The sequence below is a fragment of the Malus domestica genome, chromosome 08 (assembly GCF_042453785.1).
Source record: "Malus domestica chromosome 08, GDT2T_hap1".
In the NCBI taxonomy this organism is placed as follows: Eukaryota; Viridiplantae; Streptophyta; class Magnoliopsida; order Rosales; family Rosaceae; genus Malus; species Malus domestica.
The window spans coordinates 10,940,557-11,083,016 of NC_091668.1; the positions used below are offsets into that span (position 1 = coordinate 10,940,557).

The window sequence follows — 142,460 nt, forward strand, 5'->3', positions numbered from 1 at the left end:
TTTAATTAAATTAGGGTTAAATAAAAAATCCTAATTTAGTTGAAATAATATCGTAATAAGTTACTTATTATGAAATTAAAGTAAAACAACAAACTTAACCCTGCCAAAACCAGCTCGAGACAATTAGTACAACTTTCTTGGTTTTAGTCGTCCAGTGGTTGGGAATTCTCTCCAAATCAAAAAAATGGTTCACTAGAGATCATATACCCACTTGTTGTACTTGATTGTTCTCAGTAATGATTGTTGTACTTGATTGTTCTCAGTAATGAAACATTATATCGCTTCTGTCAAAAAGCTCACAACCTTCCGGCTAACAAACACAGCTTTCTTGTAAACACAGCTTGTTGAGCTACTTGATGAACTTCACGTCCAAAAGTTCAAAACAAATAAAATATAAACTCAATAGCTACCAATGAATCACTTTTTAAAATAAAAATCCTTTCTTAATTGTAATTTTACACGACTAAAAGTCTAAAAATCTCGACATGCATCACTTCTTAGGGAACTCCACAAGTTTGCGGAAATCTCACTTGATTTGTGGTTCCATTTATGAGATTATAGAGATTTTAATCAAGACTTACAGAAGCATCTCAGCCTCTTCGTGGTCATCCCTTGTGTGATTCATCAGTATCAAAAATTAAACTAAACAATTACTATATAAGATACGAGCCTGGAATTTATTTTCAACCGCTTGATGACAACCCTGTGTTGGTTAAAAAGAATTTCTTGTTTTGATTCTTAGGTTTTTGACGATTACACATGAAGTCATTCTAGCTAGCTAGTAGCCTAGCCTAGCCTACCGTATATACTAATCATCTGTCAGTACAAAAAGAACTGATGAGTGATTGAAGAGGAAATGACAAGAGCAAGATGGGAGGATAAATGACTCATTGGAAAGATCCGATATGTTTGTCCCATAATGCGGGATTATGCAAAGCTATTCGGATATTCTCATCCTTTGTTTTTCAACTATTCTATTTTAACTATTTCCTGTATTTGTCGTAAATTAGGTTAAATTACATGCAGCTTTAATATCATCAGTGTATATAATTTAGTAGTCATGTAGTTGAGCTAGATATATGTAATATATAGGCTATCTGTCGTATTGATATGTACTTAACCGTCAAGTTTTTCCTATTTATTACATATAATTAGCGGACTCTGATCCCATCCGGATCTTTTTATGCGGAGCCAGCGGTCAACATCATATGCGGCCGTTGATTCAAAACAGATGCAATCGTGCGGTCTCAATTTTTAAATTTATTTCTTGACAAAAGCGGCGCCGCCTCTTCCTTCTTCCCTTCCTGCTGGTTTATTTCCTACTCCTCTCTCCCCAAAACTCAGATACCCAACAACCCTTGCAAGCTTGCCCTAGAGACTAGCAGCCCTCGCGACCAAGTAATCCTCAGCAGAGGTTTGGGGATGAGGGAAAAGGCTCAGCGGGAACCTCGTAACCCTCGCCCTCGCTAGCAGCAGCTCGTCTTCATCTCCCTGCCACCGGCGAGGATCAGATCAGTCACCGGCGGAGGGATCGAAGGGGAAAATGAAAAGGACCAATGATATGCCTATCAGACCGATTTGCTTCTTCCTCTATATCCGTTTGTTCAAAGTCAGAGCGATGGTGGTGTGTGAGACTCAGAGTTCTCCATCTTCAATTTCTAAAACCATCTCCAACAGAACGAGGTAGCCCTTATTTGCCTTTAGCTTCAACCGAGGGCCAAATAGCTTGTTTTAGCCCTATCATACAAAATCGTCTCCCATAGAGAATCAAAGGGTCATAGGGTCAAATATAATTTTTATGTTGGTTAATGTTATTTAATGTTGTTTCATATTGTTTAATGTTGTTTCATGTTACTTAATTTAATTTAATGTTATATAATGGCTTAGGAAGTTATAGAAAAAAAATTCAAAAATAACGAGTAGCTGACGTCAGCTAGCATTGTATTTGAAATTTTGGCCTATCATTCTTGTCAGATATAAATGACAGGAATAAGTACAATGTTATCGGATATAACTAACAGGAATAATGAAAATTCTGCCCCGGCCCAGGGCTGGCTGAGTTGGGCCAGCTGGTTGGTTCTTTGGCCCTTTTTTGTCTAGTGGGGCCCATGAGCCATTTGGCCTAACCCTTGGTTGGAAACAGTTTTTGGACTATTTTCAATCTTTTGGCCCCCTGGACCCTTCGATTGAAGATAGTCTAAGAATTCAAAATTCTTCATCATCCATGGAGTTTGCCCTTGAAAATTTTCCCAACTCCATTTCCGTCTTGTTTTTCCCTATTCTTGCTTGAAAGCACTGCAGCCAATAAATATTTTATTTGTGGTTTTTTGGAAAATTGATGGATTAATTCTTGAGTATGAGAAGTCTTTTGCACTTCTGGTTAATTTTATGGGTTGATCTTAATTTGGTTAATCCTTGGTTTTTGGAATGGGAAAGAAAAAAAAGAATGCATAGGTTAGAAGGCCAAAGAACGGAGAACGGCTGAAAAAAGGAAAATAATTTTAAATAATTTCAAGCCATAAGATGTCTGTTGAAGGGTCAATATAAATTGATTCTCACGGAATCCCCAGAGAATGATCCAGAGGATCCTGGTCCATAATTAGCAAAAACAATTAAATTTTGTGAGTTTTAACAAAACATTTTCGCTAATGTTAATTTTTAACGAAAAATGAAATTTTTAATTTTTTGTCTGGTACCATTCAATACACCTTTATTTATCATTTTTTCATTAAAACTAAAAAAAAAAAAAGTAGACCTTTCGTTATTTTTCTTTTAAATTTTAGCCATTTTTTATTTAAAGAATACAACTTTAGTTGAGTTTTGACAGCTACTCAAGCTGAACTTACCCCAACAAATAGTATTTGAAATCTTTCAAGTCGACAGTTTTTCTAAATTTGCACCTTTTTCAAAAGGTAATAAATGAGATCGATTGCATCAGCCTTAACCTTTACATTATTTAATTTCTTGATCAATTTATATGTTTCAAAAGGATCGATTAATTTATATGGCTATGTACTAGCCAAAACTGAAATGAATAACAATATGGAATTCATTAATACTTCATATCAAGGGGATCATCAAACTTCAAAGTTGACAATTCTTGGATTTAATTTCTACAATTTCTTCAGCATGATTGAACCATGCACGCACCAAACATCTTCACTTTGGAATATGCCGAATTCATACAAATTCATCCCTATTTTCATTACCAATATCCATTTTTCTCTTCTCAGTGCTACTACTAAACACAAAGTCCAAATTGTAAAGCACGGGAACCATTGTGACAGAACACAAAAACACCAAAACCGGTCCAAATATCCAAAGCACAAGAGGCAGTGCTGCATAAAACAACCTGTTCCCCGCAGTGTTTAACAAGTAACCCTTTTCTAAAAGCTCAGACACATACTCTGGAGTCACCAAGGACATGGGGTCTTGTGGACTGTTAATTAGGATGTTCACTTGGTTTATGAACCTGATTGAAAGCGAGTGACACATGAATGAGAAGAGGAAAATTGTGAGTAGGGAAACGTACTTTAAAGCAACCATGAATTCCCCGTGAGCTCCGTAAACAGTGTCATTGAGCGGTTTCTTCACACTGTATGTGCTGCTGATCACGGCTGCTAGGCCGGAGCATAAGAGGATTGATGTAGTGGCCATTAGGGTTGATCCCATGATCGTGTTACGAAGGGTTTGGACGGCCAGGATATTCTTCTTTTCATTGTCCTGTCAAAGATGAGGGAAAAAAAAAGATATCATTTTAGAGTAGTGATCGACAATTTAAAACTATTGACTGCTCATTATCTTACATGTTATATGTGCTAATATCGGTAATCAAGATTGACAATTGACGCAATTATATCAGAACGTTGGTAAAAGATCAACTTTATCAATAATCAAGTTGCAACCACATAATATATACATTTTCCGATGATTTTTTTATTTTTTTATACTAGCAATACTCTATGCTAAATTTATTTAAGCTACCGAAAGAGAGAACCCAACTTAAGTGCAGAAAAATACACTTTTCTTTTTTGAACAAATGATATTATCCACACTAAAGGGGTGAGGGAGTGGGCTAAACCTCACAATAGGCTAGCAATAATGTGTTTCAAATTCATCTTTGGCGAGAATCAAATCTAAGACCTCTTACTTACAAGTAAAGAGAAATACCAAGTAGCAAAAAATAAACTGTTTTAACCATCTTAACTAATATAAATCTGCTTCAATGATTAATGCTTAGCTTCTGACCGTTTCATGATGCCATAAATTGCCATGTGGATACAGCATTACTAATGTTGGAGCTGACGTGTGATGCAATATACAGAAGCTGAGTGGGTTCTTGAAGTGGAAGAAAGGATATATGTATGGTGGCATGCAATTAATCTCACTTATCCAATATATGTTGTTAGCCACTTTGATTTCCCTAATTACCATGTCATATACTTCCGGTACCATAAAATAAAAGTGAACCATGTGATGCTCGAGAAAGCACTTCTAAATGGTTTTTACTTTTTAACTTTTTACTTGTGGCTAAAAATGATAAACCAAAGATTAATCCCCACTAATAAGTCACCCTGGTGTATGCTCTGTTGGTTACATCTCACGTTGGATTAATGAAATGTGCAGGGATGTTCTTTACGTTAGAGAAAATTAAAATTCACCCCCTTCTCCACCATAATTTAGCATAGAATGCAAAATATTATTGCGTATCTTAGAATGCAAGATATAAATGCGTACCTTCATCATTGCCGAGACCCAGAATCGTCGTCCGCTGGTGTTTATGCCGATGATGGTAGATCGTGGGTCAGTCCGAACTTTATGCCATAACCAAGCATGATAAGAAACAGTTATGAGAAACCCTAGTGGTACAAGAATGACATCCAAGTAGCATTTTCTCCATTCCATCTCTTTCTTTCGTAGTTTCTCTCTCTCTCTCTCTCTCTGCGCCTTTGTTTGTTTAGGGCTTCGGCTGCTCCTTGCGATCTTATAATAATATTAACTTTCTCTCCACTTAGGTTCTTGAGCAGCTATATATATAATAAGTTTACAGAAGGAAATGAATGTGGACTTGATTAAATGCGTAATGCAGTGCACAAACCTGAAAAAAAATTCCATGGCCAACAAGGACAAAAACGAACAATATCAAAGTAGGGAAAGCAGACCCCCCACTTTATTGCTAAATTACAGGCATGAGCCTAGTGTGTATGTGCTTTATTTTCCAATCTGCAAACCTCCTTTTTCCCTTGTGTTTCTTTATTGGCTTTTTTCTTTTTAATTTTTGGCTTTCCTTTTCCAATGAATTTTTGTTAGAACCCGATACGCCAATTTGGTGGGATATATTGTCCATATACGTTTCTTTTATGGCTGATCATCAACTGCTGAGGTATGTCAATTATGATGGTATTAAGTTGGACGCAATTGAGTAATTGTTGCTTTAAAAAACAGAAATACATGTCACAAAGAAAACTAAATTGGTTCTGAAGTTGTAGTAGCAACATGGCCCAATTCCTTGCATATGCAACTGAATATGTAGTAGTAACATGGCTCAACTCCTTGCATGCTATCTTTGTATGTTTTGCGTTTTGAAGTAATAAGTTCCATTTGCTTAAAAGGCCTAAACAATGAGCACCAACTATTCTTGGCATGCATCCCAATAAAATATGAACTCAAATTAAGACTAATTATAATGTATCTAAAGAATTAAACAAAAGAGTGGTGTTATTCATACATCTCTTTTTAGTATTTAAGGCCATTAGATCGACTGAATTAAAGATGATTAAATGCCATAAATTAATAGGGGGCATGTGGTGCTATCCACACACCCCATGTTAATTTATGTCATTTGATAATCTTTAATTCATTTGACCTGATGATCAAAAATTAAAAAGTATGTGTGGAAAATAAAAAGAAGTGTGTAGATAACACCGCCTTAAATAACATTTGGGTTGTTATCATATTTCTAAGAAAACTAGGGCAACGCAACCGCTTATGATGATGAGACTGGATATTTTCGGATTTGTGTATACAATTCTCAAGTGGATTTTTCGTCACATTGTAAATTAATTTTCTGTACCACACAAAATTCGAAAGGTGTTAATGATATTTAGACCCAAATGCAGGGCTAACATAAAGAGTGGAGGGGCAGCATAAGATTGTGAGAGTCTGACAAGGCGCAGGAGAGAAAAGAAATGATAAATGGTGAAGTAACGAAGGAAGAAAGAGCACGCCTTCTTCATGAGTAGTGAAGAACTGTGCACGCACTGCCCATTAATTTCAGGGATAGATTAATGTTAATATATAGAGAGCCGTTTTCATTTCGGAGTAGGATTTTTTTTTCTCTAAATTTCTCTCCTTTTCAGTTTCCTCTTATTTGAACAAATTAAGACACGTTAACATCTGATTTTGACTTCTTTATAGAAAAAAAAATAAAAGAAAAATGTATGAGAGGAGGGAACAGGAGGGGAGGAATTTAGAGGGGACATATATCTACTACTCTTATTCCTTTCAACTTTGATACGTATGGTCTACTTTTTAACCATGATCATAACATATGCTAATTCACATCAAGGATCATCGTTAGTCATATATAACAAGCTAACAACTAATAGTAGGGGTGCAACTTGAACGGGTTGAAAGGTTAACCCAATCCTAACCCAACTTTTACAATTCGGGATCGGGTTGGGGTTGGGTTTTGATCAGGTTCGGGTTTACTTGGGTTAGGTTCGAGTTGTCCAACTTTTTCAAGTTTAATCGGGTTCATACAAAGTTTGAATTAAAATACAAGAAGTACCAAAAGCTAGTACCAAAAGAAAAAAAAAAAAAAAAAAGGAACACTTCATTGCCCAAAGCTAGTACCCAACTCAAGTCTTATCCTTCAAAGCTCCTGCAGAAAAACAAAGTTAGAACCCAACCGGCCATAGATTACAAGCCTCATTCGAGCAAAAATCAAAGTGTGGTTGCCAAAAAAACAATTGGTTTCTGCAACTCCATGCACTTTTTTATCATAATCCATCAAAAGTCACTAGTGAATCCTCCACGAAGGTGCAAAGATCATTGAGAAGCATTTTGCACAACTCAACCCAATCAAGTTTGGTTAATCGGGTTGGGTTGGGTAAATGATCAACCCAATAAATGAACGGGTTGAAATTGGGTAAGGTTCGGGCGGGATATAACTAAGAAAAAATACGCTTATTTGGATTTAAAGTCGGGTTGAACATGGACAGGTTCGAGTTGGCCCAACCCAAGTTGTGCCCCTAACTAATACTAATCTTTTTCTGTTGGATTGCTGAATGTTAATAGTTGTTGGCCCATTTTTTACCACTAGTAATCAATCAAAATAAAATAAAAAATTAGTCGCATGATCAATTAGTCTCATGATCAATGATATTAAATACAAATCTTATAGTGATATTGCACAGTGTAGAAAAACGTGAATGATACACTAAGAAAAGTAGTACTAAAGTATGATTAGGACATTCCCAATTGCATTATATTAGCTGGTCTAAAAGGAAAAGGCTAGGTTGAATTGTTTATGGATGTCCTATTTCATTTGGTGAACGAAGCTCTCACTCACTTTGTCCAAATGTGACTGTCTGTTTATCTTTTTTTCCAGTCATATTTAGTAGTGGGATATGAACATGATTGACTTAGGATAATAAAAAGATATTCAAAAAGCATCGCCTGCATGCATAGACACCGAAATAAAAACCTCCTAATCCTTGCTGCGCCAAAATTATGAAAGCTACATTACAAAAGAAAAAATTGAAATGAATTGCATCTATATATGGAATTCGTTTTCTGATGAAGACCAAAAAGATGTCAAATCAATGAAATATGTAATGGGGAGCGTTAAGTAGTGGGGGTGGCCAACAAGTATTGGTTATGTGGCTTCTGTCATCCACATAAGACCACTGCATATGTCCAAGTAGTGCTCTCAGGATACACAACATGGGAAGAAGCATTCAAATAAATCTGCAGGTTACTAGCACACTCTTGCACTGAAAAGAAACATAATCACATAGACCTTTTGTTAGTTTCTTCTCATAGTTATCTTTCAATTTTCATAGTTTATACATGTAGATAACCATTAATATATTTGGTGCTCCAATACATATTTACCTAACTCGGGATCATGGTTTTGTTGGCGTGAGTTTTTTGTATTTTATTGATTCGAACAGTGTCTGTCAGAAATTACATGCTCTATTTTTGTAATTAAGTTTCATTCATTACCTCTGTTAGTTAACCACCCAGTTACAATCTAGCAGTGTTTAGCTTCAAAGTTTGATAAGATTGACAGATGAGCACGTACCCATTTAAAAAGAATATGCCACTTGAAGATTCTTAAAATTCTTATTCATGTGTGGTAGTTAAATTTGTAGCTAGAAGTTTTATCAGAACTTTTTATGGGTTATATTCCAAAAGGGTTTGTAACTTGTAAAACCTGTCTTAGTTCTTGTTATCATAACATTTATATACATAAAAAAGTTAATAAGATATGCCCTATGAACAGCTACCTAAAATCCATAGCAGATGTTCTTAGGGATCAATCATGACCATGACAATGGCATTTTGCTGGTTATTCGGATTCTCTTATACTTTTAAACTTCATATTGGCTATATATGCATGAGGGATATAATCCAACTTTTTAATCGTACAATTGTCAATCGTGAGATTTAAATTTAGAATCTCTAATGGTTATTACTTGTTGAGCTAAATAGCATCTTCCACCGAAGATTCAAGTACGCATGTAAATTTGATTTGACTACTTATACTTGTCGCCAATTCATTACATGTGGCAAGCATTTATATATTGAATAGTTTATTTACTTTTTAAATACGTAACAAACATTTATTAGAAAAGTAGCGTCATAAAAATTATATCTTGGTTGCAAGAGAGAGAATCTCGTATGTAGGCACTGGTGGAACTAGCTAAAGCTTAGGAGGTCATACGAACCTTCTCACAATTCGAGGTGTTGTATTAATATATGCTAGAGATTGATGTAGTTTGGTTTTTATATTTATAGTTGACCCTCCTCACAAATGTAATTTGCTCATGGTTAAGGGTTTAACACCTAATTCATAATTTCATTCTTTGCCTCTTAATCAAATAAATGATATATAAGTTCATGTCCTCATACTCTTTCCAATTATTTTTATTCGAATTCACACCAAGGTGCATATAGGTATGATTGTTTTTCGTCATTGTTATAAAGCGTCATCTCCTATAATGTGATTAATTAAATCATAACGATATCAAGGTTGGAAATTTGGAACATTTTTTATGCTAAATAGGTTGATACTTATGATCATGTTTTAAGTAATTTTCATATATAAGCTTAATTATCATAATTTTATAGTCACTTAAAACTGACACTCCTTAACAGAACTTTTGATTCCGCCACTATACGTAGGATGCTCTATTAAAGTTAAACCCCACGCCATCTTCCACCGACAATTTGGCGAACTAAAATTTGTTACCTGCAGGACATGGTACGTGGGTTTATATATTCCAAAAGGGTTGTAGCTTGTAAAACAAGACATGCTAGAATAGAATCCTATATCTGAATTCTGAACCAACCCTTGTAATCCTATCTTAGTTCTTGTTAGTATAACATATATGTAAAGAAGTTAATAAGATATGCCAGATATGCCTTGTGATCAGCTACCCAAACTCCACGCCAGATGTTCTTAGGGATCAATCATGACTATGACAATGGCTTTTTGCTGGTTATTCAAATTCTCTGATGCCTTAAAATTTCATATTGGTTATTATGCAGGAGGGAGATGATTTTTTTTTTTATCTCACAATTGTAATCGTGAGATTTAAATTTAGAATCTCTTGGAACAAAATAGATGATTACTAGACTAAGGGCTGTTACTTGTTGGGCTAACGAGCATCTTCCACCCGAAGATTTAAGTATTCATGTCGATATGATTTGACTAGCCATGACACGTATCGCCAATTCACTACATGAGGCAATCACCTATTGAATAATTGGTTTACATTTTAAACACGTAGCAAACATTTATTGAATGAGTGACACCAGTAAAACTATATCTTAATTCCAAGAGAGAATCTCTCGTACATAGAATACCTTATTAGGAGGATTAAATCACGTACATTGTGCGACTTATTTTACTTGTATAGCCTTCATCATACTACTAATCATTCTAATGTCTTGTTTAGTTACAAAAATACTCTACTAGACTCGCCATCTTCCACCAACAATTTGGCAAACTAAAATTTTGTGACCTACATCCTATGGTACGTGGGTTTTGTCTAGTTTCCAGCCCAAAGTGTATTTTGGGCCGTACAAAGGTTTGATCTTAGTTTTCAGCCCATACTTCATTTTATTATTAGGGCTTTGATCTTTATAATTAGAGGAGGGCAAAGTGATTTATACGTTTGCCTTTTGGTTATAGAAAAAGAGGGCTGAGAGAAAGGAGAGAAAGGAGGCTGTTTTGAAATGGAGAGATAAAGAGGCTCTGGGCTCGAGGCTAGAGAGTGACTGGGATGGGTTTCAAGGTTTTGAATGAGGTGACAATAGGGTTTCAGTTTTTGGAGAAATGATGCAGGCGTGCACTTATGCCTCTGGGCTCGAGGGCATCCAAAGCTGAGAGAGAGAATGGGTGCAGCTGCTAGGGTTTTTTTTCAAATGACAAATGCCGCTGCTCCATCAGTTTATCTTGTAGTTGTTTTCGTGTTGGTCAGTGCCTCTTCTATGCTTCCGAGGGCACACGTTCAAACTCAGCGCCAGGCATATTTTCTTTCTTTTTATTGCGCCTTGTCTCCAGCTCCAGGTCCCGAGTCGACTCCCAGGTGTGTCCCTTTCTTTTTCTTTTCTCTTATTTTCTGTTTTCTTTGTTATTTTATATTTTCTTTTATTGTTTTTTTTTCTTTCTATTTTTTCTTTTTCTTAGGTTATTTTCTTTCTCTTTGATAGTAGTTTTACGTTTTATTTTAGGATTTCACATTTTTGTTTCTTTTCTTTTATTTATTTTCCACACTTTGAGAACAAAGTGTGAAATAAGTTTGAGGGTGGGAAATAAAATTTTAGAATTTTAATTTTTGTGTCAAGTTAAAAATTTTGCTGTCTTTTTAAGTTAATATCCATAAATTAATTTAAACGTTAGAACAAATGGACATGGTGAAGATTAATCTCATAGTAGAGTCTTTTCTATTTATCATTACTTAGACATTAATTCATGACTTATACTTTGACAATTTGCACAGTCACATCAACATGGTTTGTGGGGAGTGAGATTGGAACACTTGCTTTTTGACTAAGTTAATTGTTAATTTTTGTTCTAAATAAAGTAAAGTTAGTTATTATCCTATAAAAAAGTAATAATTGTTCCACCCGAGACTTTGCTTAGTAACCGGGCCAGTCTTGCCTCATCAGCAATGATTCTCGCGTCAAACAATAGAGTTTTGGCATGGGGCATGGTGGTTAGTTGGTTTTGTAACCTTTCCAGCTCGAGTTAGTAGTCCTTAGGGGTGTTCTACACCTAGTACCCTAAAGCCCTTGTGGTTTGAGAGTCATTGATCTAAAGTTCGCTACATGGGTTGAATTGAAAGCTTAAGTGAACCAACATTGCACAACCACTACTATTACTGAAAAACGAAAGAGAAAAAATAAAATAGTTATATTTGAATTTAGTATGTGTGAAATAAATGGACGAGAAGTAAGGGTTTTAGTCGAGTCTCCTTATCTATGTTGGTTCATTTTATACCAAAGGAAGTTAATGAATTCTTTTCTAATTGATTCTAAATGGCTTTGACTCTATGGTGGGATTAGTTGGAACTTTTGAAAAGATGTTCTAATTTTTAACATTTTCTATGGATTGTAACTTGGAGGTGAAATTTTGTGTCTTAGTTTTGTTTAAGTTTCTAGTATGTTAGTTTTTTTTTTTTAACGTTTTCTATGGATTGCAACTTGGAGGTGAGATTGGAACACTTGCTTTTCGACTAAGTTAATTGTTCATTTTTGTTCTAAATAAATAAAGTTAGTTATTATCCTATAAAAAAAGTAATAATTGTCCCCCCCAAGGCTTTGCTTAGTAACCAGACCAGTCCTGCTTAATCAGCAGTGATTCTCGCGTCAAACGGTAGAGTTTTGGCATGGGGCATGGTGGTTAGTTGGTTTTGTAACATTTCCAGCTCGAGTTAGTAGTCCTTAGGGGTGTTCTACCCCTAGTGCCCAAAGCCCTTGTTGTTTGGGAGTCATTGACCTAAAGTTCACTACATGGGTTGAATCGAAAGCTTAAGTGAACGGACATTGCACGACCACTACTATTACTGAAAAAGGAAAGAGAAAAAAAATAAAATAGTTATATTTGAATTTAGTATGTGTGAAATAAATGGTTTGGGGGTATTTTGATGAGTCGATTTCATATTATATATTTTACCTCATTCTTAGTATATTTTGGTAGAATTTTGATACTTTGCTTTATATTTTCAACATAGTGCATTCTACTTCTTCCGGAGTGAAACATACTCAAATGGACGAATTTTGGAGTGATTCAAATTGGAAGACATTTGTGTGTCGCTTCATGTGTTCGTGTCAAAATTTCAACAATTTCTACCAAGCAATTATCTTCTGGTGATGGAATAAAAAAAGTCATGCGCAGTGCTGGAAAATAACATTTTTGGGCTTAAATGCAATTTTTTTAGCCCAAGATGATCTCAGATGGGTTCATGGCATTCTGGAGAAGTGTTTAGAATAGTCCAAGCTGTAAATCTAGCATTTTGGGCCAGTTTTGGAGTTGATATGGGTCCAAAACGTGGCTATCAAGGATTTGGGCAAATTTCCAAGTTAATTTAGGATTATATTTCCTAATTTATTTCAATTTATTTGGTTTCCTAGCCTTATTCTAAGACCTTTTACTAGGAGGATTTAAATAGAGTAGTATAAATTAACCTGTTTGGCTAGCCCTAGGGTTTTTCTTTTTTATGCAATTTTTTTAGAGAAGATTTTGGGCAAAGCTTAGAGAATTCAAGACTTATACTTTCAAGGTGTTTTCATTATTTTTCTATTTCAATAAAGACTTCGTGATTTTTATTATGAATATGCGTAACTAATTCTCTTTGGTAGGGTGATGCTATGATCCTTAGCGAGAATATATAGTCTCTTTTTAAGTTGCTTATGAATTTATGCATGCAAGTTTGAATTGTTAATCACCGGTTTCAACTATCTATTTGTCTTAGTGATTTGCGACCATTAGGATATTTAGAAAAGTAATTTGATGCAATTTTGGCAGAGTGTTGTCCCAAAAATTGACTAAGGCTTCTTGTGATTAATATGTGTAGCTTTTTAGGATGGACGACACGTCTTAAGAATTATATGGTTCAAAAGGAAAACTAATGAAAAGAGCTTGAAAACTTTGAGTTTTAAAGATAAGGACAAAATAAAGGGTAAAATGAATAGTATCATGATTGACTTTTTAGTGTAAAAATGTGGTTTTTCGTTCAAGTGAACAGTACCGGGAGCTTTTCGTTAAAGTTCCCTTTTTCAAAAGGTTTTCACAAAACTTAATGAGTCTTGCATGTTCACATTCGATCTGGACATCACGAATGGGTTGGATGTTAGATATACGTTCTATGTTCGAGGTTCAAAGTAGGATATACTCTAGGAAAACCTAACTTCAAAATATGCATGTGTAATTTATAAGTAATTAGAAGAACTACAAAGGGTTGTTAGGGTGACGGCGGAATCCTAGTACTTTCTCACTTTGAATTCTAAAAATTGTTTCCTTTTTCCTACTTTAAAAATGCAGATCTTAGTTAACCTTTTTAATTAAATTCGTTTTTTCTTAATTTAGGTCATTAAATCACCCTTTTCAAAAACTTTGCTCTAATTATTTAGTTGAGAATTGATTTCACGTTAATCTATTTAAATTAATTCCTGTGTAAAACGACCTTACTTAAGCCAACTATACTACAACCTTGTTTCTCTTGCAAGTATTTTAGGTGTTTTTAACCCTTTTTTGCGCAGGTGGTAAAAATCCTATCATCTCCCATGCGCAGGGTGCTAGCTATCCTCAAGGGAGGTTTCTGTTGTTTGTTATATTAAAATTGATCAAACACTTAAAGCTGTCATACTTTCAATGAACTTCAAACCCTCTTTTACGGTGCATATGTTGACGGAGAATCAAATTTAAGACCTCAAGGGTGCAGAGAACTACACGCTCGATCATAACCACTTAAACTACAAGCCTATTTTCCTTCATCAGACATTTATTAGCAAAGATCCGCAGTGATTGCCAGTGTCGTTGAAGAACAAAGTTCCCAGAAGGCAGAAGAACAAGCGAAGGTACGGAGGGATGACCATGAGCTATCCAAGGTTGGTTTATCGTACAGTGGCACAAGTTGAACCAGCCAATATGTAAGTAAAACAATTAGATTGGTTAAAAAAGTATAAAAATAAAATGATGTGATTGGATTAATTAATGAGAAGCATGAAGCGCGGCCCATACGAGTGGGAGTAAAAAGATTAGCCTCATGTGCCTGGAAATTGGATGCATTGATTGAAACAGACTTCTGAATCAAAAATGGAAGCTACAGTTAATGATTGCTAAAGCCCTAAGTTAATTATTTGATTAAATTGCTTATCCATTGTCACCATAACAATAATAATCTAAAGTGTAAACGCAAATTCTGAAGGTTGATAGGGAGTGGGATCTTATTATTTTAAAGGGTTTACATTCTTGGTGCGGTATGAAAATAAATTATATATAAAAATAAAAATCAATATATTATGAGAAAGGGGGATTATATTACGCTAATTTGCAGATGCAGGTACATTCTAGGGTTCTAGAATATAGTAGCCAGCTAATTAGAAATAAATTATGGATCAAGCCAGCTAGTTAATTAACTACCTAGCTGGGTTAATTGGAATACTAATGCAAAGCTCTCTAAGAAAGGTCAAGAAGTTTTATAAATTAATTAAATTGTGCGCGTGGTAGGAAAATTATCAGACGTCGGTTTAATCATTGGATGCTATTATTCCTGGATTTATATGGTTTGAGGAGGGCTTTATATTTTGCATTCTCTCTAAAGTTGAATAACATAAAAGAAAAGAGATAACAGACGAATCTTTATTGAATTAAATTGTGAGAAATTGGTGAGTTCTTATTTGTTTAATTCACCATATCGTTTTGAGTACTAACCCTAAGCTGGCTTTTGAACTATGAGAAAGAATACAAGAGAGGAAATAAGTAGGTCTGCCAAACTTGGAAGGCACAAGGTTGACCACGCCAAATCAACTTTGTCATGCACTGAAAATCTGAGAGTACCACCATGTTAATTAGGAAGATAATTTAGATTATGTTTTGCGAGAAACTTTATGAGTTTCGCTAAGTAGTATTGTTTTTCTGTTCTTATGATCCCTTCTTGAATTTTGTAGAAGTCATTTCATAAACATTTCATTTTTAGTTATTAATTTTTTGTTTTCAGTTTTCACTTTTTTGAAAAAATGAAATCTTGTTATGTGACTACTTTCAGTTTTCATAAAAAATGAAAATTGAAAACTCAATGCCAAATTTTAAAAACTCTAGAAAGTAGTTTGAATTTTCATTTTCATAAAAAATGAAAATTGAAAAATGCCAAATTTTAAAAACTCTAGAAAGTAGTTTGAATTTTCATTTTTTTTTAACTGAAAGTAGTTATCAAACAAGATTTCAGTTTTCAGATTTCAAAAATATGAAAACAAAAACTAAAACTAAAAACAAAATGGTATCAAACGGCCCCTTAATTACTTGTATAAGAACTCATGGTAACTACAAGTCTGTTTGTTAATCTTCTTAGATCTAATTTTTTTTTGTTTAAAAAAAGAAGAAGATGAATATAACTAATTTTGTAGTCTCTTTCGAATAAAAAACAAAAGGTGGATCAAAGAAGGTTACCAAACAACTCCTAATACACACACACACACACACACACACACACACACACACACACACACACACACACACACACACACCTATAACACGAAACAAATATAACACTTGAGGTAAGAGAGATGGCTCGACCAGGGCTGTCTCTGAGATTTAGAAGGCCTTGTGCGAAATTTGTAAAAGGGGCCCCCTCCTTAAGATAGTTTTAAGTTTTTTAAGAAAAAGTATGGCAATGAATTGATACTAGAAAACATTCACTTATATCAAAACAAAGCTACTTAGTACTACAATCTAGTGATATTCATCTTCACTTGTAAGTGAAAGGTCTTATGTTCAATTCTCCCCAAAGGCAAATTTGAACCATATTATTGTTAACCCATTGTGAGGCTTAGCCTACTCCTCCACCCCCTTAGCATAGATAATATGGTTTGTTCAAAAAAAAAACAAACAAACTTCAGTACTTATTGATTGTTTACAAATGTCCTTAATGATAAGTAAAAAGAGTTACAAACACAACCTTCACTAAATAATCAAAAGTTGTTTTATCTTAAACAACCAAACATGAAAAAAAAACTTCAAAACTCTAATTTTAAAGTTTCACTTGAATATATAACGTTGTTATATAATAAGATTAAGAAAATGTTGTTTTTAGGGTGTTATTATTGACACTCAAAATATCTCATTATACTCCAAGTTTTTATATTTAGAAAGAAAAAAAATCTTATAAGGAGTGCACAACACGGTTTTAAAGTGCTAACAAAAGCAATTTTTTAAAGGGAGTTTTAACGAAAAGGGCCTAACACTATTCATTCTTAACCAAAATGACATTTTGTGTATGACAAGTCCATAATGGGCCAAGCTCTTTTCTTTATTTACTCTTATGCCATTATGTCATTATCGTAGCCGGGTCCACAATGATGTTGATATTTTTGTCTGGAAATACATTAATTTACATGATGCTATTCAACTTATGCTAATTTACTGCCAGCTCTTCATGCTTTCATCATGGTGTCGATGTTATGCAGCTTTTCTTTTGTCAAATTATTCCATTACAGTTCATCGCCTTCAATTAGTTCTGCATGTCTCTCTCTATCTTCTTCTACTTTGTAGTACATTTCTGCTGTTTCTTCTTTGAAATTTTAAGGCTTCCAGTATGACTGATGACGGGCTTTTAACTTGCTGTAAATATACATTTCTTCCTCTTCTGCTACTAATATCATATCATACCTAAAATCTACAAACTCATATAAGGCAAACATTTGGATCCTCCTAAATTTTAAAATATATTTGTATGAAGGAGTCCACCTATGTGGGGAGATAGATGATAGTCTAAAGGACTCTTCATTAATTATGGCTATATGCCTAACTTTCTCCTTATGCATATGTGAATACCAATCTGGAGAACTACTAATAAAATTTATGCAAATCTCCTTCCACTTTTCTAGATAATCTTCTGCTACTTTTATAAGCTTTTTAGGAAATAATTCTAGTTGACAAATATGGTTAATAAAGATTTTCTCAAGATAGCCAAACTCTAATAGTAAGGTCGAGGTAACTTCTACTACATTATGTTTTTTCTGATGCTCATAACTAAAATGCCATGGTCCAAAATCTTTCATATGAATCCTGGCTACAGCTATGCTAACCTCCGGTTTACAAATACAACTCTATGTACTATCACAAGGACATGATGGATACATCTTTGTAATAATATCTATCTCCGGGTTTGGATCAAAGATTGACTAATACAAAGCACATTGTAATTGTAATTGTAACTCTTTCATGAACTATGATGCTCTGCTCAGGATCTTATTTTGTATGTCTGGTGGCATTATCCTTAATTTTGCTTTTGAAATTTCTTCTAATAAAATATCATTTAATATTAAATCTAAAGATAAGTTCCTAAGATAACTTTCATATCTTTCTTATTTTTCTTTGTCACTCAGATGCTGATACTGCTCGTTATTTTGATGCTGCTCCATTTCAACGTCTTCTTCTAAGAGGTTAATCTTAATTTCTTTTATGGGCTCATTAGCCTCTTGTTCTATGGGTTCAATAACCTCATTTTCTTTATTCTTATGCTAATCAGTTTCCAAACCTATTTTTAATTAGCTGTTCATGTGGTCACTTGTCTTCTACTGCATTATAAGAGATTGAAGTTCTTGGTTCATTTTGGTAAACTTACTAAGTAATGACTCATGGTCCCTAGAGATGACTTAAAAGTTGTGCTCAAGAGAATGAATATCCTACTGGCTTTGATGGAAATTAAAATTAAAACTATCAAATTCTTGTTCTCAGGCTCTAATTAATTTTTCATGACCTAGCCTTATGCTTGGCTGTTTGATTTGGATATTCCAAAAATTATCTAGGAGAACATGCTGCCTATCAGAAAGTCCTGGTACTATTGGCCTATATCTCAGAGTTGGATTTCTGATTCCTTCAACAATATTGCCATTAAAGTTGAAAGTTGGTACTGATGGTGATGCTAGTCTACTTATGCTATTTTGGAATCCATTGAATAATGGAGGTCCATAGTACATCATTATGCTATTGAAAGATGCTCTTTTGCCTTGTGGTCTTGTGCTATTTGAAAATGATGGTCCAAGAAATTACATTCATGTTCAACAAATTAATCTTGATAAAATATCGGCTAATGTATTGTCATTACCTTTTATATGTTCAAAAATTGGTTTAAAACCATTTCCTGTAATTGAATCAACAAAATTAACCCATCTTCGGGCTGCCTGTTTATTAGCATGTATCTTTTTATAATGAGAAACTATATTTTGACAACCAGTTCTAATCGTAAATACTTCATTATGTAAAAATAAAGAGAATGCTTCAAGCGAGTTAATTATTCCTAAAATTTCTAAATCTGTTGATAGTAATCTTGACTGTACGTCACTAAATTTTCCTGATGAATATCTACAAACTTGTTTGTCAGACTTTGGAGACTCATTATGCTTTTTTTGGTATAGTATACATGCCCATCCTACTGATGAAGCGTCTATTTCGACTATTTTATAACTATCATCTAATGGTAATGTTAATGGCTTAAGTTTAGTAATTTCTTCTTTTATATTTTAAACTAATTTAATATCTTCACTATTAAAATATTTGTGTCCTGTTTTGCTAGTTTTACTATGTAATATTGCTATTTTTCTTCCTAAATTAGGGATAAAATTTCTTGCATAATTTAACAATCCTAAAAATGCTTGTAACTGTTTTTTATCTTCTAATTTATCTGGAAATTTTGAAACCTTTTTAGCTATATAATCTTGTAATTGTATTGTACATGACTTGATATACATTCCTAAAAATTCTATATCTTGCTTTTCTAATGCTGTTTTATTTTTGCTAATCACAATTCCATTATTGATAAATTCTTGTAAAACTATCTCTAAGTGCTTCCTATGTTCATTTCTATTTTTACTATGTACTAAAATATCATCTACATAAACACTACAAAACTTATCATATTTCTTGAAAATTTGATCAATCTTTCTTTGAAATATTGAATGAGCATTTTTTAAGTTCAAATGACATAACAAGCCACTCAAAATGTCCTTCTGAACAAGTAAAAGTTGTCCACTCAATTGATTTTTTTGCTAATCGTATTTGCCAAAATCCTAATTTACAATCAAATTTGCTAAAATATTTACTCTCTTGAATTTTATTTGTAAGCTCATCCTTATTTGGTAACTTATAACTATCTTCTATATGTATTATCATTTAATCTCTTGTAATTATAAACTATTTTAGCCTTACCTCTCTTTAATTCTGAATGTTTTCTCACAATAAGCTGATCTATGTATAGACTTAGAATGTCTAATTACTTTTAAATTTAACAACTCTTTAATTTGTTGTTCAAACTCTTGTTTATCTAATAAACTACAAGACATATCGGTTGTCTTAATGGTTAAATTTGGATTAATTATATCTAATTTTGCTAGTATTTTATTTTTACTCCAATGTAACTGTGGGTCTTCTCCTATAATTTTAGTTTGTTCTGCTAATTGTAATAATTCTTCTAAACTTCTTGGTTTACTTAACTGTAATATTTCTATACGGTTTCCTTCTTCTAAAATCGGATATTCATGTTCAAATATTTCTTCATCAAATTCTTCTATGTTATTATGCTCATCATTTTCTTTTGAGTTTTCTGTTGATGCACAAAATTAGTGAGGACTTTAGTACAAGAGAAAGTGTTAAGTTTGTGACCTTCGTTAGATTGCTCCGGTCACTAGTGTGGATAAGTATGCAAATGGATAGAGATAGGGAAGCAAACACAAGATGTATGTGGTTCACCCAGATTGACTACGTCCATGGAGTAGAGGAGTTCTCATTAATTGTGAAGGGTTTACACAAGTACATAGGTTCAAGCTCTCCTTTAGTGAGTACTAGTGAATGATTTAGTACCAATGACATTAAGAAATATTGTGGGAGAATGATCTCCTTTTATAGAAGAGAGTTTCTAGCTTTGTTTTGACATTGACACGTGTCGTGTTGTGATTGGCTTCTGATGTTGACACATGCCATGCTATGATTGGCTTCTGATGTCAACACATGTCGCGCTATGAATGGCCTCCTAGTTAGAGGGAAACTCTTCTGGGTCTTTGACGGTATAACGTTGATCGGTGCTCAATAGTTTCAGGATTGGTCAAGTATGGTACAAATAGTGCTCCCCTAAGTTCCCAAGTAAGGGAAGCTCCTCGGTTAGGGACTTGCAAGATCTAAGCCGCTGAGTAATCACGAAACTTCTAAGTACCGAAGTGTGGTATCGTCTTCACTTGCCTTATCTGTCTCATACGTAGATGTGGCATCTTCTTTAGAAGTACTTTTCCTCCATCCATCGGTGGTATCTTTAACCGGTGGAGATGCACAAGGTAATGTATCAATTTGACTTGAAGCTTACTTGTAGTTTCAGGTTTGGTCAAGCGTGATACAAACCATGTAGTAGGAGTCCCCTAAGTCGCCGAGCTAGGAGATTTATGATCACTCATATATTTCATGCATTTATACCATCCATTTCTAAAGGCTTTGTGATGTTTTTGTGTTAAAATTGTGGCATTTTACCTTACCTTGTGTTAATGTGCAGTTAAATTTGTTTTAGGATAAATTTCAAGCAAAAGTGGGGGAGACACTGAGCAACAGAAAATAAATGGGACGGAAAGGAAGACACTGAGCAGAAAACAGAAATAGAATAAAGAAAGACAGTGGGAGAGGGTCATGGCATAAACAAAAGAAGTGGATGGCACACTGAGTGGAATAATAAAAGAAAGAAAAGAAAATAAACTGCAAAGAAAGAGAGAGGAGTGCGGGACTGACGGGAAAAGCAAAAAGAAGAGAAGAGTGGGGGAGACAGAGAATAGTGGGGGAGAAAGAAGTGGACTGCAGAAAGAATAAAAAACAGAAGATAAATGAAGCAGAGTGGAGACACGGACTGGTGGCAAAAAGAAATGAAAGAAGAATAAAAAGGCAGACGGAAGGACGCAGCAGAGGGATAAACAAAGGACTGCGAAGAATTAATAGGGAGAGACTGAGCAGAAAATAAAGAGTGCGGAGGGAAAGAGGAAGTCAGGAGTGCAGTGCGCAAAACACAGCAGAAGGAGCAGCAGGCGCAGCAGGCGTAGCAGGCGCAGAGAGAGAGGGGAGCTAGGCAGAGACTGACGGACAAAAGCAGAAGGGTGCAGCAGGCGCGAAAAAGAAAACAAAGGAGACTGACGGCAGCAGAAGCAACATACAGCAGAGAAGAAGAAGCTTCACTCTATTTTTCTTGGTTTTATCTTCTCAAACCCATGTTTTACTTTTGGTTTAATTTGTGAATTATGTGCAACTAAATTTTAAGTAGTTAGGGGCTGTTTTGAAGCCCCGAATATGATTGTAAGTTTGTTGTGATATTTTGTTTGAATGACTTTTATGAAAGGATGAAAATTGTTTCACTACTTATGTCATTGATAAATTCTTTATGTGTTTCTATGGATGCATACATAGTGAGCATATCTAGGATTTTAATGCTATGAATATATGTTTACCTGCCCTTGTTGAATGAGGACCTACATATGTTCTAGAGTAGCACTTGTTAATTGTGGTTAACGTGTGAACCGATTTCTAGGATAAGTCAGACAACGCCAGTACTTACGATGCCTTGTGATGACTCAAACTCTTTTTATTCTTAATGATTTCTACTTGTTAAATCTATGAACACACCATTCTAGATTGCATGCTAGGGACTAAGTTAAGTTGAAAACGCCATTCTCTTAACATACTACGTAAGAAAGAGTAATAGGTTGAGTTCTAACAGTGAGCCAACTTGAGCATATTCATCCGGAAATAAAAGGGATTTGAATGAAACATAACATGCTTGCATGATTATTTGGTGGTGGATAGCATTTCCCCTAACTCGTTTTCTTAACTTGTGAATTAAAATCTATTGGTATTATTTAAAACTTGTTGAGGTCCCGTTTTGTCTGATTTAATTGAAATAGCTAATTAACTCCAAAAATCCCAAACATTTGTGTGAGCATAGCTTGGTGTGTCTAGTTTATGTGTATAAAATTTCGTTGCATTTGGATAAGTGTAAGTGAGTCTAATAATTATTGTTCGGTGGCTGGTCAGTGGAGACAGCCACCCCGTTTTTGTGACATTTTAAGTATTTGGATAAAACAATCTTCTGCGGGAAAGACCCTTATTTTCATATGCTACAATCGAAAAATTTTAGTGTTAATAAGGAAAATTAATAGGATTATTGTGGGCTACTTTGTGGTGTGCTTTTAATCCTACCAATTTACCGAAATAGGTGACAGACAAAGTAAGCAATCAGAGCTCCCAGCAATCAGCCCCAGATCAGAAGTTTGATTTTGAGTTCCGGCTGATTGTTCTCATTCTCCCTATCTTGCAGGCAGCAGGAAGGATAAAGAAAAGAAAAAGGAGAAGAGATAATATGAGATACTTTTGTTTTTGAAGAAGTAACTTTCCACAAGCTTATTCTTGAACTGGGCTGAAGGGTTTTCTGGTTTCCTCCAGAGTATAAGGTCGACTCAAGAATTTGAGGGTCAAAACAAGTCCATCAAATTAAGAGTGTGTTCGACCTTGATGATATGGGATACTTTTGCTATTGACAAAGTAATAGATGAATCGGCACGTGTTCTGTTGCGCTTGTCGCCACATGCTTCCTTGTATCCTTCTCACTTGCCCTATATGTTCCTCAGGCAGATGTGGTATCTTTTCAGGAAACATAAGATGTTGAAGATGAGTACTCGAGAGCAATGTCAGGTAAGTAATCAGGCAAGGAGTTCCAGGTAGTCAATTCTTGACTGGAAGCTTGATTTCAAGTGCTGACTGATTGCTCTTTTTCTCCTTGTCTTGCAGGTAAAAACAAGGCCAAAGGAAAAGACATGGAAAAAGCATGATATGAGATACTCTTGCTTTTAACCCTGATGATATGAGATACTCTTGTTTTGGTGTGGCTTGTTTGCAGAGGTATTATCGGGGGGAAAATAAGCTGAGTATTTTGAGAGACTGCTGAGAGTGCCCTCTCGAATGTGAAGAAAAGTTGAGCATTTTTTTTTATTTGCAGGTTTGCCTAGCTGTGGAGGATGAAGGTCTACATATATTGGAATTGTCCCAACAACAAGTAGTAATGTTGTTCCTTTACCCTTCTCGGTCATAGCAATGTAGTGGGAGCTGCAAGATTCACGTGTTTTAATTTTGTCAGAGCACTTTGAAAAAGTAGTCTGTGGTATCTAGAAAGCTGATGTTGAGTGTAAAGATTGCAGATAAGCTTTATCCAAGGCAATCTGGCTCTCGAAGTTTGGAGAGCGATGCCTCTTCGGTTTTCGAACAAACAATCCTCTTAGGGATCTGGTTCTCAAGATTCGGAGAATGATGCCTCTTCGATTTTTGAGAAAGCAATCCTGTTGGGAGTCAGGCTCTCGAGATTCGGAGAGCAGTGCCTCTTTGATTTTTGAGAAAGCAATCCTGTTAGGAGTCTGGCTCTCGAGATTCGGAAGGCGGTGCCTCTTCGATTTTTGAGCAAGTAATCCTGTTGAGAGTCTGGCTCTCGAGATTCGAAGAACGGTGCCTCTTAGATTGTTGGGAGTGTTTTCTCGAATGTGAGTAAAGGTTGGGCATTTTTGCCAATCTGCCTTGCCATGGAGCACGGAGGTTGACACACATAGGGACTTTCCAGTTATCAAGCAGTGGTGCTGTTCCTTTACCCTTAAGAGTAATAGTAGAGTAGTTGGACCTTCAAAATTTATGTGTCTAAACTTTGTCAGAGATCTTTGGCAAAGTTATCTGTGGTACCAGATGAGCTGATGTTGCATGTGGAAAGTGGTGCCTCTTCAAAATCCGAAGAGTGGTGCCTCTTCGATATTTGAACCAACGACCCTGTTGCCTTTTTTTTTATAAGGGCACCAAGTGTGTGCAAGAAGTACATTCAAAGATTTATTGCTTGTAGGAATTTTCCCCTTATTTTTGTACTTCAAAGATTTATTGGGCCTCATTTTTCCTTCATCATTTCTGAAAATGTCTGGCCCATTCGACCGTCGTTTTGACTTGAACTTTGGTGAAGAGGCAGCTATGTCTCCTCAAGACAACATATGGCACCCATCCTTCTTATCCCCTACTGGCCCTCTTACCATTGGGGACTCTGTGATGAAGAATGATATGACTACTGCGGTGGTGGCCAGGAACCTTCTCACTCCCAAAGATAACAGACTACTTTCCAAACGGTCTGATGAGTAAGTTGTTAAGGATTCTCTGGCTTTCAGTGTTCAATGTGCAAGTTTCTGTGTCTAATATGGCCCAACGCCTATTTGCTCGAACCCGCCAAGTCGAATCATTGGTAGCGAAGTGATAAGTCTCAAACAGGAGATTATAGGGCTCAAGCATGAAAATAAACAGTTGCACAGGCTCACACATGACTATGCTACAAACATGAAGAGGAAGCTTGACCAACTACAGGAATCAAATGGTCAGATTTTACTTGATCATCAGAGGTTTGTGGGTTTGTTCCAAAGGCATTTATTGCCTTCATCTTCTAGGGCTGTACCGCGTAATGAAGCTTCAAATGATCAACATTTGGTGCCTCCTCCTTCTGGGGTTCTGCCCAGTACTGAGGCTCCGAATGATCACCCTCCAGTGCCTACTCTTTTTGGGGCTCTGCTGACTGCTGAGACTTCTCCTGAACAACCTTTGTGAATGCTCCCTCTTGTTTGTTTATTTTGATTCATGTATATGTACATATTTGTAACTTATCGGAGATATCAATCAATAAGCTTTGCTTCATTTCAACGTATTGTGTTAAATACACCAAAGCCTTCTTCATTAAGTTCTTTGAATTTTTCTTTTGTTGAAGCTTGTATGTTGAAGCTTTGTGAGTGAAGCATGTACGTTGAGGTAGTGCTCCCTTAATTTCCCGAGTGAGGAAAACTTCTCGGTTGGAGACTTGAAAAAATCCAAGTCACTGAGTGGTCGTGAGACTTCCGAGTATCAAGGTGCAGTAGCATATGGTAGGAGTCCCCCAAGTCTCCAGTCGAGGGAGTTGACGAATTAGGTTTCTTGCTAGTTGCCAAGTTTCCAAAGTAACAAAACTTTACCATTTTCCTTTCTAAGTGGTAGCCCAAAACTCCTCCTTCATATATATTTGTTATGAAAGTTGTTAGGTCCAAAGAAGATGAGGTCTAGGCAAATTTTTTTTTTTTTTGAATTTTCGAATTTTCGAATTTTTGAATTTCTGAATTTTCGAATTTTTGAATTTTTGAATTTCCGAAAAAATATATATATATATATATATATATATATTTTAAGCTTTATAGGTGAAGCTTTGTTGGGTACCATGAATTGAAGTTCGTCCAACCAACAGGGTTGTGGAGCAGGACTAGTCCTTACGACCCCTGACAAAGTGGTGATATAGTATACTCTTCGTTTCAAATTCAAGGCGTCGAACAATGAGGCCGAATATGAAGCCCTCCTAGCAGGCTTACGTTTGGCCAAACACCTTGGGGTTAAACGAATTGATATCTTTAGTGATTCCCAATTGGTGGTTAACCAGGTCGCCAACAACTTTGACACTAAGGATAGCTCCATGGCAGCATATATGGCACAAACACAATTGTTGCTCAAGCACTTCCACTACCAGATCACCTAAATTTCTCGAGCAGTAAACAGTCATGCAAATGCTTTGGCTTGCCTCGCCTCAGTGGTGGAAGACAAGATTGGGAGAAAAATTCAGGTCGAATTGTTGACAGCACAAAGCACCATGGCTGCGGAAGTGTGCAACTTACAACAGGGGGATAGTTGGATTACCTCGATTTATAGATTCTTTACTCATGGCACTCTTCCAAATGACAAAGTCCAAGCTAAGCAGATTCGATACAAGGCTACCCGTTACTTGATCATTAATGACCAACTCTACAAGCGGGGTTTTAACCTACCATATATAAAATGCCTTACGCCCGCAGAGGCGGAAATTGTCCTTCGGGAAATACATGAAGGAGTCTGCAGAGATCATGCTAGATCTCGATCCCTAGCACACAAGGCTTTTAGCCAAGGATATTATTGGCCAACATTCTACCAAGATGCCCTCATAATATCTCGCTCATGTGATAAGTGTCAACGCTACATAACTATTCCTCATTCCCTTCCCGAGCTGCTTACTTTTATGATCAACCCAATGGGGACTTGATTTGATCAGCCCAATGTCTGCAGGGAAAGGTAAGGTCCGCGATGCAATCGTTGCAGTTGACTACTTCACAAAGTGGGCTGAAGTAGAAACCTTGGCAACCATTACTAAGGTAAAAATAGAAGACTTCGTATGGAATAACATCTTTTGTAGATTCGGCATTCCCAATGCGATAGTTACTGACAACGGACAACAGTTCGACAACAATAAGTTCAGGATGTTTTGCTCTAAGTTCAACATTAACTTATGTTTTGCCTCCCCAGCTCATCCTCAGTCTAATGGACAAGTCGAAGCCATCAACAAAATAATCAAGCGAACTTTGAAAACCAACTTGGACAAGGGTTAAGGTTGTTGGCCAGAATTTGTACCCCAAGTTCTTTGGTCATACCGCACTTCGTATCGGACATCAACAGGAGAAACCCCATTCTCACTTGCCTTTGGTACAGAGGCAGTTGTCCCAGTTGAGCTTGAGCAAGCAACGTTCCGAGTCCAGAACTATGTGCAAAGCGAAAATGACAAACAACTTACCCTCAACTTAGATCTAGTCGAGGAACACAGAAACCAGGCTCACTTGAGGAATGTCGCCTACAAGCAGCGCATCTCCAACTACTATGACTCAAGGGTTAAACCTCGTTCTTTTAAAGTGGGGGACTGGGTATTGAAGAAAAGATTACTCTACGACAGAGTCTCGAGTGAATGAACACTTGGTCCAAACTGAGATAGACCGTTTGAAGTTGTTGGCATCAGTGGCCCTGGATCCTACAAGCTTAAAAGCTCTGATGGCAAGACCCTTGGCTATCCATGAAACGGTGATCACTTGAAGTACTATTACAAGTAAACTCACATTGTACAAGTGTTAAGCTTTAGCCGTTCGGCATCCTAAGTGTTAAGCTTTAGCCGTTCGGCATCCTATGTAACGAAGACTATTTGGCATGAATTCAATAAAGAGGTGATTTAGACAACTTGGTCCTAGTCCTCTTATATTCCTAGCAATGAAACACTCGGGTTCAAAGCTTCAACATGAATGTTTCCAACATGAAACAAAGTCTAAGTATATGTCAACAAGACTATACAAATAAACGAACAACTTCATAGTATATTCGTTCAATCATACATTCCAACACATTCATACATAAGCCAATTGTGCTTCGAAAGGGTTCAACATACTTTGTGTCATTCGACACTTGCTACAATGTGCCTCGACACCTTGCCCTTATTCTCACCAACCAGGTGATGAAATGTACAACCCGTACTCTCATTTATGCCACCAACCAAGTGATGAAATGTACAACTCGTACTCTAATATCATTTGGCAACTTGCCATTCATGCCACTAACCAGGTGAAGAATGAACTCATCTTCGTAGCACCAACCAAGGGATGAAATGTGATGAAAGGTGATGATGGAACTCACATTCGTACCACCAACCAAGTGATGAAAGCAACTCACCATTCATTCCACCTACCAGAAGATGAGTGGTACAACTTGTAAATGTGAACTCTTAGCATTTACAAATAATCAAAAACCCACAAGCTTGACAACTCAACTAGGGGAGCACTTATGCCCAACAAGAGATATAGTCACCAACAAAGTCTTATTGCAAGCCAACAACAACTTCAGTGCATGGCATACGAAGATCAAACTATTCAGCCCTCTTGTATCTCCTTCAGACATTTCTCCTCTGTAAAAATGCAAACACTACAACTCGTAGAAAGCTTCACACACACTCTTGATCAAGACAGTGTGAAGCAAAACCAATTTATGGTGCCAATAAGAGCTTCATCAAATGAGTTCAACCATAATTCTCAAAAGCTTCACACACTTTTAATCAAGACAATGTGAAGCAAAACCAATTTATGGTCCCAACAAGACCTTCATCAAAGGATTTCAACCACAATTCTCAAAAGTTTCACACACTATTGATCAAGATAATGTGAAGCAAAAGCAATTTATGGTGCCAACAAGAGCTTCATCAATGGAGGGTAACCACAATTCTCAAAAGCTTCACACACTCTTAATCAAGACAGTGTGAAGCAAAACCAATTTATGGTGCCAACAAGAGCTTCATCAATGGAGGGCAAACATTGGGGTGAACCATGATACATCTTGTGTTCTTTACTTTCTTGCAGATTCACGGTCGGATTTACGTTGTTCCAAAACCCCTCCGATTTTGTGCATCAACATTTGGTGCCGTCCGTGGGAAACGATACGAAAAGTTGTGTCCGTTCTCTTTCAAATTTTTACCTCCGCCGTGAATCTGCAAAATCACAAAAACTCAGAAACCCAGTAACCTTTCTCTCTCTATCCCCTCAGTCGTAGTCAGTATTCATCGTTTCCAAGTCATAATCAGTACTCATCATTCAATTTCTAAGCTTCTGAAATCAGAAGCAGCAAAAAATGAAAGAAAGTTGCAGATTCATCTTTAAGTTCAGGCCCACCACCTTTCTTCTACTTTCTCTGCGTAAAGGGTGTGGTTTGAAAAGCACAACCCCCTTTTTCTTCCCTCTAACTTCCTCCACTTCCAGATCCACGCTTTAGAGAGAATTGAGACTTTCCTATTCACATCTGAATCCGTGAATGAGGGTCACCCCGACAAGCTGCGCAACCAGATCTCTTATGCAGTGCTAGATGCATGCCTTGCCTAAGACCCTAACAACAAGGTTGCCTGTGAGACTTGCACCAAGCTCATGGACGCCAAGCTCCAGTCCTTTGTTGCCGATCTCATCTCCATCCCGATACCCACCATCGTCGTCGTCTTAATCACGACGTCGATACGGGACTCTTATCCGCCGTACATCCAAACTTAGTTGATCGTGATGACGAAGTTATTGGGACTTGCGGTGAGATTTCGAGTCGTGTTCGAGTTGATTCAAAGAATGGAACAAGCGGAGTTGGAGATGGCCAAGGCAAGGGAGGCTTGGTGGCTGAAGGCGGAGAAGTAGCGGGTCCAGCTGGAGACCGAGTTGACACAAATGTTGCTGCAAACTCAGTTGCAGATCGCATCGTTGGTTTCTCAGCGGCAGAGTCGTCCGAGTCATAAAAGGAAGCAAGTCGAAGAAGACGAGCCGCCATCGAAATGAGCTTTGGGCTTGAGCCTCCTTCAATGCAATTTACTATTTTAGTCATTTCATTGGTGCTAATACAACTCTCGAATTGCAAAGGGCTGGCAATTACAGTCCGATGATAGAGTGGACGGAGTTGGAGATTGCCAAAGCGAGGGAGGCGTCATGGTTGAAAGCAAAGAAGCAGCGGGTTGAGCCGGATCGCAAGTTGCCTAAGCTTCAATTGAAGATTGCAAACGACTTGAACAAGATAAGTCATCCTTCATGTCTTATGGCCAGGCCGAGTTCTTTGCATTGGTTCAGTCAGTGACTTAGGAGATCAAGAAAAGCAAAAGATGACCTTGCAAAGCAACATGGGTGGACAAAGAAAGAGCAGGGAGATTAAGAAAAGAAAAAGATAAGCTTCATATTATTAATTCTATCATGATTCCTTTTGTCTGCCAAGTGGAAAGACAGAGAGAGGTGCGGTGGAAAAGAAAAGTAAAAGCAGAAAGCAAAAGCAAGGAATAGAGGAAGGAAAATAATGAAAAAGGAAAAGATGTCTGGAGATGGAGAAAAGCCGAGGAAGCATGGCACATCCATACCTATTGTCATTGATGAATATTTTATTAAGTTGTTTTCTGTAAACTGGAGCAATTATTGTATAATTATACTATGTGTAAAAAAAAAAAAGTACGTCCAGTACTCCAAAATTATTCGGCAGCCTGCCGCTGTTATCACCAACCAGGTGATCAAAAGTATGTCTAGTACTTCAAAATTATTCGGCAGCCTGTCGCTATTATCACCAACTACGTGATCAAAAATACGTCCAGTACTCCAAAATTATTCGGCAGCCTACCGCTATTATCACCAACCAGGTGATCAAAAGTACATCCAGTACTCCAAAATTATACATGAGCATCACTCATGTTAATCATACATAAACATTCATGAGCATCACTCATGTCAATCATACATAAACATTCATGAGCATCACTCATATCAACATCCATGAGCATCACTCATGTCAATTAGCTTCGAAAGTTTCATTTACAGAACTCTAGCTTCAAAAGCTTCATTTACAGAGCTCCAGCTTCAAAAGCTTCATATACAGAGCTCCAGCTTCGAAAGCTTCATTTACAAAGCTCCGACTTCAAAAGCTTCATTTAAAAAAGCTCCAGCTTCAAAGCTTCACCTACAAAGCTTCAGTGCATGGTATACAAAGACCGCCTCCAAACAACCGCCACTTCGGCCTATACAAGGATTAAATTTGAAGTTTCCAACCATATATTGGGCTTCACTATGTACCATATATTGGGCTTCACAACTGGGCCTCAAGAAAAATACTTGGGGGACTTAGCCCATCATTCATGTATAGATGAGCGAACCCTTATTCTATAAAAGGGATTCCCTCACCATCATTAGAGAGCATCACCGCCTGTTGAGCAGCCGCCTCGCCGCGAGCATCAACTTTAGCACATCACTTATGTATTAAGGAGCGAGCTCTTATTCTATAAAAGGAACTCCCTCACCATCATTAGAAAGCATCGCCGCCTGCTGAGTAACCGCCTTGCTGCGAGCATCAACTCTAGCCATCACTTATGTATTGAGGAGCGAGCCCTTATTCTATAAAAAAGACTCCCTCACCATCATTAGAGAGCATCGCCGCTTGCTGAGCAACCGCCTCACCGCGAGCATCAACTCTAGCCCATCATTTATGTATTGAGGAGCGAGCCCTTATTCTATAAAAGGGACTCCCTCACATTCATTGCCACAAGCCGAGCCAACCAAGGCAACATAAGCCACAAGCCGAGCAGCCTCACAACATGTGCTACTTTTAGTTGAGCATCATTTCACATTGAACACCGCCTCATATCGAGTATCAGTTCTAGACGACATCTAGTTACTTCAGCCCACACATGGACTGAATTTCAAGTCTCCAACCAAAAGACTTTCTTGACTGAAGACTTGGGGGACTACTGTTAGTACCATATTATATTGGGCCTCGTTACTTGGGCTTCCAGACATTGAGCCCATGATCTATGTAAAATGGAAGGAGCCCTTAGTCTATAAAAGGGACTCATCACCATCACAATCATCAAGCCTCACATCCCCAAACAGAGGCTCTCATATTCAGAGCAAAGCTCTCTCAAACTCTTTCTTTTTCTGGAGGACTCCCCCTCACACTTGTAATCCATACATACAGTTACAGAGAAATACAATCAACATCAGTGTGGACGTAGCCCAAACATTGGGGTGAACCACGATACATCTTGTGTTCTTTACTTTATTGTAGATTCACGGTCGGATTTACGTTGTTCCAAGACCCCTCCGGTTTTGTGCATCAACATTTTCCAAATAATAACTATCTTGACTCTAGATTCTTCTATACTTATACTTTTGTATGCTTTTACAGTATTACTTTGATCAGTTATTGTAATGCATCTTTTGAAAAATGTTATGTTAAGGTTCATAAATAAAAAACCTTGCAAACTTTTGAAAAAAATTAAAACTAAAATGAATGGGTATGATCCTACTGGTGAAATAAATGTTAATGATAAATTAAATTGTTGTTTTTCTACTTTAATAGACTCATTATTAATGCAGTATGTTAAGTAAACTGGTCTCTCATCAAATTGTGTTATTCTTACTGGTTTTGCTAATTTTTGTCTATATTTTTCTAGTACTAATTATTCTCTTATGACACTCTTTGTACCCCCTGTATCTATCATAGTTGTTGTTTGTATCTTATGTTATTCTGCTAATTCTATTTCACAATTTATGGTAATTAAAGAACTATTTTTTGACTTCTCCATACTATAAACAGTATTTCCTAATATTGTAGTACTTTCTTGTGAGTCTGCTGAATTAACTTCTAATAACCTATTACTATGACACTTTTCACATAATATTGAATATGTATTATAGTATTTATTTGCAACTAATTTACTACACTTATGACATTTTTTTGGCCAACCTAGATTAATGTATTTATATTCTTCTTCATGTTGCTCTTCTATGAATGCACACATATACTCTTCTAAATCACTATTTGTGCTACTTGAATATTCAGAATCTAAATCTATCATGTTAATACTCTTTATACTATAAATACTCTCATTATCACTTAAATCATCTAAACTGTATATTGACTGAATATCTTCATCTTCTTCTAACATAAACAACTCCATCAAATATACTTTTTATTTTGACTGTTTACCTAATTTTGGACATTTAGGTCTAATATGTCCAGCTTCTCCACATGAATAACATTTACAACTACTCTTATCTTTTGGTGCTTTATATTTTCTAATCCAAGGTCTACCACTTCTTTTGCTTTTTAGGAAATAATTATGGTTGGGAAATATGGTTAATAAAGATTTGATTCGTGAAGCAAGCCCAGTTAAATAGTCGGATGACCATTATAACAACTAGACATGAAACCTTGCACATATACCATATTCGTGAAGCAGGCCCAGTTAAATAGTCAGATGACCATTATAACAACTAGACATGAAACCTTGCACATGGAACTCAACATATTTCAGCATGACGGCCACTCACAATACAAGTATAAGGCCTTAACGGTTGAACTCAGAGGTATGAAGAACTCAGAGGTACCCTGGTTAATGTCCAGTTATTTGTATGACAAGCATTCAACTATAACAGAGTGCTCGAACAAAGTATGATCGTTAGTTTAACAGGTTAATAATATAACTACAATAGTGTTTCCCTGTTTTGGATTAGAAGTCTAATTAAACAAACACACTAAAGAAAGAAAAGAAAGCTTACTTAAGACTTGGAGATTGCTTGAATATGTACACTTGAACTTTTATTGATATATGAAATGTTTACAAAGATAATTGTTTACAAGAAAGTGTTTTCAAGGACGTGTTTACAAGGATGCTATAAAGGCTACGGATGTTTAAGAGTATGAAGATGGTGTGAGTATATGGTGAGAGTAGGGTGTTCAGCTGTTGGGATGTTAAAAGGTATATATTTACAATGAATAAAACTTCACTTACATAGACTGAATTAGGATACAATGTTATTAAAATTATTTATAAATAAATGGTGTGGACACCTCTTTGGTACTTGTCATTTGTCACTATCCTTCTACTGTTGTTGAAATTGTCAGCACTGTTTCTGAAACGTGGCCTGATTTTTTGTTTACATGTAAATTTGCTTGTCTCCTTTTGCATGTGAATTTGCTTCATGGTTTGTCTCCTGGTGCCCAACTTTTGCATGTGATATCCCTGAAATGCTCTTTCCCTTAAAATACTCTCTCTCTTGTCTTCTTTTACATGCCCATTTTGGGTATTATTGAATTATTTTGTCCTTATGATTAAAATGAAACATTTGAGGGTGTTTTGGTTAGTTTTCCATTTTTTAAATATAGAACATTATTACATGATGTTAGATTATAAAAATTTAGGAGCCCCTTCAAATTTGAGACCCTATACAATTGCACATTTCACTCCCTCTCAAAATCCCCTCTAGGCTCGACAAGCATTTGAGATCGACGCAAGTTGTTCTCGAGCTAAGCAAAATGTTTGAATACCTTAGGACAATTTAAATAAAATAAATAAAATAAAATAAAATAAAATAAAACCTCTTAAATTGTAGATTAGTGGTGCGGATCACGTTATACTTGCAATATTATTTTCCAATAATGATATGTACGTGCTTAATCTTACTATAATATACATTTGTCCTACTATAATATATGTTTGTACCTCTCAATGATCACGCTCCTTTGCTTCACCATGCGAATTACGCAAAGTTAACTAAGCTCAAGCACACTACGTAAGAAGAAAGTAGCTAGGAATATTCAAATGCTAACCAGCCGTTTGTCTAGTGTTATACTTCTTTTTTCGACACTCAAAATATTCGTAAGCACGTACTTAATTATTTCTCTAATATTAAAAGATTATTTCTCTAATGTTAAAAGAGGTCACAAGTAGTCATTTAGTACAATGGTCTAGTAGTATTTCTCTTTAGTTGTGAGTGAGAGATCTTAAGTTCAATTCTTGCCAAAGGCAAATTTGAACTACATTATTGGTAGCTCATTGTGAAGCTAAGCCCACCCCCCTCATCATTAATTTAGATAATATCGTTTGTTAAAAAAAAAAAGACCACATATTGGTCTTAGAGTAGTTGCATTTCAAAGAGGTCTCAAGTGTTTCGAGTCGAATTCTCCTTCTTTGTCAGTAAAGAGAAAAAGAAATTTAAAAAGGAAGCAGGAACGAATAATTGAGCATCTTTTAGGTTTAGACTCGTCACCTTTTTCATCATTCATTTGAAAAAAGTGGAGCACTTAACTTAACTACCTTCGCTTCAGATCACAGATCATGCCATTATGCCTTTCATTTTCCTTGAACATAAGAAAATAATTAATAAAAATAATCACATGAACTGATCTTCAAGTCTTGACGTCTGAAATATAACTTAATTTGAGACCACCGCAACTGTAAAATCCTAAAGAATTAAAGAAGTAAAAATATCTTGGCCAAAAAAGTAAGTTTAATGTTACGAGTTCCCGTGAGTATTGGTATTTGTCATGCTCGTTTCTCACACTCTGATAAATTGCTATTTTACTCCTCGTTTTCAGTTGAGTTCTTATATACATATATACCTAATTTTAAAACTCAAACATGTATTGGTGCGAAAATGTAAACCCTAAAAACTACAATCGGAGACAATGACAGAGATCAGTATTCACGTATTTAACTGATGCATAAAATATAGGAGCGATGTTCAAACTCTTTTCAAAAGAAAAATTACTTTATAGTATTCAAATACTATCACGTGTATAACAAATTACTTTATATGTTACAGTACAAGTAGACGGTTGGCAAGTTTATATTTTAGAGTATAATTTTAATAAAAAACCATACATATTTTTAGAACAAATAGGCTGATTTTATGATGAGGCAGAGTTTAAATTATGGTATTACAAATATGAACGATTACAAATATTACACATGTAAATCAACTTGAACTTGCTCACGAGAGAGAGTTTGAATAGTATTCCTATTGGTGCATACATAATTGCACGTTACGAGAATAGCCCATCTCAATCAGTCCCGAGACCTGAGCTTCTTTGTATGGACAAGGATTGTCCGCCCTCCTTGTTCCTGTGTTCTCTCATGCCCTTTTGTTTGTGTGGTTACGGTTAAACCACGTCAACATTTTATATTACTATTCATTTTTATCTTATTATCTCAATAAAAAATAATATAAAATATTAACGTGGCTTAACCGTGACCACACAGGAGGGCACGGAGGGCAGACAATCCTTGTCCTCTTTGTATATATGAAACTGTCAACCTTTTGATAGGTCTGTTACATAACTTTATATATATATATATATATATATATATATATATATATATATATATATATATATCGAATTAGTTTATATAGAAAAATGTATATTAAATATTAATCTTAAGGTCCTCAACCACTATAAATTGAAAGCACGGGCCATCTCAAATGGACAAATAGGAAGCAATTTCACAAAGCACTTTCACAAAAAGCTAGCTATCTACTTTGACAGTTTGGTTCAGTAACAATGAACACCACCATGGATTCAAAGAAATCTAACAAGATCAGAGACATTGTCAGGCTCCGACAGATTCTCAAGAAGTGGAGAAAGATTGCTAACTCATCAAATGCAATCTCCGGCACCACCGCCGCCACCACTGCAACTAGCAGCAGCAAGAGCATCAAGTTTTTGAAGAGGACACTTTCTCTGCCTGAAAAAACAACGACTTCATTTGAAGCATCAAACAATGCTGCTGTCCCCAAAGGCTACCTTGCTGTCTGTGTTGGGGAAGAGCTCAAGAGGTTTGTCATCCCAACTGACTACTTGGGTCGGCCGGCTTTTCACATTCTGTTGAGGGAGGCGGAGGAGGAGTTCGGGTTTCAGCAGACCGGCGTTCTGAGGATTCCATGTGAGGTTTCTGTGTTTGAAGGTATTCTGAAGATGGTGGAGGAAGACAAGGACATGTTCTTCAATAATATGGGAGCCTGCTCATCATCTGAAGGCCAGCTCAACTTTTCTCACCACCCAGAAAGCCCAATGTGCAGATAGGGTTTTGAACGTTTTTTTTTTCCTACCTTTTCTTTTACTCCTCAAGATCTTATCTTTCAGATAAGAAGGAGGTGAAAGAGATTTGAAGTTGAGTTATGTAAATTATCCTCTGATGCATTTTGTCAGGCATCCAATTCCAATTCAACATCTGATTTTCTGAGACATCTAATCTACTATTTTGGTAGCAGAACTGCATATAGTAATATACTTACAGATTATATACATAGTGTAGCGTTAATGAATTAGTAAGATAATATGACACTAATCGCTCGTCCGGGAACCCAATCCAAGCAGTCATAATCAATAATCTAAGATCTTGATATCAGAAGATGCATATACGAAAGTATGTAAAATCCCAACATTAAAAAGTAATAATGAAAAATGAAGAGTTGTTAGAAAGCTATGTCAATCAAGATTTGAAAAACTGATGAGGTTTCATAACCCTAAAATTTCCAAAAGCTCCCCACTAAATCAGATGACAAAGTCAATTAACGACATAAGCAGCTGGCCAATGTTTGCAAGAAATAACATCATCCATTAGTTTTAGAAATCAAAAGGTGTCCGATTAAAAAAATGAAATATGTTCAAAAAGAGAGTGCTTCATTCAAAAGAAAAAGAGGCTTGGTCAACATTTCTCCTGGTGACACCAATGAAAATGTTTAACCATGTCTGCCATGACAGTTTCATGAACTTTGAAAATGCCCGTAGTACTATTAAGTACTATTAACACCTAAAGTGTTGTCCTATTATAAGAGCCTCTAGATTTTCAATACTTTCATCTTTGTTGTCAGCTAACCGCTGGTCTGAATTTGCGATGCACCAATATACTAAATTATAAGAAAATGTTAACATCAATTGTATACGCATGTATAAAATATTTTTAATTAATAATTCATGTTTATGGAACTCACAAGGCAAACGGTCAAAATCAACCATACACTTACATGAGTGATTGGCCGTAGCATTTTAATAATCTGCAAGGAATGGTATCCTATGTCTTTGATGCAGAAAGTCAGAAACAAAGTGATTAGTTTAAAGACTTTTGATGCATAAAAATAATACTATATTGTAGGCATTTGCACTTACATCAAGTAATAAACACCGAAAATCTCACATTGACAGATTTTATTTCCACAGTTTGTTCACTGACCATCACATGCATTCTTCTGTTTCAAACTTGAGGAAGCAAAACCATGTGTCAATGGTGACTAATCAAGCAAAGGAAAATGTAAAAAAATGGTGCAATTTGGAGTTAAAAAATCCACAGTAAGATCTTGTAAAACGGATAGGATCACATGATGTCTGTAGTATTGAGTAAGTCTCTTTTGTCCAATTTGCACGTCTCAAAAGCCTAAATAAATCACGTGAAATGCGGCTTCAGTTTCATAGTTGTTGGCTCTAGGGGTCAGTATTTCAAGAAATTTTGTATTGTGACGGAAATATGAGTGGTACACTACGTGTTTTTATGTAAATGGTGTGAAATTTTATTTTTTAAGTTATTAACTTTTTAACACATATATCTCATCATTTATATATAGTGACACATAATGTACTACCTCGTGTGCCGATCATACTGAAAAATCTCTTCAGCATTTCATGAAAACCTGCGGCTAGAGTTGTAACTTCCAATAATGTCTTAGAAAACCCTGAATCCGAACCACGAAGAAAGACTTTTATGTCAAGTGTACATTGCTATTGTATCATGTCAATGATACGAAAATATGTGTAAATTTTTATTTATATAATTTTATATTATTAATGCAAAATGTAACGATAAAAGTATATTTGTTTTATATAAATTACTTTGCCAAATACTAATATTTCCTACAAGTTCCATTCCATGGAGATACACCAAACACCCATTTGACATTTGTACATGGAACCAGAATTTAACTGTGGAGCTAAAAATAATCACAAGGCGACATGTGGGTTTTTTGGATAAAAGAGGACAAAAATACCCTTGAGGCACATTGGGATTCCTACGCGCGAGCAGCGGGCAATCATCCCTCAACCAAGTCAAAAGTGCCCAAAATAGGTAACAATTTAAAATCTATTTCATCCATCCTCATCAAATCTTCCCCACAAGGTAACTCCCAAATTATTTCTTTCAAATTATGTTAATTAGTCAATTAATGGATTTATTACCTAATTAATCTATTAATGGCTAATTAACTACAAATTACACCTAAAAGATACCCCAAATGGCCGGTCCCTATTCTCCTAATAGTGCCGGCCATATCCCTATAAATAGCTCTCCATTCTCTCCAAAAAAACTACTTCCAAGTCTTTGTAGGTGCAATTTTGTCCAAGATCAAGGGGGAAGAAATTTGCATCCATAAATTGGTGCTTTCATTGAGAGAAGAGTCACACACTCGTAGAAGACTCTCGCATCAAAGATTTTTCTATTTTGTTGTCCATTTGTAGATTTTTTGTACGTTTCTATTATTAGAATTTTTTATTTGCAAAAATTCTTTGATAAAACATAAAAGAGAAGTGCAATGGCTAGAAACTTAGAAAATTCAACAAGTGAAAATTCCAATATTCAAGAGATGGGACCGTGGCGATCCATGAGGCTAAATGTGACAATAAGTGGAGCAGTACCACTACCACGAGGTTGGAACCACCGCGATGGCCATTATGGTGGCCACCAGCGACGAGGTCTATGGCACCATTACCACGGCCCGAGCCGTGCCACCAAAGCAAGCCCAAGCCGTGCCATCTAAGGCCCACGGCACCAAGGCCACAACCCAAGCCATGTCACTCCAAGCCCAATGCGAGCCCAATGCGTTGCCAAGCCGAGCCTAAGCCTCGCACTCGCGTACATCACGCACCGAGCAACCTACTCTAGTGGCCCAGCTTGCTCCCATGGCATTCCAAGAAGCCCAAATCGGTCGAAGATTAGTTCAACCGTCCCAACTTTAAATTTATGGGCCTACGATGGAACCAGGGGCATTTGCACCATGTTTCTCCATGGATTTGACATTTCCCAATTCAAATCTCGCGCCCGGAGCCTACCACACTTCCACTGCTCAAAGAGGCATATTCCTTCCAAGCTCTTCCAATCTAAATGGCGAACAACACTTGTCTCGACAAGTCATAAAGTCGATGTGCGTCCTTGCATAACAGACAAACTTAGTGAATCAACTCTTGCAATGCACTAAGATCCAACGTGCCCCAAACGAAGTGTCTCAAAATAGGACAAGGGCAGATAAACCTCTCCACCAGCGTCCCGGCAAGTAGCCCATCAACCAGCCACGATCAGAGCATTCTGGCAGTTTACGCTCCCGCCTAGGTCCTTGGGATAATGTATACTCTCGTCTTAGCGCAAAGAGGAGCGTGCATTCCCGATCAAGGCCATGGACGAGTATACGTTCATGGTTGAAGTCACACTCTGATTATCAACATGGATAACCTTCTAGGCGAAGTGTTCATTCACAACTAGGCTCACAAGGAGTATTCTCCACCTCACATTGGAGTAAGCAGCATAGTAGACGGAGAGAAGCAGTCACTCAATCCTAGTCAAGTTCAACCGGTACCCTGCGAGCAGCCTGTTCGCCTGCCAAAAACATGCCACATGCATTGCAGCCGCGACATAGACGAGTCGAGCATAAGGAAGAGCGGCCCAAACCCAGAGGTCACGACCAGGGCCAGCCGAAAGTTCCACTGCCCCAGCAAAGGCAAATTCAAGAAGAAGTTGAAAGGTTTCTAGCTGAACGATTGCGCAGTTTCCAACGTAACGAGCCTGCTGACGATGCGTTTCGATGAGACATGACCAACATAAGCATGTCACCATTCACGAATGAGATCGAGCGAACAGATCCACCTCGCGGGTTCACTATGCCTCATTTCACTCCGTACAAGGGAGGCGATAATCCTGATCGACATCTTAAGCACTACCGCAATACCATGATCCTCTACAGGAACAATGATGCGCTTATGTGAAATTTTTTTGCCACAACTCTACAAGGCGAGGCGTAAAACTGGTTTCACACTCTACTGCCGCAGTCGATCCGGAGTTTCAACGAACTTTCCTTTGTTTTCACTAAGGAGTACTCGTCTAATTGCTTAATCAAAATAACATCTGACCATCTCTTCAGCATCGTAAAAGACCCTTGGGAGACAATTCGCGATTATGTCAAGAAGTTCAAAGTGGAGAAGGCCAAGATTGTTGGCTGCAACGAGGACATAGCAACGACAGCATTCAGAAATGGGCTTCCCACCAAACTATCCTTTATTCAGAAAACTAATCATGGGAGAAGAACTAACCCTAGCAACTTCATATGCTTTGGCAGAAAAACATGCACTATAGGACGAGGCCAAGTAGTCTAACAAAAATGAGTTGGAAAAGAAGCACATGGAACATTCCCCGACCAAAGAAGACTCAACGCCTGAAACATTCACCAAGTTCACAGTTCCAATCAGCCAAATTCTCCATAAGTTGAAGAACGAACCTTGGTTTGAACTGCCGCCACCCATGAAAGGCGATCTTACCAGGCTGTATCATACAAAGTATTGCTTATTCCATCAAGGATCGGGCCACACTACCAACGATTGCCTGAAGTGGAAGCATTACCTTGAGAAGCTGACAAATGAAGGCCGATGCGATGAGTATCTTGGCAGGTCAACGAAACGGTCTACATAAGCAGGGGAAGTCTCCATCACCCCCTGAACCTCGTTTAGGTTTTTCCAAATAAGTTCGAATTCTCAAGTAGCTCGACGAACAAGGCTTCGCAAGCCGAAGATTATCCAGTTTGTTATGCAGTTTCTACCTTACAGCACAGTTGATTTATTTCTTTATTCTCAATGAAGATTGAAGAAGTTATTCATAAGCCTGGCTCAGCTGCTGTCCATAAAAACTGCTCAAAACTCTTTCTGCGTCTGCTCTCCAGTGCGAGAGGATAAACTAATTGCTCTCCAGTGCGAGAGGATAAACCAATTCCTAGACACTCGTATGAGTCTGCTCTCCAGTGTGAGAGGATAAATTAATTGCTCTCCAGTGCGAGAGGGTAATCCAATTCTCCGACACCCATATGGGTTTGCTCTCTAGTGCGAGAGGATAAACTAATTGCTCTCCAGTGCAAGAGGGTAAACCAATTCCTCGATACCCATATGGGTTTGCTATCCAATGCGAGAAGATAAACTAATTGCTCTCCAGTGCAAGAGGATAAACTAATTGCTCTCCAGTGCAAGAGGATAAACTAATTGCTCTCCAGTCCAAGAGGGTAAACTAATTCCCTGACACCCATCTGGGTAAGCTCTCCAGTGCGAAAAGGCCACATAGCTTAAAAGATCGAATGCTTGAAGATCAACTAGGTAGCAAATGGTCAGGGGGGCAGCAACCACTTTTGCACTTAACAGTTCACTCATCCGACACTTCATCTTCAATAGCTCCGATCTTAGCAGCTCTATCCTTGACTGCTCCATCAACGACCGCTGAGAAATTAAACTCAAGCAGTTTCCTCATTTTTTGCAAACAGCCCAGACATGGCAGCCCAAACCATTGGCCATGCCATGCCACTTCATCTGCCCATGCCGAGCCAATCCTTGGCTTTAATCAAGAGAGCAGCACAAACAATGGCCCCTGCCACACCATCTCATTGGCCCATGCCAAGCCGACTCCTGGCCCCTGCCAGCCGACTGCTGTCTCATGGCAGTACCTCCCAAGAAGAAGACAATGAGAATTAAGTTTTTCTTACATTGGTGTGGCGCAAAGAAGACAAAAAAAATCAACGGAAGACGGTTCTTTGCACAGGCAAGCAAAGAAGAATGCTAGGGGAGGGGGAACAAATATCCTCTAACTTTCTCTCTTTCTTGTAAGGATAAATAATTGCCCTCCGAAGTTGATTTAATCCCCTACTTAAGGTAGGTTTAAATAGGCTTTAGAGACGATTTATTTCCATTTCCTAGAAGAATCTATATCCAAGTCCAAGAGATAATCTGCATCAAAGTTGGAGATCTCTACACTTACTGCCCTTTCCTGCGAGCAGCCCAGCAGGTGTGCGGGCATTTGTGGAGCCAAAAATAATCACAAGGCGACACGTGGATTTTTTGGATAAAAGATGACAAAAATACCCTTGAGGCATATCGGGATTCTTACGCGTGAGCAGCGGGCAATCATCCCTCAACCAAATCAAAAGTGCCCAAAATAGGTAACAATTTAAAATCTATTTCATCCATCCTCATCAAATCTTTCCCATAAGGTAACTCCCAAATTATTTCTTTCAAATTATGTTAATTAGTCAATTAATGGATTTATTACCTAATTAATCTATTAATGGCTAATTAACTATAAATTACACCCAAAAGATACCCCAAATGGCCGGTCCCTATTCTCCTAATAGGGCCGGCCATATCCCTATAAATAGCTCTCCATTCTCTAAAAAAAACTACTTCCAAGTCTCTTGCTGAAATTCTCAAACACTTTCTCTCTAAATTCTAACTTTGGCATCGGAGGTTCTTCGGCCAAAGAACCCCCTGCTCCAATTCATAGTGGACGCGTGAGGCTCTTGGCCTTGACCAAATGTGTTAATTGTTTTGTAGGTGCAATTTTATCCAAGATCAAGGAGGAAGAAATTTGCATCCACATTAACCAATTACCAAGTGATTATATATTAATAGTCCTCAGAGATTATATAGTCCTGGTACTTGCAACTTAGGAAAATATATATATTTAAAACATTAGTAATATATGTGTGTCACTGAACAGAGATAGTACCGTTGCTAGTCTCACTGAAAATTGCACAAAGTAGATTGTTTAGTTAGGACTCGTTGGGTGCTTAAAATTAAATTAAATAATTTACATTATTTTAGATATGTTGAAGTAAAAAACGAAGAAATCTTAAAGTCTGATCTCTTATAATCCTTAAAAATAAAAAATTACATCTACCTCCCCATATGCCTTGATCCCATATTCTTTGAACTTATGAGCTATCTAATCTAATATTAGGTATCGAATAACTTTTTTGGATAATTTGAGTTTTCACTTCTCATTTCACTTTTTATGTTAGAATATATAGTTGTAGGTGTATGGTTTGTATTTCAATCAAAAAAATCAATCAAAGATTGAAAAATTCAGTAGCAAAAAAATGGAGAAGAGCGAGAGGAAGAAGATGGAGTCGTTGCTCCAACCCCTTGACTCACATATGATGAATTACATCACACAAGAGGAGTGCGGGTGCATAGCATAGTAGCCGTTGCAACCCTACTCACTCAGCTTAAATAGAGCGCGTGACGCGTGCAATGTACATGACTCACTTAAATTTCTATTTGATATGCCAGATGGCATTCATCTAGCATGTTAGCTAATTCTAATCACAGCCGTTCAGTTACAACTTAAGAACAGAAATGGAAACCTTGCAGAAGGATCAAACCCTTCTTCTTCAATCCTCAGTAGCAATGCTTGCAGTCCAACATTTTATCCATATATAATCCATTCATCTTTACATGGTTATAATTATCTTCGAGGAAAACTTTAACTTTAATCTGATTGCCATCTTGAGTGGTACTACAAGAATAAATTAATACATTCTTTAGTCCTCTATTACGTACATTTTCCTCAATTTCCACACATTTGGATCATCTCCAGAGCTCAGAAATCTGAGCTTCTTGACCAAATCATATGGACCGTTGGATTTTGATCTAACGGCTATATTTATACCATACTTGACCAATCTCGAAACTACTGAGCACCGGTCAACGTTATACCGTCAAGGACCCAGAAGAGTTTCCCTCCAACTAGGAGGCCAATCACAATGCGACGCATGTCGACATCAGAAGCCAATCACAACGCGACACGTGTCAATGTCAGAAGTCAATCACAACACGACATGTGTCAATGTCAGAACAAAGTTAGAAACTCTTCTATAAAAGGAGATCATTCTCCCACAATATTTCCTAATGTCATTTGTACTAAATCATTCACTAGTACTCACTATAGGAGAGCTTGAACCTATGTACTTGTGTAAACCCTTCACAATTAATGAGAACTCCTCTACTTTGTGGACGTAGCCAATTTAGGTGAATCACGTACATCTTATGTTTGTTTCCCTGTCCTTATCCATTTACATACTTATCCACACTAGTGACCGGAGCAATTTAGCGAAGGTCACAAACGTAACATTTTCTGTTGTACCAAAGTTCTCACTGATTTTGTGCATCAACATGCTACTATTATTATAACTTTCAGAGGGACTCCCTATTTGTAGCCGTTGCATCAAAATCCAACAGGCCGTGTAATTTAGTCAGAAGGCTCAGATTTCTGAGCTCAGGGAAGGATCCAAATCCAATTTCCACTACCTTAAAACTTTAACAGATTATTTCTTAAAAGTGGCACTGCTCAATATGCCTAAAAATATTGTGAACTCAGGCCTACTTAGGCATTCAGGTACATAATTTTTCAGTGGTGGATGGTAGGAATGTACTCAATTTATATGGACAAGAAAAACCTGGAAAATGGTTTTCTATTTCTCACTTGTAAATTGTTATATTGCTTCCTCTCAAACAAAACCACACACAAGGAAAAAAGATGAGAACCTGAATAATGAACATAAGCTGTTCAAACTCAAAGTTGGAGAAATCAATCACTCATATCACATTTATATATTAGCGAGCGGAGAAGAGAATTGAACTCGAGACTTCGGGTGCATGTTTGATACAAGAAATTGGAGGCTTAAAAAGACACCTCCTCACCATCATTGTAATTTGGGAATGTGACACATTTAAAAACCTTGCACTTTGAACACAACACCTGACCAATCTGCACCCCCAAAGAAAATATTGTTCATTATAAAGAAGAAAAAAAAAACCGACAACTCTAAGTTTTATACAAAAACACTTCGAGAATTGAATTAGAGAAAAACACCTTCATCTATCCACATATCATCTTAATGATTCTTAGTTGTAAAACCCTTTCTTCTTATTTTTTTTTTCTAGACAATTGCGTTTGAAGTGTTTTTCTGAAGTGTAAATTTTTTTTTCAGGGGTAAGTGAAAAGCCCTAAAAATTAAGCACCAAAAAGCAAATATTTTACTTAATCTCCATAAAAATCAAACCTCTTAACAACAAAATATTATTGGGCATTGGGAGGAGGAGTTGAAAACTCACAGCTCTGCAAGATGGGCATCGCCGGTAGATTCGACTGGTCTCGGATTTCACGTTCGTTTTCTGACCTTTGCAAAAGTCGCAGAGCAGCCACCCTCTCCCGTTGCAATCCTCGCACAGAATTGACACGTCAGCCTTGGAAAAAACAGGAACCGACTCAGTCGGAGCGTTCGAAAAGTCGGCAGTTGCAGACAAACGACTTGCAGTTTAAAACTTTCAGTGGCTTACCTCTTGTTGTTGCTGTTGTTGTTGGATGATGGGTGAGCAATTAGCGGGCTTGAAGAAACGACTTGTCGTTGGCGGAGGGGAGGGAGAAGTACGTAGAGAAGTGAGGTTCCAGGGGGCGAAGGACGTCATCGTCGCCGCCATTGGGATTGGATTGGTGGTGAGATTTTGTACAGACGGGGGAGAGTGAAGTGGCACGCTGCTAATCTGCTCGTTATCCGAATAGCAGAGGTGTAGTCTGACGTGTCTACCAAAATTACAAGATTGCCACTCCCCCAATGCAAACAAATTTTTAAATTGTTTTGTGACATAATTATAAACTGCTCTAATCTACTTAAGAAAACATTTAGAACATGACAAGGAGATGGATACACTACCTTAGCTACCACAACAGGTGGAACGCTCGCGTGTCTAAGTGATTTCATTTCTTATATAAGTGTCTCAGTGTATATGAAAGTCGTACACAAGAATTGTTTCTATAAAAAGAAATATTTCTCCTTCTTTTTTTTGTATATTAATAAAATAAGCTTCATATTTATCTTATCAAAATAAATTTGAATATTGTTTTTGGTTTGAGAGTAGGGAGACCTTCGAGAGAAGGGATTCCCCTTTTCACTATAAAAATGGGGACTAGTTGTGGAGCTCAAAATTCATCCTTGCAAAATATTAGTCAAATAGAAAATATTTGAGGTACCTAATTGAGTTTTAAGAAATTGACGAGCACTTTGTTCTAAGAAAAATATTAAAATTTCATCGTGATAATTAAATAGACAAATAGTTTCAGATTGAATTGAAATTTTACAAGGACAACCTATGAATCGAGACTTACAAAATATACGATTGAGATTGTTGAAATTCGATATGAAGTGAGTCACACAACGAATTCTCATTTTTTGAATAAAATGGAGGTCCATTCCTTTAGATGGTCTGTTGAAAGTAGTAATTCAAATTGTTTAACAATATCAATTTGGGCCTTGCCAATACATTGGGCTAGCATTGGCAGCATCGATCTGGGCCTTCTCCGTGTGTTATGGGCGGGAAGTGTTCTTATTAGTGAAGAAAGATATTGGAAGAAGGTTGAAGAAACACCCAGAAGAAACCACCCACCATGACCAAAACCAAATAAATAAACCCAAAACGAAGAAGCAGAAGGTGCGAAACACGGGAAGCTGACGGCGAGAGAGAGATTCAAATTAGGGTTTTTGAATTTGCAGAGATGAAGCGCAAGGACATTGTAGAATTAGACGACGACGACTTCTCTCCTTTCTCAAAATCCAGGAGATTGGTACGCTCTCTCCGCTCCCAATTTCTCTTTTTCGTTTCAGTTCCCAATCTCCCAGCAATTTAGGGTTTATTTCCTCGCCTTTTGCAATTCTCAACAATTCGTTACTAAAATTTGACGTTATGGTTATGGACTCTGTTACCCACTTTCTGTTTGAGAATTTGCTAGAGTTTTTTTAATGTAATTTTCGGTTTTTGTTGTGGAAATTTTGAAGGATGGTGGGTTATTTGCAACGGTAAATGAATACCAAAGTAGTGCAGCTCAGATGTTTGAAGAAATGCCGATACCAGAAACCAGTGTTGTGATGCAAACAGATGATTTGCCAACGGAACCTTTGCCTTCTGGGGATGAGAAAGCTCTTGTGCTCTATAACCCCGCGAATACGCGGTTTTTCAAAGCACCCGATTCGCGGGATTTCTCTGTCATTGTGAATTCGGACTTGATTCCGGGTTTAAGGGGTAAGGCTCTTGGATCTATGTATTGTTATTACTGTTTAACAACTTTGGTTTTGATATGTAGCAAATCATTGTGATCATATTATCTAATTTGAAGTTATTATTTCAACTTTGAATGGTTTTTGAGCTGCCCCGAAGCATTCGTCGTAGGACGAATGAATTGAAAAGTGATTAAATGTGCTTGTGATCTTTTTGCAATAGTATGTGTTTGTGATCTCTTTGCAATGTCTGTTCATATTATCAACAACCTTTTGATGGAGATGACTTGGTGGCAGCTATGTTTTGTTTAATTCCGTTTTGATGTAATCGTATATCAAAGTTCTCATATTTCGATTCAGATAAATTTGAAAATGGTGGCTTGTTTTCAGTTTAGAATGAATACTTTTAGTATCCGTCTGACGTTTACATGAAACTGGTCTGTTAATCGTGCGTTTTAGTAACCGAATTGTTTCTGGCAGATCATATTTATTCATGGGGATATTCAAAGTCACTGAAGCCGGTAGAGGATCGTGGGTCTGAAGAGGAAAACAAAGATGTTTCAAATGGGTGTATGGCTGTTGTTCCCTGGGTTGCACCCAACTTCCCACCAGCTTCACGAGATGAGACACAGATTGCAAGTCAGTCGGAGCCCATGGAAGTTGAAATGATGGACACAGATGATAACAGATTCAATGGGGCGGAAGTGTCTGGGTTCAGTGGAACGATGATGGAAGGATCGAGTGGGTTACACCACTGGCATCAGCAACAGCAACTACATTGGATGGAGCCACAACTCCTCCAGAACAGTTATACTCCCGTCACTTGGTAACTAACAAGTTCAACAACTTTGGTTGAGCCGTGCTTTCGTACTTTAGTTTTGTACATCGTAAGTCCCAGTTCTTACCAGACACCTAGTCCCAGTCTAGTATTTTGTTCAAACTGAATGACATCTGCGACTTCTGGGGAAATTTTATAAATTACCATGGAAACTCCGAGTTGATTTCGGTTCCATCCTTGCTTAGTTTGATCCCGCAGTTTAGAAATTTGTTTTGTTCCGTAACTTTCGAATTAATTGAATTTCACATAAATCATATAGTGTAGCTCAATTTTGTTCAATTTCTACACAAGTCTCCTTGTTTATGCCCTCAATTCTCCTAATAAATCCAAAGAATGAGCGCTGAAGGAAAAAAACGAGAGTGCGAAAATCACTTCCAATGCAACAACTCGAGATGTTGGAGAACTTAGAAAACAAGTTTAAGGAATGTACTGATGCCTACTAGACCAGCTTCAAAGATAGAAATCTCAGCAAATCTGAAGAGCAAAAGCAAATCGATATACGAGCAGTTAAACGCCTCCCAAGCTATCGTTATCGCAAGGGGGCTGCCTGAATTACCGCTCGAATCCAATACCAAAATCCTTAAATTCAAAAATAAATGAAACAAATTAAATTCAAGATAATATATGTATCAACCTCATCAGAAAAAATCGCCAGAATGCAAGAAAGACGTGGTGAAATTGGGTGAAAAGGTTGAGAGGTTGATGTAGGGAAGCTGCATTCATCTCTATGGCACTGTTGTAAATAAGCCAAAGAGCCAAACTCCAGCCCCATAAAAATCATAATTCGATTCGCCTTAATTCAAATTTCACAACATCCAATCTGGAAAAGGTAAACGCAGAAACCCTAACCCTAAAAAATAGAAAGAAAAAAAAAAATAAAAGGGAAAGAAAGAATCGAATTGCAATTAGGGAATCGGCGCATGTCGAAAACCATAAACCCTAGGTTGTGAAGGCTGAGGGAATTGTAGGGTTAAACGAGTGACCGATATATATACACAGAGGAGGAGACCCGCGGGGATTTGAAATTACAAATTTGTACATTGGCCCAAACCAATTTCTCCATTTTTCATGGGCTGGATTTGAATTTTATGAAAGACAAATGGACTTGACCCACAACTGCTTCGATAAAGAAAAAAACCCACAGCAAAGGGCAAATGTGTACTTGAAGACTGATTTTGTTGTTGTTGTTGTTGTTGTTGTTGTTGTTGAGGTTTTTACCGTAAATGGTCTATGATATTAATCAAACTCTTCGTTTCGATCTTTTATTTTTAAACTCGATCAATGTCGTTCATGAGATTTGACCTAGCACATCAATATAGTCCATGCCATATAATTCCTTTTTGGCGTTTGCTGGACCAGACGATATGATTTGGTATTTCGGATCGGTTAGGCTATTGGATAGGTTGTGCTTTTTATCTATTGCTTGTTGTAGAATAGCTTAAGCTTAAACATCGCAACCACAACTATGACCGACGATCGTTAACTGTGACACACCCACTCACAAATCGCAACCCACACACCATCATCCACAATGCTGCTCATGGGCCCGTGATTTCCACCAGCAATCAGAACTGAGATTATTCGAAAAAGGCGCGCAATTTCCACCTGCAACCAAACTCAAGGTGCTCCGTGTGAAGCTACTACGTCGACTTCTCGCAACAAACGATATTATTTATACTTTTAAACGGCTACAATGCGTTTGTTAAAATAACTACACACGAACACAATAAACACATTTTATTAGTTTATCAACACCAAAACAATTGTAATAGTATATATCCGTGTCATATAAATTATTTACGAATGTACACACCACTCCGATCATGGATGGTTGCTTTGAGATTCCCTCCCAACAAATTGGGCCGCAATTTGGAAACATTATTCTGAAAAAGCAAATTCGCACAAACTCCAGATTCTTGGGAATATGGAACTGTTTCGGATTATCTTACATTGGGGATGGCGAAGATCAGAGTCTGTTCAACTGACGTGGCATTGGCGTGTTTTACCCAACTCTAGCCGCAGAGCTGACGCGCGGAAGAGGATAAACATTAAAACGGCGAAATCCCGCTCTCAATCCATTCCTAACTAATCTGAAACGTCACCGTCTCGACTCTTGATCGTCTTATCCTAATTACGTCATTACCCAAACAACTTCCAAATCCTCTGCACTGCAATCAATCACACCGTTCTTCTTCCTCCTCTATAATTGGGATTCTCTCCTCCTCCTTCGCCACAGACACCAACTGCTATTTTCTAGAGAGAGAAAGAGAAGAGGAGAGAGAGAGAATGAGGATTGACGAAGAGGGCGAAGGAGTGTCGGCGTCCAGGAACCACCTGGTTTTTGCCTACTACGTCACCGGTCACGGCTTCGGCCACGCCACCCGAGTGGTCGAGGTCAACTTTTCTCACGCCGATCAATTTTTTTTTTTGGTTCAAGTTTGAATGTCGATTATCCGTTGGCTGCTGATCAGCGCCGCATGCTGTGAGTGTAGGTTGCGCGGCACCTGATTCTCGCCGGCCACGATGTCCACGTCGTCACCGGAGCTCCTGACTTCGTCTTCACTTCCGAGATACAATCGCCTCGCCTCTTCATCCGCAAGGTAAGACTTTTACTGTTTTACAGTCTCGCAATTTGCATGTCTGCCGATGATAATTCTTCATCAAAATTATAAGAGAAACTTATAGCAATCATCTTTTAATTAAAAATTCGTGATTATTGTTCCTTTTAACTTGTCGAAACGTAAAACTTACGTCAAAATTAGAATTTTCCTCAAATGAGAAAAATTGTAGCAGTCGTGCCTTAATTTTAGTCAAATTGGAGAAATAGTTCTTAATTTTAACCTAATTGGAGTAATGGTTCCGGAATTTTAATCCAATTTTAGTAATGGTCCTTCCATGATAATAACTCAATTCGATGGAATTCTGACGGAGTTGACGAAAATGACTATATTGCACATGTTGATGAGTTAATGGCCAATTGATCATGAATTTTTTGTTGAGGGACTATTGCTTCAATTGAGTTAAAGTTGAGGACCATGTTTACAATTTTTTCAAATCTTAAATTTATAGAATTATGTATGTTTTTTATTTTTTTAGCTTGAAATTATTACTGTAGCAGTAATGTTAGTAATGTATATCATTAATGGTAAACAAAATTATGATAATTTCTATGATTTTTGATAATTTTAGCTTGAAATTAGTAAAGTTGAAATTTTGGTAATTTATGGAATGTTGTGGATATTAGGTTCTTCTGGACTGTGGAGCTGTGCAAGCAGATGCTTTAACAGTCGATCGTCTTGCTTCCTTAGCTAAGGTAACGATTAATTTTTATTTTTTGTTTTTGTTGATTATATTTTTCTTATTTCGGCAATGAAGTTGTGTTGCTTTTCAATTTTGGTTTTCGGATTGTTACTAAATATTGGACAATTTCTTAATTTCATTGTGTTTACTTTCCATTTTCTTCGCTGTGTTAGTATTCCGAGACAGCTGTGGCGCCTCGGGCTTCAATCTTGAAAACAGAAGTGGAGTGGCTAACCTCCATCAAAGCTGACCTAGTGGTACTTAAATTGCTGCTTCTGTTGTTTTATTGCGATTCAGTTGAGATTGAATCAAAAGGAACTTCTGTGTTTATACTTTCTGTGAAGATCTTGGCTCTGATAGTTTGTTCTGCCTGTACAAGAACAGGTCTCAGATGTTGTTCCTGTTGCATGCCGTGCAGCCGCTGATGCTGGAATTCGCTCTGTTTGTGTCACTAACTTTAGGTATATTGTTATCGTTAGCATTCTTTTTTACTCAACCTCTCATAATTTTTAAATGTAAATACATATCTTGAAGTAATATGTCAAGTTATGAGTTTTGATGATTTTGAGTTGTCCAACTATTTAAACTCTTTGTAACTCCATGCTCATCCTTTCTCTATACAGTTGGGACTTCATCTATGCAGAATATGTCATGGCTGCTGGAAGTAATCATCGTTCAATCGTCTGGCAGGTGACCTTCCTGTGCTTCAGACGGAATTATTTACTTTAAAAGATTTAGTAATTTGCTCATTGCATCTCTTCTGCTCTCTCCATTTGATATGGTCCAGTCTGTGTCTCTATAATGTAGGATGTGAAACATACTGATAACTAGTTCTTATGGGTTCTTGATGTTTGCTGTGGTAAAATTTTCTGTGTTGAATATAGATAGCAGAAGATTATTCTCACTGCGAGTTCCTCATCCGCCTCCCAGGATACTGCCCAAGTATGTTGCTTTCTATCCCCGGACAGTGACTTCCTTGTCTTTAAATATTATCTTTCTCTCTTTGGTTCAGGGGATTGTTTACTAATTTGTCTGATATCATTTTTTATGACTTTGCAGTGCCTGCTTTCCGTGATGCAGTTGATGTACCTCTAGTTGTGAGGAGGTTTCGCAGATCCCGCAAAGAGGTTTTGGTTTAAAGATCCTTAGCAAATCACTTTCGTCGCTTGATTTGATTGATTGCATCAGTTGTTCATTATTTTCCTGGTTATAGGTGAGGGAGGAGCTTGGAATTGGAGATGATGTAAAACTAGTCATCCTCAACTTTGGTGGACAGGTAACATTGATATTTTAGTCTTGTTTTGATTGTAAAGAAACACCGCTTCAAATGTTTATTAAAATACCACTATTGCTAATTGTACCTATATTTTTTCTCTCTATCTGCAGCCAGCAGGCTGGAAGTTGAAGGAAGAGTTTTTGCCTCCTGGATGGCTGTGCCTGGTATTTTCATCGCATTGTTCCATGTTTTCTCTTGTCTGAAAGTGCTTAATGACGATCTTCATAGTGAAAAAGGTTTTTTTGTTTTTTGGTTCAGGTTTGTGGTGGTTCTGACACCCAGGAACTTCCATCAAATTTCATAAAACTGGCAAAAGATGCTTATACACCTGATTTTATGGCAGCATCTGACTGTATGCTTGGTAGGTTTGAAACTATTTTGGCGGGAAGCTTATATGTTGAATGGATAGAGATTGAAATTTTTTCGGTTCATTTTATTTCAGGAAAAATTGGATATGGCACTGTGAGTGAAGCTCTTTCATACAAGTTACCATTTGTCTTTGTACGCAGAGATTATTTCAATGAAGAACCTTTCTTGAGAAATATGCTTGAGGTACGAACGATCCACTTTCTTATAATAATTTTTACTTCGTTTGGTTAAACAGTATCATCTTCCTCTCGTACCTCCTTGAAATTTACTAGCAACGATGTACAGACACTACACATGTCGTTTCACAACGCATATGAGATAACTTCTCCAGCCTCTCTCTTCCCCTCAACTTCTGTAGTCAACTGATTTTTGTCTTCTATCTACTTTTGACTCAAAAAATTAGTGTCAATTATTAAAGAACATATTAAGTCATTTTTATTTTGTTGAAGTCTGTGACCCAAAGATGATCCTGATTTTCCGATAGCAAACATGATTAAAAATATGAAATGTGTTTACCATTTGTTATTTTTCTTCAACTTCTCCTTTCTCTCCTATATTCTTGTCAAGAATCTGATACTAGTTCGGTTTAAAATAATTTCTTATAACAGTATTATCAAGGTGGCGTTGAGATGATTAGGAGGGACTTGCTCACTGGTCATTGGAAACCTTACCTTGAGCGTGCAATCAGTTTGAAACCATGCTATGAAGGCGGCATCAATGGTGGTGAGGTATCTTCTTTGTTTCTAGAATCCTATGATTAGTTATACACTTGCATTTCGCATCTGTGTGGTAATGTACAATTTGAAAATTATAGGTGGCAGCTCACATCCTGCAAGAGACGGCTATTGGGAAAAACTACTCTTCAGATAAGGTAATTGAACTTTAACTGCTAATTTTATTTTTTTCTATTTTAAATCGACTTGTAGATTTCATAGAACTTCAATACCAAATAGTTTGTTAGCACTAGTCAGATACAAGTTCACAGGGTGTGGAAACTGATAAGCCAAACTGTGCAAAATCTACTATATTTCATTCATGTAAAAATCCCACTTTTCTCTTACTAACATGTAGCTAAGTGGGGCAAGAAGATTGCGTGATGCCATAATTCTTGGGTATCAACTTCAAAGGGCACCTGGACGAGATATGGCAATTCCTGAATGGTATGCAAATGCTGAAAGTGAACTTGGAATTGGATCACCTACTTGCGGAATGAGCGAAAATGGCTCCCTAATTTACTCGTGAGTTGTATCTTCTATTACTACTGTTGTTAAGAATTAATTGGATACTTCCTCTAACATCACTGCAAATCTACTTTTAGATGCACTGAAGATTTTGAGATTCTTCATGGAGATCTTCATGGTCTTTCAGATACAACGACTTTTTTGAAGAGCTTGGCGGAACTAGATTCTGTTTATGACTCTGAAAAAACTACTGAGAAGCGCCGGGAGCGCAAGGCTGCAGCTGGACTCTTCAACTGGGAGGTCTCACTTAGTTCAACTCAATCTCATAGCCTGTCTTAGGTTTTCAAGTTTTTCAACAATTCCACATGGTTGATGTAGATGACATATAAACTGATACATGTATAGTTACATCACAAGTCATAACTTGTTAGATATGCATTTGCATTGGTGATTTAAGATTAGCTAAACACCTTGCCAGCGTTGTATAGGAGTTTGGCTTAGGAAGAATTATAGATGTATTCATATTTTCGGAAGCTGAACTGTTTTTCCAATGATTTTACTGAGTAATTGTATTTGATTTTTGGGATACAGGAAGAAATTTTTGTAGCTAGAGCACCTGGACGGTTAGACGTAATGGGAGGGATTGCTGACTATTCAGGAAGCCTAGTCTTGCAGGTTTGTCTCTGTATTTCATGGATATTAGTTATTCCGTCTGCAAAGAGTACTATTGCCACTGGGCACAGTGTAACATGTATGCACACTCACTGGTGGACAGACACATACACTTCTGTGTACACATATTGTTGAAACAGAAGCCTAGTATTTAAACTGGACTCATGGGGCAAAAACCTTGTCTTTCCTCCTGACGGTTTCTTCTGATGTTCTCTCTCACAGATGCCCATAAAAGAAGCCTGCCATGTTGCTGTTCAACGGAATCATCCAAGTAAACATAGGCTCTGGAAACATGCCCTGGCCCGGCAGCAGGCCCAAGGACAAAACCCAACGCCTGTCCTGCAAATTGTAAGTGTAAGCATTATGAGTCAATATGCCGTTTTAAGTATTGGAAGTGGGGTTGTCTTCATCTTTGGGGTAGTGAGGAAAGGTTAGAATGTAGATATAGTTTCTCTATTGGCATGATATGAACTTTGGTTGCTATTTTTCAAAGTTATCCTGACAGCCTAATGAATGAAGCCTTTGTGGAAATACCTTCTCTCAGAAATAAAAATAAAAATAATTATCGTTACCATTTTCATAATTGGTTGTATCAGGTCTCATATGGTTCAGAGTTAAGCAACCGTAGCCCAACGTTTGACATGGATCTATCTGATTTTATGGATGGAGATAAGCCAATGTCATATGAGAATGCAAAGAAATACTTTTCACAAGATCCATCCCAAAAGTGGGTCAATCTTCCTTCTTTAATTTGTCTGTATCTGTAACTTTGTGAACTACTGACATGGTTTCAATTTTAGGTGGGCAGCATTTGTTGCAGGTGTCATTCTGGTTTTAATGACAGAACTAGGTGTACGTTTTGAGGATAGCATCAGTTTGCTGGTATGAGTTGGCATTTCGTTTAACATGTTGATTTAGTCCTATCAACTAGCTCAAAACTTTGTATTATAGTGCTTTGCTGTTCTATTCTTTATTATGCGCTGTTCAGTTGATATATATAGTTTACTCTTCGGTTGCTTAAATTAGCTGATTGTCTTATACTATGACCATAATGTTGACTTCCCCGCTTGCAATAACATACAGGTTTCCTCCGCCGTCCCAGAAGGCAAAGGTGTCTCTTCTTCTGCATCTGTGGAAGTCGCTACCATGTCTGCCATAGCTGCTGCCCATGGTACTTCCATTATTCAACTTAGGCTTTTTAGCCGTCTATTTGTACTTTCAAAATATGACAAAATGTCTAAAACCGACTCCTCTATTTTGTAGGATTAAGCATCAGTCCCAGAGATCTTGCTTTGCTTTGCCAAAAGGTTACCCCCTCAACAGTAATCAGCATACTACTGCTTTTCTTTTGAAATTACATTAATGTTGATTTTTCTAAGTGTATGTTAGGTGGAGAATCATATTGTTGGAGCCCCATGCGGTGTGATGGACCAGATGACATCTGCATGTGGCGAAGCAAACAAGCTTCTTGCAATGGTGTGCCAGGTATCCGCTGTTGATGTTGCAGAAAACAACTCAGCTGCTGCAATTTATGTATCAAAAAACTGTGTCAAGTGTTTTTTTTTTTTGTTTTGTTCTCCCTACAGCCTGCTGAGGTTCTTGGACTTGTAGAAATTCCTGGCCATGTCAGATTTTGGGGAATTGATTCAGGAATAAGACACAGGTAGAAGATCAACTGCTTATCGTCTTACATATTACCAAAATCATAAGTTTTTAAATGGCCTTAACGCTCAAATAAGGAATTTATTACCAAAATCATAAGTTTTTAAATGGCCTTAAGAATCCTCAAATAAGGAATTGTACTTAAGCCATGCGATTTTACTTCTTGGATAGTGTCGGAGGTGCAGATTATGGATCTGTTCGAATAGGTGCCTTTATGGGTCGGAAGATGATAAAGTGTGCAGCTTCTACGATTTTGTCCCGGTCATCATCAACTGCAAATGGGACAAACGGTGATGAGTTGGAGGATGATGGTTTTGAACTACTTGAAGCTGAAGCCTCATTAAATTACTTGTGCAACCTGTCACCTCACAGGTAATGTTTTCTATAGGACTTTTAAGTAACTTGTTAATAATTAACGTGCACTTATCGGCCGAAAGACAAAGGCGACGTTTTCAGCTAAATACTTTTACCTCTGTATTAATCCTGTAATAGTTTATCAATATATTTTCGTAACTTGAACTTCAGATATGAGGCTCTTTATGTTAAGGTGCTTCCTGAGACTATACTTGGTGAAACTTTTCTTGAGAAGTATGATGATCACAACGATCCAGTTACAGTAATTGATCCAAAATGTAACTACGTAGTAAGATCACCTGCTAGACATCCTATATATGAAAATTTCCGGGTTAAGGTTAGTGCCGGAATTTTATATGACTTTGCTTGTGTTTCTTGTTATTCTTATTATGGACTATGATTTGATCATCTAAGTTATTTTGGTATTTACTTGACTTGAAGACATTCAAAGCACTGCTAACATCTGCAAATTCAGATGATCAGCTTACAGCTCTTGGAGAATTACTGTATCAGGTATGTACAAATTTCTGAATTTGCATGATCGTTGAAGAAAACGTAAAGTTCAAACTCCACATACATACAACAACAAAGCCTTTTCCCACTAAGTGGGGTCGGCTAAAACTCCACAAACATAGAAAAGAGAAAATAGAATAAGTGTATTCATTCGAGTTTTAGTACGGGAATCGAGTTGAAAGATCATTTCTATTGACAGTAGTCTTGGTAGATTAACCAGACAACGATCCCAGCACACACTCGTGAAATAAAGAAAGAACGAGATGCGCACCCCTAAAATTTGAATCATGATATGATTATTTGCATATAGGTTAAGAAACATATTACTCATTGGTTCCATGTCACGGACAAATCTCTGGCTATTTGTTGGCAAGCCAGTACCTGAACATAATCTTCTTTTACAGTGCCACTACAGCTATAGTGCTTGCGGACTTGGCTCCGACGGAACAAACCGGCTTGTACGGTTGGTACAAGCGATGCAAAATGCTAAATCATTTAAATCCGACGATGGGACATTATACGGAGCCAAGATTACAGGCGGAGGTTCTGGCGGAACGGTTTGTGTAGTCGGAAGGAATTCTCTGCAGAGCAGCCAACAAATTTTGGAGGTAATTCTATCAGGAAAAAAGTATTTTGTCTTAAACGTTACTGAAGTAGCTAATAGATTTTCCCCTTTTATTCCTGTGGATTACTGGGGTGCTGTTGATTTTGATCTATGCAGATTCAGCAGAGGTACAAAGATGCAACAGGGTATCTGCCATTTATTTTCGAGGGCTCGTCGCCCGGTGCCGGAAAATTCGGGTATCTAAGAATACGCCGCCGCGTCTCCCTCGATCCCAATGAGTAATGTATTGGAGTATAAAATGTCTAGTGATTTGGGTTAAACTTAAGCCTTCTATTCAAGGATCACATTTGGTACAACTCTCCTGTGGATCTATTGGCAGTATAACAATATTATTTATTCCAAGCCCAAATAATATTATAAAATATTTGATTTCGACTCTAATGTTGATTATATTATATATACTAATAACTTTTTAAGTCTCATAAGGCTTCACCTCGCACCTCAACGCTTTCGCCTAAGAAGGGTTGCCTATAAAACGACTTGACTTCACCTTTTAAAATATTGTTGTATATTAAAAGCACGGATATGAAATTTTTTTTCTTTTGTTTCCAACCAGCAATGCATATAAGTTTGGTGCAACATTGCTTTGGAAACATATAATTCCGATCAGGCAAGGAAAAAAGTTGAATACTTCCAATATCATCCAATATCATCTAAACTCCATAAAACTTGTAGATGCTGGTAACAAATACTCGTCCTTGGTAAATGCTTCAAACAACTACAGAAAGTTACTTCAATTATTATGAAATACGCTGAATACGGATCATAGAATGATAGATACGGTTTATACAGATCGGTATCTACAAACTGAACCTAGAATTACGACACTGGTGGATTCTCGCAATCCTGTTGAAAGAACGACTCGTATGTTGCAACCCTCGGCTTTGCTTCAGGCAGCTCCAGCTCTTCCATAAAACCCGAAGTCATCTTGACGAAATCTTTCATGTGTAATTGTTTCCATTCCTTCCCATTTAAAGGGATCAAAGCAACCAAGAAAGTCAGACACAAGTGAATTAGGATTCTAACAAAAAACAATGTTGGTAGAGAGCTAACTTCTGATCTTCTACATAACGAAAAAACCATACGCATCCATATTATCGATACACAAACACATACGAGTCTTGTTCCGTTTTGTTCACTTAATTTTGTTTATGATTCTCCTAAGAAGTAGAACAGCGAAAGGTGAAAGAGTTTACCTCAAAATTCCAATCTCCATACAAGTTTGGATCATTTTTGTTGCTCCAAACATAAGCCTGAACTAGCAAACTCTCAGAACTATCCTGCAGAAAGAAAAATTGCCACCCTCCCATTAAATCCACAAATTTCTTGAGAAAAAAAGGCATACAACAACCTTTCTTAACAAAAGGCACCAAAGATCACACCAAGATATTTCCCAAAGTTGGTGAGAGAACTGATGAAAAATGGCTTGCTTCCGTCACGTAAAATGCATCAAAATTGCAAGTTTTTAGAGCTTCCCAATTCTACCCAGTACACCAATTGATAGCTTATAGCCAAAGCTTAAGCCCTTCCCAAACATTGTCTTCAATTTGACATTTCCACAGCATAATATGTAAGTAAACATCAGTACATTTTGATAAAGCGATATTCTAAACTAGTCTAATATGCGGAAAGATGATTCCGCCCTAGGTGCAAAGGGTTGGTTATTAGAATCAGAGTGCAAGGAATGCATGTGAGTGAAAGGGAATACCATCAAGGAGACCTCAACAGAGCTCCTCTCATACTCAACGTCCTCAAATTCATCTAAAATATGCAATTCAGGATCTGTGATTTCCACTAACACCTGCTTAAACAAAACTTGATCAATTATTATTTTTATTTAATAAAAAATAATTCACAATTTACGTGATTAATTATTATTATTATTCCATCTAAACTCGATTAAGAATTAGAACTTGCCTTGCCAGTAACTTTTTTATTCTCAACGGGAAGAATCGCCGGATAAACTCTTCCTTTGATGTTATACCTATCACTGATCATTAATAATTACCAAATCGTTCACAAATTTCAATTCTTTTGCAATTTTTTTTTATATAATTAACAATAAAAACAGATAATTACGTTGAGAGAGAGATAGAGAGAGAGAGACTGACTAGCCATTGAGAATGGCAGGGGATGATTGAGGGACACGATTTAAGAGGACTCGGCAGACATCCTCCGCCATGAGGCTGCCATACACGAACACCTTGTGAAGGCTCTGCGACTGACCACCACCGCTCGCCGCCACTGAGCTTATCGCACCACCACTCATCTCTCTCCCTCTGCGACTCTCTCTCTCTCTCTCTCTTGGAATATATTTTGTGTGGAATTCATTCCAAGTGTACGACGTGTAATTTTTTTTTTTTTTTTTTAATTTTTAAAGGGAATTTTAACGAAAAACTTCCGATATTGTTTACTTTAACGAAAAATCATATTTTTACACTAAAAAATCAATCTTGGTATTATTCACTTTACCCTTTATTTTGTCCTTATGATTAAAACTTATAATTTTCAAACCCTTTTTATTAGTTTTCCTATTTTTAAATGTCTTCCCGAATTTATACGATGAAATTATGTTTTACGCATGTTGCATTCCTTAGTAAAACGACTTCTTTAAGATCTGAGTCCCATAAACTCGGAGTACAGCAACTAAATGCTATTAACTACTTGAACCATGAGTCAATTGCGGAAAACACAACACACTAATGTGATACTTTCACGTTTCCAATACAGGCGTGTTACAGGGGACTTATACTGCGGATTCCATTGTCAATTGTAGTTGTTTCATAAAAACAGGAGAAACAATGTTTGTACTGTCGATCAGAAAATTGAAACGACAGAAATAACACAATGAAGACATTGCACGAGCTACAATAGTTACGGTTTAAGCATTTCTAGCTCCAAGTACTCCATGTTTTTTTCTTAAAATCTCTGTCCAAGTTGAACCAACATACAACTAAATCACAAAAGATGAGCAACTTTTCCAAGATGGAGCTGAACACAATGTTTCTCTGTGTAACAAAAGACTGATAAGTTCAAAGAAACTAAAAGAAAGTTGCCGGACTCCTGTCAGTTCGCAGCAACATCATCATATGTTCATTGGCTCGGGACTAGCAGTGTTCAATATGTCCAACAATGAGTTCTGAGGCTCCAACTCCTCATGCCACAGTGGAAGTTTGTCACCAGGATAGAAGTTTCTTGTCACTCCCTCAGAATTTATCTGCAAAACCGCACAAACGATAAGGAAAGAAAGGGACTTAGCCAATCTATGGTCTTGTATGTTGGAAACAAAAATAAAGATACGATTGCTTAGTCACAAATACAGTTGAGGGGAAAAAAGAACTTACAACTACAGTACGGACAACACCCCCACTGGCACCATCTCGTGCAATGGCGAGAGAAACAGCCTTGACCACCAATTGCTGCAACGATGCCACCAAAGATTCGTTAACAATAAGGCTCAAAGTCAAAGTTTACATAACAATAGCAATCTTTTATTTGTCACAGCAAATGCCTGAATGATATCATCACCAGCTACATATTATATATGTTGGAGCACTAAAACGAAAGTTTTAGTACTGATTTCCTTTCCAAGGGTCAAAGCTTGCTTGCGATATTGTGGCATTTAAGTTAATTATTGATACAAAATGGTGACCAGGTCAAGTGCCATGTAAACTTAGAACTTTTCATGACCAGTATGTTCGAAGTACTAAAATTTTCAATGTACAAACATTAAGAGATACATACCTCAGCTTCATCCTTCGTCATTCCTTCTTTCCATGCTTGATCGAAAAATCCATACAAGTAACTGGAGCCAGATCCTACAAAGCAAAATATTATGTTAAGCCAAACTCGTGGGCAAAACTATCAAACTGAACCTCTTCAGAAGGCAAAATCACATTTAAAACTTCCAAAACATGATGTGGAAACCAATTGCAATGACGTAGGGATAACAGGAATATGATATCTGAAAATAGCCCTTTTTGGGGCCAGTAAATATAAGTCGTTGGTCCCTCCAGTTATACTCATTAACCCTAAGATGAATTCTTGGCACGTACTTGAGGCACGTCCAGCATTACCAATTGATTGCATACATTACTAAACCCAACTTGATATTGTCCATAAAGTAAAACTTGAAACCAAGTCATATGTTACTAAAAATCCTATTTCAACCAAACAAATCCGATGACTTTCTTTGGTATAAGCAGCAAAATTTACATCCCACAAAACATACAGAAACATATAAAGCGCACGTCATTACCCAATTGCAAGCGGGAAACAGAAATTCGACTATGAAGTAAGAAATACTCCAGCATAGCATACCTCCAATGGCAAAGGGCAGCTCTAGCAGTGTGCCACCAAGAGGAATCCCATAAATCTTACCGCCTTCGTACTTGTCCCACCCGCCAACAATCAGTCCAGTTTCCAACATATTCTACCAAGTTCAAAACATCATGGTAAAAACACAAAAAACACAAAAACCACAAAACTACAAACAAACAAGAAACTACAACAGCAAACAAAAACCCAACCTTGTTACCATAGGACAGCAGCCTGACGAGGTTTGCACAAACTTTGACGGTCGCAGGTTGTCCAAGCTGAATTCTGTGCAAGCACAAACCCATCAGAAACAAAAATCAAAGGAGAATCGTAAAAAAGTAAAAGAATTGCAGGAAAAAAACCGAAGGAAACACTGACGTGTGCTGATGAAGGAAGTAACGAACGTAATCGGAAACAACCTGGGAATCGGCAGCCTGCGAATCCCAAAAGGGCAAAACGTTGGAATAATCGGAATTTTTATAAGAAATTGTAGGAAATTGAACAGAAAGGAGGGAAATTTGACGAGATGGGTACCGATCCAGAGCGGCAGACGTAGACATTGTCGGTGAGCTGGGTGATTTTGTCGGAGGCGCGATTGGCCACGTATACTCCTGCAAGAATCAAAAGGCGATTTGGATGAGTGTTGAAAGTGAAAAATCAGCTTAGGGTTTTGGTGGAGAAGAGAGAGCGAGAGAATGAGGAGATTTACCGGTGCTCGTACGAGAGTCGGCGCCAAGGACGACGCCTCCGTCGTAGGTGACGCCGATGATGGTGGTTCCCATGGAGTGAGGGGCGTTGAGATCCATGTCGGAAGAAGCCATAACGAATCAAAGGTTGGGTTTTTCAGAGGAAATTGAATTTGCAGGGAGATAGAGAGGAGGGGTTTTTGTTAAGCTGACCTACTGCACAAGTTCTTTGGATTTTCAATATCAATGGGATTTTGGGTCATTCGGCCCAAGAGAATGTTTCATTTGTGCTTCAAAATCTTCATCGAATCTCTCTACCTTTATTATCTCCAAGGATGTAAAAAAATTTAGGGCCCGTTTGGTAACGTTTTGTAAAACAGTTTTTTCGTTTTGCAAATATAAAAATAGTTGAAAAATGCGTTTTGTGAACCCAAGATCTATTTAGATAATATATAGTTATTTTTAGGACGAGTAGATGGACTTAGAGAGAGCCCACTAAAGAATGAGATTGGGCCTGCAAGCCAGCCCAATGAACCCAGATGACAGAGCGCCAGTACGAGAACGAAAAACAACAGTCACTCATAGCCCTGGATTGTCTATCGACAAGAAGAGACGAGTGCATAACTAAAAGTAGTTAACCGCTCAAGCCAGTTGGTAGACTTGACAACTTTCTAGCATAGAGTTCCAGAAATAGGTCTTTCCACGTATCAAAATCTACAAGAACAGGAGTCTATGAAAGTACATAAATATTGTTAGACCTCCCGGGTAAAATGCTTTTCCAACACTCTAACGATGCGCTCTAAGTTCTGTAAATGTCACTTCCTCTCTACGTGTCTGGTGAATAAAGGAGAAATAAACTAAAGGTCGCATCTATGTATTCGCGCCATTTAATGATACAATTCCGAAGAATCTTGTGGCCATATCTTCTTTAGGAGTTTTTAGACCCTAAGAGGCAATGGTTTTACTGCACTACCTGTGCTCAGTGGCACTTTCCAAGCTTCAAACGTTACAGTTGGATAATTGCACAAACCTTCAGGCAATCTCGGATTTACCAACAAATTTGAAAATCCTGGAAGCGGATGGGTGCATTGCTGTGGAAAGAATGCCAGATTTTTCGGAGATGTCTGAGAGTGAGAGAATTGCATCTGAATCACTCCCCCAAACTCATTGAGATTCCAGGCCTGGATAACTCTTCTCTCTCTTATGTATGCATACATGCATGTATTAGTTGCTCATACAAATCTTGCTCCTCATAGGATAGGGATGGAGTGCGAGCGGAAATGGTGACCTTTTTCCTTCTGGACTTTGGTGGTTTAGGGGTGTCGAACCTAAGGAAGAAATCGATGAATATACGGTTGACTGTGTTTCCAGGTCGTATTCAAGTGAAAGCAAGGAAGGCGGAAATCATAAGGCAGCAAAAGCAGTTGCTGACTCGTACGATGAGAATCGATTTCACAAAATAATCGATGTGTCGTCAACCGGAACCCATCGGAACTGCGAATTGGCACCGGTTGGACGTCCCACTTGAATGTTGTGATGTGTGGTTACGTTTCCTGGCAGGGGTTTGGTGTTGCACTCGCGCAGATGAAGCTTGAACCACAAAAGTAAGGTCCAACTCCACATTGTTTCGATCTACAAAACGAAATGTACGTACGTACATCCTCCGATCACGTCGCGGATTGAAGATTCAGACGGGAAGGAAATTGTTGGTGAGATGGCTGAGAAGCAGAGACATCACATAACATTGTAAAATAAAGGAAAATGCGTATTTAAGCTGGGAATTGGAAATAAAAGCATCACCGTCATTGTAACATTCCTTTCATTAAAGTAACCGTTACATCCCACATAGTTTGAAAGGGTAAAAAGTAAAAAATAGGGAAAGAACAGCGGTTAGTTTATCCTCATAATAATCCTGGACCATATTCCGAACCATGAATTTTGCCGCACTCAAACCTAAACTTTTCTAAGGCCTCTGAAAAATATGCTTAACCAAAATAAGAAACTCAGAAGAAAAAAATAGGCCGGAATAATAAGCCAAAAGGATCTTAAACTTAAACTAGGGAGATCGATATAATGGGGTTAGCACTCTGTAGCTTCATCTGTGTTCAAAGGTTACGAGTCCATGGCGATGGCTTCCGGGAGCGGATGCAGTTGGAGGGCCGGGATGTTGGACTTGAGCGGAAGGTTGGTTGGCCCGGCCAATTTCTTCTCCATCGGAAATCCTTTACCAGCTATTCCAAGAACCTTCCTCACCTCATTTGCTAGCTCTATCACATAGTCCTCTTCATGGCCTGTTCATGTCAGCAATTCGTTAATTAATCGTGTTTCTTGAAGAAACCAGCATCTAAACGTATTTAATGAACGAGCTAGGACAAATTCGGTCATGGACATCACGCAGATAACCTTGATTCATAACAAGGAATTCGAACAATGAGTTTGCTCACCTATATCGAACAAAGCCTTCTCCAACAGAAAGAGATAGTCTCTATTGTTTCCGCAGGGCCCAGAAGCAGTTGCAATTTGCCTGAAAGGTAAAAAACTCATCAGAAGCTGTAAAAACTATTTTGGAAACATTGTTACAACAATCAACATCAAAAGATGAAGAATTGAAATCTGCAATACCTTGCCATATCCTCCAATGGAGCAGGACCCAGATAATACTTGTTCGATTCTTTGTCTGGAGTCGACGTGAAACTGCAATATCATGAACAAGTTCGGTTAGGGATACTTTGCACGTCCACAGCATTTCCCTCTCTTACATTATAATAGAGCAATTTTACATAAGATGAATGATATGTCAAGCGGGAAATGAGAGATCGACAACCAAAAGACTTACACAATAACTCCTGTCAAAAATGGCTCAGACTGGGAGAACTCCCCTTCCTGTAGTGTACACAGAAAGCACATGTTATGACATGCATTACAAAACAATACCTAAAATCCCAAATATAAATTAAACTGGCTAGTCCAGGCATGAAGGTGGGAGTAATATTCAAACTACTCTTACCTTATAAAAGTCGACGAGAGTCTTTGAATCATACTCACATTCTCTCCTTTCCAAGTACTGCAAATGAAAAGGAAATGTATAAGTATGGCTATTAGATAGCGTGTTTCATAAACCAAAACGCCAACTAAAAATGCCAACTCTATCTCAGGCCATACTTTTTCCTACTCTAGCAAGTGTAACCAACACAATTAACCAACAATACGCCACCACGATGACAAATTTACTTTTGAAGAAGCATACCTCCATTGCCAGTTTCTCCCTTTCCGGCCCTCCGCGTACAGAATACGCAGCACCCCACTGTTGGACGAGATCGAATGTCAGAACGAAACACTAATTAACCAACCATACAACAAAAGCTCAAAAATAATTGAATGTTCAATTAGATGGTTACTTACGCAAATAGCTCCTTCTTGGTACTCCAAAGTGCAAGTCCGAGCAGGGTGCTCAGGGGTACCTCTGTGATCTATGCAGGCTTCACAATTGAAAAACAATATGACCACAATCAGTGACAGTCAAATGACATGTAACGGATCGAAAAGTAGAACAATATATCCAATTTCTTCCTCAACAACAGAGATTAGAGAGACATACCAAGATCAAATACACGCCGGTAGTCCTTGATGTAACCTATCACTTTCTCGTCGTACTCGAATCCGGGGTTCCACACAAGTGAACCATATCCAAAGACCCAGAATACCATGGTTGCGTTTGACTACTGCAAAAACTACATTGGTGTAAAAATCCAAAGCTCTGATACAGCAAACCCCAATGATGCCTCACTTTATAAAATTATAATACTAAAATTAAAAAGCTTCAAACTTTATTTTCTTTTTCAGAAAAAAAGTTGACTTGATAAATGCATAAATCGTTGAAAATGCGGATAGTCCTAAGCTTTTTCATAAAATATGAGCTAGAGGAATTGATTTTCTCCATATTTGGGAATTTTCCAAAAAGTGAACATCAAGTTCGAACTTTTCCAATGTTCCCCTTTTTCCCATTTTCCCAGCAACCAAACAGAAATTGAAAATCACAGCATCAAATAGCAACGAAAAAAAGGAGAAAAATCACCGGCATTGTCTTCCAACCAAAAAGAAATTCAAGATTTACAGAGGAATCGAGAGCTTACAACGAAGATTGAAGAAATTTTCCCGAGAAAAAAAGACGAGATGAAGTGTTTGGAGACACCCCTGGGCCGAACTGATTCGATCGATCGAGAAAGCGAGAAGAAATCGACGGTGGTCGTTTGAAATTGCGGTGGCAGGAAAAAGAGAGAAACGAAAAGAGAATGGAAGCTAAACGCCGCGTTTAGGGTTTAGCTTTTGGATTTGGGGCTCTTGTTTCTCTCTCTCTCTCTCTCTCTTCGCCTTCTCTCTCTCTTCTGGGTTTCGCTCGGTGAGGGAGGAGGAGACGAGAGCCCTCCGTATTTATGAAGCAGAAAACCCGCGTGAGTGTGGAGTGCGTGATTTGCCACGTGAGCTTGAGTTGTCGTTGATGCATGTGGTATCGATTTTGTATCATGTGCATCCATCACATCATCTCATGCAACTACTTTTTTTTCCTTCTTTGTTAATTTTTTACTTATTCTGTTGGGTTTTTAGAAGAACATTTTTTACGAAGTTCGTTTCGAAGTGTTTTTAAAATTACTGAAAGAGATTTGGTGAAATTGATTTTAACTTTCAAAAACACTTTAAGTGTTTTTTGAAAGAAATACTAAATATGTACTTCTTGCATAAAACACTAGATATGTGTTTCTTGCAGGAATCATTTAAAGTGCATTTGCAATGACTGAAAATGCTTCATGAGAAAATGTTTTTAGGTTCCAAAAGAACTTGAAATGATTGCTCTATGTGTTTCTTTTAAAAAGAACTTGATTCATTTGCATTTTTACTAATAATTGGTTCCAAAAATATTTTCACATGCTTTCAGTAATTCTAAAAACACTTACAAACAAACATAAGGTTGTTTGTTATGGCAATAGATAATGATTTTACACATTCTTCTAGCCTCGTACACATTTTTTTATTTTTAGACACTAAATTGAATAAATTAAGCTATATCAACAGATAATATTAAATAAAAAATATGTGAAAGGTAAAAAAAAAATATGTAAGTAGCAAACAACTTCGTAAAATAAAAATCTGATTAAAATAATAGGGTAAGGTAAAAAAAAAGTTGGAATAGCTTTAGATGGGAGACGAACTAAAAGGGTTAGGACGAAGTCCAAGTTTCTAAATGTCAATATTTTAATTCAAGGTTGGAGTCAAACATGTTGACTGATTAAAAAGTCCATAATGGCTATAGAAGGTCCATAATGGCTAACTGAGGAGGATGGTTTGAAAGGGTATAATTCTCTAAGAAAAAAAGGTTGCGCTTTTTATTATTTTATTGAAAATAAATTTACATCATATAGGGTTTTTTTTTTTTTTTTTGCTCCGTCAAAAGAGATAATTGCTTTCAACTTGTGACCTCTTTCAATAATTTTCTATTCATGTCACAACTTATATTTTGGTAACGAAGACCAAAGTTAACCTCAAAAGAAAGTTCAAAATTAATCATGCAAATGCCTGGTTTTAATTAAGCTATTTTTATGGGATGAATACTTTAAACTCATTTTTATATACGTAAATGGAAAATCAAACGTGTAAATTTTGCTACCACAACATCATATGAAATTACAAGAATCTTTTGTAGTCCATTCATTATCTTATCTTTCTATTTTCCAACTTGCATGTATTAAGCATATCACCAGTGATCATCCTGAGCCAGGATCAAACTCTCCAAATTTTGCTACCACATCATATAAAATTATAAGAATCTTTTGCAGTTCATTCACTATCTTATTTTATCTTATCTTATCTTCTATATTTTTATATTCACATTTTTTGAAATAAAAATAAAAGATTACCAAATCAATATGTTTTCTTTTCCAATTATTATACTTAAAGCACAATTTCTTTTTATTTTTGTATCTTCAAATAAACAAATCATTAATTACACTTTTTATTGCCAAAAATTAGGTAATTGTTCAAAATTTGCATCCATATTCCTTACCATACATGTCCATCTCATCCAACCACGACGCATGTCCACATACACAACCATGACGTTTGTCCACATAAATAACCATGATTTATTGCCACAATTTGGTGCAACGTAAAACTGAAAAGCAAATTAGCCAGGTTCATTGAACCTGGACAGCTTTTCACAGCTGTTATCGTTTTCCGCGTTGTTGAATTACGGTGGAATTACGGCTTTAATTGCCGGTTCAATTACCGGGAAATCGTGTCACACAAGTCATCAACTAGACAAAACAACTTATTTGGTTCAATGAACCTGGACGCTAATTCGGCGCTTAAAGAGAACCCTACAGCTCTACCGAGATGGTAGGGTTAGGCAAGGAAAGGGATTCCCGAATCCGAGGTCCCTGGGGGATTCTGATTCCTTTGTCACTTGGACGTTGGACCTCCATTCTGGTCAATATTCCAAATTCCAAATTCCAAATTGAGTTTGCCGCTTTTCTTGTGTAGGATTCCTTGTAAGATGTGGTGTGATGATTGAAGTGCCTGCTGAGCCAACGACCTTTGAGAGGTTTCTGTTCAAGGGAAGAAAATGAGTTTCTCGATACGAGGTTGGGAATTTTTCGAAGGTTTCTCTCTGTCTATCTACTATTTATTTATCTTAATTTGATTATTGGATGATAAATAAAGTATCAGGATATGGCTGTAACTTTGATAAATAAAATGTTGGAATTTGATTGTAAATTTTGATGTTGACGTTTGATAAATAAAGTATTAAGATTTGACTGTAAATTTTGACATTGACGTCGAAGATACGGGGTGATAGATCGTTGTACTCATTCATATTTGTGCGTCGATGTGCGACTTGCGGGTGAGTATAGTTGCAATTATTGAGTTTTGCATGAAAAATGCGGGTGAATCTGTGATTGCGCGCAAGCATACTTTGCATGTCAGACTCATGAGTTGTGCATGCATGTAAGGTGAACGAATATGAGTTTTTGATTACACGAGTATTTATCGAGACTTGTTGCTAATGAAGAATAAACAAGTAGTGCATGTTCTTTTTGTCTTGGAGTAGTTTGGGCGCAATTGGCTTGCTTGCACTCAACAACACACACACACACACGTACTTGGCAGTCTACAAATTGGGATAAATGTAATTTTAAATTTGTGTGTATGATTTTCAAGTCATTGTATAGTGTAAGTCTAAAGAATATGGTTAAATATTAGGGGATTCTCCATTTTAATCCTGGATAAATATTGAAATTCAATTAAAACCTTATGTTATATATAAGATTTAATGCCTTTTTTCGTTCCCATAATGCCCATATTAAATATTTGGCTTAATTTTGCTCCATATAGTTTGGGATTGATTATTGTTTGACTTTCTCAAACGATAAACATACCTCATCTAGACGTTCAAAAAACTATTAGTGATACGTTACAAGAATTAAACAAATACCTAATTTAAATTATTCGTTATCATCATCCAAAGCATAGAGGAAATAAAAATACCCAAATCATATATTATACATAATCAAATGCACTTAAGTCATGTCCTAATGTGCTTAAATCATAGTACATAGTCGAATGCACATAAATCATGGTACCAAGTCAAATGCACCTAAACTATGGTACCTACTACAATGCGCCCACTAATAGAAAAAATAGTTTGCGCGACCAAAAAAATTTCATCACCTAGGTGGCACTTGCGCGAAGAAAAAATAAATTCGTTGCATAAGAATACTAATCGCGATGAACAAGTGTGGTCGTCAGGCAAGAAAAAGTGGAAAAAAAAATTTTGCTGCCAAATGTTTACGCAACAAAAAATTTCACATATTCGTCACGCAAAGTTTCACTGAAACGGTCAGATACCCTTCAACCGCTCCCATTTAGTGCGCATTTATAACGCATTATGCGCGATGAACAACGAATTTTGCGCGATGAAGTGGTTCGTCACTCAAAGTGTTACGAGTTCTATATAAACACAATTTCAGAACCCTAGTTTTCGAAGGTTTTGTTTTAAAGGCAATGGTCGATTCGATTCCTGATTCAACAAAAAGTTGTGTGGGAGAAGGCACTCACAAAGGGAAAAGTAAAAATGAAATTTACTGTTGAATTAGTTGTTTTAATATTTGATATGGTTGAAATGATTTATTACTTTTAAAATTTTGTGGTAGAAAAAGATATAAGGAAATGTGTGTTGCGAATAGAGAGGTACCGTCGTAAGCGAGTGCCTTACTTTGAAGACACAAGTAGGGCTGATGCGTACACCAAACTTAGGTTTGATATTAGGGGTTTGGTGCGGAGCCAATGTTCTGCCAAGTTTGAGTCTTGGAAAATGGTGCCTGAGGAGTTGAAGAAGTCCATGGTGGGGGAGTTATCAGTAAGTTTGTATTAAAGAATGTATAATTATTTTTGTTAAAAAGTAGTATTTTTTAAATTACTAATTTATTGTTATTGGCATTAATATAAGTTTATTGGGATGTTGATGAAACCGATGAGAAGCAGCAGAAGTACATGGACGACCTACTCAAGATGCATTTCCAGCAGTGGAAGTTCGATGTACTGCAAGATGCGGAGTGTGGGGGAGTTCCTGATGCCCCGAATGAGGAGGATTGAAGTTTTTTGTTTTTTTTTTTTATGAAATAAGATTTATTTGGATGTTATATTTGACTTTAATTAATAAATTTATGTTATATGGATGACCATTAATATTTACATTAGTTATAATATTTATTTGGGATAATAAATTAGTTTTATTAATTATTTTGGTAATGTTTAATTAGGTTTGAGTTTTTTATTTAGATTAAAATAAAATTTTACATTAGTTAAAAAGAAAACGGAAAAAATGAATTTTTTTTAATATGCATGTTGCTCGACCAACAGAGTATTTGTTGCGCAACTTGTTTACATTAATAAATTATAAAGTAGATGAAAAAAATAAAAAATAAAATATGTAGACTTACGCGACGAATGATACAGTAGTTGCGCAAATATACTTTGCGCAACAAACACCATATTCGTAGTGCAAAATCATTTGTGCAAAAGTAATCTTTATAATTCTGGTAGCCTTCCTTTAGATTTCTGGTACTTTGGTTGTGCTCATTCAGTGTTTTTAATCAATCGTATACCTTGCAAGTCTTTGTCAATGTCTTCTCCATATAGTTTATTGTATGACAAGCATCCTAATGTGAGATCACTAGAGATCTTTGGCACTGCTGTGTATCCTTGCCTGATACCTTATAATGCCAATAAATTGCAATCTAGGTCTCAGATGTGTGTTTTCTTGTGCTATTCTCCAGGTTACAAAGGTGTGGTGTGTTTTGACAGAGCTTCTAAAAAGTGTATTGCTTACAGGCTTGTGATTCATGATGAGTCTGTTTTTCCTTACAAAGTTCCCTTGCCAAGGTCAGCACATGTACTTAGTGAATACACTGATTATTCAAAGCCTTTATTAGTGTTAGTACCTATACCGGTTTCTTTATCTACAAGGGCATATCAACCTGACATCTCATTACACATTACTACCACATCAAACTCAGCTACAAGTGTGCCTTATGTCTCTATGTCTTCTACACCAGTCAATACAAGGCATCTACAAAGTCAATATGTGTCTAATTCTGTTGGTCAAGAGTTTGACAAATCTAGGTTCTCAAGTCCTACTTTTTCCTCATCAAATGGTACTCATCCTTTGCTTTCTGTCCTCGATTCAACTCAACTTCAGGTAATATTGCCAACTGTTTAATCTCCAATATCACAGGGAGTAGCTTATAATGTGCCAGGAACTAGAATCTTGGGTATTCAAACTAGATTACAAACTAGTGCTATTCAAAGACAAAATTATGATGCTTATCTGAGTTCTTTACCTGAATTGACTTCTTTGCAATCCTTGAATGATTTCACTAGAGGATTCTCCTTCTTAGCTGATGTGTATGATGTTGATGAACCTAAAACCTTCAAGGTTGCGAGTTCTAAGCCACAATGGCAGGCAGCCATGCACGAGGAATTTAATGCGTTACAGGCACATGATACTTGGTGTTTGGTTCCTATGCCTTCCGATAAGACTATTATTGGAAGTAAGTGGGTGTTTAAGGTAAAAAAATAACCCAAATGGGTTTGTTTCGAGATATAAGGCTAGGCTCGTGGTGCAGGGCTATAGTCAACAACCTGGATTAGACTATACTGAGACATTTAGTCATGTAGTTCGCCATACAACAGTTCGATTAATTCTTGCCTTAACTACTCATTTTGGATGGAAAATAAGACAATTAGATGTTAAGAATGCATTTCTGCATGGTGACCTTGAAGAGGAAGTTTATATGAAACAACCTCAGGGATTTATAGATCCTACTTATCCCAACCATGTTTGCAAATTAGTAAAATCCCTTTATGGCTTGAAACAAGCTCCTCGAGCATGGAATTCAAAGTTTACTAGTTACTTACCCGTTCTTGGTTTCAAAACATCTTTGTCTGATACTAGATTGTTTGTAAAAGAAGATGATGAAGATATTATTATTCTTTTACTATATGTTGATGACATCATCTTGACTCGTTCCTCTATGTCAAAAGTTCAATATGCAATTGCAACAATGGCTGAAGTGTTTGATCTAAAAGATTTGGGACCTTTTACCTACTTTCTAGGGCTTCATATTCAGTATCAAGATGATGGCTCTCTATTTGTTAGTTAATCAAAGTATGCTAAGAAGCTGTTACTTAAAGCAGGTATGGATCAATGTAAACCTACTTCCACACCCTTTAAACCACATGCTCAGTTACTTGATGCAGAAGGCTCTCCTCTTAGTGATCCTACATAGTACAGAAGTATAGTCGGGGCCTTGCAATATATGACTTTTACAAGACCACATATTGCACATGCAATTAACATGGTGTGTCAATTCATGACCAAGCCTACTGATCTTCATTTTCATTTAGTGAAAAGGATTCTTCGATATTTGCAAGGAACAATTAATTGTGGGTTGCGGTATACCAAGTCTGCTTTATTATCCATAAATGCTTATTCTAACTCTGATTGGGCAGCATATATAAACACCAGGAGATCTATTACAGGCTATGTCGTTTTCCTTGGTTCTAATCCTATATCATGGCAGTCTAAGAAACAATCGACTGTATCTAGGAGTTCGACAGAGGCAGAGTATAAAGCTTTAGCTCACTGTGCTGCAGATGTGTTTTGGGTTCAGTTTATGCTCAAAGATCTCAATCAATGCTTACCTTCTCCTCCTTGCTTACAATGTGACAATCTGTCTACACTTGCAATCTGTGATAATCCTATGTTTCATTCCAAGATTAAACATCTTGATACCGATTATCACTTCGTACGAGAGAAGGTTCAAAAGGGTGATCTTCTAGTTCAGTACATTCCCACTGAAGAGCAAGTTGCAGATGTGTTCACTAAAGGTTTACATGGTCATGTGTTTAATAAACATTGTCATAATCTTGGATTGGGATCTGTCAAAGCAATTTCTTCTACTTTCATCTGATTTTGGTCTGATTTCAACCACAACTTTACGATTCCTTCCTAGTTATGGTTGAGGGGGGAGTAATGGGAGTAATGTATTGGTTGAATTAGTTAGTCGGTTGAGAGTTAGTTAAAACTGTTAAGGGCACTATTGTAATAAGAAAAGGTTCATAAAGGTAATGTTGTAATAGGCAAATGAGGGCTGTTACTATATAACCTCTTGATGTAATTGCTTCAAAGGATTATTGTGTGAAATACAAAGTCGGACTGCATATTCACTCTAATTCTCTTGTTCGCACTACTTTCTTCTTCCTAAGCTTCTTCAATTCCTCCATAGTTAACAGGACAAAGGTCACCAGACATTATCATCATAAAAACATTAGTTCTTTTCGTATTTTGGATCTTAGCCGCCAAATTTTTACATTTTATTTAAAAAGGAGATGGATGTTTCTTTTGATTGGATAAATCCTATGCTCTAATTGGAACAAATGGACAACACATCTAATACGTTTGGCTCTTGGATAAACTAAGCCATTAATTGGACAGCTCCTCCTATAAAGCTATGAGTCACAAACATGTGTTGATTGCATGCAAATTTATTGACACCTTCAGCTTAGTGCATGTAAACTCAATCTAATCACCTACGAAAATCTCAACGTAAGTAGCATGGTGGCCGCAAAGATCTCAAATAATAATGATCATGCAAAAATACTTTTATAATAAAGGCATTAATATATCAAACTAGAAGTAGTATAAATATTACTATACCAAACAAAGCATAAGCTAATATGTAGATAATATTAAAATAAGGGTTCTCACAAGAACGAAAAAATAAATTTAAATTTTTTTATTTTTTATTTTTGCTCGATGAATACCTTCGTCTTGCATAATTTTTTGTGACTAATCTATTTTCGTCGCGCAAGAATAACATGTCGTCGCGCAAAGTTTTTAGAAATGAAGATTAGTCGTCCCATGTATGTATCCTGGCATTTTGTGCGACGAATATGTTCTTTCCTAAAAATTTGATGCGATGAAGGCGAAATTGTCGCGCCTTCTTCTCCGCGACTAATGTGTTTATTCGTCGCGCAAAGTCTTTCTTCACTATCTTTGTGTGATGGATTCTGCGCGATGAAGTTTTCATCGCGCAGACGTTTGTGCGATGGAAATACGCTTTGCACGACCAATTTGTGTTCGTCGGCCTAAATGTTAAACGTAGTAGTGACCTAAATCACAGTATCTAGTTGAGTGCACCGAAATATGTAATCATAGTATCTATTTGAATGCACCTACATCATATTATCTACATGAATGCACCTAAATCATAGTACCTACATGAATGTGGTACACGAATGCACCTAAATTATAGTATCTAGTCGAATAGACCTAAATATTCGTACCTTAGGTTCCATGGTAAAAAACAAGTGATGGCATTACAATATACTATGTAACATCCCACATCGCCTAGGGGAGTGGATCATGTAAGCCTTATATGTATATTCTTATTTCTACCTAGCATGAGGCTTTTTGGGAGCTCACTGGCTTCGCATTCCGTTGGAACTCCGAAGTTAAGCGAGTTCGCGCGAGAGCAATCCTATGATGGGTGACCCACTGGGAAGTTCTTGTGTGAGTTCCCAAAAAAAACCGTGAGGGCGTAGCCGTGGCCTAAAGCGGATAATATCGTGCTACGGTGGAGTTGAGCCCAGGATGTGGTGGGAACCCGGGCCGGGATGTGACAATTTGGTATCAGAGTCAATCCATGGCCGGATGTGTGCTGACGAGGACGTTGGGCCCCTAAGGAGGGTGGATTGTAACATCCCACATCACCTAAGGAAATGGATCTTATAAGCCTTATATGTTTATTCCCATTTATACCTAGCACGAGGCATTTTGAGAGCTCACTGGCTTTGGGTTCTGTCGGAACTCCGAAGTTAAGCGAGTTCGCGCGAGAGCAATCCCAGGATGGGTGACCCACTGGGAAGTTCTCGTGTGAGTTCCCAGAAATAAAACCATGAGGGCGTGATGGGGGACCAAAACAGACAATATCGTGCTACGGCGAAGCCAAGGCTGGGGATATGGTCCCACATCACTCAGAGGAGTGGATCATGTAAGCCTTATATGTATATTCTCATCTCTACCTAGCACGAGGCCTTTTGGGAGCTCACTGGCTTCGGGTTCCGTCGAAATTTCGAAGTTAAGCGAGTTCGCACGAGAGCAATCCCATGATGGGTGACCCACTGGGAAGTTCTCGTGTGAGCTCCCAGAAACAAAACCGTGAGGGCGTGGTCGGGGCCCAAAGTAGACAATATCGTGCTACAGTGGAGTCGAACCCGGGATGTGGTGGAGGCCGTGATGTGACATACTATATACATAGCCCTCTTAATTTTAGAAAATGAATTACTAATTTCTAGAATATGAACTAAAATCAGTTTGAAATTGGAATTAGAATAAAAAAAAAACTATTGCAAAGTATCATATACATTATACATCCTAAAAAAAAAAGCTATAATAAATGACGTCCTATGATTATTTAAAAATGAACCCTCTGGCCCTCGGTTGGAGACGGAGACAAATATGACCATGTAATGTTTATTAAAATATTAATATCTTGGAGAATCTTGGAGGGTCAGATGGCTAAAACGAGCCATTTGACTAGCTATCAGTTGGAGATGGCCTCACTGCCTTCCCTTATCCCTCAAAAAAGGAGGAGGGAGGGGGGGGGAACCTACAAACACAAAATTCCATTTTTTCCAACCCAAAATACTTTCTTGGAGATGTTTTGGGCTCAAATTTTAGTGTAGGATTCTCTTCCCCTTTTTTCCCTCCCATCCCTTACCATTTTATTTGAACAGTCACGATTAAATCATTTCAATATCTTATATTTTTTTTGATAGAGAACAAAAGATAAAATGAAAAGTATGAGATGAAAAGATTGAAGGATACATGCATAAGAGATCTACCCCTCAAATTTTGAGGGAGGTAGATTGTCTGGCCTCCTGTTATGGTGCCATTCTCATACCCTCCTATTTGTGAGGTTACGGTTAAGTCACGTCAACATTTTATATTCCTATTGTTTTTTGTCTTATTATCTCTATAAAAAAATCAACATAAAATGTTAACGTAACTTAACGGTGACCGCACAAATAAGAGAGGATAAAAAATACACCATAATAGGAGGGCAGACAATATGCCTCCAATTTTGAGTTCCCTTTCCCACATCCCCCTGAAGACAGCCTAGGTACAGCAATGCATTCATTAAAATTAAAACCCAACCCCCTGAAGACAGCCGAAGGACAGCAATGAATTCATTAAAATTAAAATGTCAACCATGACCAATGGATTTACTATTTAGGCAGCCAGCCTTTTCATCCTCACAAGGGCCACCCATTCACCAAGTCAACTTTTATTAGCCGATTGTTTCATTTTTATCTCGTTTCACACGTTTTATTTATTTATTTATTAATTAAATGATATTTCAAATCATTGAAGAGCATTACAATTACATTCAAGTGCCATTGATTGAGACTCTTATAAAACGTTTTATTTGGGGAAAAAAATTTTGATATCAACACTTTACAAATGCGATCATGCATATTCAAAGTGAAAAAATATAAAAAGAAAAGAAAAGTGCATAATGACTGTTTAAAATGTTAAACTGACGGTTGTTTTGTCATATTCACCAGCATCGAGCTCTTGATCTAGGGTTTAGGAATATAAAAAGAAAAGAAAAGTGCATAATGACTGTTTAAAATGTTAAATTGACGGTTGTTTTGTTATATTCACCAGCATCGAGCTCTTGATCTCCAACAACTTCCACCAACATTTCAAAATTTACGATAAAGTCCAGCTATAATCAGGATGGATACATGGAAGCCGGAGATGAGAGAGATCTATAGAAATGGGAGAAAAAGGAATTGGATTTTGAGAGAGGAAGTGTTGAACTTTGGGTACTGAAACAATTGACAATCAGGTGGAGAAAAGAGGTGAAAAGAAATGCGTTTGGATTTTCAATATCACTTTTTCAACCCATTTGTAGATTTTCACTTTCTATAATCTGATTCGTCGAATGAATTCAACAATCATAATAGTTTACTCCACAGCTAAACCTTGCACAATACTTCCGCTACAGCTTGGTCGGTTTACATTAGGAAGACCAACTCAACAAGTATTGAACTTAACAGAAATGTTCAACTCGTCACCAAATGGTGGGGAAATATCTGGTCACTCGCCTTTAAATTGAATATCAAATACAAAGAATAAATAAAGGGATCTATTATTAGCATTTTAGAAATCTCATTATACACATCTCACAAGTGTATTTTTCTTTTCAATTATAGAAAATCTGAAGTGCAAAATGAGATTTTTGAAATGTTAATAATAATTCTCTAAATGAATGTGTTTTTCATATTTTAAACTCAACTACTAATATAAGGAGACTCTTGAAGAAGTTAATCCATCTTAAAAAAAAAAACAAAGTAATCCAAACTGGAAAAACAGAAAAATATTTAGAGGAACTCCACACCAATGTGGTTTAGGGTTTAAACAGAGCCACCGATCGCTCTGTAAGGACTCCTGGGTAAGTCGATTCGACACTCACCGCCGCCCAATTTCCGAAAAAGATGACATTTTGAAGGCAGAATTCAAAAATGAAACCCGAACAAACCCCGTCCCAGCTCGACCGATCTCACCGTTCTTCCGGCAACCGGCGCAGCACGCGTTCCCAAGTAGCCCCGGACTGGAATCCGACGGACGAGCTCATCCTCGTGAACGAGGTCGCCGCCGTCGAGGCCGACTGTCTGAAAGCGCTGTCGTCGTTTCAGAAATGGAAGATCATAGCTCAGAACTGCTTTGCCCTGGGCGTGTCGCGGACATTGGACCAGTATCGCCGGAAGTGGGACGCTTTGTTCGGCGAGTACAAGGGGATCAAGCAGTGGGAGGCGAAGTGCCGAGCTTCGGATTCGTACTGGGTTTTGGGAATTGAGAGGAGGAAGCGGAATGGGTTGCCGGAGAATTTTGATCAGGAGCTGTTTGGTGGGATTGATAAGCTTGTAAGGGTGAGGGGGAACCAATCGGATACGGACCCGGATAGTGATCCCGAAGATGAGGCGGAGGCTGAGCTGGAGGAGGAACTTGATTCCGAGCCAGGTATGCTTGTTTACAAGCCCCAAATGGAAATCTGTGTTGATATGTAATACTGCATTGCATGATTACAATGCAATTGCGTGTTTGGTTTCGCATTTTCGTTTAATTTTGTGCCGAAGATTTTGTGTTGGCATCATTGGTTGCTGAATGAATGTTTACATTGTGAAGTATGCCTTCTATATCAGCTCATTACTTTGTATAGAATGGTGTTATTTTGCCCGCTCACAAATGGCTTACTAACGGATAGATGCAATATGCAGGGGCTTGTAGCTCAAGTGGTTAAGAACTATTACTCTTCCACCTGATGTCTTGTGTTTGAATCCCTCATCCCCAATATTGCTTAGATAAAAAATAACGTACAAATGATTAAGAGATTATGGGTTTTGAAATCTGGAGAAGAACATAATCTTGGTTGTTAAATGCAAGATATGTTAAATCTAAGTAGAAAACTAAACCGGAAAGTTTCTTTTTTTTGTTTGCCTATGATTTTTGTAGGTGAAGGGGTAAGTTCACTCCTTAAACAGTGTATTTACGCACCAAAAATGAATTGATACTTAAATCATGATTCATAAGGTTGGAATGCTGATGTGCATGAATGTTTTATTGACAAGGGTTGGTTGAGACATATGACATATGCATACCCACTTAATATTTATGTTGTTTGTGAGATTGATTACTCTATAACAGTGTGTATACCATTTCAAGCTTCAATAAATTCTTGATTAATTGAGTTTTCCGCTCCTGGTATTATTTCTAGATGTTAATGGGTGATGTCGTTAAAAGTTTAAGGTGGTTGAATTTGCAATGTGAAAAGTTCTTTAGATAGTTTTTATAGGACAACTGCATAAGTCGCTTGAACTTTTGAGTATTGGGTGAGTAAATGAATAAGTAGTTATTGTTTAACTGTTTTTGTGCTTGAAGTTGTGAAAATGCTAACAATCAGGTTGTTTGCGTAAGTAATTCTCACCAGCTCTTTTCTTATAATTGCCTTGTATGCTAGAGTCCAAGAGGAGAAAGCGTCGATCAATACCTCAGAAAAGCTGTCCTAAAGAAAATTCATTTAGAAGCTGCAAGAGAGAAAAGCCTCGCGAAACTCATGCTCAAGAAAAACCTCAAGAAACCCATGCAGAAGAAAAACCTGTGGGAAGTGGCTTAAAAGCAATTCCTACGAAGAGCCTGGCAGAAGAACGGCCTCAGAAGAGCTGTGTGAAGAAAAAACTTACAAATAGTCAAAGAAAAGAGGAGGCAATCAGCATTGAAGAACAAGAGAAAACTGCAGCTATGAAATTGCATGAAAGTGCAGAACTAATCCGTGCTATCGTTACTGAGAAACCTGACCATGAGGCTGCTGGCGTGAAGAGCACCGGGGACCTCCAAACTGATTTTGTTAGGTGCCAAGGGGACCGGGTCATTGCATGCCTTGGCGATATTGTGAAGACTCTCGACCAGCTCCATCATCTTGTCCAGGAATGTGAATAGTTTTTCCCTAACTTTTAATTTCTTTTGAACTGAATGTGAATATTTAAATGGTTAAGAGTTTGGTGTTAAAGTTTATCTTTAACGGTAGATGCAACGTTGGAATTAGTTTCATTACTGTTCTGTTTGCGTGTGGAACACCAGTTTAGCCATGAATGAGAGTAGTTCCCGGTCTTTTTCGCATTATAGTCCACTCTTTCTAGTCAAAAGGGCAAGGGTAAGTTGTCATCCTAGATACATTATTAATCTCAGGTGATTGCTCCCGGGTTATTGTCAGCCTTTGATGCATATAGATCTCATTGTAGGCTTTGCATACATCAACAGTTGACGACCACCATCATACACATATGCGTGTGGATGACCGTCGAGAACAATCCTCTCGGCAACAATGCCAAATTGTAGTTGTGTAGTATGACCATGGGGTTTCACAAATCTTTTAGGACTTGTCCTTCATTTTGCTTCTTTCTTGGAGCTTCACGTGTGGAAGTTTGAGACCATTAGAAAGCAATAACTATTACTTGTATCTGGCAATGGACCCGTGATTGCCAACTGAAGAAACGAATATCAAATGACCAGAGAGATAGAGCCCGGCTCAAGCACTAAAGTGGTGGGCACTTGATCGCTCCTCGTGCTTCATCTACCTTGCAATTACAAAGGGCTCTCTCCTTTTTACAAACAGCATCTTACTCTTGCCCAAATGCCAAGCAAAATCTTTCTCAATCTTCCAACATTGTTGCTTCCATTAATTCAGTTGCTCTCCAGCACTAACAGAACCAATCCATGAACAATCAAATCAACGTCCACTGCACCAGCCACCCTCAAATTTCATCTCCCGGCCGCCCGAACAACAATTCAAACGAACCTAACACAGCTCCCTTACTTCTCCAATCCTCAGATGAACTCTGCAGCTTCAAAGGCAGCCTAAAATGGTGGGCACTTGACCACTCCTCGTGCTTCGGAAAATTCCTATCTTACTTCACCTTCATCTTCTTAACAGTCCTAGTCCCAATCCTCACCTCCCTCTCTCTCAAACTCCCATCTGGGGACCCCATCTCATTCAACAAGCTAGTCCAACTTCCCGAGTCCAGCTTAGCCGCCATTGGGTTCATTACTCTTTCTGGCTTCTTCCGAAAATATGGACTGAGGCAACTCCTCTTCCTCGACGGTCTTACAGATGACTCTGGCTTTGTTCGCCGTGGATACACTCATGAGCTCGATAAGGCCTTCAAGTACCTAGCTTGCATACTACTGCCTTCCTTTTTCATTGAGCTTGCCCACAAGATCATATTCTTCTCCACTGTCCAAATCTCACTGCCTCATATAAGCTCAAGCGTCCCAGTCAACTCAATTATGTTTGTTTTGGTTTTGGCTTCTTGGGTTTATAGGACTGGGGTGTTCTTGCTGGTTTGTGTTATGTTCCGGTTGACTTGTGAGCTACAAATACTTCGATTCGAAGGGCTTTACAAGTTGTTTGAGAGGCGTGAATACGAATCCAGCATCATATTCCAGGTATAGATCGAAATTTCGATAAAATTTCCTATACTTCAGCCACTTTTAGCTAGTACAATACCATTCCACAGTACCTGATACATTGTGAGTATTTAGTTAATACTTTGTCAATATTATTAAATGTTAACAACGCAAAATATTTTGTGTACACATTTGATAAAAAAAAATTCATATAATTTCAGGAACATATAAGGATAAGAAAGCAATTGAAGGTTACGAGCCACAGGTACCGATTCTTTATCATCGGATGCATGTTTACCATCACGGTGAGTCAATTCGGGGCCTTGTTGCTGGTTTTGGCATCTAAGACGGAGAAGACTTTCCTCAACTCTGGTGATCTTGTGGTTTGTTCTGCAGTCGAGCTTAGTGGCTTGTTTTGTTGCCTAATGGAGGCAGCAAGAATTACTCATAGAGCTCAAGGAGTTGTAGCAATTGCAACAAGATGGCACATGCTCTTGACTTGTCCGAATGCCCGATCAGACCAGCAGTGGAAAAGCCGGCAGATTAGCTCAGAGGCAAATGGACGCTGTAGAGAGAGTGACTGTGAACATTCATCAGACATTTCCACTTCAGTTCCTCCACAGCAGCCTTCCTCATTTCAAACCAGGCAAGCTCTGGGTGAGTATGCTTGCTTTCTAAGTTTATATTCCTTAATTTCATAGTAGTACAGTTATTTTTGTAGGATAACCAGGAAAATTCAAGACCTACTTATTATATAAAGGACAAAGGCGTATGATGAACTCTGAATATGTGTAGTCACTTTCAAGTTAATTAACCCCACGTATCAGGTAAACTCGTGTGTTTTTAACATGTGAAAACACAAGAGTTTACCTGATACATGGTGATATGGATGCTTATGTATAGTTTGGTGTACGTTTGTGTGCGCAGCGGCGTATTTGAGTCACAACAACGGAGGGATCACGCTGTATGGGTTTGCGCTTGATCGGGGGTGGCTTCACACACTCTTTGCATTTGAGTTCTCTCTGGTGCTGTGGGTGCTCAGCAAAGTGGTTGTTTTGTCTTAAGAACCACTTAGAGGTTTGCCGAATGAAGCTTCCAACACCATGTCAACGTTAACAATGCTGGAGGCTGAAGAGCAGTACCAATCAGATGAGCTCAAAGACAGACAGGACGATTATATTGAAATCTTCAAAATTTTCCTCATGAAATGGGAAATACTAGTTAATTAAACATTAATATATACATGAGGATTGTCGATATCGAAAACACACAGAAGGAAGATGTAGAGAGAAGCATTGGTGAGGCAAAAAATCAAATGCTACAACCAAACGTATCCGAGTACATATATACATGTTCATGAACTAGGCTGAGCCAACAATGAACTTACTACTCATCCTCCAACAAATAAACGAACAACTAGCTAACAGCAAAGCTATAATACAAAGACTAAAAAACGTTTTTTCCATGTAGTTTACACAAAGTTTCTCTTACGAGACATCGTCCCTGTAGTTTCATGTAATTTGCCAATTGTTCCTGGTAGAGGACATCTGTCACTTATGTTGATTTCTTGTACGAAATCTATCAGGCTAACCCTTTCGTGTACCATGTACGTGACAATTTGTTAACAAAAGTTTGACAGATCTCCTTAGAGTTGCAACAATTGGCATATAATAGATACCTAATTTGATGCATTATATATAGAAAATTATGCACGAAAGTCAAACCTTCTGAAAAGTTGAGTTTAGTAGCACTATTTTATGTAAACTTTTGACTTTTTTTTTTTTAACTATAATATACCCATATTTATTATAAAATGTATCGTAGTTTTAAAATGTACTATTATTTAAAAATAAAAAACCATATCAGACTTTCACAGCATATATGAGTAAAAAATCATTACTTGATACTAATCTTTGCCCACCATTAGGGTGAATTATTAGTTATTGTAGAAATTGATTCTTTCTTAATCACCAAACGTGCAGCAGTACAACATTTATACATTACAACCATAACAGCCCTATACTAATTACAGCCATAATAGTCCTTAACTAATGACATAGGAATGACAAATAATTATCGAAACGGAAAACAATTACACACAGTCATTGCATTGGTGATAAAGGTTGTAACTCCCTTGTAGACATTGAAATTTCGGTGAAATAAATGTTGACCAATATTTACAATTTCAACGCTCACGTGTCACATAAATTTTACACGTAGCGTGTGACTAAACGAAAAATCAAAATAAATCGGAAAAGTCATCAAACAGGACACGTGTTAGCACCTGGCAAAAATATTTCATCTGAATATTATATTCAAAACTAGGCTTTGGAAAATTCTATAAATAGAAGCCATTTCATTCATTTTAGTGAGGACCAATTCATAACCAATTCACCTCACACCAAAACCTTGAAGCTTTGAAACTCCAAAGCTCCCAAGCAAATCCTGAAGGATCAAGAAAGCTCTCTTCGTTCTTCGTCAACCCAACCTTCAAGATCAAGCCCCAACGGCCTTTTGGATCAACAACATCAACAAATCCACACATACAACCGTTCTTCAAGATCAAACCCAAAAACCCTTAAAGATCCATCCATCAACTGTTCATTGAGATCAAGCCCCAAAAGCCCCTGGAAGATCCGTTCATCAACAATTCTTCAAGATCAAGCCCAAAAGCCCTTGAAGATCCGTTTATCCATCAATCTTCAAGATCAAGCCCAAAAGGCCCCTTGAAGAAACTTCCAACCGTTCATCTAAGATCAAGCCTCGACGGCCCTTGGATCAGCATCACAATCCACAAATCAACACTTTACGGAGATCGAATCAGAGGATCAAATTTGAGAGAGATTGTAACCCCTAAATCATTAATACAAAATATTATTTTGTACACGTGTTCTTGTCTCGTTTGTTTCAGGAATTTCCGTGTTTACAAATTTGGCACGCCTAGTGGGACTATCTCTACCTCTCATCTCTTTGTCCGTTCAAGAAATCCAAACACACCTCAAAGTCAATGGCATCATGCAAGGGACAAGCCGTTCTCGTAACCACCAAGGGAAGGATCCTAAGCACTTCTGTCGCGAATGGACAATCCATTGGCGCTACAACTGCTCATCAAAATGCCACTTCAAAGTTGGTGCTGCTAAAGGAGCAAGGAGTGCATTAAAGGCGCGAGTCCGTCATCAACCTGACCTCGCTGGGGGCACCGAAGTATGCTGCTGAGGCACATAAGATAACATCCTAAAGCAGCCAACGACATTCTTCGTCAGCATCTTGGATGTCTAAAGAAAAGTCACGTCTATTGGTTGCACAAGTCATGACCATTGGTGTTACCTCCATTGAATAACAATTGGCTCAAATGAATGAAGCGATCGTAAGGCTAACACGGATTGTGGAAGAAAAAGACTAGCAAATCGTTGTACTCATCAGTCGACTGGAGCCATGGGACGGCGAGAACCTCGACCCAGAGGATGATCCATTAAAGAGAGGAGCTGGCGAAGAAGAGGAGCCTCAGGTGGAGAAAATCGATGTGAAGCCAGAGCCAGACCAAGCAGCGGCACTCATGGGATCTCTTTCTATCCAACAGCTGCAAGAGATGATCACCAACACCATCAAGGCGCAGTACGAAGGGAGCTCACATACCTCTTTGTTCTACTCGAAGGCCTACTCCAAGAAGATTAATGCCCTGAAGATGCCAATGGGTTATTAACCACCAAAGTTTATGAGTTTGATGGAAAAGGAAACCCAAAGCAGTACGTTGCACATTTCGTCGAAACTTGCAACAAAACGGGGACGGAGGGAGACTACCTTGCCAAGTAGTTTGTGCGCTCGCTGAAAGGAAACGCCTTTGAGTGGTACACAGACCTAGAGCCTGAGTCCATCAACAACTGGGAGCAATTAGAAAGAGAATTCCTTAACCGCTTCTACAGCACCCGCCGCACTGTAAGCATGCTGGAGCTGACAGGTATAAAGCAATGGAAAGATGAGCCAGTCGTAGACTACATCAACCGATAACGCACTCTAAGTCTTGACTGCAAAGATAGATTTTCGGAGACCTCATCGATCGAGATGTGTGTTCAAGGCATGAAGTGGGGATTACACTACATCCTTCAAGGCATCAAACCACGGACCTTTGAGGAGTTAGCCACCCGCTCCCATGACATGGAGTTGAGCATCGCCCATCATGTGAAGAAAGAACGATCGCTGACTACAAGAACGACAAAGTTCTTGGGACAAAGGTGGAGAAGGCTGCGTGGAAATCCACCAAGGAAGCAATGACAGTCAACACAGTTCCCGTCAAAATCTCTACATGAGGCAAGGCGATTCAAGCCGAAGCTTTTCGTGATCAAGAGATGCGTAGACGTACTTTGAAGAAGCTTGAGGAGAAGACTTATCCCTTCCCCAACTCTGATGTGGTTGCCATGTTAAAAGACTTGCTTGACAAAAAGGTGATCGACCTACCTGATTGCAGACAGCCAGAAGAGATGAATCGTACTGACAGTCCAAGGTACTGTAAATTCCACCGTTTCATCAGTTATCCAACGGAAAAGTGCTTCGTACTGAAAGATCTCATCATGAAGCTGGCTCAGAAATGAATCATTGAGCTAGATCTTGACGATGTGGTGAAGTCAAATTATACCACTGTCACTTCTAGCTCCGTTAACTTAAAATCTTCACCTCAATCGCTGGGGCATGCTTCAAAACCATGCCAATCAAGCAGAGTAAAGTTGAGGGATGAACTCATGTTACTTCGAAGAAACTGCACAAGAAACATACTTTTCCTCCACAAGTTCACCAATCGAAAAGGGGGCAAAACAGCTCCCAGCAACCTCCAAAGCTACACGAAAGTGTTGAGGATGATGAAATTGCGACACGAAGATCGTCCGTTGCCATCACGATGCGCGATTTCTTCCCTGAAGACTTCTTCAAGCACTCGATCAAGACTCATTGCTATGAGGATTGCAAGGAAAGATCGTTTAAAAACAAATTCACATGTTCCTCGTTCACACGAGCCTAAAAGGTGACAACAATGCTCCTCGTTCGCATGAGCCTAAAAGGTGACAACAAAAGCTCCTTGTACGCATGAGCGTAAAAGGCGACACCAAACACTCCTTGCCTGCACAAGTTGAAACTGCAAATGGCACCAAGATGCTCCTGGCCCGCAAGAGCATAAACTGCGTACGACAAAAAAAAGAAAAATCCAAAAAAAGATGTATTTGAACTACATTTTAACTTGATCCCTTTCTTTGGAAGGGTACGTAGGTAGCTCGAGCATTCAATTTCGAGTTTAGTCACATAATAATAATAATAATAATAATAATAATAATAATAATAGGGGTTTGATTAAAATTTCATTGATGAAGGTCAATTTTATTAAAAATTTATTTTCTTAAAAAAAATTGCAATTTTCTTTGTACAAAATTAAATTACAGTTTCTTTGAAAAAAAAAATGAATACATATGTTATTATGTATTAAAAAAAAGAAAAAAAAGATACAATTTCTTCAAAAGAAAAAAAAAGGAAATATATATATATATATATATACAGACAAGTCCAGGCCCAGTTTCTTTCTGGCTCCTCAACCCAATCTCGCCTCTAATCCGGCTAAAATCTCTCTCTTTTTCCAGCTGGAAATACACTAGCACATCATCACCATATTCCTCACCATGCTCATCACACTCGGTGCTCTCACTATTGAGTCCATCACAGGATCACATGGCAAGATGCCGGAAAAGTGGAGCTCATCGAAGGGTCATCCTACTTAGGTTAGCTGTTCCCCCCATGATTCACATCCTATGATTGTAGTTCAAGGCTTTGTTGTTGGTGAGATCACCCAACAAAAGAAGCAAAGGTGATGAGCAAGTGTGGTTACGAGCAGAGCGCCATGACAGGCTGCAAGGGGATGGATTCAGTCGTGTGCTCAAAACCATGTCGTTTCATCCTTCTAAATCCTATTTTCAACGAAAACCTCACATTTCAGCGATCCTGCCAAGAAGCGATATGTGACTCCTACGCCATGAACATCCAGCAGCTGTAACGGCTTGGCATACTTAATGAAGATAGTGCCATCAGAGGCAGGCATCTCGATGATCACACCGCTACCACACACGTCTATAATCAAGGGCCTGGTAGCAGATATGATGAATTTCTACAACTAGTACAGGAGCATCAAACCGTGGTTGAAGCGGAAGAGCCCGACGGCGAGTATGGGCTGACCGAAGTGGCAGAGCTAGTGGAGCCAGTGACTGAGAAAGCGAGGCTGAAGTCGAAGCAAGTAGTGATGACGGTCGGCTCCCTGAAGCTTGCAAGACAATGAAGTTCGTGGCTGGGCTTTTGACGTCGATGTTAATTGACGGTTGGTTGAGCTCTTGATGGGTAGAGATCTTTGGCGAGGCTCTTGCTGGGTAGAGAGTAGCTTGTTGGGGAGGTCGATGGTGACCTTGATGCCGGAACACAGCCGGGTTAGAATTGAAGATTTTGACCTCTTCCAAGCTCCTCCGCCTTTCATTTCATGCAGCGGCGTGCAAAGGCTTCCATGCAGCGACGAAGCAACAAAAAACGCGTGAAGTGCAGCCGCTGCTCCAGCTCTGCATAAGACCTTTTTGTGCTCTCATTCGTTACTCTTCATTCTTTGTCTCACTTTTGAGATTCAAGCGCCCCGCCTTTTCATTTGAAAGGTTCTTCTGGACTGTGAGGCTATTCAGGCAGATGTTTTAACAATTGATCGTCTCGCTTCATTGGCGAAGTATTCGGAGACGACTATGACGCCTCGGGCTTCAATCTTGAAAACGGAAGTGGAGTGGCTGACCTCCATCAAAGCTGATTTAGTGGTCTCTGGTTTTATTCCAGTTGCACCACAAGAAAATCTACAGCCTCATCTTCTACGCTCTCGCTGGGCAAAAATGAACGAGGAGTCTTTAGGCTCATAGATGGTGCTATCGCTGGGTAAAGAGGAGCTCGTTGGGGAGATCGACGGTGACCTCAACGCCGGAACACAGCTGGTTTGGAATTGAAGATCTTGACACGCTCCAAGCCCTGGGACTTCAGAAGATGCACGAAGACCTCCTCCGCCTCTTGCCTCTTGCTGCTCTAAGCTCCCCTGCATTTCCTCCTTGCACCATGTGGGGAATATATATAAAAAAAATGAAAGGGGACAAACCAGTCTGGAAAGAAGAAGAAATAGTAGAATCTTGGTGGATTAGCACCACCATGTGCAAGAAAAGAAAGGAAAAAAAAAAAAAATGGATGGTGCATCTTGCACCATGTGCAAGAAAAGAAAAGAATATATATATATATATATATATATATATATATATATATATATATATATATATGGATGATGCATTTGCCACCATGTGCAAGACAAGAAAAGAAAATATATATATATATATATATATATATAATGAAAAAAGCCTCATTTATTGATTTCTTAAAAAATTTACATAAATGTACATTTTACATGAGACAAAAAAAGAAAAGAAAAAAAGAGCAACAAACAAGAGGGAGTCTTCATTGCTCAGGTGACGCCTCATCACTCGGTGGAACTTTAGGAAGAAGAGGCGGCGGGAATTGACTGTTTGGAGCCTCAACACTTGGTAGAGCTGTGGAGGACGAAGGCAGTAAATGCCTTTGGAGTAAAGCCACAAACGTCCGATGGTCACTCTGAATCCGACCTTAGATTCTTGCAGCTGGTCGAGCTTTCTTTTCATGCTCGTTGAGTAACTATTGGCAAGCATGTGTAACTATCTGTTTTCATGCTTAAGCCCTTTAATCTCTTGCTTGAGACTCGCCACCTCAGCCATCAGTAACTCGACTTGACGAGTTCGAGCAAGAAGGCGTTGGCCCATATTTGATACAGAACCCGCACACTGAACACTGAAAGCCAGAGATTCCTGAACAGCCAGCTCATCAGACCGCTTGGAAAGGATCCTATTGTCCTTAGGGGTGAGAAGATTTCTAGTTACCATCGTAGCGGTTATGTCATTCTTCATCACAGAGTCCCCAACTGTAAGAGGAACTGTGGCAGATAAGAAGGACGGGCTCCATATGTTGTCTGGAGAAGACATATCGACATCTTCCCCAACATTCAAATCAAGACGACGATCAGATGTGCAAGCCATTTGCAAAAATGATGAAAGAAGAAGAGGTCGTGTAAGTCAAATTCTTAGAAATACAAAATGAGGGAAATTCCTAACAGGTAGCAACTCTCTAAGTGTGTTTTTGAACACGATTCATGCCTCTATAAAAAGAAGAGGCAACAGGGCCAGAAATCGAAGAGGCAATGTGGTCATTCAGAAACCAAAGAGGTACCTCTCCCTGAATTTCAAAAGCCGGGTCGTTTGTTCAGAAATCAAAGAGGCAACAAGGCCACCGGTTCAAAAATCGAAGAAGCGCTTGCTTAGAAATAGAAGGGCCGACCCTTTCTCAAAAGCCGTGCCTACTCAGAAACCACGGGCTAATCTCCAAATTTCAAAAGATCGACTTTTCCAGACTTGTCAGCACCCTTCACACGCAACCTCAACTTTGCAGAAAGCACGAGCAACTTTGTTAAAGATTTCTGACAAAGTCGAAAACGAGTGAATCTTACTGTTTCAATTACCCAACGGTTGCTGACAAAAGTAAAGGAATAGTGCCACTACTGGCTGTTGAGAAATTCCTATATATGTCGACCTTTGTCGTCCATAGCAAGGTAGACCTGGCAAAATGCCCAACCATTCCTCACCTCCGAGAGTACACTCCTAGCAGAGCCTCTTGAAATGCTCAGTTTTTTTCCTCTCTGAGAATACCTCCGCAAAAAATGACACCAAAGCAAAAGTATCTCATATCACCAGGGTAGAAAGCAAGAGTATCTCATATCATGCAATCTCCCTATCCTTTTCTTTACCCTTGTTCTTACCTGCAAAGACAAGGATAAAGAAAACAATATGTCGAAATCTCCACTCAAACTTCCGATCTGGAACTGATTGCCTAGAACCTTTGCCTAGTTGCTTACCTGACATTGCTCTCGAGTGCTCATCGCCGCTGAGAAGTAGTGCTCTGAAGGATCATTTAAATGCAAAGGTTGGCATTCCACTCCTACATCGGGGATAAATAGTACAGAAGAAACAAGCAGAGAATAATGCAGCATGGTAAGCTGTAACAGATCACTATAACATGACACTCTTCCCTGCACAATCAACCAACCCAGCAGAAGGAGTCTGAATTGAAGCCAAGAACTTGAGAAGCTTCAACAACATATTGACAGCACTATCGCCGAAAAGCAAAGCCTCGCTGTGCAACACTGTCAAATCACCACCACTTCTTTGAAAGCAAGAGTATTTCATATCATGCTTTCTCTCTGTCCTTGTCTTTGTCCTTGTTCTTACCTGCAGGTCAAGAAGAAGGAGAGCCATCAGTCAGAACTTGAAGTCAAACTCCCAGTCAGGAACCGACTACCTGGAACTCTTCCCTGATTGCTTACCTAGCACTGCTCTCGAAGTACCCATTGTTTCAACATCTTATGCTTCCAGAGAAGATACCACATCTGCCTGAAGAACAGATAAGGTAAGGGAAAATGATACATTGAAGCATGTGTAGACAAGCACAACAAAGCACGTGCTGATTCATCCGCTACTTCTTCAAAATCAAAAGTATCTCATATCATCAGGGTTGCGATCACTCTGGGTATGGTGGACTTATTTTGACCCTCAAGTTCTTAGGTCGACTCGCTAGGTGTTGTGAGCTGCACGTGCCGATTCACCACCCTTGAATCAAATCCTTAAAGATCAAGTCACCAACTGGAAGAAGAGCCCACCACTGTTGAAGATCATACCGTTGACCAAAACTGCTTAAGTGTGAATTAGAAAGATTGAACAAAGAAACATGCCATCACTTTCACCTCATGCCTACTTTCCATGTGTTCGAATCAACATTCAAGATGAAGTATCAATGGCCCTTGAAGAAGCTTCCAGCCCAAGTCAAGATCAAGCCTTGACGGCCCTTGAAGAAATCACAAGTACGATTCAAAATCAAGTGTCCATCACCTTTTAATCAAATCCAGCTCCACATAAAAAAAAAAAGTAAGTTTAGACATTCGAAGGAAACCAGAAAATCCTCAAACCCAGTTCAAGAATAAGCTATGAAAAGTCAACAATTGGAGGAAGCTAAAAATCCTCCAACCCAGTGCAAGAATAAGCTATGGAAAGTCAACAATTGGAGGAAGCCAGAAAATCCTCTAACCGAGTTCAAGATCAAGCCTCAATGGCCCTTGAAGAAACGTCAAATCCTCAATTCAAGATCAAGCCTCAACGGCCCTTGAAGAAATATCTAGCCAATTCAAGATCAAGCCTCAACGGCCCTTGAAGAAATCTCCAGCCCAATTCAAGATCAAGCCTCGATGACCATTGGATCGACATCTACACTAAGGGACTTCAAAACGCATCTCCTACACGTGACAAGCACATGTATATGACGCGCCTTGAAGTGGGGGCATTTGTAGACATCAAAATTTTGGTGAAATAAATGTTGACCAATAGTTACAATTTCAATGCTCACGTGTCATATAAATTTTACACGTAGCGTGTGACTAAACGAAAAATCAAAATAAATCGGAAAATTCATCAAACAAGACACGTGTCAACACCTGGCAGAAATGATTTATTTCATCTGAATATTATATTCAAAATTAGGCTTTTGAAAATTCTATAAATAGAAGCCATTTCATTCATTTTAGTGAGGACCAATTCATAACCAATTCACCTCACACCAAAACCTTGAAGCTTTGAAACTCCAAAGCTCCCAAGCAAATCCTGAAGGATCAAGAAAGCTCTCTTCGTTCTTCGTCAACCCAACCTTCAAGATCAAGCCCCAACGACCCTTTGGAGGAACTTCCACCAATTCAAGATCAAGCCCTGACGACCCTTGAAGAAAGTGTTCATCGTTCATCATCCGTTCATCCTAAGATCAAGCCCCAATGACCTTTTGGATCAACAACATCAACAAATCCACACATACAACTGTTCTTCAAGATCAAGCCCAAAAGCCCTTGAAGATTCATCCATCAACTGTTCATTAAGATCAAGCCCCAAAGGCCCCTGGAAGATCCGTTTATCAACAGTTCTTCAAGATCAAGCCCAAAAGCCCTTGAAGATCCGTTCATCCATCAATTTTCAAGATCAAGCCCAAAATGCCCCTTGAAGAAACTTCTAACCGTTCATCCAAGATCAAGCCTCGACGGCCCTTGGATCGGCATCACAATCCACAAATCAACACCTTACGGGGATCGAATCAGATGATCAAATTTAAGAGAGATTGTAACCCCTAAATCATTAATACAAAATATTATTTTGTACACGTGTTCTTGTCTCGTTTGTTTCAGGAATTTCCGTGTTTACATCCCTAACGCTCCCCCGTAAACTTGACGTCGGTGAGAAGACAAGTTTGGAAATTAGACGATGAAATCGATCTGAGGGAAGTCTTTTGGTAAAAACATTCGCGAGTTGGTGGGTAAAAGGAATAAATTGGACTCGATGACTGCCATTTGCAACTCGTTCTCAAAACAAAATGATAATCGGTTCCAATGCGTTTGATTCAAGAATGAAAACGGAATTGACCGCCATGTAAGTGGCAATAAGATTGTCACAATTAAGAACAACTAGCCGAGAGAGAGTGAACTAAAGTTCATGTAAAAGACCTTGAATCCAAACAGTATCAGCACAAGCATACGCAAGAGTACTATATTCAGTCTCAGCACTGGACTGAGAGACAATGCGACACTCCAAGAAATGAGATTGGGCAAAAAAAAAAAAAAAGTATCTAGTAGTCGATCGACATGTGTCTGGACATCCTGCCCAATCAGCATCCAAGTAAGCTATGAGAATGGAAGACTGAGTGGAGTGACGAAGTAATTAATAAACCTTGACCAAGGGTGCCTTCTAGATAATGGAGAATGTGTTTCATAACTTCAAAGTGTGTATCACTGGGAGAACTCATAAATTGAGAAACATTCACATAGGCTATGTCTGGGCGAGTAATTGTGAGATATTGAAGAGCACCCACAAGTTGACGATATGACGTAGGATCAGCAAGAGATGTATTCCAATCATTTTTCCTAAAGTTGTTGTTTGGCCTATTTATACCTCCCTCCAATGAATATTCTCTTTATAGTGTTTTGTTTATATCAGTGCGTGAAGCAGAAGTTCGTGAGGCCATGGGAGTCGAAACCGGCTTGCATTCCAGAAGATTACTTTTCTTGTGGAGATCAACAGTATATTTATTTTGAGTAAGGCAAACAGAATCAGATAACTGAGCCACTTCCATGCCAAGAAAATAATTGAGAGGCCCCAAATCTTTAACTTCAAATCCACACAAGAGAGTTGATAAATGCTGAAATATGAGATGGATTACCACTCGTAAGCACACTTTCATCAACATAAAGTAGTAAAATCATCATATTAGCACCATCCTGATACACAAACATTGACGAATCAAATCAACTTTGTAAGAAACCAACACGAACAAGAAAGGAACTGAACTGGAACCACACGCCGGGGGGGGGGGGGGGGCTTGTTCAGACCATAAATCGCCTTATGAATCTAACGAACATGATTGGAACGAAGAGAGTTAGTGAAACCAGGGGGCTGCAACATATAGACTTCTCCTGACTGCGTTCTTTACATCAAGCTGACCAATTACCCAGCTACAAGAAACAACAATACTCAGAACTATTTGAATAGTGGTCAGCTTGACGACAGGACTGAACGTATCAAAATAATCAACCCCAGGCTGTTGATGAAATCCTTTAGCAACAAAACGTGCTTTGTATCTTTCAACGGAGCCATCAGACCTCCTTTTTACCTTGAAAACCCATTGCATCCCAGTGTGTTATGTCGAGGAGAAGGAGGAACAAGAGACCAAGTGCCCTGTTGAAGAAGAGCATTGAACTCTTCAAGCATGGCCTGTTGCCAATTAGGAGATTTAGACGCCTATGTGTAACATCTGGGTTCCATTTCAGTGTCAACTGTGGCCATGAGAGCCAGAGGAATCAGATAGCGAACATATAAGTTTGACTGATATTTGGGGTTTGGTTTGAAGATGCCAGACCGAGAACACGTACGAATTGGACAGGTGCGACTAGAGATGGAGGAAGGAGTAGGCTCGGCCACAAAAACCGATTTAGTGACAACAAGGGGATAAGTGACAACAAAAGTAGATTCTGGAGTAGGTGGTGCAGCAGCAAGGTCAGCGCCTGGAACAATCTCGGCAGCGACAGGTTGTGCGGCTCCTAGATTGGACTCGGCTGCAGGAGCAGTGGTGTGGGGGAGGAGCGGTTACAACTGATGTGGGGGACATGGGAGTACTTGGATGGAGATCCGAACTTGGGCTGGTGGCTATAAGAGGTGGGGCAGGTCCACTGTGTGAGTGAAGGCGTGGAAGCCCAACGAGAACAAATGCAAATTCTGGTACAGTGGGCGTAGGAAAAGCAGCATCATCACACGGAAATGAGTCCTTATGAGACACAACATGACGAGATGTGTACAGACGACCAAAGGGATTATGGAGACACCGGTAGCCTCGGTAGTGATCATTGTACCCTACAAAAATACAAGCTAAAGAACGAGGTTGTAATTCATTAATTGTACAATATCCAAGGTATGGAAATCAAGCACAGCCAAAGGTCCGGAGAAGGGAATAATCAGGATGTTTGCCATATAATTTGAAAAATGGAGAAACCCATTGGATGACAGAGGTTGGAAGATGATTGATTAAATGAACAGCAGTACAAAGGGCTTCAGGCCTTAAATTGAGCGGGACTTGAGCTGTGAGGAGGAGAGTACGACCTATATCAGCTGTATGACGGTGTTTGCGTTTAGCAAGGCCATTTTGTTGAGGGTGTATGTGGGCAAGAGTAATGATGTAAAATGCCCTTAGCGTTACAAAATTGTTTGAACATCCAAATTATCAAATTCTTTGCCCCCGTCACTTTAGAATTGTTTAAGAGATAAGGAAAATTTGGTTTCCACATAAGCAACAAATAGAGAGAAATGAGAGAAATTTTCATATTTTTGTCACAGTGGAAGGATCCAAGTGTAACCAGTAAAATCATCATTAAAAAGTACATAATAGCGAAACCAGGAACAGACAGAACATGTGACATTCAAACATTGGAATGTATTAATTCAAATGGAGTACTTGCACTATGATCATGAGACAAAAAAAGGAAGACGAATTGACTTAGCTAGTGCACACTGGCTACATTTATTGGAAGATAAAGAAAGACGAGCCCCATGTTGAGAAACTAATTTGCGTGGAACGTGATCGGATAGATGGCCAAGACGACGATGCCAGAGAGAGATGGAACAACAATGGAAGCTAGAGCTTGTTTAAAACCAGAAGAGGGAAACGAAGACGGGAGAATGGGATATAGATCATCTTTATCTCGGCTCTGATACCGTGTAAAAAATAATTATTTCTTAATCACCAAACGTGTAGCAGTACAACATTTATACAAATATTACAACCATAACAGCCCTATAATAATTACAGCCATAATAGTCCTAAACTAATGACAAAAGGAATGACGAATAATTATCGAAACGGAAAAATGTTACGCAAACAATCATTGAATTGGTGATAAACAGTTATCATGATTAAATTTTTTAACTAATATTAAAATTTAATATTTTATCTTTCAATCCAAATCTTTAAATCAATTATGTTCAATACCAGGAACAAGAACCAAAATTTTCGCAAATAATTAGTGAGAATCCATGTTAAATCGGGATGATGATTTGGTCACACAATAAAAAAGAGGAAACTTTAACGAAAAACTCCTGGTACTGTTCATTTTAACGAAAAACCACATTTTTACACTAAAAAGTCAATCATGATACTATTCACTTTACCATTTATTTTGTCCTTATCTTTAAAACCCAATGCTTTCAAGTCATTTTCATTAGTTTTCCTTAAAAAATACTCCGGTCGATGGCTAATACAATGGTGAAATTGCAATTAACGGAATGAAACACTTCCCCAACACCATTAACAAGAACAAAACAGAAACTCAACAACAGCACGCACAAAGCTAAAGCCAAATAATAAACAAAACCGTTTAATTTAAGGAAAACTAATGAAAAGGGCTTGAAAACTTTGAGTTTTAATGATAAGGACAAAATAAAGGGTAAAGTGAATAGTACCAGGATTGACTTTTTAGTGTAAAAATGTGGTTTTTCGTTAAAGTGAACAGTACCGGATGCTTTTCGTTAAAGTTCCCTTTAATTTAATATTGCCAAGAAAATCAAATCCAAATCTTTTAATTAAAATATTAATGCTGGCTTTCAACCCAGCTCATAATCCCTCACAGGGAACAATGAACCTTGTCATTCTTGCACCCCCAAATCTTTTATTTCTACCTTTACATCTTCCCCTACTCTATTTCTGTCATCAAATCCACTTAACCTAATCCCATATTTTCCATCCCTCCATTCTTCTTCTTCTATCAAACCCTAGCTTCCAAACGAAAAAACCCTAATTTTTATGATGGCACATATTCACAAAGCATCATATGATCACCATCACTGGCTTTTCATGCTAATTTTCTTAGTAGTATCATACGTTGCTTCGTCTTCAGATCCGACCGAGCCAACCACCCTCCACAAGTTCAAGTCATTTCTATCCAACGACAGTGCTTTGGACAACTGGACTAACGCCACAGCTCCCTGCAACGGTACACACAACCTCTGGGCAGGTTTGCTTTGTGATGGCGACGGCAATGTGTTCGGGTTGGCTTTAACAAACATGGGTCTCCTGGGGATAATCGATATAGACACACTTATGGATTTGTCTGCCCTGAAAACCGTAAGCTTCATGAACAATAGCTTTGAAGGTCCTATCCCTAGTGTGAACAAACTTAGTTCACTTACATCAGTTTACTTGTCGTACAATCAATTCAATGGTGAAATCCCAGATAATTTTTTTGTTGGCATGAATTCCTTGAAGAAAATTTATCTGGATGGGAATGAATTCATGGGTAAAATACCAAACTCGCTGGCTGCATTGACTAAGATTGTGGAAATGGATATTCGGGGAAACCAATTCAGTGGGAAACTACCAAATTTTCCACAAAATCCAAATGCATGGAAGACTATGAATGTGTCATACAATCGGCTCGAGGGTCCTATACCGGCAAGCCTAAGCAATTTCGATGCAAGCGTTTTTGTGGGTAAGCAAATTAATAACCTGCGGTTAGTGCTTCGTTTAGTAATACTTTTCTTTTTAATGTTGAAAAAATTCTCAAGTTTAAATGCACCCTGCTAATCGATAAAAAGATAAAATCATTAGTTGTATCAAAACTTTGTCAATTGAGATTTTCATTAGTTTTTGGATGTGTACTGTGTAGTAACTTTCTGAAAATATATTATGCAGGAAACAAAGGGTTGTGCGGGAAGCCTCTTGCGCCATGCAAATCTGATGCAGAAAACAAATCTGATGCAGAAAAATTGAGTGATTATATTTCTTATTATGTATTAACTTATGTTTTTTATTTTATTTTTCATAATTACTAATACGACAAAGAAATTAAGTACGTTCCCAATGTATTTTAATTTTCTAGAACACTATGTCATTTTTTCTATTACAGCATTATGTAACTAGAGTTAAGGATGACTTTTGAATTAATAATAACGACAACGATTCCTTGCGTTTTATCCACTTTTGTTATTTGTTCATTGTATTATTGTTGATGTGAGCGCTTCCTGATCCGCATCAAAATGTTTAAGAAAGATGATCAATTTTATGGAGTAACGAGTGAAAACTCCTACAGTGAGGTATTTGCCGATTTTCCCTAAACTTAAGGAACTATCAATTTCATCCCTGTACTTTAAATTTAACCGATTACCCCCTGAACTTTTATAATTTTCAATTTATCTTCTGACATTAGATTTGAGAATTTCTATCCAATTTGGTCATGTACATGGCACATGCCAATTGTTTGAGGAAAAAAATGTAATTATGCACCACAACCGAACCTAATCGCTGCTAGATATATTGGAAGGCGAGCACCATAGAGAACGTATGAGGAATTGGGCATCTTAAGTGTTAGGAATGTCGGTACTACAAGATAGAGAATGCACAAGGTAAAGTAGAAAATGGACACCAAGAATTTATATGGTTCGGCAATTTATGCCTACGTTCACAAAACAAGGATCAATTTTCACTATATGAAAAAGATGAGTACAACAAGAGTTGTCTTACCAAGCCAAAGACAAGGCTTGATGGATACAAGAAAGTATAACAACACTTTCTCTCACACTAAGCTTCACACACACAATGTGTAATGGAACACTCTCACTCTCAAACTTGAAGTGGAACAACTCTTATAACCCTCACTCTTGGAGTGGAACACTCGTATTTCGGTTTCACACCTCATGATACACACATGCACCCCTATTTATAATTGAGTTTTGCCGACTTATACACAAGCCCACTGACTTGGCTTCCATGACAACCTCAATATTATTCAAACAGCTAGAACTTTCTAGCTTATGAATGCACTCCACCGACATGCATATTTGGACTAGATTTTTCTAGTTCCTTGGCATTTGATTTGCTTATAAAAAATGCTAGAATTTTCTAGCATCCATCCTTTATAATGGGCTGGACTTTTAATGTCATTCATCATGGGCTGGACCCAACAATCTCCCCCTCCAGTCTATGAGGGAGGAATTCCGATCATGACTCCAAGTTACCTGGAGTCCATCCCAGCAGCCTTAATGCAGAATTCCAACTTTGATTTTGTGACTACCTTTGTCAACATGTTTGATGAATTATTATCGGTATGAATCTTTTTCAGTTGTAGTAACTTGTTCTCGATAGCTTCTCTAATCCAATGATAACGAATATCAATGTGCTTAGTGCGTGAATGATATGTAGTGTTCTTGCTCAAATCCAGAGCACTCTGATTATCACAATAAATGCCATAATCATTTTGCTTCAAACCTAACTCTTGGAGAAACCGCTTCAGCCACAACAATTCCTTGCATGCTTCTGTAGCGGCTATGTATTCAGCCTCGGTTGTGGACAAAGCAACTTGGATTGCCAAGACACGGCTCCCCTTGTAAAAGTAAACAAGTACCCAGATGTAGATTTTCTACCACCCGGGTTACCTCCTATGTCAACATCTGTAGATCATTCCAAGATTGGTTTGGAACCACCAAAGCATAAGCACATCTTAGAAGTCCCCTTCAAATATCTGAGAATCCACTTAACAGCTTCCCAAGGGTCTTTCCCTGGATTAGAGAGAAACTTGCTCACCGCGCCTACTGCATGAGCAATATCTGGCCGTGTGCACACCATTGCATACATGATACTTTATACCGTTGAAGAGTAGGGAACAACTGCCATTTTCTCATTTTCTTCATATGTTTTTGGACACGACTCTTTGCTCAACTTGATATGATTGACTCAAGGTGAGCTTACCGGTTTGGCTGCTTTCATGTTGAACCTTTCAAGCACCCGTCCAATATACTTTTCTTGTGACAGCTATAACTTCTTGGATTTTCTGTCACGAATTATCTCTATGCCCAAAATCTGCTTGGCTGGCCCTAAGTCCTTCATGTCAAAAGACTTAGATAACTCTTCTTTGAGCTTTTTAATCATAGAAGCATCTTGACCGACAATCAACATGTCATCAACATAAAGCAATAAAATGATGAATTTACCTCCAGAAAATTGTTTGATATAGACACAAGAGTCAGCATGAGTTCTCTTGTACCCATTACTCACCATGAATGAGTTGAACTTCTTATTCCACTGTCTTGGAGCCTGCTTAAGACCATATAAGATTTTCTTGAGCTTGCACACCAAAGTTTCTTTACCTTTGACTTTAAAGCCTTTAGGTTGCTTCATATATATCCCCTCTTCTAAGTTTATATGGAGAAATGCAGTTTTAACGTCTAATTGCTTGAGCTCAAGATCCATGCTTGCTGTTATACCAAGGATAACACGAAAGGAAGTCATCTTCACCATCGGTGAGAAAATCTCATCAAAGTCAACTCATTTCTTTTGACCAAAACCTTTGACAACCAAACGAGCCTTGTACCTTGTCATGTTGTTGTCCCTTTTGAATTTGAACACCCACTTGTTTTCCAATGCTTTTCTTCCCTTTGGAAGCTCCACTAGCTCATAGGTATCATTCTTTAATAAGGAATCCATCTCTGACTCCATTGCCTTCATCCATTTATCACTGTCGTTATGAGCTTTGGCCTCCTCATAAGTTTCGGGCTCTCCATAATTAGTCAACATGATATACTCTGATGAAGAATACTTGGTAAACGGTCTTCAACTTCTGCTAGATCTTCTAACGTGATCTTCATTTTCTTGCGGGGCTGAAGGCTCCCCCTGATTGGGTTCTCCTTGAATCTGCTCTTCTTGACTAGGCTCCTCCTGATCAACAATCTCATGGTCTGGCACATCTATCATTACCAGTCCATACTCTCTCTGGAACATCAAGACCTAATGGTACTGATGGAGATTGGTTGATCAAATAGCAGGCTGTCTTTACAACTTCACCCCAGAACTGCTTAGATAACTTTACAGTCCTCAACATACAGTTGACTTTCTCCATGATGGTTCGGTTCATTCTTTCAGTAACACCGTTATGTTGTGGAGTTCCAGGAACTGTCTTCTCATGACGTATGCCATGTTTCACACAATACTCTCTAAACTGGTGAGATGTGTACTCCCCGCCGTTGTCGCTACGAAGGCACTTAAGAGGTTTCCTAGTTTCCCTCTCCACCATGGTATGGAACTCCTGGAATGTCTGAAACACCTGGTATTTGGATTTTAACAAAAACACCCAGACCTTTCGTGAAGCATTATCAATATAAGTAACAAAATATTTATTTCTTCCAAGTGACTCGACTTCCATGGGACCATACACATCTGAATAAACAAGATCTAACAAATTTCCTTTCTTTGTAGATGGAACAGAAAAACTAATTCTTCTTAGTTTAACGACGTACCTTTGGCAAAGGGAATGTGAGACTTCTTTGCCAAAACATGTAGGCCTTTCTCACTCATGTGGCCTAGCCTCTTATGCCACAAGTCTAGAGATGACTCATTCACAGCATTCAACTCACCTTTCAAAGCCTTGGCATTTGACCGGTACAACGTACAACAAAGTCGTGCTCTTGCTACCACTATTAAGCCTTAGTAAGCTTTAATTTTCCTTCGCCAATATGGTGATAATATCCTTGTTAATCAAGGGTATCGATGGATATCAGATTAAGACGTATATCAGGAATATGTCTCACATCTTTCAACATCAATTGGCAGCTGAGATTAATTCTTAGGAAGATATCACCAATTCCAAGAATTTTGGAATAGCTTTCATTCCCCATCTTCACTATGCCAAAGTCACCTTCTTTATATGTACTGAAGAACTCCCATTTGGACGTAGCATGGAAGGAAGCTCTATTGTCAAAGATCCATTCAATGTCTCTGTCAGAGTTGCCCATATGCAGACATTCACCAACAGACAATATTTCTGGTATATCACCACATATGACAGCGGTGGTATTGCTAGTATCATCTTTCTTCTGATTGTTTCCTTCCCTTTGCTCTCTCTTCCAAACTCGACAAATTTTCTTCATATGGCATTCTTTACAACAATGGTGGCATGTACCCCTGAACCTTGACTTGGATCGGCTAGGACTCCTGACATGACCTCTTGGCCCTCTACTCTTGCTTATTCCGTGGTTCTCTGTGACAAATACTTGGCTGCTATCTGTGTCAGAAGTCTTTCTCCTTGTTTATTCATTGAGCATGCTATTTTTAACATTATCAAAAGTAAGAACACCATTAGAAGCAGAGTTACTTATACTTACCACAAAGAACACCATTAGAAGCAGAGTTACTTATACTCACCACAAAGGTCTCCTAACTGTCTGGCAAGAATCCAAGTAACAAGAGCGCTTGTCGCTCGTCCTCGATCGTCATTTTCATTGTAGCCAACTGGTTGATGATATTCTGGAAATTATTCAAGTGTTTTACTACACTTAAACCATCCTTGTACTTTACATTGATGAGCTCTTTAATCAAGAAGGCTTTCTTGGCTGGGGTCTTCTTCTCGAACAAGGACTTAAGCTTCGTCCAAAACTTGCGAGCATTGGTTTCATTAGACACATGGTGTAAAAAACTATCATCCACCCATTGTCTAATTGTGCTAATAGCCTTGTGATTCATCTTCTTCCACTCAACATCGGACATACTCTCGGGCTTAGCGGCATCTCCTTTAATTGGCTAATGCAGATCCTTGCAATAGAGAATGTCCTCTATCCTTGGCTTCCATGTTACCCATTTGAAGTTAGTGAGTTTGATCATAGTGCCACTTCCTTCCATCTCGTAGTACGAGCCAACCTGGTTCTGATACCATTTGTTAGGAATGTCCGTACTACAAGATAGAGAATGCATAAGGTAAAGTAGAAAATGGACACCAAGAATTTATGTGGTTCGGCAATTTATGCCTACGTCCACAAAATAAAGATCAATCTTCATTATATGAAAAAGATGAGTACAACAAGAGTAGTATTACCAAGCCAAAGACAAGGCTTGATGGATACAAGAAAGTATAACAACACTTTCTTTCACACTAAGCTTCACACACACAATGTGTAATGGAACACTCTCACTTTCAAACTTGAAGTGGAACAACTCTTATAACCCTCACTCTTGGAGTGGAACACTCGTACTTCGGTTTCACACCTCATGATACATACATGCACCCCTATTTATAATTGAGTTTTGCCGACTTATACACAAGCCCACCGACTTGGCTTGCATGACAACCTCAATATTATTCAAACAGTTAGAACTTTCCAGATTTTTCTAGTTCCTTGGCATTTGATTTGCTTATATAAAATGCTAGAATTTTCTAGCATCCATTATAATGGGCTGGACTTTTAATGTCCTTCATCATGGGCTGGACCCACATTAGGGTTAGAATATGAGAAAATATATGAATAATTGACTTGGGAATCAACAAATTGCTACAAAATATCGAAGGTATCTTAGATGAGTGTCATGGTAAGAGACGGTGGGCATCCTCCAATGTACAATTAAGTCTTCATTTTTCCTTTTTCAGTTTGTTCAATATGTGAACGGGTTGCTTTGTCTGTTATTTTCAGCTTTAAAAGTCGAATGGAGTGTGTATATGGGGTCTCTTGGTTTTTTTTAATGAATTATTCTCTCTTGCTTCAAGATTTCATAGATTGTGGTCCTGAAACATGTGCTTTGCATATTTGGTCTAATACAAAGGGGAGGGAGCTAACAAAAAAGCAGTTATATTAAATGGCGTTTAAAAATGGGAGCAAAGCTAGAAAGAGGAGATTTTACCATCAGGTGTTTGTATGCTATCATCTTTGCACAAATAATGTGTTTACTTGTTGATTGGTGGATATTTGTTTGGTATGTGTTGTTTGGGTCTTCATGTATTTGTTGTAGGTGATCTTGGCTTATTCACACTTAAAAAGATGCATTTCTAGTACTGGAGAAGCTCTTAAGGAAGAATCTCTTTCTTAATATTTTTTTTGTTATGGCGCTTCACAAGCAATGAGTGAAAAAAACCAAGTGGGGTATAGTGATGTCAGAATTATACACTATGGTGGTCACTTTAAAGCTAGTCAGTATGTGGGTGGTGTTATACAGTGGGTTGACAATTGTACTAAAGATTATATGTCCATGCTTGATCTGTATGAGGCTATTACAGTGCTTGGGGTACAAGAAAGAGACTACATGTTTTTACTATTGGCACCTAATAAATGAGTTTTTGCCAATTGAATGTGATGCAGAGGCGTTCCAATGGGTTTCACTTATGTTTTAAAAGAAATCACAAACAACTTTGGGAGTGAGCTATTTGCATCTTCCTTTGTTGATTGGATGTTCAATTTGAGGGGTTTAATGTACAAAGTGAGATAAGGAAAAGTTTGGCTGTAGATTATCAATATTGTTGATGAATATTGTTTTTGCGGATGATGATCATGAAGTAAATTTTAGTGTGGAGGTTGTTGGAGACATTGTAGAAGGAATAGATGAAGAGGTTTTAGATTCAAAGAAGAAGGAAGATGACAATGGGGTTACCCTTAAGTTCTAGGATTCTGACTATGAACAATTTGAGGAAAATTATGATAAAGATGCAACAAATGCAGAGGCAGATGACATCTTGTTTAATTAGATTGTAGTGGGTGATGCTATTGAAGAAACACATAGAGAACCTAGTGAGATCTACCCTGAAGAATACAATTAAGAAGATTTAGATAGTATTACATCTGAATATGATAAGCATGAAGCCAATGTGAGGGTTTGAAGAAGGCTCAAAACACTTAAGTTACCTCAATATAGGAGAGAGACAAATAAAATTAATCCCACTCTTCATCTTGGGTTGGAATTTCCAAACATGAAACAATATAAGAAGGCAATAAAGGCATATGGTTTAGTTAGTGGACCGTTAGATTAGACAGTAAATGACTCTAACAGATTGTTGATCAAGTATCTAGGAATAACTGCAGTACCTTGTCAATAGAAATTATATGCTTCTTTTGCAGGGAAGGGACCAATAGTGAGAATTAAGAACCTATAATTCGAAACACATTAGAATATTCTAAATTTGCCACCTTTCATGGTTGGCTGATGTGTTTGATCCAATACCAGTGTGACTGGTTTCATGGAACTTGTGAGAAAGTATTATATATGGTATTGACATAACATAAAACCAAGTTTACAAAGCAAAGAGAATTGCAAAAAAAAAATAATAAAAAAATAAAAAAATAAAAAATAACGACAGAAGTTAGTATAGATGAGCATGAACAATATGCCAAGCTTTGAGATTACCTTGAACAGTTGAAAATGAGAAATCATGGCAATATTATCAAAGTAAAGTAGATTTCTAAAGTGAAGAAGGTTATTTTAAATGGTTGTACATATGCCTTGATGCATTGAAGAAAGGCTTCCAAGAAGGGTGTAGGCTTATAGTGGGTTTTGATGGGTGCCAGCCATGTTAAGGGTGTAGACATAAAGTGTGTTTTGATGGGTGTCATATTAAGGGTGTAGGCTTATAGTGGGTGTTGGTGCCAATAATGGCACGTTTCCAATATTAGTTGTCATTTTGGAGGCGGAACATAAGAAGACTTGGACTTAGTTTGGAGATATTCTTCGAGAATGTGGGAATTGAAAATGGAAATGTTTGGGCCTTCATCACTGACAAACAAACGGGGCTAGGCGATGCTATACGGAATTTGGTGCCAATTATAGAACAAAGACATTGTGTTAGCCATTTGCATAAAAGTGCAGGTCATACCGGAATTACCTTAAAACAAAGATTGTGGGCAGCATTAAGGCAACCATTATACATGCTTATAAAGCTGAAATTCAGTTGATGAATAATCAGTTTAACAAGGCGGCGAAATGGCTAGCTGATAAGCCCTTTTACCTTTGGAGCATATCTCATTTCTAAACATCGATAAAGTATGATTTGTTATTGAATAACATGTAAGAGTCAATATTCCCACATTATCTACTATACCTACTATGTTAGGCTAAGAGAAGCTAAGGCCATCTTCAACCAATCTAGCTAGAGGGTTAAAAATAGCCCGAAATGATACGAAAACTGTTTCCAACCGAGGGCTAGGGCAAATGGTTTGTGGGCCCTACTGGGCCTAAAACACCAAAACGGGCCAACCAGCTGGCCTAAAGGAGCTAGCCAACTAGCCCCAGGCCAGCCCATTTTTTAAACCCCAAAGACTATCTGGCGTCAGCATGATGCCAGCTAGCAACGGCTAGTTGACGTCATGTTGATGCCAAGTGATTGTTGGATTTCAATTTTTTTTTATTCAGGACAAAAAAATTTAAAAAAAATTATTTAAAAATTTCCAATTTTTTTCCTATAAATACCTAAGCTATTCCTACACCATTTCATACTATCTTACTTCATTCTATTTCAATTCTTCACATTCTATTCTCTTACCTCTTCCAATAATCTTTCTTTCAATTTTTTCAATAATTTTCAAATGGCCACATCTACAATGAAAGGTAGGGCTTGGACCTGAAAAGAAGATGAAGCTCTTTGCAGGACTTATAGATGGGTCTAGAAAGATAATGTGAGGGAGAGTTCTCAAACAATTAAAGGTGTTTGGACTTGTATGTCCAACAAATACTATGAGTTCTACGAAGGCACCACTCCACCGAATGCCCAAAACCACGAGAGTTGTTCTTCAAGATGGAAGAAACATCTTCATCCAAGTTTGAATAAATGGCATCAAGCGGTGTTAAAGGCCACAAGCAGACATTAAAGTGGAGCCAATTACTACGATGGAGTAAGTGTTTTTACAACTTATTTTAATATTTAATTATATTACATTTAATTTCATAAATTAATTTCCTTTAATTTTTGTAATTATATTTTCTAGGTACGCCAAGCGGAGGAATTGTACATGGAGGACAACTCCAAACCCTTTAGTCATCACGATTGTTGGAAAATTTTTAAAGGGTGGGTGTTATTTGAAGATCCACCTCGACAAAGAGTTAGTCCTACGCCTGTGTTCTGAAATGTATCCTCAAATATAGATGGGGATGAAGATGGATCTCTTACCATTCAAGAAACAAGGCTAGAAAATCCATCTCCGGGTGAAGGTTCCATACCTAGGACTACAAGACAAAACAAGGCCCGAAAATTGAAGGAAAAGGGCAAGGCAAAGGATGATTATGCCTTCCAACAGGAAATGGTGGCCTCATTGTGATTAATGGTGGAGCAAAATGCCATTGCCACGAAAGAAAGGAACTGTAGGCACGAAGAATGAGCCAAACACATACAAGAAGAGATGGATGATAGGAACATGCAAAGGAACACTTTGGATTACACTCTAATGAGTAAGGCTGATTTTGATAAGAAAAAGAGGAAAATTATGGCCCGATAGGAGTTGTTTACATCCTACTATACTCCTACAATGGCGGATGATGACGATGATAATTATAGTCTTTAAATTTAAGTTGTAGTCTTTAATATTTAAGTTGTAGTTTTTAAATTTAAGTTGTAGTTTCTAAATTTAAGTTTTAGTTTTTAAATTTAAGTTGTAGTTTCTAAATTTTAAATTTAAGTTGTAGTTTTTAAATTTAAGTTGTAGTTTTAAATTTAAGTTGTAGCATTTAAATTAAAATAATAAATTCTGTTTGGCCTATGGCCCTTTGGCCCCTCGGTTGGAGATGGTTTTTTGTCACAAGGCTATGTTTGGCCTATAGCCTTTTGGCCCCCTCGGTTGGAAATGGTCATAAATATAGTCTGTCACTATTTATTAAAATATTAATTTCTTGGAGGGCTATAGGGCTAAAAGGAGCCCTCAGGTCCTCATTCGGTTGGAGATGCCCTAAGTAGACCCAACATGTTGGAACTAGTTGGGTCTACATGTGGGAATAATCAATCTGATAAGCCCCACTATATCTACTATGTTACAGAGGATTCAAAATTATTTGATATTGAGGATCGCTAGGCTAAGAGAAGCTAAGTAGACCCAACAAGTTGGAACTAGAATTTTAAAGATTGTTGATAAAAATCAAGAGGACAGTTTCAATTGTATTCCCAATTATTCAGGGAATGGTCAATATCAAGTTGCATATTTTGGTTGGTAGTATGTTTGAAGCAGAGCTGCTCTCTTAAGGTCCTCAATTTGAAGACTTGTGAGGTCTTTTTATATATGAACCCTCAAATTAATTTTCGGGTAAATTAAACCATTATCTTAAATGATTCATGTTACACCGAAACAAAAATTAATTGATAAAACAAAATTAAAAAAATAAGAGAGAAGAAGACTTCCCTACCTTTTTATTTTGGTCAAAGGAAAGATTTCATTTCCAACAAAGTACAAATATATAAAGGTCCAGATACAACAAGTTAGATCAAAAGAAAAGCGGGACCACATACTAGTTCCCAAGGTTAGGAATTGGCCCATCGCAAAAACCAAACAAACCAAAAAACCTAAGTAATTTACACCCATGCCATCACCATAACACCACATATTCTACATCATCTTGTAGCCTATATTCCGATCAGACAAATCTAGGAAGGGCAAAACACATAGCTTTATCCTCCTTGAACCAACACCAGACAATTCACCACCATAACACGATAGAAACTGATAGGGAAGCTGATGGAAAAACCACATCCATCCATGCTAACAAAGGCACACAACTAGAAGGTGGTGGTGTGAATACCCGAGCCTGAGCTCTACGCACCTTCCAGAAAATCCACGTTAAAACACGTTTAGGAGATATAGTTAGAGATCAAGATTGGTGTGAAAACAATGGGGGATAGAGCAACTTTAGAGAATGAGAGAAAGAAACAAACAAGAACATAGTGGAAAGAAATAGGAGAAGTGGGAAGAAATTAGTTATCTGAAACATGGATTAAGGGCAAGGAGGACAAGAATTTGAGATCTAAGTTTAGAATTACAAGGTAAAACAACAACATATAGGATGTAGGATCAAAATATAGTGGGGGAAATATAAACAACATAGATGGGAAACGAACTAGAGGTTACTGCCCACCTTTTTCAACTTCTTCTCCATTGTCATTTCTCTGAGTTCATATGCCACAAAAATCACATAACCAAACTCTCTAATTCTCGGAAAATTCAGACTTTAATGATCCAGCAACATAATTTTAGCTTTAATTTCTCTAAAATTTTCAAAATTAACAACAAAATAGAAGAAAATTCAATCAACACAAGTTCTAATACTCTTAATTAAGTGTAAAAATCGAATCTTTTTTCAATTAATTTCAATTAACACAAAATTTATGAACCTTAACACATTATTTAGGTGCAGAGTGACTAGTGACAGATCATGGAGCATGAACAAAATCCGAAAATTCGGTAATTCAATTCATGTGGCTGTAATTGGGCAATTCAAATTCACCACAAATTAATTTGGTGGTGGAGAATCAAAGTGAGAGTTCAATAGTATTCAAACCCAATTAGTTATAAAGCATAAAAAAAATTAAGATTGTATGGTTATGAAAGTTGGGATCCCTACTTCTTGAACACATGAACTCTTTTTTTCATTTGAATTTTTTTTATGAAGATGAAAATTTTGTAGCAGGTCATTCTCCTTTTTTCAAAAGGAAAAAACAAAAAACTCAGGAGAAGAGAATGGGAGTGAATAATCAAGAGAGAGAAGATGAAAGAATTCACACAAGAAATTTATATTAATTTAATCACTTCACCAAATTATTGTGTTTCGGTGTAACAAAGATTATTTAAGTTAATGACTTAATCTACCATACGATTAGTTTGAGAGCTCACATGAAAAATGACCTTATAGGTCCTCAAAATGAAAACCTTAGGAGAACAGCTCTGAAGTTTGCAATTGATTTGGAAAGGCACATTTGCTCTTGTAGGAAATGGCAGTTGTTGCATTTTTTGTCCCTTGCTATATATGCAATTTCTAGGAATGAGGCTAGTCCATAGGTGTTTGTTCACTCACTTTACAAAAGGTGATTATGATAGGTGTTATGATGAATGGTATATTGCTCATACGCCTAGAAAAGAAGAGTGGAAAAGAAGGCCTATGAAACTCCATTTTTACCAAAAAACAGCCTAGAAGATGTAAAGGCAAAAGAACAAAAGAGTCATATGAGGTCAAGAAGGGGGAAACAAAGCTATAGAGATATGATGTTCTAATGCATTGCCAAACCTGTGGATGGGAAGGAAACAACAGACCAAGTTATCCACAAGGGTTACTATAATCACAACAAGGTTTTGGAATCATAAAAGGGGTAATTTAACCAATACAGATTGTATTTATTTTGAGTTTGGTTATATCCCTTATCATAGTTGCTAAGTGAACATAAATAATGTAAAGTCATGGCTAAATAGTTGGTACAAACAGTCAGAGGTGAAGGTTAGATTCATAATCTTTGTATCTTTTTATCCCGAATGCAAAAACCCTAGCGAGGTCAAAACCCTCAAATCCGCCAACGCCAAGATGAGTAAGGGGAAGCTTATGAAGATGGTTGGTATGGTTCGCACTGTGCAAATGGTAGTGTGAGGAGGAAGAAGGTTGTTCACAAGACAACCACCACAGACGACAAAAGGCTTCAGAGCAACCTTAAGAGAATAGGGGCGAATTCTATAATCGAGGAAGTTAACATATTTAAGGATGACGTAGTTATCTGGTTTATAAGCCTCAAAGTTCAAGCTTCAATTGCTACCAATACTTGGGGGTTGTTAGCGGTTCTCCTCAAACAAAGAAGTTGCAAGATATTCTTCATAGTATTATCAGCTACTTAGGACCAGATAACTTGGTACAATTTGAAGAATTTTGCTAAGTAGTTTTAGAGGCAAGCACTTAGTATTGATGGAGCTACTGCACAAGAGGACAATGATGATGATGTTGAAAGTTCAAATAAAAACATGTTTTCAATGGTTGTGTGCTGCTAGTTGCTTTTTTACTCATACTTCCTGCAACTACCAAAATTAAGTCTTCCCATGTGCTGGTTGAAATTGTGGAATGCAACCAGTGGAATAATGCAGAGTGTGTGTGCAAAAGCCTAAAGCTGCTTCATGTGTTTTAAAGGGTGTAAAGACTTTGAACACCTTCATTTATTTTGAATGTGTTAGTGTTTTGTATTGTTTATTAAAACCACTAGTGTGATTCGTTATTTTTTGCATGTAAACGTAAATCTTCCCCGTAAGGCTTTTGTAGTCAATCCCATTTCCAACAATAAGAGTTGTAAACTCTTTTAATATACCAAGTGTGTGTTTTCCAAGCAGCTTGTTGCTTCTTTCTTTTCTTTCTTTCTGTTTGTCTAACTTCGTAGAAAGTGGAAAACAAGTGTGAGAGGTGTGATAGAGCTCGTAAACTTATCACCCACATTTCTGGCAAAGTGCAGCAGCTATGGCGTCCAACTTGGTGCAACTCTAGGTTCCCATATTGAAGAAAGCAAACTATGAAAGATGGTGCATCCAGTTCACACCTTTGTTTGGATTACATGAGTTATAGGAAGTTATCAGTATTGGGTATAAAAAGAACTCTCAAGGCCTGCGAAAGAAGGAAAAGAAGGCATTGTAGCTTCTCTATCAAGGATTAGAAGATTCAATGTTTAAGAAGGTTGCAGCAACCAGCAAGCAAGTTTGGGACATTATGAACACAATTTATGAAAGAGTAGATCGAGTAAAAAGAGTCCGGCTTCAATCATTAAGAGGACATTTTGAGGTTGCTTATATGAAAGAATGGGGAAACAATTCAAATTACTACTCTCGACTACTTGAAATTATGAATGAAATGAAAAAGAATCGCAAAAAGGTTGATGATGATTGTGTTATGAAGAAAATCCTTCGATCCCTCACATCCAACTTTAAGCATGTTGTGACTGTTATTGAAGAATCCAAAGAATTGGAAACTATGAGAACAAAAGATCTCCGCTAGGATTCCTCTTAATTCACGAGCAACAATTCAAAAGAATGCAAGCCCCACAATGTTAGAGCAAGCTTTGGAGTGAAAACTAAATATTAACAAGTCAAGCAGAGGTCGTGGACAACATAACTCATGACGTGGGAGTTCATCCAGCCGTATTTGAAGATTAGGTAGAGAAAAAGATCGAGGCTATGCACAAAATCGAGGTCAGTCTCAAGATTGGAGACTGCTCGAGGAAAAGTACATATCCAGTGTCACAACTACAAGCAATATGGGCATTACGCCAATAAATGTTCATATAAAAATGGTGAGCATAACAACATGGCAAAATCAAGTGGAAATGTTTCCATGCTAGTGAGTAACTTACAATTTTACTAGCACACCATGATTCCAACAGCCAACAAGATATTTGGTATTTGGATTCTGGTGCAAGTAACCACATGTGTGGGAAGAAAGAGTTTTTTTTTTCGAACTCAAAGATGGGGCCTATGGATTTGAGTCTTGGTAACTCCTCAATGCTACCAGTTGAAAGCAAATGGAAGATCAAGATCATCCAAAAGGATGGTAGATAAGAATACATCTTTGATACCTATTATATACCAGGTAAGAAGATCAACATTCTGAGCATTGTTCAGTTGCTTCAGAAATGGTACATTATACATATGAAGAATATGTTTCTCACTCTCAGAAATGCAAGGAGAAAACTTATTGCACGTGTTCGAATGTTAAAGAACTGAATATTCCCATTGAATTTGAGCATAAGGATTGGAAGTTGCCACATTCATGGAAATGACATCTTCGCTTTGGCCATCTTCATTTCAATGGCCTAAAGTTGTTGTAAAGTGGAGGAATGGTTCATGGTCTACCTCATATAGAAACCACAAGCCATGTATGTGAAAGTTGCATGCTTGGTAAGCAAGCACGACTCTAATTCCTTTTTGGTGATGCATGGAGAGCAAAGGCATAATTGCAGTTGATGCACATAGATATATGTGGTAGATTGGATCCCATGTCCTATGGAGGTAATAGGTATTTTATTACTTTCATTGATGATTTCAATAGGAGGACTTGGGTTTATTTTTTTAAGGAGAATTCGATTGCCTTAAGAGCTTTCAAGGAGTTTAAGGCACTCACAAAGGCTGAAAGCAACCATAAGCTTGTGGCTGTCAAATCAGACCGAGGTGAAGAGTACACATACGAAGCCTACCAAGCATACTGCAAGAAGCAATGAATTAGGCATCAAATGATTGCTGTTTATACCCTACAACAAATGGGATAGCTGAGAGGAAGAATTATACTATCCTACACATGACAAGGTCTATGATTAAAGAGAAGAATTTTCCAAAAGAATTGGGGGCATAAGCTGTAGCTTATTCGGTTTATTTATTGAATTGATGTCCAACAAAGAGTGTCAAAATGATGACAACACAAGAAGCTTGGTGTGGATACAAGCTAAATGTTGCACACCTAAGAGTTTTTGGATGTGTTGCATATGCTCAAGTTCCAAAAGCCAAAATGAGGAAGCTCGATGATCGAGGTGAGTAGTGTGTGTTTGTGGGCTATAGTGAAGAGTCCAAGGCATATAAGCTATACAACCCACTACTGGAAAACTAATGGCTAGTAGAGATGTCATCTTTAGTGAAGATAAGACATAGAGGTGGAACGACAAAGAAGTTAGTGAGGAGAAGATTGTTTCCACTGATTTTGAAGAACTAGAAGTTTTACTACTTGTTGACCAACAACCTGCTCAATCAATCATAACAACTCCATTACACAGAACTACAATAAGTGGTTCTACATCTAGTGAAGAAAGCAACTACTTAACTCTAGTGAGGTTAAGAAGTCTTACCAAGATATATGGACAAGAAGAAGAAACCAACCTTTTCTGCTTGTATGCAGACCACGAGCTTTTCTCATTCAATGAAGCTATGGAAGATCGTTGGAGAATAACCATGGAGGAAGAAATCCATAGCATCAAGAAGAATGGCACTTGAGAGTTAACAATGCTCCCACCAAATCAGAAGGCTATTGGTGTCAAGTGAGTGTACAAGATCAAGCCCATTGCAGATGGAAGTATGGATCAGTACAAATCTAGGCTTGTAGCAAAGGGCTACAAACAGAAGTATGTAGTGGACTATGATGAAGTCTATGCTCTAATTACAAGACATGGGTAATATTGCTAATCTCTCTTGTCACTCACAAATGGAAAATTTATCAACTAGATGTCAAGTCAACCTTCCTTAATGGAGTTCTTGAAGAAGAAGTGTACGTGGAACAACCAGAATGCTTCCAAGTATAAGGAGAATAAGATAAGGTTTATCGTTTGAAGAATGATTTATATGGCCTCAAGCAAGCACCACAAGCTTGGAACTCAAGGATTCACAACTACCTTCACCAAAATGAATTTTAGAAATGTCCATACAAGCATTCAGCTCACATGAAGAATGGTGCAAAAAAGGAATTTTTAATTTGTTGTCTCTATGTAGATGACTTGTTGTTTATAGGAAACAATGAAGCAATGTTCTGTGAGTTCAAGCAATCCATGTTCAGCGATTCGAGATGACTAACAATGGATTAATGTCATACTTTATTGGAATGAGAAGGTGAGTTTGTAAACTTAACAGTGTACAAAAGCCTCATTAGAAGCCTAAGGTACCTTATAATCACAAGACTAGAGATAGTTTATGGTGTTGGACTCGTGAGTCTATACATGGAAACACCAAGAAAGTCTCATTGGCTGGCTACCAAGAGAATTTTAAGATACAGAAGAGGTACTCTAAACTATGGTCTGTTTTATAATTTTGGTGAAGGTGCAATAATGATTGGGGAGGTGACCAAGATGAAAGGAAAGGCACTACTGGCTATGTGTTTTTTCTAGGATCAACAACTTTCTCTTGGACTTCAAAGAAGTAATCAATTGTTGCTTTGTTATCGTGTGAAGCCGAGTACGTTGCTGCAGCCTCAATCGTGTGTGAGGCAATTTGGTTAAGAAATTTGTTGAAATCCTATTCAATATGGAAGAAACAAGCATATTGATACCAGGTTCTATTTTTTGAGGGACCATGTGAGGCAAAAGACAATTGAGCTTGTGTACTGCCACACTAAGGAACAAGTGGCTAACATCTTCACTAAGCCATTGCCAATTGAATCATTCCGGCTACTGCATGAAATGCTAGGAATGAAGGCATTTTGATTTAAAAGAGAGTGTTGGAAGTTCAAATAAAAACATGTTTTCAATGGTTGTGTGTTGCTAGCTGTTTTTTTTCACTCATGCTTCCTACAACTTCCAAAATTAAGGCTTCCCATGTGTTGACCAAAATTATGGATTGCAACTAGTGGAATAATGCAGAGCGTGTATGTGTGTATGCAAAAGTCTAAAGCTATTGCATGTGTTTTAAAGAGTGTAAAGACTTTGAACACCTTCATTTATTTTGTATGTGTTAGTCTTTGTTTTGTATTGTTTATTAAAACCACTTGTGTGGTTCTTTATTTTCTGCATGCATAAGTAAGTCTTCCTTGTAAGGCTTTTGTAGTCAATCCCATTTCCAGCAATAAGAGTTGTAAACTCTTTTAACATATCAAGTGTGTATTTTCCAAGCAGTTGCTGCTCCTTTCTTTTCTTTCTTTCTGTTTGTCCAACTTTGTAGAGAGTGGAAAATAAGTGTGAAAGGTGTGATAGAGTTCTTAAACTTATCACCCACATATTTTGGTATTGAGTTAATAAACTTTTAATTACCAATAGATGAGGTCCTGTAGCTTGCAGCTGGGGAGAAGGACAAGGAGAAGAATGAAGCTTCCTAGGGAATTTTAAGGAAATTTGGTTTTTACCTTGTTCGTGTCTGACCATGTTTGATGGACTCTCCTTTTGATACATTGGGTCATAGTTACTCTATCTTTTGTTTAAAATTTAGTTTACTATTTTCCTAAAAAATGGTAGAAACACATCTAGAGGGTCTATCACAAATACAAAAGGACCTAAAGCAACAAAAGGACACAACAAGAAGGTGTAACTCAAAAGGAAGAGGATCGAGCTCAAATGCAAGGGTAACAACTTGTATCAAATACTTATATTGTGTTTGACCCTACTATGCACTTGTATGAAATTAATAATTAGTTGTAAATTCTTTTGATGTAGGAAAGTGGTGCACATCACCATTTTGGAGCTGCTTCATCTCAAACTAGGCCACAAAGAAATTCTAAACTACAGGTGATAACAAAAATAAATTTAAAAAAAAAAATAATAATAAAAATCTATTGTTTAGATTACTTTTGTTGCTTTAGGTTTGCTAACATTTGTGTTGCTTTGGGTCTTAAATTGAAATAGGTGTACCGAGGTTGTCATGTGGATCAAGTCATAAGAAGGGCTAATGAAATGACATCAACCCCAACATGTTGCTGAAAAAGCAAGACCATGGAGAGTCTAACTATTATGTGTTGGAGGGCTTTCTTACTATTATTGAAGAGCTTTGGTGTTGAGATTAAGTTGTTCATTTAATAGGATTATCCTGCATAACTATGTAATTGATAGGTTTATTTGATTTTGGCACTAGGTGCAAGACTGTTGCATATCTTTTGTGTACTTTGTTAACTTTTTTAAAACACTTGAAGTGCAAAACTAATTGTCGTAAGAATCGTTGATTTCATTTTGGTAAATTGGGCTCAAAGCCAATACTTTGCAATTATTAATTAGATTTAATGACTAATTCAAACAAAAAATGTATGGAGTGAACTAGTGGAAGAGAAGAAGCTAAAAAAAATAGATATTCTATATTACGGATAAATTAAAGTTCATAGGAAAATTAGCAGCTCCTTACAAGTTCAAGTAGAAAATCGACAAATATCTCTCTACATTAAGATACACTTTAATATGTGTAATCATTTACAAACTGTTGGAACTTTGTGTTTATTTTAAAACCTAATTATTGTTTTTTCTTTTTAAAAACCTATCTCTCCTATTTTTGTGGAAGACCACTTCCTGATTTTTTGCCCACTCTTTCCTCAGCCTCCTCAATGCTAAAGTTTGGTTTTCCTTCATAAATAGTAGGGTTTTTCATCAGTCAAAAGTACAAGCAAGAAGTGAAAAAAACTGAAGCTATAAACACTTGAGTTTTCTGAGCAACTAAGGGGTAATAGTATTCGGATCTTCCTAAGTGTAAGGGAGGGTCTAGATAGAGAGATTTTGGGCTGTCTGAGGATGACGTGGTGTTAGTGAATTGTTTGCGTACATTGGGCAGAACGGTGAAACATCTTAAAGAAAGCCACCTTGTATACGAAACAACCAAAGACGATTCTCCATTCATTAGTTCTTTATTCATTGATAATTTCGTTCTTATTTTATAGTGCAGCAACACAAACTATATTTGTTGGAAATGATATATTATAATATAAAATATTGTAATATATAATTTTAATAATTGAATGAAAAATAGTGTTAACCATATTTCTTAGAAAAGTTATGTTATTTAGTTGCATTCTCTTGTCAAATGATGTATACTTATAGATGAAAACTTACATCTTTTTAAAAAGAAGTACTTGAGTTCTATATAAACTCATGACACCATTATCATTAATATAGAAAATCAGAGTTAATTTTTACTCTTGAGAAATAGGGTTTCCTCACTTTGTTTCTCTCATTCTTCGTTGTCAAAGTTCGAGTCGTGTCTTGAGAGTACAGAATATAAAGCTCGCTAGAGTCCGAAAATTGAAGTGCTTCGACTTCGAATTATAGATTGTTGAATCTTGGGAGACGAACGCCTACCGAACTACAAGCACAAGAGTAGTGGTGAAATTTTGTCTTTAAGACATTGCAAGTCTCAATCTCCAAATTTGTCAGTCTTTCTTGCTTTTTCTCTGTTTATATTAATTTTCTACACATTTATATTGTGATTTTTTATGCTTATTATTGTTGAAATTCTTTTATTATTTTCATATTTTCTAATATTGCTCCAACAATGTCTACTACAAAATTGAGTATTTTATTATGCTCGTGCCAAGAAACAGCATATACTAGTGAGTAGATAGCAAGGAACCCAGATTCTCTCCGGATCTAAAAAAATCTGAGCCTAAGGATCAAATGATCCGGGCCGTTGAAATTAATGGCTACAATTATTATTATTTTTAGAGGACCCCCCTGTTTGTAGCCGTTGGATCAAATTTCAACGGCAAGATCTGTTTGGGTTAATATTTGAACTTTGGGCTTTATGGTGATGGAGGCCCAAGAGCACAAATACAAAGGAAGACTGGGCTCAAACAAGCTCCAGCCCAGAAAATGATCTAGAAGCCTTTTTCAAAAAAACAACGGCCACTTGCCCTTATGATGAGTGGTAAATGACAGAAGGGCAAACAACATCCTGAAATTAATACCTTTCAAGGGTATTAATGGTAAATTAAATGGTGAATCACTATCTACTGAAGGCTATCAGCAAAAAGCGAAGCTCAGCAATCGAGCTGAAATGTCTATAAAAGTAGCAAGAAGTAACAGAGACAAGGACACTTAATCAATCAATCAAAATACATACAAACCTTGGTCTCAGCCAAAGCTCGTACCCAGAAAACTACTCTGCATGCAAACCTTGCATCTATTAGTCTTAGAAAACCCTTCTTTCTTCAAGTTTAGAAGCTCTAATACTTCTTTCTAGTGTTGTAGTATTGATTCCCTTTAGTTATTTCCTGGTTATTTGCCATTTTCCTTACTCTGCAAACCTCTGTAAACATAAAGAACGGTGGTTGCAAGAGGTGGAACCTTGCCTGACAAGGTGAAATCTAACCCGACTTCCTTCTATTTGTACTTGCATGCTGTGTTTTTGTTGTTTATTGCATTTACCTTCATGTTTTATTTCTCTTTTTACTATTTTCCTTTCTAAATCTCATTTCCAGTCAAGTTTGAACTAAGCTAATTAACTTACTCTTTTCAAGTAATTAGCTGCAATCTGAGAACTGAACAAAAAGGCCCTGGACTCCCTTCGACTTGAACATATGAAACTGTGAGTAAAAGTCATTATTCACAAGGGAAGAAAAAGAACTTAATGCAAACTTAACCCATCTGCGACAATCCATTGAATCAAGAAATCTAAGTAACTTGTGGTGCAAGTAACCAATTTAACTCATAACTAAAATGAACAGTCTGTTATATAAAGATAACAGTGATACGCCTAAATCCTTGTTAGTGTTGATTGCAAGCCTCAAGGCCTACACCAAAGACCCTACAAGGGCACCTTTCAAACTAACTTTGAACTCTTCTTGTAGCACACCAAGCAGCAAGAAGTTGACTGACAACCAACATCAACCAAAGTGCCATACCCCTGGGAAGCCATGTGAGGGATGCAAATCTAGCCCGAACAGGATCATTTGATTTTTAAGCTCAAATTTTTTAAATCCAGATAGGATCTAGTTTCGACAGCAAGCTACGAGTTTGACGGGCAGCATGCAAACCATTCTAATAATAAAGTGTTGCGAGTTTACAAACAGTGGAGGATCTGTTTTGTTAATTATTTTATTAATTATCGATGTTATGAAAGATATCTATCCATTGAAATTTTAGTTATATTTGATACAGCTTTCTTATTTGAGTATGTCATGGGCAGCATTATGAGAATCACTGTTTAGAACAGGTAGTACTCTTTAACTACTAAAGTAATAGTTTATATAGTGTACACGACTCAAAATTTCAAATAAAATACGTGTAATCACTTGCAAATTCACGTCTTATGTATATAATTACACAAGTTCACGACCTATGTATGTGTATATTCCATGAAAGTGATGTTACCGTCTACATCACAAAATATTTTGGCTGAGCCAAGAATGAAGTTCGCGATCGTCATTAACAAGAACAAAAGAGCAACCCAGCTAGCAGCACTCACCAAGCTGGAAAACTTATTAGTATACATAATAAAGAAACGTTGGATCAAGGTTTAATGCAAATAAATTTAAATTTAAATAAGACAAACTACCCAATTGATTAAAAAAAAAAAAAAAAAAAAGAAGCAGAGCAGTATGCAGCTAATTAACCTACGACAATTACAAATATGTTGTTGGTCTATTTTACTGAGGAATTATAGAGAGGAGGTAGTGGCAAGAGAGAAAAGTGAGAATTTGCTGAATTCACTACCAAAAAATATGGTTCTCCCTACAAAATCTTGATGATGAATCATATTTCGTCGGATAAAGGCTCTTTATCCGACAAATTTTTTAGTAGGTAGGGCAAAACAGGTCAACATTTAAGGTTTATCAAAAACTTTACAAGACGTAAAAGGGCCATAGAGTAAGGTTAAGGGCTGGTTTGGTATTGCTGTGCTTTGAAAAAAAACTGCTGTAAGAATAAGCGGCTGTGCTGTGAGAATAAGCGGCTGTGAAATAAAGCCAGTAGAGTGTTTGGTAAACTTTTTTGTGAAAGTGCTTTTGGAAAAAAAAGCAGGATGATAGTGTGTCTTTTCATTAAAGGAGCACTGTAGCTCCGTGTGCTTTGAAAAAACTGGCTTTTTTTCAAAGCAGCAAATAGCAGCTTCAGCTTTTCCTTTGATTTTCAGCTTATTCTCACAGCAGCTTCCAAAATAAGCCCTTTTTTTTCAGTTTACCAAACACAAAAATGACCCTCAGCTTTTTTTCACAGTGGCTTTTTTTAAAATCACCTCAATCCCAAACGGGGCCTAAATTCATTGAGAAAGTTTTTGGCACCAAAAGAAATAAAATGGCTCATAATACCTGAAGGTTTGCACAACGCTTGTGTTTGTTGGCTAGGTCACCTTTACCCGATAGGCATCTTCGTCGGCCACTATTTCGCGTCATTGGACAAAGGCCCACGATGATGTATTAAAAAATCCAACGACAGTCTTTACTCGACGAATTTAAAAACTTCCATCATGCAACGGCGTATTCAGGTCTTAGGCTTAATTAGGTATTAGGGTTTAGGACGAACAACCTTTCCCAACGAACTTCCATCGAACTGCCACTACTATTTGTTTCAATTATGGAGGTCTAGGAATAGTAATGGTGGTCAAAATCAGAGGAGTAAGTGCGAGAGGAGGAATGAGCGGTAGCTACTTTGTGGGGGTTTCACAACGTACATCTATAAGATATCTAATGGTACTGTTAGAACTAGTGGTAGCCAACAATCAAACATGTTTGCATATACTTCGAGATTTCCTACACCAAAAATCACCAAAAAAAGAAAAAAAAAACCTTTGGAGATTAGGTAATAAGACAAAATCATTCAACGGTTAGAAAAGGAAAATCATGATTTAACGGTCGTTTTAACTCCGATTTTGTTGATTTTTTTACAAATCCTCAACCCTAGAAGAACATGATGAACGAACCCAAACATCAATTTAAAATATTTACACTAGTGATACAACAAAAGCTTATATTCTACTTAACGGAAGTATAAAATAAACTCTAAGTGTTTTGAAATCCATTCTTTTGACGAGACACATATTCTACGAAATTAAGTTCAACTATCCAACAACAAACATGTTTTCATATACTTTGAGATCTCCTATGCCAAAAAAAGTTTGGTGTTTAAGTGAAGGGACAAATCATTCGATGGTTAGATACGAAAAATCACAATTTAAAGGTCGTTTTAATTCCGATTTTGTTGATTTTTTACAAATACAATCCTCAACCCTAGAAGAATACGATAAATGAACCCGATCATCAATTAAAATATTTACACTAATGGATACAACTAAAGCTTCCCTAGAATAAACTTTAAGTGTTTTGGAATCCACTCTTTTGATGAGAAACGTATTCTACGAAACTAGTTTGCATGATCCAACCGACAAACATGTTGCATATAATTCGATGTCTCCTACCCCAAAAATCATAAAAATAAAAATAAAAAAAGTTCGGAGATTAGGTCAAAATCATTCAAAGGTTAAGAAACAAAATATCATGATTTAGCAATCATTTTAAACTATGATTTTGTTGATTTTTTTAAAAAGCCCCCACTTGAGAGTAAAATCACACACTAAATACCAAATCATCAAATTTGGATGATCCTTTGAATTATTGTTCAAAATTTGAGAATTTTTTTTTTTTAAATGTGTCCGAAGGAAACTGTGTATATGTCAGGTCAACTTTCAAAGTTTCGTTGAGTAGTAGCACAATTTTGTCGAGCAAAGTAAAAAATAAAAATAAAAAATCACCGCCACCCCAACCCAAATTTTTCCCAAAAAAAATTTGGCCCCATAAAAATAGGTAACCTGGTGAAGTATTTAAAGATTTCGTCGAGCACACTATTCCCCACCAATTATTTCACCAAAGCAAAATATTTTAGAGGACCTTGCTTGACGAACTACTAGGGTTTGGCCGACGAACTTTTAGGTTTCAACATGTATCATAATTTCAAAGGCCTTTTCCCGACAAACCTTCAGTCGGGCAAAGTTATAAAATGTTACAAACCCCCAGACCTTTCTTCTTTCTTCCTACTCGCGCTGTCTTTGTGCAAGCTCTCTCTCAAACCGCTCTCTCTCTCTTTCTCTCTCTGTTCGTGGTGGAAATTTCCCGTGGGGGATACTTCCTGTCCGACGAGCACACAGCTCCCCGAGAGGTTTGGCGTCGGTTGATGCTTTTTCTATCGAGCTCCTGCTTTACTGAAGGGCTTGTCAGGCAAGGATGAAAGAGAAGGACAGAGTTAACTTTGAAAGGTGCCTTCGTGAGGCCTTAGGTGTAGGCCTTGAGGCTCACGATCAAGATTAACTTATAAGTGTTCAGGCGTGCCACTGCCATCTTCAATATGGCAGATGTAGAATAGATGTTTGAGTTTTAATTATATATTCGAAAGACTATGTTAGTTATTGACAGGTGCCTTTGTGGGGCCTTAGGTATAAGCCTTGAGGCTTCCCATAAATAACTAACTTAGTATTTGAACATATAAGGTTCCTTTTCTTGGTTATATAGATCTTATAACCATCATACTTCTGATTACCTGAACTTAAAGAGCATAATGGATCCAAATAGGTGCCTTTGCGGGGCCTTGAATAGGCCTTGAGGCTTCCCATTAGAACCCCTTCCATTCTCAATGTTCTTCCCCGAGAAACAGGATGAATCCAAATAGGTGCCTTTGTGGGGCCTTAGGTGTAGGCTTTGAGGCTTCCCATCAGAATTCATCCTGTTCCCGAGCGTTATATGGTAATCATAATATAGCAGCAATAAAACTAAGTGACAGGTCGATTACTTGCGCCCTAAGTAACTTCAGACTTCTTGTTATCAAAGCTTGTAATGGATGGGTTAAGTCCACATCAGGTTCTTTTTTATGCCTTGAGGTCAAGGACTTTTAGGGTGATCAAATCTTATATGCCCGAGGGCTTAGAACTTAGATCTGACTTGAACTGTGGAGACATATTCAAATCGGATCTAAGCACTGAGAGAATCTTTTGATAGCCATATTACTAGAAATAACTTGGATATAACTTGTAATATACAACATATTGCTAGGCTAATGAATGCACAAACAAAAACAAAGAGGGTCGGGCAAGGTTTAACCTTGTCGGGCAAGGCTGATCGTCTTGCAAGAGGTTTGAAAGCTTAGAAAAAGGGTAGGGGGTGAGTTTACAGGAGGAATCGATACTACAGCAAGAGTTGAGCAGGGTAGCAGAGCTATTACAAAAGGTTTATCCCGAAAGGGATGAAGGCTTGGGCTGACTACAGCTTCGTTTTGAAGGCAAATATGGCTTTGAGCAGAGTTTATGCTTGTATTTGTTTGTTTGAGTGTCCTTGATTCTGACCTCTCATGCTCCTTTTATAGACACCTTGGCTTGGCATCCTGTAGCAACAATCTTGCCCGAATGCAATTTTGAAGGGTAGTGAATCATCAGCTATTTTACTTGTACTGCCATCTAAAAGTACTTTTTGGGCTGTATAGCTGGCTGGTCTATACCACTTGGCCTGCACCTAGTCGGGAAAAAGTCTTCCCTGTTTTCTGGTTTTGGGCTAACTTCGGGTTTTTCCTTCTCTTTTTCGGCCAACTTTCCCCCAAGCCCAAAATTTAAGTTTTAACCCAAACAGTGCCCCCTTCAATCAATATTCAGATTGGAATTCCAGGCGCCAATATTGATTGAATAGGTCCCTATTAATACCCACGTCTTTCATTCTTGGGATTTGCACATTTTTCAAAAGCAACCACCGCCTTTCTTCGGTTTAAGCCCATCATTTCCTGAATCTCCTGCATTCTTCTCATCTCCGTGGTTGAAAACTTCCTAACCCTCAAGCCGCTTCTTCCTTTCAAACTTCATCAAAAAATGGCTTCAGGATCCAGCCAAATCCATTTATCATATGAATCTGGCGAAGGTATCGCCACTTTGCGCCGTTTACTCAACAGCCTGCATCGCCCTCGGGTAGGTTTGTATTCTGAGCTTTTCTTTGAAGTTCATGGAGTGCAATCGTTGGGTCCTACATGGATTTCTCGGGTCCCTGTAGTGATAGAGGACAATATGCCCAAGGATAACTGGTTCTCTCCCAATCCCTATTTGGCTGAGTCGGGCATTTCCTCATCTAAGTTGTCGTCGTATCACCGAGGCTTTCCATTGATGAATGATCCGGCTTGGGTCAAATGGATTGACGAACTAGAGCCAATTTTCAAGAAAAAATGGATGAACAATGGCATTTATGAGTTGATAATGCTCTAAAAAACCACCATTATTCCCAAACCCGAACTGCTTGTTTCTTCTCTTCTTTTCTGGAACTCGGGCACAAACACTTTTGACTTTCGCATGGGTCCCATGTCTCCGACTATTCTAGATATGGCTCAAGTCTTCGAGCTAAGGCCACCGGGCTAAGGCAATCGCAAGAATAAAAACTGGAGATGCACATAAGGAGAAAGAAAGAAGTCCGAGCTGAAAACACACAAAATCCAGATGGCAAAAAACTATGTTCGTGGTGGAAATTTCCCGTGGGGGATGCTTCCTGTCCGACGAGCACACAGCTCCCCGAGACGTTACTCAAGACTGGGCTCTCCCCTCGATTTCTGAAAGCTCAAGTTCATCCGCATCCTTCATCTCCCGTACTGGTATACCTGAGGCCAATTGCGCCATCTCATTGGCTGCTAAGTTGGTTCCCCAGGGAACATGACTCACCGATATCTTAGAATCCCAATATCTCAGCAACTGCGTGGCCGCCAAATAATATCCTGCCATGGCGATATGCCTGCACTTGAACTCCCCCTTTAGCTGGTTTATCACCAATTCTGAATCACCAAACACCTCAACTTCCATTGCCCCCAGCTCCATCAAGATTTCCAAACCAATTATTAAGACCTCGTACTCTGCCCGATTGTTGGTATTCCCTTGATAGTCTAAGAGAAATGAGTAATAATGATAAATTCCCTGAGGGTTGATAATCACAATCTCAGCTCCTGAAGCCTTCTGAGTATAAGAACCATCAAAATACAGCTTCCAAGGAGTAATCCACAAACCAGCCACTTTTCTTATCTCCTGCTGGATCCACTCCTCCTTGCCCGATATCCCTTTGCCTGGCGGGATCCAAACATTAATAACTTACAAGGTTCTTGGTATATGATTATCTCATCTCGAGATTCTTGATGCTCTGCCAAGAAGTCAGCAATTGCTTGGCCTTTTACTGCCCTTTGGGGAACATACTGGAAGCTGAACTCTGATAATGCTAGAATCCATTTCCCGATCCTCCCTGTTAACATTGGTTTTGACAACATGTACTTTATCACATCTGTCTTGGCGATGATGTGCATGTGACAAGGTAACATGTAATGCCTCAGCTTATTGGCAGTAAAATACAGAGCTAGGCACAATCTTTCTACTGGGGAATATCTTGTTTCTACCTCGGTCAGAATTCTACTGAGGTAGTACACTGCCTGCTCTTTCCCGCCTTCATTGTTCTGAGCCAGCAAACTCCCAATTGATTTATCTGAAGCGGAGATATATAGTTTCAAGGGTTTTCCCCTCTGAGGTGGTACCAATACCGGTGGAGAAGTCAAATAAGCTTTGATACTATCGAAAGCCTCTTGGTGTGGTGGTCCCCACTCAAAATTCTCCTTATCCTTCAGTTTTAACAAAGGAGTCAGTGGTTGGATCTTGCCCGCCAGGTTGGCAATGAATCTTCTTAAGAAATTAATTTTTCCCAGCAGCCTCTGAAGTTGCACTTTGTTGGTGGGTGAAGGTGACTCCATTATTGCCCGAGCTTTATTCTTGTCCACTTCTACCCCTCGTTGATGAACCAAGAATCCCAAGAAATTGCCTGCTCTTACTCCAAACGCACACTTCTTTGGATTCATCTTCAATTTGTGGACCCTCATTCTTATTAAGGCCTGCCTGAGGTCTATCAGATGCTGCTATTCCGTCTTGGATTTCACCACAATGTCATCAATATACACCTCCATGTTATGGCCAATCAGATCATGAAAGATGGCATTCATCGCCCTTTGGTAGGTTACACCAGCATTCTTGAGCCCGAAGGGCATGACCAGATATTCATATGCCCCCACATGCCCAGGGCACCTAAAAGCTGTTTTATGTATATCTTCCGGAGCCATCTTTATCTGATTATACCCGGCATTTCCATCCATAAAAGATAAGACTTTGTTTTTTGTTACCGCATCTATGGAAAGATCTGCCATAGGCATAGGATATTCATCTTTAGGTGTAGCGCCATTAATATTTCTATAATCAACACAACATCGTACTGCTTTTGTTACAGCTTTTAAAATGGGTACAATGTTGGCTAACCACTCCACATATTTGGCTGGCCTGATAAATCCAGCTTTTACGAGCCTTTCAATCTCTTCTTTGATCTTCTCTTCTATCTCCTTCGACATCCTTCGTGGTGCTTGCTTAACCGGATTATATCCTTCCTTGATGGGCATTCTATGTTCCACCAAGGTTGCATCTAAACCCGGCATCTCAGTGTAATGCCAAGTAAAACAATCTCTGAATTCTTGCAAGAGACAGATAATTTGTGCCCGATCTTCTTTCTCCAATAAACCACTGATTTGTATTGGCCTTGGGTCCTCCTTTGTTCCTAGCTCAATAACTTCCAAAGGATCTTAGACCTCCGGTGATGGCTTATCAGGTTCTGCACACAAAAATTCAACTAGATTCGGGCTCTCGAGCAAGTCGTCTGGTTCATCCAGGTCATTTATACATTCGACCATTTGAATGGCCCTTTCCAATTCTTTTTGACAAGATTCCTCACTGCTTTCATCCTGGCTGGTTGAAGTTTCCACCTGCCATTCCTGCTCTTCTCTGTCTAAGAACTCTTTTTCTTGTCTTCTTTCTTTCCCATACACCAACAGTCGTTTAATCAGGGATCTGACTGCCATTACTTGATCTTTCCTTTTTTGTTCTATCATTGATGGTGTAGGGGTGTTGGGATAATAAAAAGTCTATCCCACTCCTCTCTAGTAAGGAGCATTCCTTGTTCTAGAAGCTTTTGGGCCGTCACCTTGGTAGGGCGCCCGTTCTCATCTGCTCCCAAACACTTCAAGATTTCTACGTTGGGATTGTAGAAACTTTCTTCCGCTATATTGGCTGTGGGAAGAAATGGCCGTGATTCGGCCTCTACCATCTCCCAAAAGCCTGGCTCTTCTGCGCTTGCTTCATGATACACAGCCACTTGTTGATGTAGGGTGGAGGGCACAGTAAGACTTTGGTGGATCCAATCTCTTCCAAGTAAGGTTCCATAGGTTGAGGTGCAATCCACCACAAAGAATGCCAGCATGATCTGTTTAGACCCCAAATCTACTTCCAAAGGCAATATCCCAAGAGTCTTAGTGATAACGCCCGAAAAACTAAAAACTGTGAGGTCGTAGGAATAATATCTTTTGTGCCTCTCCTCAACTTCTTCATCTGCTTAGCTGGTAATACATTAACAGCTGCCCCTCCATCAATCAACATCCTTCTGAAGGGCACCCCCTCCAAATGAGCTGTCACATATATGGGTTTCAAATGATTGGCAAGTGAAATATTCGGGCGACTGAACACCATTTTGTCTATATAGATCCTTACAGGACCTTCTTTGGATGTTTCAAATGATGCAGCTTTTCTCGATTCTCCTTCTTCCGCTACCTCTATATTAACATGAGCCATCATTGGTTCAGTTGTGACATAATCTCCTTCCATGGCGGCGGGCTGATCAGGTTGGGCAACAAACATAACAGATAGCACATATGCCATGTTTATATGAAAGTTGCTAGGCTCTGGCAGTTCCTCTTTTTTGCTCCCAATCTGGTCCATGAATTCATCCAACCATGCCATAGTATCTAGTGGAAGCAGTGGTTCTGGTGCCCCCTCGAGTTGATTCACACCTGGACATGGTGTTTGTTTTGGAACTTCTCCGAAGGGATCCCCTAATGATGGAGAAGGTTGTTTTTTCTCAGGGGAAAGAGTCCCAAAGCAAATAGGCTGCTCTGCCTTCCATCTGGGAGTTGGTACCATAACCATATCTTCTTGAGCTCTCCTCAAGATTCTATATTTCCCAGGGTGCAGGCTTTGTGGCACATGATATCCTTCGCCTTCAATTTTGCTGTTAGCCCTCTCCACCTCCTTCTTACTTCTCCAGCGGAGCTAATTGCTTCCTTCAGACGACGTTTTCTCTACCTTTTGATTTTTTGAAGCTTCTGATGTCGCTGGGGTTTTCAAGGAATTCATGTAGGCTTTATGTTGCCTCTGAACCCTTCTGACCATGGAGGCTCCCATTTGCTTAACGGGCTGTCCGTTCTTCCCGACCACATACCATTTTCACCGGAGGCGGGCAGGATTATCTTTTGTAACAAGGTTTGTTATCCTGTCATTCCGCCTGACCTCTCTTCCCATATGGCCGTACTGAGAGTGCCCTGTACTTCTTTCTTTTGGCTTCTTGGCATCTTTATCCTCTACTTCCTCAGAAACCTCATGGTTACGAAAGATTTCTGATAAAGCCCTTGGTTGGGAATTGCCTCCTAACCGCTAAAAGACACTTCGGGAGGTATCCCTTCCTGCAGTCTGCCGAGCCCTCTCTTGTGCCTCTTTTCTCTTTTGCTCATCATTCCTTATGATCAATTCATGATCTATGAAGGTTCCAGTGGGTGGTATTTCAAGCTCACACTCGCATTGGCACTTACTGCATGATAGGAGCATATTTATGCGACTTAATTGGCTTGTTCTTGTGCGTTTACGTTGTGTTTCTTTAGTTATTTTAGTGTTTAAAGCCATTTTCTTTTGTTTGTAGGTCTTAATAACAACCTTGGCAAGAAAAGTGCATTTTGGTGCATGTTGGATCAATATTGGGCTCAAATGGATTGCATGCATGAGGATGGACGTTTTGGGCATATGTGTGTGCAAGTGTGTGTGTGTAATTGCAAGGATAAATAATGACAACTCATACACATGCAAAGAAGCCCACATGCAAAGTGAAAGACTCTAAGTACAAAGTATGCAAGAAGATGCATTTTGGAGGCCTTTGGAGCATGTTTCGGGCTTGGAATGGATAGCAAATGCATGGGCCAAGTGGATGGACGAATTTGAGAACTAAAGAGGCCAAGAATATGAAGAATTATGGTCCAAAAGATGAAGAAAACAGCCCAAAAATCTGTCACCCCAACTTGCATTCCTTGCCATGCAAACCACATAGAATTCCCTTTGGATTCCATGCCATGCTTGATCACTCTTGTCCCCTACATAATTTCTGATTTCATGCTTTAATTCATTTAATTATTTCACTCAATTGCTTGATACCTCTTGTTCCCTTCACCCATTAGATTTTAGACAACCTTTACATCCATTACATGCACCAATTGATGCTCCATCATTCACATTTGGAATCCAATGCCATGTGCAACACATGTTGTTGCACCTTTGACCCATTTGTTGACACATTTCACCTCCCTTTCCATCTCTATGCAATGTACACAATCATTCATGCTCCCTAGCTACAACACCACTCCATTTTACCCTTCACACTTTGCATCATTACTTCATTTTCACCCTTGGACCATTGCACACCACACACACAAATTGCCATGCATTTCATCCTTAACCTAACCTTATTTTCTAAGGTTTTTGGGGCCTATAAATACATGTTTACACCCCTTGGCCAAAGAACAATCCCCCATATTCATCATTTTATCACAGAAATTCGTCCTTACACACCCTAGGAAGCAAAACACCCCAAAAACACCATTCTAGTGCCTAGAAAACATAACAACCACTCCACCTTCTTCCACCCTCTTTGCCTAGTTTTCCACCACCTTCCAACCATCAAACACTCTTCCACACTCACCCTAAACCCCTCCATATCATTCCCCATCCATTCTACACCATAAATCCACCCAAAAATCTGTCCACAAGCTTCATGCCGCAACAAGGAGGAAGGGAGATCCATTGATGCACTTGCTTTCCAAGTTGGAGCATTTTAGGTGTTTTCTTTCCTTTGATTTTAATGTCTAATTTTATGTATCTTTGTATTGCAAGAATGAGGAACTAAACCCCCTTAGTTGGGGGGTGATTTGAAACCATGTACATGCTTGCAATATGATTTGATTACATTCAGTTGTTATTTCATAAGTTGCGGATTCAATTCGTTCATCTACTTGATTGATAACTTATTTGTGTATGTTGATTGAGAGTGCACGCTTAGTTTTCATGCATGAATATGATGCTAGATTATGAGGGAGTTTCACCTAATAGTTACAATCTTATAATCACAAGTAGTGAAGGTCGCTTGAAAACGATCGCGTTGAATGAATTCTTGGCACTAGTTTCATGCTCATCATAGTAACGAATGCCTCGTCAACACTTATAGTTCTCATTGTGCTTCATGATTCTTGATTGTATCTTTATTATGCTCATCACGTAAGGAACCTTTGAGGAATGCTTTGAATTGTTGTATGCGCTTTTCCATCCAATTCATTAACTTAAGGAGAACTTGAAGGTTAATTTAAGCGTATCTAATTAACTTGGGGTGTTGAGTTTCATAATTTATTGAAAGAACAACTGAAAATCATTTTGTTTGCAAGTGTGTCATGTGTGGAGAAGAACCTCCTAACTAGCCTTTTATCCATCCTTTTCATCCAAAAACGTTTTACAATCTGTTTTGTTTTAAAGTTTCTGTTTTGTTTTCAATTTTCGTCCAAAACAAATCCCCCTTTATTTTGAAGTCTTAGATTAGTTAGAAAGTGTTTTGATTTGTGTTTCTAAGTGTTTTTATTCAAGTTTTTATCCAACTTCGTCCAAGTTCTTGTTAGGTTCTCAAAACTGCCCAGAAAGTGGTTTTTAGGTAGTTTTGAGTCATTAGGTTGCTGTTTTGAGTTTTATGTTTGTTTAAGTATTTTAAAGTATAGTTTTGCATTCTTTGAGTCTAGTTAGTGTTTTAAATTTTATTTTTATGTTTTTAAGTCAGTTTTCAAGTGTTTAGCAATCCCTCCTAATCCCCGGCCTAGAACGATCCCTACTTACATACTTTACTACATTTGATAAAAAGAGGGTTTAATTTGTGTGCTTATATATTTCGCATCAAATTTTGGCGCCGTTGCCGGGGATTAGCAACTTTGCTAATCTCTTGGATTGTTTTCTTTCGAATTATTGTATTTTGTTTAAGTTTCTGTTTAAGTTGCTGATTTGTTTTGTTTTCTTTGTTTTTAGGTACTAGTTTATGACCCGTAGCTCACAACCTGTTCGTGAGCATATCTCCGACTTTGACGGTGATTTTGAGAGGACTTTGAGAAGGAAAAAGAAATTGCAAGAGTCTAATCCTCTTAGTCCCGAGCCTGAATTAGAAGAGCAAGGTATAGCCATGGACAACCGTACACTCAAGGAGCTTGCCGCCTCGGGTTTGGATAATGCCGCACCATTGTGTATCCAATATCCCATGGCTGCTCAAGGTAAAACCGAAGAGTTCGAGTTAAAGTCAAGTTTGCTCCACCACATTCCAAAGTTCCATGGGCTTTCCATGGAGGATCCGAACAAACATTTGAAGGAATTTGAAGTGGTGTGCTCAAGTATGACTCCGATTACCGTTGACGGAAGTATTTTAAAGATGAAGGCTTTTCCATTCTCTTTAATGGACAAAGCCAAGGATTGGTTATACGAGTTGGCTCCCGGTACAGTTACATCTTGGGAGAGTATGAAGAGGGCGTTTCTGGAGAAGTTTTTCCTAACTTCTCGTATCATTCTTCTTCGTAAAAAAATAAGTGGAATTCAGCAAAGCCAAGGTGAATCTTTTCCATCTTATTATGAACGATTTAAATCACTTGTTGCTTCTTGTCCACAGCATCAGATGAAGGAGGAGTTACTTCTTCAATACTTTTACGAAGGTCTTTTACCACTTGAACGGCAAATGTTGGATGCTTCCGCGGGAGGAGCTCTAGTGGATAAGACACCTAGGGATGCCAAAACTCTCATTGCGAATCGAGCACTCAATGCACAACAATATGAAGGTGTTGGGCAAAGAGACACCCCACGGCCACATCATGTCAATGAGGTAAGTTCTATTTCTGAGTTACAATCCCAAATGGCTAACCTTACGTCTATGTTATCGCAGTTGGTTGAAGGCCCCAAAACGCAAGGAACTACAATCTGTGGTGTATGCTCCATTCAAGGACACCAATCTGATCAATGCCCTCAATTAATTGAGAATGGAGGATGGGAATCGGCCAATGCTGTGGGTTATGGGAATCAAAACCAACCAAGGAATGATCCTTTCTCCAATACATACAACCCGGGATGGCGTGACCACCCCAATTTCAGATGGAGAGATGCACCACAATATGGCCAACAAAGTGGATTCCGACAACCCCCGGGTTTCTTTCCAAGGCCAATGGAACCACAACCACCTCCTCAAGCACAATCTTCCCAAACCAACCCAGGTACGTCTATGAATGATGATAAAACATATCAGTTACTAACCACCATGGCGCAGGGAATGCAGAACCAAGCAAAGGAGGTTAATGAGCTGAAGAAGCAAATGGGACAAATGGCCGAATTTTTGGGGCAATTCCGTGAAAATGGTAAGTTACCAAGCACTACGGTGGTCAATCCAAAGGGTGGCTTCGAATCTGCAAAGGCTATCACATTACGAAGTGGAAAAGAGGTGAGAAACAAGGAAGATGAGAAGATACAACTCAAGGAAGATGAGAACACCTACCCCACGGCAAGGGTACCATCACCCATGCCGCAGCCATCTAAGACATCCCATCCGTCCACCTCAGGTAAGAATGTTCCAAATGTTGTGATTTCGAACACTAATCTGCCCAATGTTCCTTTCCCTCGTAGATTTGCACAATCGAAGAAAGAAGAAAGCGAAAAGGACATTTTGGATACCTTTCGAAAAGTCCAAGTGAACATTCCTTTACTTGATGCTATTAAGCAAGTGCCCAGGTACGCAAAGTTTTTAAAAGAATTATGCACAACTAGGAAAAGAATTTCAAACAAAGAAGTTGTGAAGGTAAGTGAAAATGTATCTGCGGTTTTGCAACGGAAGTTACCTCCAAAGTGTAAGGATCCAGGGAGCTTTACTATCCCATGCGTAATTGGAAACACTAGATTTGAAAAATGCATGTTAGATTTAGGTGCTTCTATTAATGTTATGCCATATTCCATTTATGCATCAATGAACCTTGGTGAGTTAAAACAAGATGGCGTGATAATTCAATTGGCCGATCGTTCTAACGCTTATCCCAAGGGAGTCCTTGAGGATGTTTTAGTGCAGGTCAATCATCTTATCTTTCCTGCAGATTTTTATGTCTTAGAAATGGAGGATTCAAGCCATGCTCCATCATTGCCAATCTTGCTAGGCCGACCATTCATGAAAACAGCGAGAACAAAAATAGATGTGTTTATGGGAACATTAACCATGGAGTTTGATGGAGACATTATTCGTTTTAATCTTTCTGAAACCATTAAATATCCAATGGAGGACCATTCTTGTTTCGCTATTGACATTGTTGATTCTTTGGCACAGGTACATTTGGATCGAATGAACGACGATGCACTTGAAATAGCCTTAGTACACGGCATAGGAGCAAGAAACAAGTGTGGGGGAATCCAAGCAACCCACGGCATGGAATCTGACCATATTGCCGTGCCCCCTTGTGGTGAAGTGTTTGAAATGGTCGCGGCCCTCGAGTCATTGACATCACATTCTGGTAAGTCTTCACTCTCAATTTTAGATTCGGTTTTGGCTAACAAGTTACTTCCATCCATTGTGCAGCCACCTACACTTGAGTTGAAGCCATTACCTAGTCACTTGAAGTATGTTTTCTTGGGAGAAGATCAAACACTACCCGTCATCATATCTAGCTCACTCACGGCCCAAGAAGAAGACAAGTTGATAAGGGTGTTAAAGGAGCACAAATCTGCCATTGGATGGACCTTGGCGGATATCAAAGGCATTAGTCCCACCACGTGCATGCATCGCATCCTTTTGGAGGAGGGAGCTAAGCCATCTCGGGAGGCTCAACGTCGCCTTAATCCACCCATGTTGGAAGTAGTAAAGAAGGAGGTTATAAAATTGCTTGACTGTGGTGTTATATACCCTATTTCTGATAGTCGTTGGGTGTCTCCCGTGCAGGTTGTTCCAAAGAAGTCCGGGATCACGGTGGTGAAGAATGAAGAACAAGAGCTTGTACCCACTCGTGTGGTGACCGGTTGGCGTGTTTGTATTGATTACAGGAAGTTAAATGCCATGACAAGGAAAGATCACTTTCCGTTGCCATTCCTGGATCAAATGTTAGAAAGGTTAGCCGGTTATAAATTTTATTGCTTTCTTGATGGATATTCCGGATATAACCAAATTGTGATAGCTCCGGAGGACCAAGAAAAGACAACGTTCACGTGCCCCTTTGGCACCTTTGCATACAGGCGCATGCCATTTGGTTTGTGCAATGCCCCTGCGACATTTCAACGATGCATGGTGAGTATCTTTTCTGATTATGTGGAGAAAATTATTGAGATATTCATGGATGATTTCAGCGTGTTTGGTAATTCATTCGATCATTGCTTGAGTAATCTGACCTTAATTTTGAAACGTTGTGTTGAAACGAATCTTGTGCTTAATTGGGAAAAATGTCACTTCATGGTTAAGCAAGGTATTGTTCTAGGACATATTATTTCTGAAGAAGGCATTGAAGTGGATAAATCTAAGGTAGACCTTGTTCGTCACTTACCCTCTCCAACTTCGGTTAGAGAGGTTCGTTCGTTTCTTGGTCACGCAGGTTTTTATAGGCGTTTCATAAAGGATTTCTCCAAGATTTCACAACCACTATGCCGATTGCTTCAAAAAGAGGTGGCTTTCGAGTTTGATGATGCATGCTCCATGGCATTCAAGCAATTAAAAGAAGCTCTTACTTCGGCTCCCATTATCACACCTCCAGATTGGAGCCTTCCATTTGAGTTGATGTGCGATGCTTCGGATTATGCGATTGGTGCTGTTTTGGGGCAACGAAAGAACAAACAACCTCATGTTATTTATTATGCCTCTAGGACACTAAATGATGCTCAATTAAATTACTCCACCACTGAAAAAGAATTACTTGCTGTGGTATTTGCATTAGATAAGTTCCGATCATACTTACTTGGTACTAAAGTTATTATTTTTACTGATCATGCAGCTCTCAAGTATTTACTCACAAAAAAGGAGGCCAAGCCTAGACTAATTCGATGGATGTTGCTTCTACAAGAGTTTGACATTGAGATTCGGGATAAGAAGGGCGTGGAGAATGTGGTGGCTGACCACCTAAGTCGAATGGTGCATGAGGAAGCATCGCCAATTTCTGAAACCTTCCCCGATGAGCAACTAATGTCTATCCAGGTAAGTGAGCCTTGGTACGCGGATTTGGTGAATTATTTGGTGACTAAACAAGTTCCTAGCACCCTAAACAAATTCCAACGTGATAAACTTAAAAAGGATGCTAGATTTTATGTTTGGGATGACCCATACTTGTGGAAATATTGTTCAGATCAGGTTATAAGAAGATGTGTGCATGAATCAGATTTTCACTCAATTTTAAGTTTTTGTCACACATATGCATGTGGGGGTCACTTTGGCACCCAAAGGACAGCTTTTAAGGTTCTTGAATGTGGTTTTTATTGGCCTACTTTGTTTAAAGATGCTAGAACCTTCTGTTTAACATGTGATCGCTGCCAAAGGACAGGTAATATTAGCCAAAAAGATCAAATGCCGCAGGTACCCATCTTTGTTGTTGAAATCTTTGATGTTTGGGGTATCGATTTTATGGGTCCTTTTCCTTCATCTTTTGGTTTCACCTACATATTACTTGCCGTTGATTATGTTTCAAAGTGGGTGGAAGCGAAAGCCACTCGAACTAACGATTCTAAAGTTGTGGCAGATTTTGTGAAAACTAATATCTTTTCTAGATTTGGGATGCCTAGGGTGCTAATCAGTGATGGAGGGTCTCATTTTTGCAACCGTACCATTGGGGCATTACTCAAGAAGTATCATGTGACGCATAAGGTTTCCACACCTTACCACCCCCAAACCAATGGCCAAGCCGAGGTATCTAATCGTGAGATCAAACAGATTTTGGAGAAGACCGTTGGGCCAAATAGAAAAGATTGGAGCTTACGGCTGGATGATGCACTATGGGCGTATCGAACGGCTTACAAGACCCCCATTGGTATGTCTCCTTTTCGACTTGTGTATGGCAAGCCTTGCCATCTTCCCGTGGAATTAGAACATAGAGCTCATTGGGCCATCAAGACCTTCAATTTGAATGTGGACCAAGCTGGAATTCATCGAAAGCTTCAATTGAGTGAACTTGATGAGATAAGGCATGAAGCTTATGAGAATGCTAGAATTTACAAAGAGAAGACCACGGCATTCCATGATAAGATGCTTCGAGGCAAGACTTTCGAAATTGGGCAGAAAGTGTTGTTGTTCAACTCCCGCCTTCGTCTATTCCCTGGTAAGTTACGTTCCAAATGGGTTGGCCCGTTTGTTGTTACTAATCTTTTTGTACATGGTGCAGTCCAAATTAAGAGCTTGAGAACCGGGCAAGAATTCAAGGTGAATGGACATCGCTTGAAGCCATACTACGAGAACTTTGTGGAGCATGTTGTGGAGGAGATCCCACTGCATGCCGTGGGTTCCAAGGAGAAGTGAAGGTGTTCATCGTCCGGCTGGAAGACGTTAAAGCAAGCGCTTTAAGGGAGGCAACCCATTTATTCTGTTTGATTGTCTATTTTATTACTTGTTTAATTATTTTTGGTTATGACTTTCTATTTTGAAACATTAACAAATATGCAAAGGATTTTAACATTAAACTTCGTGGAAATGAACAGCAAAGCTTCGCCGTACAATTCCAATCCAGTTCAAGTTCAAAGCTGTGGAAAGTCAACAAGATCAACTATCTCCAAAACCAGATTTGCGTTCTTAAACTCTACTCTGTCTGGTTTTTACTTTGCCATATTTGTCATGTTTATTTGTCGTTTGTTATTTGCTTGTTTTTGGTGTGAGTATATGCTTGAAACATTGAGGACAATGTTTGATTTAAGTGTGGGGGGAGTAACCATTGTTTTGCATGAAATTTGTAGAAATTTATCACCCATTACTTCTAGTGTTGTTCCTTGTTGTTTTAAGTATTTTTAAGCTGTTTTGGAGTGTTTCAGTGTGTTTTGACATAAAAATCCAAAAATTCATAAAAATTTGAAAAATTGTTTTTGAAAATCCAAAAAAAAAAGAGTTGTTTTTGTGCGCTTATTTGTGTCTTAGGGTACCTTCCAACACAATGATGAGGATTCAGTTTGTAATTGCATGACTGTTAAAGAGAGTTATAAACATGGATGAAAGTTTGATTTACTCTTTATTTATGCGTGATTGTGGTTATAACTTATGAAATCACATGTAATCATAAAAGAAAAAAAATTAGTTTTTTGTAACATGCTTGAAGGAAAGAACTCAAACTAACGCTACAACCTTGTGAGAATTGAGCCTAAATATTTATTTGGAGAGTTAAAATCTGTGCATTATTGTTTTCTAAAGTCGTTGCATGATCTCATTATTCTTTGCTTGGTTATTACTTAGAAGGCGTTTCATCATTTAGTTCCAAATGCTAGAACTCATGCCTATTTCATTCAAAGCATGCTATTGATTTGCATAACACATATTCAAGATGAAGTTGTGTAGTTACCACCACCAAAGCCAAACTGCCATGTATCCCATATCGTTATATGTTTAAGTTAACCCCATTGAGCCTTGATAGCCTACATTCTTTGTTAAACCACATTATCCTTACCTAGCCTAGTTTAGGACCATCCATACCCTTGTTCTTGAAGCATAGTAAAGTATGAGTCAAATTGAATTCCTTTTGATTAATGTATGGCAGAAAACAAGTGTGGGGGAAGTGATTCTTGTGTGTGTGTATGCCAAAATCATTCATAAGGCACGAGTAGAAAAGAAAGATTCGTGAAAAATAGAATGAAAAGAAGAAGAGCTGTGAAGAGAAAAGGAGTTGAAAAATATGTGAAAAAGAGTTTTAAAGTGTTGCTTATTGAAGAAAGTGTCCAAAACATTGAATTCGGCCCTAAATATTGCTTGAATCTTCCCTTCGTGTTTAAAAGTTGATTACTGCAATCTAAGTGAATTCTAAGTTTTCATTTCATTACTTTTCTTGCTATTGCTTTAAGAACGTTTGTTATCCCTATCCTTCATTTGTTAGCCAACACCCCAAGCCCGTTACAACCTTTGACTTCAATCTTGAGTGTTATGTGTTTCAATTTGTGGAGTTTGAATTTGGTATGAGCATATGGTGTCACTGGTTCTCGCGTCTAAGTAATAGCATTCCATTCATGAGATCATATCTAAACATGCTTATTAACTCCAGAAATTGCTTTCTTTGTGATACATATATGTGAGCATTCGTTTTCATATCTACATCAATCTTCTCACATATAACTAGTATAGGGTGTGTAGTTGGAAAATCTGAGTGAAAATTGAGTGCATATCTTGTAAGGAATTGAGTGAATTCTCTAAGGCATGTTACTACATCAAAAACATTGTTTTAATTGATTAATTGTGAACTAGTAAGTGGTGACTATGATTAAGTATGTGCTTAAGTATAAAGATGACTCAAATCTGTGGGGATAATGATTTTTAACATGTCATGTGCATTGGAAATCCCTGAGGCAAATGTTGGAAGGTTTAGGTTGTGTTTTATTTGTTTTGTTTCGTTTTATTTCTTTGTTTTGCTCGAGGACTAGCAAAAGCTAAGTGTGGGGGAATTTGATAGGAGCATATTTATGCGACTTAATTGGCTTGTTCTTGTGCGTTTACGTTGTGTTTCTTTAGTTATTTTAGTGTTTAAAGCCATTTTCTTTTGTTTGTAGGTCTTAATAACAACCTTGGCAAGAAAAGTGCATTTTGGTGCATGTTGGATCAATATTGGGCTCAAATGGATTGCATGCATGAGGATGGACGTTTTGGGCATATGTGTGTGCAAGTGTGTGTGTGTAATTGCAAGGATAAATAATGACAACTCATACACATGCAAAGAAGCCCACATGCAAAGTGAAAGACTCTAAGTACAAAGTATGCAAGAAGATGCATTTTGGAGGCCTTTGGAGCATGTTTCGGGCTTGGAATGGATAGCAAATGCATGGGCCAAGTGGATGGACGAATTTGAGAACTAAAGAGGCCAAGAATATGAAGAATTATGGTCCAAAAGATGAAGAAAACAGCCCAAAAATCTGTCACCCCAACTTGCATTCCTTGCCATGCAAACCACATAGAATTCCCTTTGGATTCCATGCCATGCTTGATCACTCTTGTCCCCTACATAATTTCTGATTTCATGCTTTAATTCATTTAATTATTTCACTCAATTGCTTGATACCTCTTGTTCCCTTCACCCATTAGATTTTAGACAACCTTTACATCCATTACATGCACCAATTGATGCTCCATCATTCACATTTGGAATCCAATGCCATGTGCAACACATGTTGTTGCACCTTTGACCCATTTGTTGACACATTTCACCTCCCTTTCCATCTCTATGCAATGTACACAATCATTCATGCTCCCTAGCTACAACACCACTCCATTTTACCCTTCACACTTTGCATCATTACTTCATTTTCACCCTTGGACCATTGCACACCACACACACAAATTGCCATGCATTTCATCCTTAACCTAACCTTATTTTCTAAGGTTTTTGGGGCCTATAAATACATGTTTACACCCCTTGGCCAAAGAACAATCCCCCATATTCATCATTTTATCACAGAAATTCGTCCTTACACACCCTAGGAAGCAAAACACCCCAAAAACACCATTCTAGTGCCTAGAAAACATAACAACCACTCCACCTTCTTCCACCCTCTTTGCCTAGTTTTCCACCACCTTCCAACCATCAAACACTCTTCCACACTCACCCTAAACCCCTCCATATCATTCCCCATCCATTCTACACCATAAATCCACCCAAAAATCTGTCCACAAGCTTCATGCCGCAACAAGGAGGAAGGGAGATCCATTGATGCACTTGCTTTCCAAGTTGGAGCATTTTAGGTGTTTTCTTTCCTTTGATTTTAATGTCTAATTTTATGTATCTTTGTATTGCAAGAATGAGGAACTAAACCCCCTTAGTTGGGGGGTGATTTGAAACCATGTACATGCTTGCAATATGATTTGATTACATTCAGTTGTTATTTCATAAGTTGCGGATTCAATTCGTTCATCTACTTGATTGATAACTTATTTGTGTATGTTGATTGAGAGTGCACGCTTAGTTTTCATGCATGAATATGATGCTAGATTATGAGGGAGTTTCACCTAATAGTTACAATCTTATAATCACAAGTAGTGAAGGTCGCTTGAAAACGATCGCGTTGAATGAATTCTTGGCACTAGTTTCATGCTCATCATAGTAACGAATGCCTCGTCAACACTTATAGTTCTCATTGTGCTTCATGATTCTTGATTGTATCTTTATTA

At 38.1% G+C, this 142,460-nt stretch overlaps 11 protein-coding genes, 1 long non-coding RNA gene and 1 other non-coding gene across 16 annotated transcripts; 7 read left to right on the top strand and 6 right to left on the bottom strand.

Moving 5' to 3' along the window:
* Positions 1-3,031: 3,031 nt before the first annotated feature.
* LOC103441210 (uncharacterized) lies at positions 3,032-5,025 on the bottom strand. The gene is made up of 2 exons (XM_008379909.4): positions 4,738-5,025; positions 3,032-3,723 (listed from the first exon to the last, which is right to left on the bottom strand). The coding sequence occupies exons 1-2, from the start codon at positions 4,903-4,905 to the stop codon at positions 3,181-3,183; spliced, it is 711 nt and encodes a 236-aa protein (XP_008378131.1). The 5' UTR covers positions 4,906-5,025; the 3' UTR covers positions 3,032-3,180.
* Positions 5,026-10,402: 5,377 nt separating this feature from the next.
* Positions 10,403-14,579, top strand: LOC139198315 (uncharacterized). 2 transcript variants are annotated; one of them, XR_011583693.1, is made up of 2 exons: positions 10,403-10,820; positions 12,468-13,065. It is a non-coding gene; the product is annotated as an uncharacterized lncRNA (long non-coding RNA). The 2 variants fall into 2 exon arrangements; XR_011583692.1 differs by lacking the exon at positions 12,468-13,065 and adding an exon at positions 13,996-14,579 and having other exon boundaries at positions 10,462-10,820.
* Positions 14,580-36,196: 21,617 nt separating this feature from the next.
* LOC103441218 (protein SMALL AUXIN UP-REGULATED RNA 51-like) lies at positions 36,197-36,718 on the top strand. Its single transcript, XM_008379920.4, has one exon. It carries the CDS (start codon positions 36,197-36,199, stop codon positions 36,716-36,718), a length of 522 nt encoding a protein of 173 aa, XP_008378142.3.
* An 8,445-nt stretch (positions 36,719-45,163) lies between these two features.
* On the bottom strand, positions 45,164-46,345 carry LOC103441216 (uncharacterized). Its single transcript, XM_008379919.4, has 3 exons — positions 46,046-46,345; positions 45,821-45,952; positions 45,164-45,473 (listed from the first exon to the last, which is right to left on the bottom strand). Exons 1-3 carry the CDS (start codon positions 46,184-46,186, stop codon positions 45,387-45,389), a joined length of 360 nt encoding a protein of 119 aa, XP_008378141.3. The 5' UTR covers positions 46,187-46,345; the 3' UTR covers positions 45,164-45,386.
* A 752-nt stretch (positions 46,346-47,097) lies between these two features.
* On the top strand, positions 47,098-48,779 carry LOC103441215 (uncharacterized). The gene is made up of 3 exons (XM_008379918.4): positions 47,098-47,327; positions 47,539-47,782; positions 48,238-48,779. The coding sequence occupies exons 1-3, from the start codon at positions 47,259-47,261 to the stop codon at positions 48,585-48,587; spliced, it is 663 nt and encodes a 220-aa protein (XP_008378140.3). The 5' UTR covers positions 47,098-47,258; the 3' UTR covers positions 48,588-48,779.
* A 239-nt stretch (positions 48,780-49,018) lies between these two features.
* LOC114826707 (small nucleolar RNA snoR77) lies at positions 49,019-49,144 on the bottom strand. The gene has a single exon (XR_003775763.1). It is a non-coding gene; the product is annotated as a small nucleolar RNA snoR77 (small nucleolar RNA).
* Positions 49,145-50,418: 1,274 nt separating this feature from the next.
* On the top strand, positions 50,419-58,928 carry LOC103441214 (L-arabinokinase-like). Of its 2 annotated transcripts, none has more exons than XM_008379917.4 (29): positions 50,419-50,989; positions 51,088-51,195; positions 51,840-51,908; positions 52,069-52,152; positions 52,280-52,356; positions 52,519-52,585; positions 52,780-52,837; positions 52,955-53,022; positions 53,109-53,171; positions 53,282-53,335; positions 53,430-53,532; positions 53,614-53,723; positions 54,149-54,268; positions 54,355-54,411; positions 54,612-54,778; positions 54,859-55,021; positions 55,313-55,396; positions 55,616-55,741; positions 55,990-56,120; positions 56,194-56,275; positions 56,477-56,564; positions 56,657-56,700; positions 56,783-56,878; positions 56,980-57,056; positions 57,227-57,427; positions 57,581-57,746; positions 57,851-57,922; positions 58,327-58,530; positions 58,644-58,928. In XM_008379917.4, exons 1-29 carry the CDS (start codon positions 50,882-50,884, stop codon positions 58,767-58,769), a joined length of 2,973 nt encoding a protein of 990 aa, XP_008378139.3. In that variant the 5' UTR covers positions 50,419-50,881; the 3' UTR covers positions 58,770-58,928. The 2 variants fall into 2 exon arrangements, with proteins under 2 accessions (XP_008378139.3, XP_008378138.3); XM_008379916.4 differs by having other exon boundaries at positions 50,668-50,989; positions 55,616-55,747.
* A 258-nt stretch (positions 58,929-59,186) lies between these two features.
* On the bottom strand, positions 59,187-60,880 carry LOC103441213 (AIG2-like protein D). The gene is made up of 5 exons (XM_008379915.4): positions 60,659-60,880; positions 60,465-60,537; positions 60,256-60,348; positions 59,744-59,827; positions 59,187-59,510 (listed from the first exon to the last, which is right to left on the bottom strand). The coding sequence occupies exons 1-5, from the start codon at positions 60,814-60,816 to the stop codon at positions 59,367-59,369; spliced, it is 552 nt and encodes a 183-aa protein (XP_008378137.3). The 5' UTR covers positions 60,817-60,880; the 3' UTR covers positions 59,187-59,366.
* Positions 60,881-61,305: 425 nt separating this feature from the next.
* On the bottom strand, positions 61,306-63,910 carry LOC103441212 (proteasome subunit beta type-6). Its single transcript, XM_008379914.4, has 8 exons — positions 63,574-63,910; positions 63,399-63,475; positions 63,243-63,298; positions 63,077-63,149; positions 62,868-62,979; positions 62,292-62,365; positions 61,892-61,966; positions 61,306-61,764 (listed from the first exon to the last, which is right to left on the bottom strand). Exons 1-8 carry the CDS (start codon positions 63,683-63,685, stop codon positions 61,633-61,635), a joined length of 711 nt encoding a protein of 236 aa, XP_008378136.1. The 5' UTR covers positions 63,686-63,910; the 3' UTR covers positions 61,306-61,632.
* Positions 63,911-65,352: 1,442 nt separating this feature from the next.
* Positions 65,353-68,041, bottom strand: LOC103441211 (gamma-glutamylcyclotransferase 2-1-like). Of its 2 annotated transcripts, none has more exons than XM_008379912.4 (9): positions 67,684-68,041; positions 67,149-67,272; positions 66,953-67,029; positions 66,798-66,854; positions 66,558-66,614; positions 66,387-66,433; positions 66,173-66,244; positions 65,995-66,074; positions 65,353-65,841 (listed from the first exon to the last, which is right to left on the bottom strand). In XM_008379912.4, exons 2-9 carry the CDS (start codon positions 67,255-67,257, stop codon positions 65,663-65,665), a joined length of 678 nt encoding a protein of 225 aa, XP_008378134.1. In that variant the 5' UTR covers positions 67,258-67,272; positions 67,684-68,041; the 3' UTR covers positions 65,353-65,662. The 2 variants fall into 2 exon arrangements, with proteins under 2 accessions (XP_008378134.1, XP_008378135.1); XM_008379913.4 differs by having other exon boundaries at positions 67,149-67,281; positions 67,684-67,983.
* Positions 68,042-79,533: 11,492 nt separating this feature from the next.
* LOC103441219 (trihelix transcription factor ASR3-like) lies at positions 79,534-81,782 on the top strand. The gene is made up of 2 exons (XM_008379921.4): positions 79,534-80,195; positions 81,193-81,782. The coding sequence occupies exons 1-2, from the start codon at positions 79,697-79,699 to the stop codon at positions 81,669-81,671; spliced, it is 978 nt and encodes a 325-aa protein (XP_008378143.3). The 5' UTR covers positions 79,534-79,696; the 3' UTR covers positions 81,672-81,782.
* Positions 81,783-81,850: 68 nt separating this feature from the next.
* On the top strand, positions 81,851-84,481 carry LOC103441326 (uncharacterized). The gene is made up of 3 exons (XM_017333556.3): positions 81,851-83,177; positions 83,360-83,795; positions 84,066-84,481. The coding sequence occupies exons 1-3, from the start codon at positions 82,449-82,451 to the stop codon at positions 84,200-84,202; spliced, it is 1,302 nt and encodes a 433-aa protein (XP_017189045.2). The 5' UTR covers positions 81,851-82,448; the 3' UTR covers positions 84,203-84,481.
* Positions 84,482-98,648: 14,167 nt separating this feature from the next.
* Positions 98,649-99,780, top strand: LOC103441327 (pollen receptor-like kinase 5). The gene is made up of 3 exons (XM_008380009.3): positions 98,649-99,330; positions 99,534-99,631; positions 99,748-99,780. Exons 1-3 carry the CDS (start codon positions 98,649-98,651, stop codon positions 99,778-99,780), a joined length of 813 nt encoding a protein of 270 aa, XP_008378231.3.
* Positions 99,781-142,460: the final 42,680 nt, after the last annotated feature.

What these genes read in the sequence shown, in the direction of transcription:
- LOC103441213 (XM_008379915.4), bottom strand. Translation starts at nt 60,816, where the DNA reads ATGAGTGGTGGTGCGATAAGCTCAGTGGCGGCGAGCGGTGGTGGTCAG. An exon ending in CCTGCCATTCTCAATGGCTA is followed by an intron (nt 60,538 to 60,658) that starts GTCAGTCTCTCT and finishes ATTAATGATCAG; the next exon opens with TGATAGGTATAACATCAAAG. An exon ending in ATAAAAAAGTTACTGGCAAG is followed by an intron (nt 60,349 to 60,464) that starts GCAAGTTCTAAT and finishes TTGTTTAAGCAG; the next exon opens with GTGTTAGTGGAAATCACAGA.
- LOC103441218 (XM_008379920.4), top strand. Translation starts at nt 36,197, where the DNA reads ATGAACACCACCATGGATTCAAAGAAATCTAACAAGATCAGAGACATT.
- LOC103441327 (XM_008380009.3), top strand. Translation starts at nt 98,649, where the DNA reads ATGGCACATATTCACAAAGCATCATATGATCACCATCACTGGCTTTTC. An exon ending in CGATGCAAGCGTTTTTGTGG is followed by an intron (nt 99,331 to 99,533) that starts GTAAGCAAATTA and finishes TATATTATGCAG; the next exon opens with GAAACAAAGGGTTGTGCGGG. An exon ending in GTGATTATATTTCTTATTAT is followed by an intron (nt 99,632 to 99,747) that starts GTATTAACTTAT and finishes TTTCTATTACAG; the next exon opens with CATTATGTAACTAGAGTTAA.
- LOC103441219 (XM_008379921.4), top strand. Translation starts at nt 79,697, where the DNA reads ATGAAACCCGAACAAACCCCGTCCCAGCTCGACCGATCTCACCGTTCT. An exon ending in GGAACTTGATTCCGAGCCAG is followed by an intron (nt 80,196 to 81,192) that starts GTATGCTTGTTT and finishes CTTGTATGCTAG; the next exon opens with AGTCCAAGAGGAGAAAGCGT.
- LOC103441211 (XM_008379912.4), bottom strand. Translation starts at nt 67,257, where the DNA reads ATGGTATTCTGGGTCTTTGGATATGGTTCACTTGTGTGGAACCCCGGA. An exon ending in ACCAAGAAGGAGCTATTTGC is followed by an intron (nt 66,855 to 66,952) that starts GTAAGTAACCAT and finishes CTCGTCCAACAG; the next exon opens with TGGGGTGCTGCGTATTCTGT. An exon ending in CCATTGGAGGATATGGCAAG is followed by an intron (nt 66,075 to 66,172) that starts GTATTGCAGATT and finishes TTTACCTTTCAG; the next exon opens with GCAAATTGCAACTGCTTCTG.
- LOC103441210 (XM_008379909.4), bottom strand. Translation starts at nt 4,905, where the DNA reads ATGGAATGGAGAAAATGCTACTTGGATGTCATTCTTGTACCACTAGGG. An exon ending in GGGTCTCGGCAATGATGAAG is followed by an intron (nt 3,724 to 4,737) that starts GTACGCATTTAT and finishes CATCTTTGACAG; the next exon opens with GACAATGAAAAGAAGAATAT.
- LOC103441215 (XM_008379918.4), top strand. Translation starts at nt 47,259, where the DNA reads ATGAAGCGCAAGGACATTGTAGAATTAGACGACGACGACTTCTCTCCT. An exon ending in TCTCAAAATCCAGGAGATTG is followed by an intron (nt 47,328 to 47,538) that starts GTACGCTCTCTC and finishes GAAATTTTGAAG; the next exon opens with GATGGTGGGTTATTTGCAAC. An exon ending in CTTGATTCCGGGTTTAAGGG is followed by an intron (nt 47,783 to 48,237) that starts GTAAGGCTCTTG and finishes TGTTTCTGGCAG; the next exon opens with ATCATATTTATTCATGGGGA.
- LOC103441326 (XM_017333556.3), top strand. Translation starts at nt 82,449, where the DNA reads ATGAACAATCAAATCAACGTCCACTGCACCAGCCACCCTCAAATTTCA. An exon ending in AATCCAGCATCATATTCCAG is followed by an intron (nt 83,178 to 83,359) that starts GTATAGATCGAA and finishes ATATAATTTCAG; the next exon opens with GAACATATAAGGATAAGAAA. An exon ending in TCAAACCAGGCAAGCTCTGG is followed by an intron (nt 83,796 to 84,065) that starts GTGAGTATGCTT and finishes TTGTGTGCGCAG; the next exon opens with CGGCGTATTTGAGTCACAAC.
- LOC103441214 (XM_008379916.4), top strand. Translation starts at nt 50,882, where the DNA reads ATGAGGATTGACGAAGAGGGCGAAGGAGTGTCGGCGTCCAGGAACCAC. An exon ending in ATGAAAATTTCCGGGTTAAG is followed by an intron (nt 57,747 to 57,850) that starts GTTAGTGCCGGA and finishes CTTGACTTGAAG; the next exon opens with ACATTCAAAGCACTGCTAAC. An exon ending in TTGGAGAATTACTGTATCAG is followed by an intron (nt 57,923 to 58,326) that starts GTATGTACAAAT and finishes CTTCTTTTACAG; the next exon opens with TGCCACTACAGCTATAGTGC.
- LOC103441216 (XM_008379919.4), bottom strand. Translation starts at nt 46,186, where the DNA reads ATGGCGGCGACGATGACGTCCTTCGCCCCCTGGAACCTCACTTCTCTA. An exon ending in AACAACAGCAACAACAAGAG is followed by an intron (nt 45,953 to 46,045) that starts GTAAGCCACTGA and finishes GTTTTTTCCAAG; the next exon opens with GCTGACGTGTCAATTCTGTG. An exon ending in GATGCCCATCTTGCAGAGCT is followed by an intron (nt 45,474 to 45,820) that starts GTGAGTTTTCAA and finishes TTGGGGGTGCAG; the next exon opens with ATTGGTCAGGTGTTGTGTTC.
- LOC103441212 (XM_008379914.4), bottom strand. Translation starts at nt 63,685, where the DNA reads ATGGCTTCTTCCGACATGGATCTCAACGCCCCTCACTCCATGGGAACC. An exon ending in CGACTCTCGTACGAGCACCG is followed by an intron (nt 63,476 to 63,573) that starts GTAAATCTCCTC and finishes TGATTCTTGCAG; the next exon opens with GAGTATACGTGGCCAATCGC. An exon ending in TGCTGTCCTATGGTAACAAG is followed by an intron (nt 62,980 to 63,076) that starts GTTGGGTTTTTG and finishes TGAACTTGGTAG; the next exon opens with AATATGTTGGAAACTGGACT.